At 47.9% G+C, this 140,920-nt stretch overlaps 8 protein-coding genes, 1 long non-coding RNA gene and 4 pseudogenes across 13 annotated transcripts; 6 read left to right on the top strand and 7 right to left on the bottom strand.

The window, feature by feature from the left end:
- Window positions 1-22,241: 22,241 nt before the first annotated feature.
- On the bottom strand, window positions 22,242-32,130 carry LOC136516033 (uncharacterized). The gene is made up of 3 exons (XM_066509450.1): window positions 31,953-32,130; window positions 22,793-22,993; window positions 22,242-22,714 (listed from the first exon to the last, which is right to left on the bottom strand). Exons 1-3 carry the CDS (start codon window positions 32,128-32,130, stop codon window positions 22,272-22,274), a joined length of 822 nt encoding a protein of 273 aa, XP_066365547.1. The 3' UTR covers window positions 22,242-22,271.
- Window positions 32,131-34,499: 2,369 nt separating this feature from the next.
- LOC136516950 (ras-related protein Rab7-like) lies at window positions 34,500-42,257 on the bottom strand. Of its 3 annotated transcripts, none has more exons than XR_010774155.1 (7): window positions 42,089-42,257; window positions 41,930-41,956; window positions 41,586-41,685; window positions 41,327-41,473; window positions 35,275-35,355; window positions 35,054-35,221; window positions 34,500-34,815 (listed from the first exon to the last, which is right to left on the bottom strand). XR_010774155.1 is itself a non-coding variant. In XM_066510455.1 (7 exons), the coding sequence occupies exons 1-7, from the start codon at window positions 42,142-42,144 to the stop codon at window positions 34,752-34,754; spliced, it is 621 nt and encodes a 206-aa protein (XP_066366552.1). In that variant the 5' UTR covers window positions 42,145-42,249; the 3' UTR covers window positions 34,500-34,751. The 3 variants fall into 3 exon arrangements, 2 of the variants coding, with proteins under 2 accessions (XP_066366552.1, XP_066366551.1); XM_066510455.1 differs by having other exon boundaries at window positions 35,054-35,199; window positions 42,089-42,249; XM_066510454.1 differs by having other exon boundaries at window positions 35,054-35,355; window positions 42,089-42,254.
- A 1,117-nt stretch (window positions 42,258-43,374) lies between these two features.
- On the top strand, window positions 43,375-50,038 carry LOC136516359 (delta-1-pyrroline-5-carboxylate dehydrogenase 12A1, mitochondrial). Of its 2 annotated transcripts, XM_066509741.1 has the most exons (15): window positions 43,375-43,575; window positions 43,869-43,948; window positions 44,174-44,277; window positions 44,626-44,693; window positions 45,086-45,143; window positions 45,340-45,453; window positions 45,725-45,808; window positions 46,296-46,514; window positions 47,027-47,158; window positions 47,252-47,341; window positions 47,765-47,854; window positions 48,237-48,446; window positions 49,061-49,171; window positions 49,339-49,418; window positions 49,522-50,038. In XM_066509741.1, the coding sequence occupies exons 1-15, from the start codon at window positions 43,505-43,507 to the stop codon at window positions 49,658-49,660; spliced, it is 1,650 nt and encodes a 549-aa protein (XP_066365838.1). In that variant the 5' UTR covers window positions 43,375-43,504; the 3' UTR covers window positions 49,661-50,038. The 2 variants fall into 2 exon arrangements, with proteins under 2 accessions (XP_066365838.1, XP_066365839.1); XM_066509742.1 differs by lacking the exons at window positions 43,375-43,575; window positions 43,869-43,948 and having other exon boundaries at window positions 45,073-45,143.
- A 2,256-nt stretch (window positions 50,039-52,294) lies between these two features.
- Window positions 52,295-58,870, top strand: LOC136516197 (germin-like protein 8-14; annotated as a pseudogene).
- A 6,055-nt stretch (window positions 58,871-64,925) lies between these two features.
- LOC136518882 (AP2-like ethylene-responsive transcription factor AIL5) lies at window positions 64,926-67,019 on the top strand (annotated as a pseudogene).
- Window positions 67,020-67,360: 341 nt separating this feature from the next.
- LOC136516543 (mitochondrial outer membrane protein porin 2-like) lies at window positions 67,361-70,594 on the bottom strand. Its single transcript, XM_066509959.1, has 6 exons — window positions 70,338-70,594; window positions 70,152-70,219; window positions 68,658-68,768; window positions 68,451-68,540; window positions 68,154-68,362; window positions 67,361-67,893 (listed from the first exon to the last, which is right to left on the bottom strand). The coding sequence occupies exons 1-6, from the start codon at window positions 70,387-70,389 to the stop codon at window positions 67,593-67,595; spliced, it is 831 nt and encodes a 276-aa protein (XP_066366056.1). The 5' UTR covers window positions 70,390-70,594; the 3' UTR covers window positions 67,361-67,592.
- Window positions 70,595-89,713: 19,119 nt separating this feature from the next.
- On the bottom strand, window positions 89,714-92,275 carry LOC136517137 (eukaryotic translation initiation factor 3 subunit F). The gene is made up of 6 exons (XM_066510653.1): window positions 91,915-92,275; window positions 91,747-91,826; window positions 91,076-91,305; window positions 90,467-90,588; window positions 90,269-90,382; window positions 89,714-90,174 (listed from the first exon to the last, which is right to left on the bottom strand). The coding sequence occupies exons 1-6, from the start codon at window positions 92,140-92,142 to the stop codon at window positions 90,085-90,087; spliced, it is 864 nt and encodes a 287-aa protein (XP_066366750.1). The 5' UTR covers window positions 92,143-92,275; the 3' UTR covers window positions 89,714-90,084.
- A 119-nt stretch (window positions 92,276-92,394) lies between these two features.
- On the top strand, window positions 92,395-95,572 carry LOC136517138 (NADH dehydrogenase [ubiquinone] 1 beta subcomplex subunit 2). Of its 2 annotated transcripts, none has more exons than XM_066510654.1 (4): window positions 92,395-92,604; window positions 94,399-94,444; window positions 94,517-94,582; window positions 95,338-95,572. In XM_066510654.1, the coding sequence occupies exons 1-4, from the start codon at window positions 92,498-92,500 to the stop codon at window positions 95,362-95,364; spliced, it is 246 nt and encodes an 81-aa protein (XP_066366751.1). In that variant the 5' UTR covers window positions 92,395-92,497; the 3' UTR covers window positions 95,365-95,572. The 2 variants fall into 2 exon arrangements, with proteins under 2 accessions (XP_066366751.1, XP_066366752.1); XM_066510655.1 differs by having other exon boundaries at window positions 92,401-92,604; window positions 94,517-94,579.
- Window positions 95,573-96,715: 1,143 nt separating this feature from the next.
- Window positions 96,716-101,528, bottom strand: LOC136517135 (protein IQ-DOMAIN 31-like). Its single transcript, XM_066510652.1, has 7 exons — window positions 101,374-101,528; window positions 100,887-101,022; window positions 100,472-100,759; window positions 99,947-100,150; window positions 98,792-98,848; window positions 97,629-98,685; window positions 96,716-97,097 (listed from the first exon to the last, which is right to left on the bottom strand). The coding sequence occupies exons 2-7, from the start codon at window positions 100,977-100,979 to the stop codon at window positions 97,066-97,068; spliced, it is 1,731 nt and encodes a 576-aa protein (XP_066366749.1). The 5' UTR covers window positions 100,980-101,022; window positions 101,374-101,528; the 3' UTR covers window positions 96,716-97,065.
- Window positions 101,529-112,528: 11,000 nt separating this feature from the next.
- On the bottom strand, window positions 112,529-121,237 carry LOC136516873 (protein PIGMENT DEFECTIVE 338, chloroplastic-like; annotated as a pseudogene).
- Window positions 121,238-126,697: 5,460 nt separating this feature from the next.
- Window positions 126,698-127,881, bottom strand: LOC136517850 (uncharacterized). Its single transcript, XR_010774348.1, has 2 exons — window positions 127,205-127,881; window positions 126,698-127,106 (listed from the first exon to the last, which is right to left on the bottom strand). It is a non-coding gene; the product is annotated as an uncharacterized lncRNA (long non-coding RNA).
- A 277-nt stretch (window positions 127,882-128,158) lies between these two features.
- Window positions 128,159-129,789, top strand: LOC136518257 (UDP-glycosyltransferase 92A1-like; annotated as a pseudogene).
- A 534-nt stretch (window positions 129,790-130,323) lies between these two features.
- LOC136516737 (histone deacetylase HDT2) lies at window positions 130,324-133,382 on the top strand. Its single transcript, XM_066510221.1, has 9 exons — window positions 130,324-130,441; window positions 131,495-131,565; window positions 131,730-131,945; window positions 132,075-132,135; window positions 132,218-132,408; window positions 132,491-132,553; window positions 132,645-132,738; window positions 132,845-132,974; window positions 133,069-133,382. The coding sequence occupies exons 1-9, from the start codon at window positions 130,429-130,431 to the stop codon at window positions 133,127-133,129; spliced, it is 900 nt and encodes a 299-aa protein (XP_066366318.1). The 5' UTR covers window positions 130,324-130,428; the 3' UTR covers window positions 133,130-133,382.
- The last annotated feature ends 7,538 nt before the right edge of the window (window positions 133,383-140,920 follow it).

Here is a 140,920-nt window from a genome sequence, read left to right as displayed (position 1 = left end):
CCAATAAGAAAAAGTTGCACTACACATCTACATCACTACATGCATCGTCCACTTGAAGCAACGAACACGACCTGTAATGTAAAAAAGCTTCACCTGCTCCTTCATTAAATTAATTAAGTATAAACAATAGCAAGAGAGAGGGTCATTGAGAATGACCAAAAGTGGGCGCTTGCAGCTTCTTTCATCGTGGTTTGGTGGACCTAGAAGGCCGCTTGCAGCTTTTTGTCCCTATCTACCTAACCTGTTTGTTTGGGATACTAATTAAGCAATAGCCTCCTTAGCTAGCTGTGAGAGTTTTCTTGCTTGATTAGTGTGGCTCTTTAGTTAGTCTTTGAAAGCACATTAACATAGGGTAGTGTCATAACTTTTGTGTGAATTGATATTATCTAAACTAGAATTATGGTAGGTGGCTTGCATCTTGAGTAGACTAGCGCAACACTTGCTTCGTCTTATAATTGTCTAACCATTTTATTAAATGTTGTTGTAGAAATTTTTATTAGACTATTCACCCCCTCCAGCCATTTTGACGTTTCACCTGGCCACTAAGAAAAAGTTGCACTACACATCTACATCACTACATGCATCGTCCACTTGAAGCAACGAACACGACCTGTAATGTAAAAAAGCTTCACCTGCTCCTTCATTAAATTAATTAAGTATAAACAATAGCAAGAGAGAGGGTCATTGAAAATGACCAAAAGTGGGCGCTTGCAGCTTCTTTCATGGTGGTTTGGTGGACCTAGAAGGGCTTAGTAGTGGTGTGTCCACAATATCTTAAACTCCTCAGTGATCACCAATTAAGTAGTGCTTCTTTTTGTCCCTATCTACACAACCTGTTTGTTTGGGATACTAATTAAGCAAAGCAAGCACGTGCCATTAAGAAGGGACCGCGAAACTCTTTTAACGTAGGATAACGTGATCATCACATCTTACTTTGTTTCGTACATTCTGATAACGAAGTCAGCACTTCAGCATTAGTATATATAAATATAATATGTGTCTCTCTCAGACATTTTTTTTCTTACATGCATGCATGTATACACTGTATGTAATTTATAAAGTTCACATATGAGGCCGTGAAGGCGTGAACCCAACGCTTGTTCAGCCAGTGATATTCCCCGTCGAGCTACTGTTCATGCGAGCAACAATACTTTAAGTTACATGGAGAATCTTGGTATTCATTATATGATTTTCTATAGTCCATATATATATAAATCCTTAGAGCTCTGTTTTGGATCCCATAAATCCTTAGTGCTTATCATTTTATTATTAGATTATTTTTCAATTCCTCTCGATTCTTAAGAACCAAACAGAGCCTAAGAGTAATAGTAACTAGACTTTAAATTTTCTCCAAATATTTTGAAAGAAAAAAATCTTGTTTAAATTAAAATACCATAGTGGTTACGAAATGTATGCAATGCAAGCAAGTATATATAAAAAGATTTTGTAATCTAAAAGTGAAAATGAATCAGTTGTCTCAGCTATATATGACACCCAGATAACCAAATGTCCATTTTTCCATGTGGAAAATCTAATTAACACAGTAAACTTTAAATAGCCATCTCAGGTGTGGACATATAGCATATGACCATATTACCATGCAAATACAACAGTAAGCATTTTTTTAAAAATTGGTATGTATAATTGAAGAAAGAGAAGTTTGTTTTTTTGCCATCGAACTACTGTTGGAGTTTGATTTTGTCCATGAAACTCCAAAACCATAAAATATTTGAACATTTAGCTATCAAAACTGTTCACATCTGGCCATCCAACTGATTCGAGAATGTTTTTTTTCTTACATGGATGACACATGCCAGTGGGGCCCATATGTTAGGCCTCTCTCCCCTGTCCACCCTCTCTCTCCATGCCATAGTTCTTTCTCCCTCCTATCTCTCCACTGTTGTCTCCGGTGCTCTTCCACCCCTGCTGACCACACAATGAGCTCTAGTGCAAGGTCATGATCGCCTGCGACCGGTTCTTGGAACCCAGGACTACTCCCATCCTCAACGGTGAGAGGTCGATCGGCACCGTTGTGGATAACCTACATCCACTGCTTCTCCATCGAATTTGATCCCGTGGTGAGCTTACTCGCACCTCAAAGATCTTTTCGACCCCTCTTGTGAGCCTAGACACGTCGGATTGGACCTACCCCCAACTGCATTGACGCTGGCTCCGCATGTGGCGGAGGGTGGTGTAGGGGAGTTTGATCGTGTAGTGATTGTATCGTGCTGAGGGTTGTTCGATGCTATGGTCGCTGGTGCTGGCGTGGGTCTGCACCGCCGGTATCGATGCTGGTGCGCACCATGTCCAAGCGCACTACGACGTGTTGGTGACCATGGTGGGAGGATTGACCCGCGTAACAACGTTGAGAGAGAGTGAGGAGGGAGAGGGAGAGAGACCTTATAAGTGGGATCCACTACCACATGTCGTCCGCATAAAGCGAAAACCACCTTCAAACATAGCTATGGTCGGATGTGAACAATTTTGGTAGTTGGGGTAAAAAAAAATCTGGTTTCAGAGTTCAATTGCCAAAATCAAACTCAAGCAGTAGTTTAACATTGTACCTCGAAGAATAAGTTGTAATTCGGATACCCAATTGCCTTTAGGGGTACCTCGCTCATTTTCTTTGTCTAGTTTTTTTTAAGAATGAGACTACTTAAGGACGAATGGAGTAGATTTTATACTCCCTTAGTCCCAAAAAAACGCAATTATTGCGAAAACACAATTCTAACTTTGAATGTGAACATGCTTTTTTTTTGGGGTGGATTGGGTGTACATAACTTTTCCACGACTAATCCTAATCGTTCCTGATTCCTGAACATGCCTTGCCCTTTTGAAGTCGGTCCCCGAAATTTGAAACAAAGGATTACCCTGTATTCGTTCGCTCCTGTGTGCTAGCTGCAGCCAGCGGTATCCACTATCCAACTCCAGCGCCCTGACAGTTGAACATCATAGCGACACCAGAGCGCGCGCGCACACACACATGACATGGGCAGTGTAAAACCACATGCTAATGCTAGTGAGCTAGTCACTCCTGGCTGGTCAGCAAGCTGAATCAGTAGTGGTGCGTCGCGATGGCTGACTCCGGCGAGCGGACGGCATGCGGGGACGACGACGGCGACAAGGCAGCGTCGCATCAGCGTCACACTCGCAGGGTTTGACCTCCCCGTGGCCCTTTTTCCGAACCTTCTCGCCGGCAACTCGGCAGGATCCCAGAAGGCGGTCAGCAGGGTCCAGGAAGCCGGGGTCAAGCCTTTTCTCCCTGCCGAACCCGACGACCAGGGTATGTGGAAAACTCCCTCCGTAGGTGGCAGCTGCAGGTGCACTCACTCACTTTACTCACTGCCGCGCCGGTGTTAAACACGGACCGAACTGACTGAGGCCGCCTCGGCAAAAGGCATGCGGACGGCGTCGCTGTCGCGGCGTCGTGGGCAAACTCCTGCCGCGTGGTTTCCCAAACAAGAACCAACCACCGTCAGCGTCAGTGTGGGGGTGTAAGACCTGCACACCTACGGCAGATCACATGGACTACGCCTCTAGAGGTAGCTTAGCCCACAAGACGAAGCCTTGTAGGGCACGACTCTACTTGACGCCTTCCGCAAGACACAGAAAAGATATCATGAAGATACTACGAGATCTGTTAGAATATATATGATCCCAAGATTTCTGTAATCGGTTATTATTTTCCGGTTATCTCTCAGATCTAACCGATTTGTAACCTGCCTCCCGGACTATATAAGGCGGACAGGGACCCCTCCAAAATCACGGCATATCATACGATAGCTAATACAAACCAATAGACCACTGGAGTAGGGTATTACGTCATATTGACAGCCTGAACCTGTCTAACTCGTGTGTCTCTATTGCCTTCTTGTTCTTGATCTCACAATCCTCTGCCGATCAATCTACCTTCGTGGGATACCCCTCGGAGGACTGCCGACGATATTCTGTCGACAGTTGATGCGCTAGGTAGGGGTGTGCGTGCTGTTTCCTTGTCGAACAAGATGATTTTTTCCACAGGCTCTTCGTCCCTTCCGCAGTCCGACCAGATCTTTACGGTCGGATCCATCTCGTGGGTCATCAACGCTAACGGAGTCGGAGAGCTCCTCAAGCCGGGGCAGATCGGTTCTTCGTCGACCACCCCCGCACCTGCAACTGCAGATCCGATCTCGGAGCCGATTCCGAGGTCTCCTTCAGCAACGACTCGCTGTCCGCTTCCTCGCTACCAGAGGAGGCAGATCAACAACGATGATCTGATCGAATCCATCGATCGGGTCGGACTGAAGCTCGCCGATTGTCTCTCCATTGCTGAATCGGCTCTGGACACTATGGTTCAGCGCCGACCACCGTCCGATCCAGATCTATCGGAGGCTACTCGGAAAACTGCAGGGGTTACGGCCCTACCCTTCGAGTTCACCAACGCCGCCGCCGCCGCTTACCAACACGCCATGAGGGGCAAACTCGCCGACCAGGTAGACTGCGCCCGTCTACTCGCCGACCAGGTCGTCATCCAGCTTCCGCCAGCCGTCAACACGCTACACTTATGCTGAAGCCCCGGGGTGCCCCTCCAGACCACCCCGAAAGAAACTCCGGGCTCCGAGTCTCAGGGCTCTACGGAGACCCTCGCCGAAACCTTCTTCGAGCAATTTCTTCTTCCACCCTTCCCGGGGGGTGCGATCTTCAACGTCAGCATCGATAGCCCTCCTCGAAACAGCGAAACCGAAGAGGAGCGCGTTGCTCGAGAGAACCGAGACGTCAACCGCGCGCAGCGGCGAGAAAACGAGGCAGCCATTGCGAGGGCCGAGGCTGCTCGGAATAATCGGCTCGATTCTCAAGGAAGACCGCTCCCGCTCCACCGCGACCTCAACGAAAAATTTCTCCACGTTGACGGCCATGATGTCTTCAAGACTCCAAGCGCCAATTTGGCAGTAGCCACCAACGAGGTCGCTCGTTTCCCTCAAACACCTGAGCTCGCCAAGATCGCTGCCATGCTTAAAGCGGCTCACTGTCAGGTCAATGAGATTCGCGAGGATCAGAGACCTTCGTGCTCTACGAGCATGATTCACCGATCAGCTGCGCTGAGATCCAATCGCCGCCCCAGTCAAAGCTGTTTTGCTGACCAGTCGCTACCTCTCCAGGGGGGAGCCAGGGGGCATCACGCCGAACACCATCGCCAACACGACCAGGAGGTCGAACAGGACGCTTGAGTGCATCTCAGCAACCTCCGGGATGCGCGACGGCATATCGATCAACGTCGCTTCGGTCGCCATGAAGACGAAGTACGTCGCTGCCAGGAGTACAAAAAGGAGTACGGCAACCTGGACTCAGCCCTCGAGCCTATCCCCGACCGCAACGCCACAGACGATGGTGTCGACAACCCTGAGGAGCCTCCAGCTTTCACAAGGGCACTCCGAACGCTTCGGTGGCCCCGTGGTTTCAAGATCACCGGGGTCGAGCCCTACGAAGGAAGAATGAACCTGACTCAGTGGTTGCAGGCTTACGCCACTGCTGTCCACGCCGCCAGAGGAGACACCAGCGTCATGGTGAATTATCTCCCCCATCATGCTCACGCCACCCGCCATGAGCTAGTTTACCAGCCTTGCGCCGGACTCCATCAGATCATGGGAAGAGCTGAAGAAAGTCTTCACCGACAACTATATGGCCACGTGTACTCGACCCGGCACGAAGCATGATCTCAGCCGCATCAACCAGAAGCCATCCGAGCTCCTCCGCAGCTACATCCGATATTTCTCCGAGATGAGGAACTCTATTCCCAACATCATGGAAGCTGAAGTCATCACCACCTTTATCCAAGGACTCCACCATCGCGAGCTTTGCTCCAAATTCAACCACAAGCCGCCCACCAGTATCGACGAAATGATAACTACCGCCAACCAGTACGCCGACGTCGAGGAAGCCGAGGTGCGCTTCAACGAGGATGTAGGCACTCATTGCCCGTCTCACAGCTACGACGATCGCCCTAACGACCGGCGCCACAGCGACCACCGCCCCAATGACCGCAGCTACCATCGCGACAGCAGTCGTGATCAGACAGGAGGACACAGGCCTAGCCAAAATCGTCGCCGCCAGCCAGAACACATCGTCGCCGCCGTAAGTCAACCTCGCGCCAAGCGCAACTATGACGAACAGTACCAAAAGATCATCGACAGTTCGTGCCCTCTTCACAAGAACACCAAACACAAGATGAAGGATTGTATTAGTCTAGCTAAGGAGTTCTAGGACAAGAGGCTCGATGACGACGCCAACGATGGAGCCGGAGGTCGCCGACCACCTAGGGGCAACAACAATGCCTTTCAGGACCACGATAAGGTGGTCGCCACCATCTTCGGAGGCCTCGCCTCCATTGAGAGTAGAAGAGAACGAAAGCTCGCCGCCCGACGAGTGCTCGCCGTCACTTTAGAGGAAACCTCCGCCGACCCCAGCTATCGCCCATGGTCTGAGGTCCCCATCACCTTCAACAGGGCCGACTAGTGGGAAGCCATACCCTACACAGGGCATTTCCCCCTCATCCTTGACGCAACCGTCTAGAAGGTGCTCTTCAGAAAAGTCCTCGTTGACGGTGGCAGTGCTTTGAACCTACTCTTCGCCGGGCCCTAAGGGAGTTGGGCCTCACGATAACAGATCTCACACCCTCGGACTCCTCCTTCTAGGGTGTGGTACCTGGAAGGGCATCCAGACCACTTAGAGAGATCACCCTACCAGTACAGTTTGGCACGGCAAGCAACTACCACGTCGAGCATATCAAATTCTATGTCGCTGACTTCGACACCGCCTACCATGCCATACTTGGTCGGCCAGCTCTGGCCAAGTTCATGGCCATACTGCACTATGCATATCTGGTGATGAAAATGCCTTCGCCTGTAGGAGTCCTGGCTCTGCGGGCCAACCTCTCCGTTGCCTACGCCTGCGAGACAGAGAGTCTCGCTCTCGCTGAAGCCACCGACCTCTGCATCCAGATGGCTAGCATGGTCACCGAAGCTAAGACAGTGCCCACCGATGACATGGAGATCCTAGAGCTAGGGCTTCCCCATGCCTCCACCAAGTCCAAGGAAATCAAGGAGGTCAGCCTTGGCCTCGACGACGTCTCCAAGACCACGAAGATTGGGGCTCACCTTGACCCCAAATAGGAAAGCACGCTCATCTCCTTCCTACGTGCCAACGCCTATGTGTTTGCTTGGAAACCTGCAGACATGCCGAGGGTACCACGAGAGAAGATCGAGCACTCCTTGAATGTCTCGCCGACTGCCAAATGGATCAAGCAGAAACTCTACCGATTTGCGCCAGACAAGAAGGAGGCTATTAGGATAGAAATAAAATGACTCTTAGTTGCCAGGTTCATAAAAGAAGTGTATCATCCAAATTGGTTAGCAAACCCTGTTCTCGTTCAAAAAAAGAATAAAGAATGGAGAATGTGTGTTGATTATACTGATATTAACAAACACTACCCTAAAGACCCCTTCGGCCTGCCTTAGATAGACAAGGTTGTAGACTCTACCGCCGGCTATGAACTGCTCTCCTTCCTTGACTGTTACTCTAGATATCATCAGATCTCCCTCAAGGAAGAAGACTAGATCAAGACGTCGTTCATTACGCCTTTTGGTGTATACTGCTACACAACTATGTCTTTCAGACTCAAGAACGCCGGGGCTACCTATCAAAGAGCCATCCAGATGTGCCTCGATCACCAGATCGGCCACAATGTCGAAGCCTACATAGACGACGTGGTCATCAAGACCAAGACAGCCGACAACCTTATCGCCGACCTCGAAGAAACCTTTGCCAACCTGAACAAGTACCGATGGAAGCTGAACCCTTCAAAGTGCGTCTTTGGAGTTCCATCTGGTATACTACTGGCTACATCGTTAGTGCTCGAGGTATTGAACCTAGCCCTGACAAGGTCTTAGCCATCACCAATATGAAATGGCCGACATGCGTCAAGGATATACAGAAGCTTACAGGCTGCATGGCTACTTTAAGTCATTTCATATCACGCCTCGGCGAAAAAAGGCTACCATTCTTCAAACTCCTCAAGGCCTCCGAGCGATTCTCCTGGTCGGAGGAAGTAGACTCAGCTTTGGAGTAGCTCAAGGTGTTCTTAACAAAGCCTCCAATCATGATGGCACCATGTCTAGATGAGACTCTGCTAATATACATCGCCGCCACTTCTCGCGTCGTGAGCACAGCTATTGTCGTCGAACGCGAGGAGGCCGGGCACGCTTATAAAGTACAATGTTCGGTTTACTTTATCAGCGAGGTACTTAATGAGCCCAAAACTAGTTATCCTCAGGTACAAAAGCTGTTATACGCCATTCTTATTATGTCGTGCAAACTCCGATACTACTTTGAATACTACAAGATCACCGTGGGCACTGAGTTCCCTCTAGGGGACATTCTCCGCAACAAAGAGGCCAATGGCCGCATCATTAAATGGGCTATTGAGCTCGACACCTATTCCATCGAATTCAGAAGCAGACCTACCATTAAGTCACAGGTGCTCACTGATTTCGTCGCTGAATGGACCGAGATCCAAGAGCCCATCGTCGCTACTTGCCCCAAACACTAGGTGATGTACTTCGACGGTGCCCTTAACATCAATGGTGCTGGTGCGGGCATTCTATTCATTACACCGACCAAGGATAAGATACGCTATGTTCTCCGGATACACTTTCTGGCCTCCAACAATGCCATGGAATACGAAGCGTGTCTCCATGGTCTCCGTATAGCCGTCGAGCTCAGCGTCAAACGCCTCATGGTGTACAAGGACTCCACGCTAGTTATCAACTAGCTCAACAAGGACTGGTCCTGTTCGAGTGAGAAGATGGATGCATACTATGCCGAAATCAGGAAGCTCAAAGGAAAATTCTATGGCATCGAGTATCACCATGTGGTTCATGACCAAAATCAACTCGCCGATCACTATCCAAGCTAGGCTCTTCTCGCGCCACGATCCCACCGGGGGTCTTTGTTCAAGATCTCCCGATGCCATCCATTAAAGAAGATAAGGAAGTCGAAGAGGTTCCCCCTGCCAAGCAGTTGGTACTTGCGGTACCTTTGCTGATCGCCGATTGGAGGGAGCAATTCATGAAGTACCTCACCAGCGCCGAGGTACCCGCCGACAATACTGAAACTGAATGCTTAGTTCGTCGAAGCAAGCTTTACGTGCTGGTGGATGGTAGCTTGATGAGGAAAAGTGCCAAGGAAGGAATACTGTAGAAATGCATCACCCAAGAGGAGGAAGTAAAGCTACTTCTCGAAATTCACTCTGGTTTCTATGGCAACCACGTGGCCTCGAGAACACTGGTCGGCAAGGCTTTCTGAGCTGGGTTTTATTGGCCCACAACCATCACTGATGTAGAAGACCTCGTCCGACATTGTGAAGGATGCCAATTCTTCACTAAACAAATACACGTGTCGGCACAAGAGCTGCAAACCATCTCAGCTTCCTGGCCCTTCGCATGCTGGGGACTAGACATGATCGGGCCTTTCAAACCAGCACTAGGTGGTTTCCGGTACGTATATGTCGCCATCGACAAGTTCTCCAAGTGGATTGAATATAAACCACTCGTCTCGGCTACTACAAAGAAGGTAGTTGAGCTCTTTGAAGGTATCATCCACAGATTTGGTCTATCGAACAGCATCATCACTGATCTCGGAACTAGGTTTACTAGCCATCACTTCTGAGACTTCTGCGAAGACCGTTGCATCTCTGTCAAATATGTCTCCATTGCCCATCCAAGAGCCAATGGCCAGATCAAACAGGCGAACAGCATGATCGTTGATACCCTCAAAAAATGACTATATCATAAAAAGAAAAGCACCAGAGCAGATGGCTTAAGGAGCTTCCAGCTATAGTCTGGGGACTGCGTACTCAAGCTAGTCGCAACACCAATATGACTCCATACTTCTTAGTTTATGGCTCAGAAGCCATACTACCAGCGGACATTACTTTTCGAGCACCTAGAGTGGAAAATTATGATGAAGAGCAGGTGAAAGCTCTAGTTTGGTTTTGGTGAATTGATGAAACCCTAAGTGCTAACCTAGTTTATCAAGTGATCATGATATAGGTAGCACATTCCAAGTAGTGAAGCAAATGAAGATCATAACATGATTATGATGATACCATGATGATAATCAAGTGCTTGGACTTGGAAAGAAGAAAGAGAAAAACAAAAAGCTCAAGGCAAAGGTATATACCATAGGAGTTATTTTGTTTTGGTGATCAAGACACTTAGAGTGTGTGATCACATTTAGGTTTGATAGCCGTACTATTAAGAGGGGTGAAACTCGTATCGGAATGCGGTTATCAAAGTGCCACTAGATGCTCTAACTCATTGCATATGCATTTAGGATCTAGTGGAGTGCTAACACCCTTGAAAATGTTTGCGAAAATATGCTAACACATGTGCACAAGATGATACACTTAGTGGTTGGCATATTTGAGCAAGGGTGGAGAAGTTAGAAGTGAAAATAAGTAAGTGTCGCTGGTTATATAGTGACCGGACGCATGACCTCTGAGGGACCAGCGCGTCTGGTCATGTGTAACAGTGAGATGCTGGCGTCGGTCAACTGACCGGACGCTGGGTCGCTAGCGACCGGACGCTGAGGAACAGTGTTCGGTCAAGTTGTCAGATGGCATAGTGATTAGGGTTAAGCACCGGACGCTAGGCTGTGTCCGGTCCTACATGACCGGACGCGTCCGGTCGGCAAAAACTCATTTTGGACCCTTATTGTAAACGACCGGACGTCGAGGGTCCAGCATCTGATTAGCTCTATCGGAGTGTCTGGTCAACTTGTCGACCATTGAGATCAAACATTCACCGTTGAATGCAGGAGACACGTGGCTGCCATCGGGCGATCGGACGCTGAGGAGCAGCATCCGGTCAGTAGGACCGGAGCGTCCGATCACCCCGCATTATGCCCAGTGAAGGGGTATAACGACTCTATTTCGTGGGGGCTTCTATTTAAGCCCCATGGCTGGCTGTAGCTCATAATCTTTGGCCATTTTCATTGACATAGCAACCTTGTGAGCTTAGCCAAAGCCCTCCCACTCATCTCCATCATTGACTCATCATATTTGTGAGATTCGGAGTGAATCCAAGTGCATTGCTTGAGTGTTTGCATCTAGAGGCACTTGGTGTTCGTGTTTTGCTGTAGGATTCGCTTGTTACTCTTGGTGGTTGCCGCCACCTAGACGGCTTGGAGCAGCGAGGATCGTTGAGCGGAGGGTGGTGATTGTCTCTGGCTCCAATCGTGGTGATTGTGAGGGGTTCTTGACCTTTCCCCGGCAGAGCGCCAAAAGGTACTGTAGTAAATTACTCATGGCTTGTGTGATCCTCATCTTGTGTTGGTTGTGCGGCACCCTACTGAGGGTTTGACGTGTGAAACCAATTAGCGCGTGAACCTCCAAGTGAGTGAATCGCCACAACGAGGAGTAGCTTGCCGGCAAGCAAGTGAACCTCGGTAAAAAAACATTGTGTTCATCCTTTGATTTTGAGGTGATTGGTCTTTATTGATATTGATTCTTATGATTGATTGGTTCACTCCTCGACACAGCGGTATAACTATCTTGCTTACTCTCTTTACATTACCGCAAACTAGTTGTCAAGCTCTTTAGTGTAGCTAGTTGTGAGAGCTTGTTAGCTTGGTTAGTGTGGCTCTTTAGTTAGCATTTTAGAGCACACTAACTTAGTGTAGTGACATAGCTATTGTGTGGATACATACTATATAAACTAGAATTGTGGTAGGTGGCTTGCATTTTGAGTAGGCTAGTGCAACACTTGCTTTGCCTCATAATTGTCTAACCTTTTGTTAAGTGTTGTTGTAGAAATTTTTATTAGGCTATTCACCCCCTCTAGCCATTAGGACCTTTCAGCAGGCCGAGGTTGTTCGGTCTCAGGACGTCGACAGGGCCAAGGAAGAATGCCTAATCACCTGCGTCCGTACAGCTAAATATCTAGAAGGCTTACGGAGGTACTATAATTGGAACATCAAAGGTCGTTCATTTGCTGTCGGCGATCTCATTCTTCGTAGAAAACAAAAAACTGAGGGGATGCACAAGCTTTCTTCGCCTTGGGAAGGGTCTTATGTCGTCAAAAATGTTACTCGACCAGGGTCTTATCGCCTAAGTGACTTAGAAGGAGTCGATGTTCCCAACTCATGGCACATCGAACACCTTATACGTTTCTATCCTTGAAACACTCCAGATATGTATTCTCCAATTTTATATTCAGTAAAGTTTTGGTCTCCATAACTTGTCTCCATTTTGTCTCTATTGTGGTTTAACATCCACTTGCGGTCGCCGAGCTCCATGCTACTTCAAAACGAACTCCAATACGTAATCGCCATAAGTGCGTCGACCATGTTTCTCCAAATCGCCGAACATGTTTTCTCCAAAATCGCCGAACATGTTTTCTCCAAAATCGCCGAACATGATTTCTCCAAATCGTCAAACACGATTTATCTAGATCGCCGAACATGTTTTCTCCAAAATCGCCGAACACGATTTCTCCAAACGTTATCGCCAAACACGTTTTCTCCAAATCGTCGAACACTTTTCTCGATCGGAGAGCAACATCCTTTCTTTTCTGTTCTCTTCGGAGATGACCCAGTCTCTGATCTCTCCCTACATGTGCTATGGGCTCCGCACTCTGCGTTATGGGTGGTCGGCTTCGGTTCCTTTGTCACACATGTTTGTCCTATATGTCTACGAGCTTTGCGCTTGACATTATAGACTATGGGTCAGCCAAGGCCGAGAGTTCAACATAGAATACATTGCTTGGATGCCGCTTATGCCACCTTTATCTCCAAGTTCGTACAACAACTACCGAGCAGCACACTTTCCGCGCTGTTTTTTATGGAGAAGACCCAGTCACCGATCTCTCCCTACATGTGCCACGGGCTCCGTGCTCTACGTTATGGGTGGTTGGCTGCGGTTCCTGGGTCACGCCTGTTACTCCTACACGTGCACGGGCTCCGCGCTCGACGTTATGGACTATGGGCTGGCCAAGGCCATAGGGATTAGTAGCAGACCAACTGTTCGGACGTTATTTGAACTACGCATAATCGCGTCAGGATTGAAACTGCGAAGGTTTTTTCGTCAAAATACAAGCAAACTGCATATATTGCATATACATGCACCTTATAACATTTATTCGATAAATAATTGTTTCTTGCGCTTTTGTGCTTTCTAATTACACTGTCAAGGTTTTACAGATGATAATCTATGAGCAGATTACTGAGCTCCGCCATTACCATCCATCTCACCAAACAGATCTATATCGCTGGCCAACATCTTTGCTGCATCCTCCACCTCATCCTCCAGCTACTGGGTCCCCACGTCGCTCAGTCCTTCGGCGAACCCACCCCCTATTGACTGAAGGTCGATGGTCGAGTAATGGGACCGAACAACCACGAGGACATGGGTAGCAACGGTCGTAATGGCATCATGGTTGAAGGTCTTGAAGTTCTCCCATATTGCCTTGTACCTCTGGATGACGGTGTAGGGACATTGCCGCCCGCCGTCGTGCTGAGTGGTCGGTTCTAGGTCGACGTAGTTAAGCACCGGCTTAATTGCGGCGATTACAGCGTTGAAGTTCTCCTTTTGGACCTTGGCCTCCTGCACCAGCACATCAAACTGTGCTTTGGCTTTATGATGATAGCCTGCAAGCGTTACAATGATCCATTATACAAGGAAGCTACTTCAACAGTAATTCTGACAAGGAGGAATTCACCTTTTAGCTCCGAAGCCAGTTTGTTTGCCTGCTCTATTTCCTTTGCCTTTTCCTAGCGAAGTTGATCGATAGCCTGGCGCATTTGGCCAAGCTCAGCGTCTTGCTCTACAAGCACAACAGTTGTGTTGGGTACCTTAGAATGGGGCACCCCAAGCAAAACATCAAATGGGTTGCCAAAGTCCCATCTAAAAATAATAAAAGCAAGAAGGTAAGTCGTGGGCCCCTCACCCGCCACGACCGAGCCCACTGGGTTCTCCCCCTCCTCGCCTCGAGCCTCGAGCAGGAGGTCTCGGCACCCTGACGCAAGCTCCACTTCGTACGAGGCTCCCCAGGGAAGGCCTCGGCAGGGAACGCCGTCTTCGCCTCGCCCGAGACTCCCCACGGAAGGCCTCGGCAGGAGGCGTGTTCTCCGTATCGCGCGAGGCCTTTCGCGCAAGGCCTCAGCAAGGAGCCTGATCTCCGTCTCGCGTGAGGCCTCATTCTCCGTGTCGCTTGAGGCCGGCTCGTCCGTGGTCCGTCGCCCCCCGCCTCGGCCGACCCTCCCGACAGCGTGTCATGTCTCATTAATGCTTCAACCACTCCCGCAATCTCAGCCGGACGGCGATTCAACGCCACAGAATGGCCGACGCGACCCGTGGTCGCATCAGCGCCATACCGGCCGAGACAGGGCACGGTAGGGATTACTGGTCACTGTGTCCTACCACTGTGCCCACGATCAGCGCCATACCGGCTGGGACAGGGTACGACAGGGATTACCGGCCACTGTGTCCTAACGCTGTACCCATGATCGGCCGCCCGCCCAAGGCCTCGGCACTGTACACCAGGGCCTCGACAATCTTGGGGTTCGTGCCTGTCAAGACCCCCCACCGCAGTGCAAGCCTCGGCACCAACCAAATCTCGGCCTCGCGTACAGTCCATCCACAGTGGCTTGCACGCTCGCCGCCGCGTCCACTCCGAGGCATTCCCGGGGCTCCCATGACGCACATGATCTGATGGGATGACCACGCCGCCCAGGTACTCCAAGGATGGACCACTCCGATGACCACGCCGCCATAGGAACAGGCCACAGGGCTTGGACATGCCGTCCCTGTCGGCATGACGCCGCATAGTAATACATGTATTGTCCTTGTCCTCCCTTCAACTATAAAAGGAGAAGACTTGGGCCACTTAGAGGGGGGAACACCGGGTAACGCACACACACGCACACATTCTAGCCGCTTGAGAGCAACGCCTCAGATGGCCCACACGACACCCTGCCAAGACCTGGGACTAGTTCCCTCTCTCCCTTAGCTTGTAACCCCCTACTACGAGCACTTCGATGCAAGGAATACAAGTTCGATCTCTCAGACTAGACGTAGGGCACCGATTGCCTGAACCAGTATAAATCTTGTGTCTCTTTGCATCACCATCCAGAATCGGGAGCACACAGAACAAATTCACTAGTCGGTTGAGGACCCCCCCCCGGTCTGAAACACCGACAGTTGGCGCGCCAGGCAGGGGCCTCTGCGTGTCAGTTTCGTCATCCCAGCAGGTGCCAGATGGCAGACCCCGTACGACCATTGTGTCTCGGCACCATGGTTTGGTTCGGGAGCCTAGAGTTCATGTCCCTAGGGCATGAGTACGACATGGTACTCCTCACTCCTCGAGCCCCACTGTCCGACGATGAAGTTACGCACCGGCAGCCCAGGCGCAGGCGGTGCCCGGGCGGCCGCTCTCGCCGTGCTCGCCAGGCACGACGCGAGCAAGGCCACCCCGATGCTACGCAAACCCAGGGCGGCACGCCACTCCCACCGATATCCTACGACCAGCTGTTGGTACGGGGTCCCTAGATGGGGACCTATCCGGCCTGAGCTTGGACAAAGGAAAATCGACGGTGGCCCAGGGCGATGCCCAGTCGTCTAGCTCCGCTCCACCACTCCCTAAAGAACCGACCCCGGCGGAGCAGAATCTGGCGATGGCACCATCCCGATACCCCTTTGGGTTGAGAAACGCCGCCGCTTCTTACGCCTACACATACGCTGCCGCTCATGAGGATCCCTCAGAGCGCTGCCAGCGCTTCGGTCTCGACCTAGACACCCACGCCGACTCCTCGGATGAGGACGAGGCATGGCCTAGAGTGGATTTCTCCGGGCTCCACGACCCTGGGGCTTTGCGCCAGTTCTTGACCGCAAGCGACTACTACTTCGGTTACTCCGACTCTGACGACGAAGGCACTTACGACCCCACTCGCAAGTGTTTCCACATCGGGCTTGGGATGCCGAGGGTAGGCGAAGAGGACGGGGCGGCAGGTAGCCGCTCCCCACTTCACCCAGGGGTGGGCGCCGCCACACCCCCACTTAATGTCCAGCCGGCCGCACGAAACGAGAACGTCGCTCTTGCACGACCTTAGCACCCAGACCTAGAGCAGCTCCATGAACTCTAGGCCAAGGTCGAACAAGACCAACTCCTTCTGCAGCAGCTTTGAGACTCTCTCGAACAAGAGCAGCGAGGCCGCGGCAAAGGCGGAGGAGCCCGACGGAGGGCCCGTGATGTGCATCACCGCATCCATGACGACGAAGGGAGCGAGCAACCCCCGGTCTTCAATCGCGCTAGCCAGAACGTCGCGGCTACGGCAATGCTGGTCCGCGCAATGCCCGAGCCTTCTACCACGGAGGGGTGGCGGGTCCGCGGCGAGCTCCGGGATCTCCTAGAGACCGCCGCGGTTCAGCAGGCCGAGAGTTCCGCCTCCCGACGGCACGGGGGCGCATCAAACCTGCCCACGGCACCGCCTCAGTAGAACAGGGAAGCCCCAGCTCGTCCCGAGCTCGACCGAGCGCCAATAGCCCACAGGGTCCCCGTGCTCCTGGACCGCCTCGGCAACCGACACGAGGTGCAGGGAGACCATGAGGTGGTCAGCAGGCGACGACGCCACGACAACAAGGGGCCCGCTCGGGGCTACCACCCACACCGAGGCAGTCCTTACGACAGTGGGGAAGACCGCAGTCCTTCCCCTGAACCGCCAGGCCCTCGGGTCTTCAGCAGGGCCATCCACGCTGCTCTTTTCCCCGCCCGGTTTCGGCAACCAGCCAATCTTGCAAAGTATAGCGGCGAGACCAACCCGGAGCTCTGGCTTGCCGATTACCGCCTAGCCTGCTAGCTGGGTGGCGCGAACAATGACCTGCTCATCATCTGCAATCTCCCCTTGCTCCTGTCGGACTCGGCGCGAGCCTAGCTCGAGCACCTTCCTCCCTCGCAAATCCATGACTGGCGCGACATGGTTAGGATCTTCGTCGGGAACTTCTAGGGCACATACGTGCACCCTAGGAACTCCTGGGACCTTAAGAACTATCGCTAGAAGCCGGACGAGTCTCTCCGAGACTTCATCCGGTGCTTCTCCAAACAGTGCACCGTGTTGCCCAGCGTCGGTGATTCGGAGATCGTCCAAGCTTTCCTCTCCGGCACCACTTGTCGGGACTTGGTCCGAGAGTTAGGTCGGAATGTGCCGCGCTCTGCTGCTATGCTTCTCGACATCACCACCAGCTTCGCCTTGGGTGAAGAGGCTGTCGGAGCCATCTTCCCCGACACCGACACCAAGGGTAAGCGGAGGGACAAGGCCCCCGAGGCCTCAGCCTCCCACCTCCCTAAGAGAAAGAAAAAGGGGCGCCTGGGGAAGTAGGAGGTCCTAGAGGCTGATCTGGTCGCAGCCGCTGAACAGCAAGAACCCCTCGAGGCTTCAAAGGCCCCAGGCCCTTCGACGACATGCTCAAGAAACCCTGCCCTTACCACCAGGGCCCGGATCAAGCACGCTCTCGAGGATTGCACCATGCTGCGGCGTTACTACGCCAAGCTCGGGCTCCCCGACGACGACGCCAAGCAGAAGGGCACCAGGCGGCCGGGACGAAGACAAGGACGACGGGTTCCCCGAGGTACGCAACGCCTTCATGATCTTCGGTGGGCCCTCGGCCTGCCTTACGGCACGGCAGCGCAAGAGGGAATGCCGAGAAGTCTTCTCGGTCAAGGTGGCCACCCCCCTAGTACCTCGACTGGTCTCGAGAGGCGATCACCTTCGATCGAGATGACCACCCTGACCATATTCTAATCCCGGGCAGTACCCACTGGTCAGTCGACCCGATCATTGGCAACACCCGACTCTCCAAAGTATTGATGGACGGAGGCAGCGGCCTCAACATCCTCTACGCCAACACCCTGGAGCTCTTGGAGATCGACCGGTCGAGGCTCCGAGGCGACGTCGCACCCTTCCACGGCATCGTGCCAGGGAAGCGCACGCGACCCCTCGGGCGTATCGACCTTCCTGTCTGCTTCGGCACCCCCTCCAACTACCGCAAGGAAGTCCTCACCTTCGAGGTAGTCAGGTTTGGGGGAGCCTACCACGCCATTTTGGGGCGGCCGTGCTACGCCAGGTTCATGGCAGTGCCCAACTATACCTACCTCAAGCTCAAGATGCTAGGCCCTAGCGGTGTCATCACAATTGAGTCCACGTACGAACATGCATACGACTGCGATGTCGAATGCATCGAGTACGCCGAGGCTCTTGCAGAGGCCGGGACCCTCATCGCCCACCTCGACCAACTCAGTGGTGAGGTGCCTGACTCCAAGCGACGCGCGGGGGCATTCGAGCCTGTGGAAACCATCAAACTCATCCCGGTCGACCCCGCCTGCCACGACGATCGAGCGCTTAGGATCAACGCCTCCCTCGACATCAAATAGGAAGCCGTGCTCGTCGACTTTCTCCGCGCGAACACTGACAAATTCGCATGGAGTCCCTCGGACATGCCGGGCATACCAAGGGAGGTCGCCGAGCATGCCTTGGACATCCAGGCTGGATCTAGACCCGTGAGACAACGCCTACGCCGCTTCGACGAGGAAAAGCGTAGGGCCATCGGTGAGGAGATACAGAAACTCTTGGCGGCCGGGTTCATCAAGGAAGTGTCCCACCCTGAGTGGTTGGCTAACCCCGTGTTAGTCAAGAAGAAAAATGGGAAATGGAGGATGTGTGTAGACTACACCGGTCTGAACAAAGCCTGTCCAAAGGTCCCCTTCCCATTACCTCGAATCGATCAAATTGTTGATTCCACTGCAGGGTGCGAGACGCTGTCTTTCCTTGATGCGTACTCCGGTTACCATCAGATCAAAATGAAAGAGTCCGACCAGCTCGCGACTTCTTTCATCACACCGTTCGGCATGTACTGCTACGTGACGATGCCCTTCGGTCTCAGAAACGCAGGTGCCACGTACCAGCGGTGCATGACCCTAGGTCTTCGGAGACAACATCGGGCGGACCGTCGAGGCCTACGTAGACGACATCGTGGTCAAGACCAGAAAGGCAGAAGGTCTCATCGACGACTTGAGGATAACCTTCAAATGCCTTAGAGAGAAGGGCATCAAGCTCAACCCCGAGAAGTGTGTGTTCGGGGTCCCCCGAGGCATGCTCTTGGGATTCATAGTCTCGGAACGCGGCATTGAAGCCAACCCAGAGAAGGTCTCGGCCATAACCAGCATGGGACCAATCAAAGACCTCAAGGGAGTACAGAGGGTCATGGGATGCCTTGCGGCCCTGAGCCGCTTCATCTCGCGCCTCGGTGAAAAAGGTTTGCCTCTGTACCGACTCTTAAGAAGGTCCGAGCGCTTTTCTTGGACCCCCGAGGCCGAGGAAGCCCTCGACAGACTCAAGAGGCTGCTCACCAATCCTCCCGTCCTGATACCCCCGGCCATGGACGAGGTCCTCCTACTCTACGTCGCCGCAACAACCCAAGTGGTCAGCGCCGCCGTAGTGGTAGAGAGGCAGGAAGAAGGGCATACTCTACCCACCCAACGACCTGTTTATTTCATCAGCGAGGTGCTCTCCGAGACCAAAGCACGCTACCCCCACATCCAGAAACTGGTCTACACCGTGGTCCTGGCCCGGCGCAAACTGCGCCACTACTTCGAGTCGCACCCAGTGACTGTGGTATCATCCTTCCCCCTGGGCGAGATAGTTCATAACCGGGAGGCCTCGGGCAGGATAGCCAAGTGGGCTGTCGAGCTTATGGGGGAAACCTTGACCTTTGCGCCTCGAAAAGCGATCAAGTCTCAGGTCTTGGCCGATTTCGTGGCTGAATGGACAGATACCCAACTGCCACCTGCTCAAATTCAGACGGAGTGCTGGACCCTGTACTTCGACGGATCCCTGATGAAGACCGGGGCAGGCGCGGGTCTGCTCTTCATTTCGCCCCTCGGAGTACACATGCGCTACATGGTGCGGCTCCACTTCGCCGCCTCCAACAACATGGCCGAATACGAGGCCCTCATCAATGGCTTACAAGTCGCCATCGAGCTTGGGGCACGGTGCCTCGACGTCCGAGGCGACTCGCGGCTCATCATAGATCAAGTGATGAAGGAGTCAAACTGCCTCGACCCTAAAATGGAGGCTTACTGCAAGATGGTACGACGCCTAGAAGACAAGTTCGACGGTCTCGAACTAAATCACGTCGCGCGAAAGTACAACGAGGCCACCGACGAGCTGGCAAAGATGGCCTCGGCACGAGCCCCGGTCCCCCCGAACGTCTTCGCCAGAGACCTCCACAAACCTTCCATCGGTTGCACCTCGACAACAGAGGAGGGCCCACCTGTGGAACCCATGGCAAAGCCCGACGCCCCCTCTGCTGCCGAGACCCCCTCGACCGAGCCCGAGGTCATGCAAGTCAACGCCGAGCCTCCGCAGACTGATCAGGACATGGATTGGCGAGTCCCGTTCCTCGATTGGCTTGATCGGGGGGAGCTTCCTGACGACAGAACCGAAGCGCGACGGCTCGCGCGCCGAGCCAAGACCTACGCCCTCTACAATGACGAATTGTATAGGCGAAGTCCCTCAGGTGTCCTCCAACGCTGTATCAGTGCCGAGGCGGGCCAGGCCCTGCTTTGGGACTTACACGCAGGCGCCTGCGGGCACCATGCGGCGCCTCGGACGCTCGTAGGGAACGCTTTCCGCCAAGGGTTCTATTGGCCGACGGCGGTCGCTGACGCTACCAAGCTAGTACGCTCCTGCGAAGGATGCCAGTATTATGCTCGGCAGACGCATCTCCCGGCCCTGGCCCTGCAAACCATCCCCATCACATGGCCGTTTGCCGTGTGGGGGCTCGACATGGTCGGGCCTCTGCAAAAGGCCCCCGGGGGCTACACCCATCTACTGGTATCAATCGACAAGTTCTCCAAATGGATCGAGGCTCGTCCGATCAGTCGAATCAAATCCGAGCAGGCGGTGCTGTTCTTCACTGACATTATCCACAGGTTTGGGGTCCCCAACACCATCATCACCGACAACGGGACGCAGTTCACCGGCAAAAAGTTCCTGACGTTTTGCGACGACCACCACATCCGTGTGGCATGGTCGGCCGTAGGACACCCAAGGACCAACGGCCAAGTAGAACGTGCCAACGGCATGATCCTACAAGGCCTCAAGCCAAGGATTCACAACCGGTTGAAAAAGTTTGGCAAGAAATGGCTCGCCGAACTCCCGTCGGTCATCTGGAGCCTGAGGAACACTCCAAGCCGAGCCACGGGATTCACGCCTTTCTTCCTAGTCTATGGGGCCGAGGCCATCCTCCCCACTGACCTGGAATATGGTTCCCCGAGGCTGCAAGCCTATAACGAACAAAGCAACCGCACCACCCGAGAGGACGCCCTCGATCAGCTGGAGGAAGCCCGAGACGTCGCGCTACTACACTCGGCCAAGTATCAGCAGAGCCTGCGGCGCTATCAGGCCCGACGCGTCCGAGGCCGAGACCTGAAAGTAGGCGACCTAGTGTTGAGGCTAGCACAGAGCAACAAGGGCCGCCACAAGCTGACCCCGCCATGGGAAGGACCGTACATCATCGCCCAAGTACTGAAGCCCGGGACCTACAAGCTGGCCAACGAGAAGGGTGAAATCTTCACCAACGCTTGGAACATAGAACAGCTACGTCGCTTTTATCCCTAAAATTCCAAGCATTGTATATGTCGTTTCTCGAAATACAATTAAAAAGCGTTCTTTAGTTGGTCTTATTTTTCGAGAAACCCCCCGAGCCCACCGTAGGTCTCGGCAGTACAATAACACGACAAGGGAGACCCGGCTCTGCCCCAGCAAAACTGAGCCTCCCTCGGGGGCTAGATGGGGGACTCCCCCTAGGTCCCACACACCATTCTTTAGTTGCTTTTCGCAAAAATTCCTACGCCAAGACTCTAGCAGGCTCTGACGAATCATTTGTGAAGACTCCTTGGACCAAGGTCTGTTTCCTAAGCAAGAGGCCGGTAGAGTCGCGAGATGGCCTACGCCCCTGGGCTATGGCACTCCCTCACTACCTCTCGCTCAAGGAACGGCTTAGGCCCCAAAGGGGTGCTTCGCAAACGAAATCTGATCAGAAGCAACAGAGGGCAAAGGCTCGGAAACATGAGAAAAACAACTAAGAAACACAAATACTTCAGAAATAAAGGCCTCGACGGCCACAAATGTTATGATACAAAAATAACCCCTATTCTATCTTTACATAGCCCCCGGGGCCCAGGTCAAGGCTCAGGGCCTTCAGCACTGGCAGATGGTAGGGGGGGCACCACCTCCTCTTCGAAGAGCGTCGCCAGCGCCGCGCCAGGGCCTTCCGCCGCCTCCATCAGCTTCGCGACCGCCGCGTCGGCCTCCTCGTCATCATCAGGCAGAACGTAGCCATCACTGACGGCCGGGAGGTCGACGCCAAGGTAGTGAGAGGAGATGACGGCCATCGCCCGCTTGACACCCGTGTGCAGCGCCCCTCGGAGCCGCTCGCGCATCTGGCTGCTCAGCGCAATCAAGCGGCTCCCAAGGGAGCTGCCTGACTGAACCCCCTCGACCTCCAAGGCCTCGCAGGCGGAAAGGGCGGCACGTTTCAGTGCCTCGTGCTCCTTGATCTCGGTATCGAGCACTGTCTGCACCGCGCTGGAAGCCTCGGCGGCCCGGGTGAACTCCGCCTCTGACTCTGCACCGCGGAAAATGTAATGAGGTCGAGCCAGAGAAAAAACAACCTAAGTTAGGGACGGAAGCCCACGGAACTCACCCTTGGCCTTCAGCTCCCAGCGTCGGGTCTCGGCCTGACAGGCCTCGGCCTTCTCCTTCAACCGCTGGGCCTCGACCCAAGAGGCCTCGGCCGCCCTGGAAGCTTCACTCCCCAGCTCTGCGTCATACAAGGAAGTTAGGAAGCGAACATAAGGAGAAGAAAACAAAACAAGGGGACTCAAACTCACCCTCGATCGTCCCCCTCAAAACCACAGCCTCGATTTGTGAGGCCTCAACCGCTGCAAGGGCCTCATTCAGAGCGCCTTTGGTCAGCCGGTGCGCACTCTCCTCTACCCCCAGCTGCCCGGCGAGGGCCTTGCCCGAGGCCGTCGCTTCTTCAGCCCGGGATCTGAAGGCATCCCGATCGCTGATGGCGCGGGTAAGCTCCTCCTCCAGCTCCTTGATCCGCGCCGCCAAGGGGACGAGCTGCATCTGGGCTGCGGCCGCCTCGACCTTCGCGTCGGCACAGCGAAGGCGGAGGTCCTCCACCTCCGCGCTTCGCGCCGATAGAAGCTCGTTAGCATCGGCAAGAAGGCCCCTCTACCACTGAAGCTGGTCCCAGATTCCCCTCTCTTGCTGGAGGAAGACCAACTTCCCGAAGGACCAGGTCTCGAGCTCCTAAGGGGGCAGAGCAGAGGTCGTGGACTGCGACAAAATCAAGAAAAGAACAACATCACGCGAGAAAGGAAAACATGAACCTGGGTGACTCCGGGCAGTTCGTCGGCCACCACGGACAGCGCCGTCCGTAGCGACCGCTCCGCCAGCTCACGGTACTGCTCGAAGGTACGCCAGCGCCCGCCCTCGGCCGTGTCCTCGAGGGCGAACATGGGCTCCCCCTTAGGGTCATCCCGGCTCCGCCACAGTACCCGCGGGTGATCCCACCCGCGGGGCTCGGGTCGCACCCGTACAAGGGCCGAGCTTCCCTTGTCTAAGACCGGCGCCGGCTGCTCCACGGCATCGGTCTCCTCGGCGTCGACCACCTCCCGCACCCGGGAAGCATTGTCGGAGGAGATCGGATAGACCTCCGTCTCTCGGCCGCTCTCCCGCAACAACGGTGGGCCCTGAGCCAAGGGCACGACCGAGGCCTCCGCCGCCTGCACCTCCACCTCCTGCACAGACGGTCTCGCCGCCATCACGATGGATGTGGTGACCTCGGGGGCTCCAGCCTCTGCAATCACGGCCTCGGTGGTCTCGGGGGCTCCGGCCTCCGCCATTGTGGCCTCGGCAGACATAGAAACGCCGACCGCGGACACTGCGGTCTCAGCGGTCGTGGGCGCCGGGGCCTCCATTGCCTCAGCCCCGGAGGCCCTGGGAGCCTCAGCAACAAAGGGCACGACGGCCCCATCCGACTATGCAGGGGCCACCTCGGCAACCCCTCCTTGGGCGGCCGGTTCCTTTGGGTCGACCCTCGCCGACGCCGTGCCACGTTGGATGGTGGCTTGTGCCTCCGCCACCCAGTGGGCGGAGGAGCCGGGGCTCGCCTTAAGCGCCTTAAGGGGCGCCAAGGGGAGGTCGTCCACAGGCCGCTTCCGACTAAAGAAAATTAACCTACAGGGTCAGCGTGAGACCAAAAAAGCGAACGGAAGACACTACGACCCTGGCAAAAATACACTTACTTAGAACAGGGCGGCCCTCGCTTCGCCACGGCAATCCGCGTCCGCAACGGCGGAGGCGGCGGCAGTGGCGTCGCATCCGTATCCATCGGCGCCGGTTGCTCCTCAGCGGACCCTGGCGCCCCTTCGGTCCTCTGCAGGGGCGGTGGCTGTCGCCTCCACCGCCACCTGCTCCGCCGCGGCCGCCGAGCTTACCGGGCTGACGGCGCGTTTGCCTAACGCCCGCGCCTCGGGCGTGTCGGCCTCGACCCCGGAGCGGGCAACCGCCGGCCCCGGGTCCGCTTCTCCTCCCCTTCCTGGGGGTGCCGGGCTGCATACCGATGCCCCGGGCGCCACCTCCTCGACGTCAGGAAGGTGGTCTAGGGGACCTCGCCCTCCCTCGCCCTTGTCGTTCCCGTCCGAGGCCTCCGTCGACAACGACGTCGACGGGGATTCCTCCAACGGGAGACCATCCTTCCGTTGCTGACGGCGGCGCTTATCCAATGCCTCACGTGCAAGGATGTACTTCGTGCGCTTTGCCGCCTTAGCATCCTTTCGCTTCTTCTGCGCGTCGGCGTGAGCGCGGTTGACCGCCCGCTGCCCCGCGTCCTCGGGAACAGGCGGCGGGGAGGAGCGCACGTCCCTCATCCCCTGAAGGAACGACAAACGCGCATAGGGAAACAAGGGATAAAGGGAGATTGAGGAGGCTTGGAGGCTACAGCGGCACTCAACTTACCAGCGAAAGGAACCCCCACGACGGTCGCATCATGAAGGGGGTCAGGTTGCCGCCCCTCAACTTCGCATCTACCGTCTCCCCCACCCAACGGTGAATTTCCTCGTCGGAGAGGGCAGAGGAAGACATCTGGGTGCCTTCGACGGGCTCACCCGGCCTCATCTCGAACAGCCGCCACCGCCAAGCCATCAGCGACAGCACCCTCCGGTGGTGGAAGGCGGCCATGACCACAGCGACGGTGAGGCCTTGGCTCCGCAGCCTTGCCAGCCCCTTAGGAGCAGCTCCAGCTTGGGCTGGTCGACCTTCGGGACACCCCACTTCCATTTCTCCGAGAAACTCCCCACAATCCGCCCAGTATAAGGGGGAAGTCCCCCGTCGTCGTTGCGGAGGTAAAACCAACTCGTGTACCACCGGTGGTTGGAGGACGCGAGTTAGGCCAGGATGTAGAGGTGCAGGCGGTCCTGACGCACTTGGAGAGTGCAGCCTCCGGCCCTCGATGCCTTCCTCTTAGCCAACGTGCCCATCGTCTTGGTAGTATGCCCCGCCCAGAACAGGTGGAGCCACAAATCCCAATGGGGAGCGATGCCCAAATACCCATCGCAGACGGCAACGAAGATAGCCGCCTGAGCGATGGAGTTGGGATTAAAATTGTGGAGCTCCACGCCGTAGTAGTGCAGGAGCGCCCGCATGAACTGGTCCGCCGGGACACCGAGGCCGTGCTCATGGAAGGAGACGAAGCTCACAATGTAGCCGTCGCGGGGCCTCGGCTCCAGCTCGCCGTACGGAGCAATCCACTCCGGCCTACTAGGGTCTGTCACCGGGCGGAGGAGCCCGCCGTCGACAAGCGACTAGAGCATCTCCTCGGTAACGTCCAACGGATCCCAAGGGTCTGCCTCAACAACAACGACATTGCCAGCCATGGGCGCGATGGAGGAATCAGGTGCGGCGGTGAGTTTTTCTCTCTGCCTCCCCCGCTCTCGCTTTTTTCTCGCTTTCTCCCTAGGTTCGCTCTTCTCTCCTCTTCTTCCCGGCACCCGCTGCTCTGGCGACGGCTCGGCGGAGGTGGCAGGCAAGGTAAGACGAGAAGGGGCGAGATTCCTCGGGTATTTATGCAGGGAGGAGGCGAAACGAGCGGGCGATGAAATCGGGGAGGTTTTCCCCCGTCCGGCGCGGTTAACCACGAGCCGATTTTGGCGGCCCACGCGCCCACGTCTCCCGCATTAAATGCGAGGACAGTTACGTCCCGTCCATCACGTCGCGCCCGGCCACTACGGCAGCAGGCGTCGTTTCGCCTCCCCATGAAACCGCCTCAAAAGGCGCGCCACCCGTGGCCGAGCCGATAGGGAAGATATTTCCCGCGGCCTGTTCCTTTCATAGGAAGGAACCGGGCTCTGAGCCTATTACGATCCAGGGGTTCGAAGGCTGGGCCCCAAGGGGTTTCGACAGCCGCCCCTAGGATAACAGAGTCAGGGGCGACTGCGGGCGAGCCTATACTGGGGCCGAGACCCAAGCGAGCGAAACGCTTGGGACGCCCAAAGTCGTGTCCGAGACCGGCAGGAAAGTATCCGAATGGGATCCCACCGTAGGGAGGCACCGAGCCACCGAGGCCCAACGAACGGCCTCGGCACCCACTAGAGAAATCCTCTGGTACTCTTGGAGTGTGTCTCTGGACCGCTAGCCGTCCCCTAACGAACGGGGTTCGGGCCTCCACTCGGACTACCCGATAACAGCTCACCGGAAGTGCCACCGCTCGTGCCCATCGAGGGTAGCGAGGCACATTCCACCCCTCCTTCCGAGCGAAAAGGAAGCGCGAGGGTCGCATAAAAAGTCAGGGGAACCCCTGACGGCCTTCTCGCCCTATGCAGAGGCTAGGGGGCTCCTCCTACAAATCTGCCGAGACCCCACGACCCAGGCTCGCGCCCAAAGGGGCCTCGGCAAACAAACCCTCACGTGCGAGGGGCGTATAAAAAGTCAGGAGAACTCCTGACAGCCCTCTCACGCAGAGGCTAGGGGCTCTTCTTGCAACCTTGATGAGACCAGAATGGGCTCGGCAAACTAACCCTCCGTCCGAACGAAAAGGACATGTGAAGATCAGATGAAAGGGCCAGAACACCCAAGACAAAGACAAACAGTCCAAAACCACGCTAGAAGTTTCGCTACAAACACGATAAAAGGGCACCAAGCCCGTTACGGTCCAGGGGTTCGAAGGCTGGGCCTCCAAAAGGTTTCGACAGCCACCCCAGGGCAACAGAGTCAGGGACGACATTGGGGCGAGCCTACGAATGGCCCAGGCCCGAGCGAATGGTCGCTCGGGGCATCCTAAGCCGTGTCCGAGACCGGCGGGGAAGTATCCGAATGGGATCCCACCGTAGGGAGGCACCGAGCCACCGAGGCCCGCGAACGGCCTCGGCACCCACTAGAGAAACCCCCTGGTACTCTTGGAGTGCGTCTCTGGACCACTAGCCGTCCCCCAGCGAACGGGGCTCGGGCCTCCACTCGGACTACCCGCTAACAGCTCACCGGAAGTGTCCACGCTCGCGCCCATCGAGGGTAGCCTGGCACATTCCACCCCTCCTTCCGAGCGAAAGGAAGCAGTGAGGATCATACCCAAAGTCAGGGGACCCCTGACTGAACCTCTCGCTCCGCGCGGAGGCTAGAGGGCTTCTTCCTGCAGCCTCGCCGAGACCCCCGCAACCCGAACTTAGCGCTTGGGGGCTCAGCAAATGCAATAAGAACTACTCGTTCAGACTGCGAAAATGAAGAAAGCCCCTGGAGGAGTAACTTCCACTCCTCCGGGGGCTCGGGGGCTACACCCGGCGGGTGCGCTCGTCGCGCACCCACCGGAACCTCAGAAAACAAACCCCAATTCCTACGGGGCAGGTATAAACCAAGCCTCGGCAAACCCTTAGGGGGAGTGCACGCACTTCCCCTGAGGCTCGGGGGCTACTATCGGGTACCTTAGAATGGGGTACCCCAAGCAAAACATCAAATGGGTTGCCAAAGTCCCATCTAAAAATAATAAAAGCAAGAAGGTAAGTCGTGGGCCCCTCACCCGCCACGACCGAGCCCACTGGGTTCTCCCCCTCCTCGCCTCGAGCCTCGAGCAGGTGGTCTCGGCACCCTGACGCAAGCTCCGCTTCATACGAGGCTCCCCAGGGAAGGCCTCAGTAGGGAACGTCGTCTCCGCCTCGCCCGAGACTCCCCACGGAAGGCCTCGGCAGGAGGCGCGTTCTCCATATCGTGCGAGGCCTTTCGCGCAAGGCCTCGGCAAGGAGCCTGATCTCCGTCTCGCGCGAGGCCTCATTCTCCGTGTCACTTGAGGCCGGCTCGTCCGTGGTCCGTCGCCCCCCGCCTCGGTCGACCCTCCCGATAGCGTGTCATGTCTCATTAATGCTTCAACCACTCCTGCAATCTCAGCCGGACGGCGATTCAACGCCACAGAATGACCGACGCGACCCAAGGTCGCATCAGCGCCATACCGGCCGAGACAGGACACGACAGAGATTACCGGCCACTATGTCCTACCACTGTGCCCACGATCAGCGCCATACCGGCTGGGATAGGGTACGACAGGGATTACCGGCCACTGTGTCCTAACGCTGTACCCATGATCGGCCACCCGCCCAAGGCCTCGGCACTATACACCAGGGCCTCAGCAATCTTGGGTTCATGCCTGCCAAGACCCCCCACCGCAGTGCAAGCCTTAGCACCAACCAAATCTCGGCCTCGCGTACAGTCCGTCCACAGTGGCTTGCACGCTCGCCGCCGCGTCCACTCCGAGGCATTCCCGGGGCTCCCACGACGCATAGGATCTGATGGGACAACCACGCCGCCCAGGTACTCCAAGGATGGACCACTCCAACGACCATGCCACCACAGGAACAGGCCACAGGGCTCAGACATGCCGTCCCTGTCAGCATGACGCCGCATAGTAATACATGTACTGTCCTTGTCCTCCCTTCAACTATAAAAGGAGAAGACTTGGGCCACTTAGAGGGGGGAACACCGGGTAACGCACACACACGCACACATTCCAGCCGCTTGAGAGCAACGCCTCAGACGGCCCACACGACACCCTACCGAGACCTGGGACTAGTTCTCTCTCTCCCTTAGCTTATAACCCCCTACTACGAGCACTTCGATGCAAGGAATACAAGTTCGATCTCTCAGATTGGACGTAGGGCACCGATTGCCTGAACCAGTATAAATCTTGTGTCTCTTTGCATCACCATCCGGAATCGGGAGCACACAGAACAAATTCACTAGTCGATTGAGGACCCCCCTGGTCTGAAACACCAACAAGTTGTCACCGAAATGTGGCTGTTTAGCAATACAAAAGTACATTCGTTGATATCCCGCACCTGCTTTCTATTTGGATACACTGTTGAGTTGTTTGGTTTTCCTCTCTAGCTGCTCGGAAGCACTTTTCAGTTGGCTAGAGACGGTGGCCAGCTGCTCAGACTGGCTCCGCACCTGCTCGGACACAGCAACCAGCTTTTCGGTCAGGACCCCCTTCTAGTATTCCAGGTCCCACGTGTTGGACTCCGCAAGGTCTCATTCGCGTTGGGCCCTCTGGATATTCTTCTTCGAGAGGTTCCTGACCTCTTTGAGTTTTTCATTCTCCTCAACAAGGGGCTTTATTCGCTTTATCAGCTGATGGCGCTGCTCAGCAACTCAAGATATTTCCTGCAAATGAACGATGACAGTATCGTTATCCAATTCCAATAAACAACCAGGACCTTTCCAGACACAGTATTAACCTTGATCTGTTTCATCACACTGGTAAGGGTAGTCTTTAGTCTCCTGAACTCATTGGTGGTGTCCTCCTCTTCGACAATCACTATTTCATCGCCGTGCTTTCGGAGGATCCGGACTGCTTGGGGTCGAGGCTCGTCATGCACGATCTCCTCCACCTTGTCCTCCTCTATTGTAGCTGGGGGCACCACCTAAGGGCTCGGTGGTCGGATAGCGGGTCCGACCATGCCCTCCGAAGCATCGGGGACTGCCATCTGCTCCTTCGGTGCCGCAAGCTTTTCCGCTCCAGATTCCGCCATTGCCGAAGGTGCTATCGCCGACTCGTTCACTGTTGTAGGTAGTCGTTCACTGCCACCAAGCCCACCAGGGGCAGCGATTGGCTCCCCCACGTGCTCTCGAGCACTCGAGGACTCCAGGATGGGGTCTACTAGCATCTCTCCCGCTCTAGGGCCAGTTTCTGGTTGTAGCTCAGTCTGAGCGGGCAGGGCTGGATCTGTTGTGCACCTTGCACTGTATCAAATCAGTTATTCAGTCACCACAGAAGTAAAGAAAATACAGCAAAGTAACTTCAGCACAAGGACACTTACGGTTTAGTCTGACGGTTCAATTTCTTGAACCGGAGGTGCTGGCCTGAGCCTCCGGGCGCAGCCGCGGGGTCGACTCCCATGCTTGGTGGGGGAATTCTTGGCTCTTCCTCAGTCGGTGTTGGTTCCACCTACTGCTCTGGGTCTGCTCTCGCTTGTTGCTCGGGGACTTCCGTTGCTCGCCCCGCGGGGACTTTCATCGTCTACTGCGCAAAAATTCCCTTCGCTCGCTGCTCGGGGACTTTCCTTATCGGCGCCTCATGAACTTCTTCTCCTACCCCAGGTTGTTCCTCTGTGCGTGGGCTGCGCGGAGGCCCTTTGATGCTCGGGGGAGGGTTCGTGAGAATCTCATCGTCGTCAGACCAATCAAACATCGCGGTCCTTCATGTTCGATTGGTCTGATCATCATCAAGTGAGATGTCGCCTGGTTTATGGGGAGCAGTAGCCGATATTTTCCTCTTCTTCTGGGCTGGCTCAACTGCCGCCGGCCTCTTTCCCTAGATTTTCGCTGACACCGGGGGAGGACTCTCCGTCCGACCAGTATCCATACCTCTGGATTTTGAGGAGACGCCAACAGAGCTTTCTTCAGGTTGAACTGGTCGTCGTGCATCCACTGACGGTGGCCAATCGTTTCTCGGCACGCCCGAGAAATACACCGCCCTGTCCTGCGAATGGATCTTCACATGAGTAGGATTAGTTTATTGCTCGGCAATGACAAAATAAAAAAAACTTCTCGGATACACACAGTCGGGATATTCACCTGAGGAGGCAGATTCTTGTAGTTGAAGGGCTTTGTGTACCCTGACAATCTGAATGAGGCAAGCGGAGCGAATAGCTCAGCAGTCCGCTCTTCAACGACGTTCCTAGAAAGTATTTCTGGCCTCTCTCGGGTACCATTGGTCTCCCCTTTGAACTCGAAGCCTGGGTGCACCCTCTCCTTACAGGGTTGAATGCGGCGCACTATGAAACTTGCCGCTACCAACCCGCCATTGTTCTTCACGCCTTTTATTAAGCCGAGGAGTTCATTCACTTGCTCCATATCGTCGTTGCTCGACAGCTCCGACCAACTCCTCTGGCTTTTTGGGATGTGGTCGGTGTTACACCGAACCGCTGGATGGCTTTGTTTCATGTAGAACTACCTGGTGTTCCACCCCTTCAGTGATGTGTTAAGCGGTATGGACATGTATTCGCTCACCATTCCATCCCGCAGCTGGAGGTACACCCCGCCGACCACCTTGGAACCAGCGTCGCCTCTCTTCTTCAGCCAGAATAAGTGACGGAAGAGATTGAAGTGGGGTAGGATTCCGAGGTATGCCTCACAAAAATGGATGAAGATTGAGATGTGCAAAATGGTATTGGGATGGAGATTGCACAGAGTCACCTCCCAGAGCTCCAATAGATCCCTCAAAAATATGTGAACAGGAAACCCTAACCCACGCCAGAAATAGTCCTCGAATACCACTGCTTCGTCAGTATAGGGTGTTAGGAAGGACTCACCGAGGGCTGGCCGCCATCCGGCGGTAGCACGATCAGAAAGAATGCCAGCTTCTACCAATCTGTTTAGCTCCGCTTCTCCTGTTCGCGACGGCACCCACTCCTCGTCGCGTCGGGCCACAGCGCCCGTCTTCTTGGGACTAGTCTTCTTCGATTTTGCAGCTCCCTTCTTCGACGCCATCTCCGAGATCTGGTTAGGGTTTGGTGGCAGAGGCAAATGTGGTTGCCGATTCGGTGGTGCGAGAGATGAGGAGGAAGATGAAGTGGAAAAGGTGGGAACGGGGTATGCGGAGGCACTATTATATAGGACTTTCTCCACCGTTCTGCATTCAAGGGTTTTTGGGAACCGTTCCCGCAATCTACGTCGCTCCGATTTCTCTAATGTGGTGTATGGGCCGTTACCTAGGCTTCTACGCAACCGTAGCCCATGTCGCTCATTTATCGCTGCCATCAGTTGCTGCTCGTCGAAAATATCGCCGACTTCTCCGCTATTTATTGAGGCTCAGTAACTAACACTGTACAACCGTTACTCTGGTTTTTTCTCTACGGTTTCATTTCTCTGATGTCTCTCCCTGCGGCTCGGGGACTGGCTGCCTGCTCCGCTGGTCTTTGATTGTTTTTCTGTTTTTGACCCTGGCATCACGTGACTGCGTCACCTACTGTCAGGCTCGGGGATTAAGTGGACACACTTCACCTTGCGGTGAATGTGCTTTGTCTCTTTTTGGGCCACGCTCGGGGACTGGCTGCCTGCTCGGCTGGTTTTTCTACTATTCTTCTAGTTTCTGACCCTGGCACCACATGACTATATCATCTGCTGTCAGGCTCGGGGACTAAGTGGGCACACTTCACCTCACGGTGAGTGTGCAGAATTTTTTCTCGAAGACTACATGCCTATAGAAGAAGATTGACTCCTACTGCTTTTTTCGGACTCTAAGTGAGCACACTTGTTCACTGCGAAGAAATTTTCGATTTTGAACTTGAGCTCCTTACACCCTTATGGCAAGCCGTACTTAGGTCACACTGCTCGGCGACAGGTCACGCTGCTCGGCGGCAGTTCATGCTGCTCGGCGACAGGTGACGCTGCTCGGTGGTAGTTCATGCTGCTCGGCGACGGTTCACGCTGCTCAACAATTTATCACGGTGGTTGGACCATGAGTTTGACTGCTCGGCGTTATTCGCACCTGCATGGACGAGCTCAAGACGGCATTGCACAACGGGTACAAGGCGCTCGGAGACTAGCTGTGGGGTGTACGACCCCGGATACCCACGGCAGGCCACATGGGCTGCGCCCCTAGGGGTGGCCCAGCCCACAAGACGAAGCCTTGCGGGGCACCACTCTGCTCGGCGCCTCCCCCAAGACACCGGGAAGATATTCTGAAGATACTACGAGATCTGTTAGGATATGTATGATCCAAAGATTCCTGTAATCAGTTATTACTTTTCGGTTATCTCTCAGATCTAATCGATTTGTAACCCTGTCGCCCAAACTATATAAGGCGGGCAGTGACCCCCTCCAAAATCATGGCATATCATACGATAACTAATATAAACCAACAGACCAGAGGAGTAGGGTATTACGTTATACTGACGGCCTGAACCTGTGTAACTCGTGTGTCTTTATTATCTTTTTGTTCCTGATCTCACGCTTCTCTACCGATCAATCTATCTTCGTGAGATACTCCTCGGAGGACTGCCGACGATATTCTGTCGACAGTCAGGTTTCGCTATCAAAGATTGCAGTGTACTAGTGTGCTTTCTGGCCAGTGGCCACACTGACCAGGGTGCTTGAATTGATCAACGTTTCATGCAGCAAGCCCTGCTCTGAATAGTCCGAACTCTGAACCATCACGTGTGACATCGTGTGCCACGTGCACACTCCGACAGTACAGCGAAGAGATGAATTCAACAAATTCCAGCGAATTTGTCCTTTTCGAATACTTGGCAGCTTTGGCGTTACTATTTCAACGTCTGGCCATTTGTCTTTTTCCGAAAATATTTGTACAGATAACGGGAAATATATGACATGTGTTCATAGTACTTTCGAGAACAAATCCAGCGATATCTTTCTCCCGTTACTTAACTGAATGTTTAAGCAAGCATTCTTAGTAAAAGTTTGACTAGCGAAAGCCGAAGCTGCAGCGAGGAGTCGAGGACCATATCCAAAAAACAAAATACACACTTTCAACGAAGTAATATACACTTAGAGGAACGTCTAGAAAGAGCAAAATAGAAGGATCTTTAACAATGAGCTTCAAACGACGCAAATAGGTCGCTGCTAAAGTTGGGATGATTTAGCGTTGAGAAGGACATTTACTTGGGTTTTGTAAAGGCCATGTGTTTTGGGGCGTATTTTGGCTCTTGGGCTCTCTGTGCCCCTTTGCTTTGGCAGGCCGGGGAGCCTGTCATGTGCCATTTTAAAACTCCTGTAATTAACTCTATTTGCTTTCTTCTTGATTAAAAGGTTACAATTGTGTTAAAAAATTATTACCAAACAGAAGTCTGTAGTTTACATGTATCTGCTGCAGCAGCATAGTTGCATCAGGAATCAGCAGGTAGAAAAGCCACAGATCACAACTGATAAGGAGTTCCATCACTACACGTGTCTTTACCCAGAAGTATTGAGAGCAGGCGCAAGCAGAGCTTGCAACACACCCCCATCTGTGTTCTAGGTATCAGACGATTAACACAGCCACTGATGCTATAATTGCAATTAAGAATGGCTACATAAGCTTGTTAAACTGCCAGGTATGTGAGCTTATTGTATACAGTAACAGCCACATAGTTCCAGGAAATGGCTAACTCCTAACAAGCACATCCGCTTGTCTGTTCAGTATCCGGGACTTGTTCTGCAACTGTCTTGAAGTAACTGGGGACACAAATGAACAAATAACAAACGCATATGATTAGAATTGCAAATCAATCTGGGAGTTGCCAGAATCTGGCAGCCTGAACCCTCCTACATCTTTGAAAGTTTTTTTTTTGCTCTTTTTTCAATAAAAAAATAGTAAACGCATTTTGGTAGAACTTCAGCAAGGCCAAAAGCCAGAAAAAAACATGGATTGAACGTTGTATCCGAACAAGAAACTGAAGACGCTTTTACTTACATGTCTTTGTCATGCTCGTGCTCCAAAGCGAGCTTGGCAATGCATAGAAAAGCAGTGTCAACATTGTGGTCCTCCTTTGCAGAGGTTTCGAAGTATGGAATATCGCCCTTGGAGGCACACCATTCCCTCGCTTTCTTCTCTGGAACCTGTGGGAAGGCAGCAAAGAGACTGCGGAGTATTTCGAATCTATATAAGAAAGTTTGCACATTCAGGAAACTAACCATTCTTTTGCTTCCACCATCTAAATCAATCTTGTTCCCCACCAAAATGAATGGAAAATGTTGAGGATCTGATGGGCTAGCCTAGAAGGGAAGAAAATGGCGAATCCTTCAGTTAGAGTACTCAGATCATGCAATACGCATACAACTGTACTTGGCAACGAAACCAAAACGTAGAGAGGTTCTGCCAGTTTATATACTGCATAGATTGTTGGGATAAATGTTCTTGTTAGCCCACAGGATCAACATCTCAGGTGAGTCGATCACTCATCAGTCTTGGCGAGCACCCGCTAGTGTTGTCGAACACCCACTAGCTAAGCCGACCACGAACAAGCGTTGTCCGTCTCCACACGCTATGGCTAGAGGTTGAAGAAGAAGAAGACAGAGCATACACACACAGTACAAGACACCAGCGTTGGTCGAAGCCCTATATGAAAGATGATAAATCTGAACTCTCTTTACTGAGTTGCCGTGGTAGTCTATTTATACAACTCTATCCATCTAGTCCTAGTACAACGCACATGCTGTAACAGTAACTAGATAACATACAAGACTGACTTTGCGCCGGCCTCTGCATGTGGCTACAGTGCTGCAGGTGAACCGTTCAGCGCCTGCACATGCAGCGGCTACAGTATCACAGCAGGGAGCCTTTTCAACGCCGTCTTCCCCTTGTTGTGTGTTCACACAAGGAAGCACTAGTTTATTCTAACAATTCTTCCGCTAAACCTACTGCTATCCCTTATACTCCCTCCATGTTAATCATCTCCTTCAGCTCCGTGAGTCGAAGACGTTCGAGCGGCTTGGTGAGGACGTCCGCGAGTTGCCGACCAGTTTCGATGAACTCGATGACGATCTGTCCTCCATCGACACAATCCCTAAGGAAGTGGAACTTCACGTCGATATGTTTGCTCCGATCGTGTAGAACCGGATTCTTCGCGAGGGCGATGACGGGCTGGTTGTCCACCATCAGTACTGGTGGGTGAGTTTCCACGCCGGTCAGCTCGCCCAGTAGCCGGCATAGCCATACAACTTGGCACGCCGCTGTGGCCGCTGCTACGTACTCTGCTTCGCACGTAGACAACGCCACCACCTTCTGTTTCAGTGACAACCATGAAATTAGAGCCGACCCGAGGAACACGAGCACGCCAGAGGTGCTCCGTCGTCCATCGATGTCCCCCACCATGTCTGCATCGTTGAACACAGTGAGCTGCAGCCTACTCCCACCGGTCTTGGAAAAGATAATCCCTTGATCTACCGTTCCCTTGATGTAGCGCAGTAGCCACTTCACCGTAGTCCAGTGATCCTATCTGGGATCCTCCATGAAGCAACTGACGTAGCCCACGACGAATACAATGTCTGACCTCGTGTGGACTAGGTAGCGTAGACCGCCGACGATGCTCCGGTAGAGTGTTGCATCCACCTTCGTCGTGGTGCTAACCTTCATCAGCTTTAGCCGCTCCTCCATCGGAGTCACACATGGCTTGCACTCAGTCATGCTGCTCCGCTCCAACAGCTTGGAGGCATACGCGCTCTAACCGAGCATGAGTTCCTCCTTCCCCTGTCTCACCTTGATGCCGAGGTAGTAGGAGAGTGCGCCGAGATCGCTCATTCGAAAATGAGCTGCCATCTCACGCTTGAAGCTATTGATGTCCTCCGTGCGAGCGCCGGTGACAATTAAGTCAATCACATACACGTCCATGACGAGCTCCTCCTTCCCCTGTCGCTGCGTGTAGAGCGCGTGCTCGGTTGCGCACCGCTGAAACCCAAGCTCGCCCAGCATGGCGTCAAGCTTGGCGTTCCATGCTCGTGGGGCCTGCCACAGCCCGTAGAGCGCCTTACGTAGTCGGAGCACCCTATGCTCCTCTCCCTAGACGGCGAAACCTAGAGGTTGCCTGACGAAGACTGTCTCCGCCAGCTCACCATTTAGGAAGGCCGATTCAACGTCCAAGTGATGGACGCGTCAGTCCTTTGCTGCTGCCAAGGCTAGTAGCAAACGGACCGACTCCATGCGCGCTACTAGCGCAAAGACCTCTTCAAACTCTATGCCCTCATGCTGAACAAAGCCTCGGGCAATAAGGCACGCCTTGTGTTTGACAATGACGCCGAGCTCGTCTCGCTTGACCTTGTACACTCACTTCAGGCTGATCGGACGATATCCTAGAGGTGGATCGACGAGCTGCCATGTCTCGTTTTCCTCGACCACCTTCATCTCCTCCAGCATCGCCCGTCGTCAGTTTCCGTCGCGCTCGGCCAGCGTGAACATGGGTGGTTCCTCTGCACTGATGAGCAGCAGCTCTGCGTCATTAAGCAGCCGACCAGCCAGTCCTAAGGGTCCTGTGCCACCGACGATGTTGTCCAGCCTGTGGAACCGCACCTCCTCACCTTCGTGGAAGGCATCCACGAACTCAGTGATGTCACTTGGAGGTGAGGCAAACTCGATCGACGTCGATGGAGTTCCCTGTTTCGCCGGAGTGCTCGACACAGCACCTGGAGTGCTCGGCACCCTAGTTGTAGTGCTTGGCACTACTTCTAAACAGCTCGTCGCTACTCCTGCAGTGCTTGGCCCCACTATAGGAGTGCTCAACCTCAGTCTTAGAGTGGTTGGCACCACTGTAAGACGTTTTGGCTCCACTACGGGAGTGCTCGATACCCGTCATGGAGTGGTCACCACTCCTGACGTGCTCGGCATCCCTCCAGGAGTGCTCGACACTCCTCTCTGAGTGCTCGGCATCCCTCCTGAAGTGCTCGGCACTGCCCCAGAAGTGCTCGGCACTCCTCCCGGAGTGCTCGACACCTCTTCCCTAGCATCTCCACCCCATGGATGACCAAGTGCTCGACGACGAAGGTGCTGGTGAAGCCGCCAGCTTCCCCTGTGCTCGGCCTGCTCCAGTCCCAAGTCGCCTTCTCGTCGAACACGACGTTGCATGAGACAAGCACCTTGTCTCTGCGTGGGTCATAGAGCCAGTACACCTTGGTAACCTCTGCGTAGCCTAAGAACATCATGGGTGTGCTCCTGTCCTCTAGCTTGGTGAGGTTTGGCTTCATCTTCCTGACGTGGCTGATGCAGCCGGATGTTCGGAGGAAGGACATGCTCGGCTTGCGCCCATACCAAGCTTTGAACAACATCTCGCCCTTCAGGGCTTTGGTCGGAGCGCGGTTGAGGATGAACACCGTCGTGGTCACCGCCTCCCCCAGAACCTTGCCGGCATGCCTTTGGCCTTCATCATGGATCGGGCCATACCGACCACCGTCTGGTTCCGTCGCTCCACCACGCCATTCTACTATGGCGTGTACGTAGAGAACTCCACCAAAGTGAATTCACCGCCACAATCAATTCTCGGCACGTGTAGCTTCTTGCCGCTCTCGGCCTCCGCGCGCATCTTGAACTTCTTGATCGTTGCCGCCACTTCGTCCTTGCTCGTCAGGAGTTGCAGCCACATGTAGCGACGACAATCATCCACGAGCAGGAGGAAGTACTGCCGACCACCGTTTGTAGCTAGCACGATAGGCCCACATAGGTCACCGTGGATAAGCTCGAGAGCGTCCTTCGCGCGATACTTGGCTGTCTTTGGGAATTGTAGCCTCCTCTGCTTCCTGGCCAGACAACTGTCACATAGCTCGCCTCCGTGCTTGATGTGGCTTAGCCCTTGGACCATTTTCTCCAGCCGACCAAGCGCGTCGAAGCTGAGATGTCTAAACCGGGCATGCCACATCCATGGTTCCTCGGTGTGCCTTGCCGCCAGGCACACCGCCTGCTCTACCTTTAGGTCGAGTAGATACAACTGGTTTAAGGACCTCTTCACCTTGGCGAGAAGTCGCTGCTCCTGGTCCCTGATCCTAAGGACTCCGTCCTGGATCAGTACCTCGCTACCGCGCTCATCCAGCTGACCAATGCTGATGATGCTGTAACGTAGCTACGGGATGTAATATACATCCATTAGCGCGCAGTGCTTCTTGTTCTGACACCTGAAGATGATGGTGTTGTGCCCTCATATACCCACCCTTGAGCTGTCACCAAACTTCACCGTACCGGTAACATCGTCGTCGAGCTCAGAGAAGGATGCCTTAGAGCCCGTCATGTGGTAGCTGGCACCAGAGTCCAGATACCAACGCTGCTCCTGGTCGGCGCCCACACGTCCGAGGTGGACTTGGGCGCGTGGTTCGTCAAGGTTGACAGTCTTCAAGGCCTTTCCAGGTCCTTCCACCGTCGTCGCCTCTTCCTTCTCCTCGGTCTCGACGTCGTGCAGTGCACAGAACGTCGCCATCAGGATAGTGGCCTCATCCCCATCATCAGCTTGCGCCAGATGAGCTTCAGCCTTCTTCTTCTGCTTGCGATTTGGACACTCTCGTGCCCAATGGCCATCTTCCCACAGCGTCGACAGGCGTTGGGGTCGACCTGCTTCTTCTTCTCCGAAGAAGTCTTGCTGTGGCGCTTGCCATCGCCACCGCGGCTGGAGAAGGCTGTCTTCCTGGAGTCCCTCCGAGCAGCCCACTCCTCTTCCATCAACAGCAGTTTGCCAGCGTCCTTTGTTGCTGTCGCCTGCTCCAAGCGCTTGTCCACCACTCGTAGACAGTCTGTCACATCCTCAATGGTGAGGGTGGACAAGTCCAACATCGTCTCTATGGAAAGAACGATCTGTATGTATTTTGTCGGCACGGAGTGGAGGTACTTGGAGACCGTCTCCTCTTCGTTGATGGTGACGTCATGGCTCTTCAGCTTGCTGATGAGCGTCTGCAGGCGGAGGGAGAAGTCCTCGACCATTTCACCATCCTTGAACTTGAGGTTGACGTACTCCTGCTTTAGAAGCTGGACTGTCGCCTTCTTTGCGCTGTCGGAACCGACGCGTATCGCCGCAATAGCCTCCCACGCCGCTCTAGCCGAGCTCTTCACCCTCAACGGCTCCCTGTACTCCGCTAGTATAACAGTGAGGATAGCCCCCAACGCTGATATGTCATCTTCTTCATTGTCGGTGCCCTTGTCAATAATATTCTAGAGCCGTCGGACTCTGAGCTTGACCTTCATGGTCACCGACCACTCTTCATTGTTGGTGCGAGTCAGTGTCGGCCAACTAGTACCGCTGACCTCTCGCACCGTGCGAACAACGACCTCCGGTCGTGGCTGGGCAGCCACTGCTGTCGTCCATCTCTGAACTGCCCGTCATCACCAGCGGTTAGTCTGTCGACGACGCTTGTACGGCTCCGATACCACTTGTTAGCCTATAGGATCACCGGCTCAGGTGGTTCGACCACTCACCAGTCTTGTCGAGCATCCGCTAGTGTTGTCGAGCACTTGCTAGCTAAGCCGACCACGAACAAGCGTTGTCCGTCCCCACACGCTATGGCTAGAGGTTGAAGAAGAGGGAGAACAGAGCATACACACACAATACAAGATACCAGCGTTGGCCGAAGCCTTGTATGGGAGATGACAAATCTAAACTCTCTTTACTGAGTTGCCGTGGTAGTCTATTTATACAACTCTATCCATCTAGTCTTAGTACAGCACACATGCTGTAACAGTAACTAGATAACATACAGGGCTGACTCTGTGTCGGCCTCTGCATGTGGCTACAGTGCTACAGGTGAGCCGTTCAGCACCTGCACCCGCAGCGGCTACAGTATCACAGCAGGGAGCCTTTTCGGCGTCGTCTTTTTCTTGCTGTGTGTTCACACAAGGAAGCAGTAGTTTATTCTAACAGTTCTAACATGTTTAGTTTATTTTCTTTTGATTTTGGAGGTAAAAAATGAAGTCTATGCAAACTATGATGAACTTGTTGTAGATGACTATACGTCTATACCGATCATCTTAACACTATCTGTTTGTGTTTTATACTCAACCTCATAAGTAGCTGCTATTGTAAACAGACATCCAGAAAGATACATACTTGTGGGAGATGTGATCACAGTTCACAACGCACCAAACTATTGGCTAATGCTAAATTTTTTATATTTGTTACTATATCTGAATCTGAGTATCTGAAACGAAGAAGGCAGCACGAAGATATGCAGCTCTCCGACAACAAAAAATAAAAGGGGGGGGGGGGGGGGGGGGGCTTACTTGATTGAGGAACTCATCATGCCAGGTATTTAGTGTATTAAAGCTTCTCTTAGCATTGACATCATAAACTAGCACACAGCAATCGGCACCCCTGTAGAACGCTACGCCAAGGCTCTGGAACCTCTCCTGCCCCGCCGTGTCCCATATCTGCATAGCATAACACAATGACGACGGACGACCGCCGCATGGTCCGTTTCCTCTTGGTGTCCGGCGTGCAAGAATGAATTAACCGAAATCATATTTAGACCAAGAGGATCACCTGCAAGGTGACAAGCCTGTCGCCGATGAGGACCTCCTTGGTGAGGAAATCGGCACCGATCGTCGCCTTGTACTGCTGGCTGAACTTCTTGCTCACGTATCTAGTCATTGTCAAGCAAATCTAAGCATCTCCCAGTACGGCGAATACCTTGAAGGCATACTTTCATGAGTGAAGCATAAATATCAATCATACTCCACTACGCAGTTGTCCAAACAATGGACATTTCACTGTATGATACAGATACAGCTTTGCACCAACAGATCAACTGACCGGATGAAAGCAAAGGGAAGACAAACAACAGTTTAACTAAAATTGTTATGAACGTGAGCAAAGATGAAGGATACTGGTTCATCAGCGACGTCTTGCCGACCCTGCACTCGCCAAACCAATTCACCAATCAATGAGAAGCCGACGTTAAGCAAACCGGGACCGAGCGCCAGCAGGAACAGGCAGAAAAGAAATGGAGGAAGGGCGAGAATTAAGCGAAGGTGAAACGCGCTGACCCGCTGTCGCCGAGGACGATGACCTTGAGGAGCGTCCGCCTCCGCAACGACTCCATGGGGTGGGCGGGCCGCGGGCGAGGCGATGGGTGTGGCGGCGACTGGGCGATCACCCTCGTCACACCTTGTATCACGAGGCGCACGGGAAACGAGGGGGAGAAAGGAAGGAGAGCGTTGGAAAGAAAGCTGTGAGACTGAGACCGTGGGCGACATTTGATCTGGGGCTCTTCCGGTCTCCCGTCTCCGGCACGTCGGTAACTGATGCACGGGCGTGACCGACGAGCTTTTTGGAGAAAGAAAAGGCGCGCCGAAAGAAAATGGAAGGAAAATATACTCAAAGTTCAACAAAATTGGGCCGCTGCCTCAATTTACACCCATGGGCCAAATCTGGCAGTGTACCTAGGAGTGGGCCGCCGAAACCATTTGAGTTGAGCGCAAGGCCCAAATAGGAAGACAGGCCGCGGCAGAAGCCGGCAGGAAAAAAGTCACTTGATTCTAAAAAAAAAGTCACTTTTTTTTGTCTTCCTGAGATTAATTATCAGCTTAGTTTGCGGTTTCTTTCTCAATTGCAAATCAAACATTCTGGTTCCTTTAAGTCCGCCATATATCAAAACCACCCACATATCAGCGCCACGTAACGAGAAAACCATTTTTTTTTAAGAGTAACGAGAAAACCATTTTAAGAGGTTAGGAGAGTGTGAACATCTAATTTTGCAGTTTATAGAAAGGAATGACTTATTAGATGATAGTTTAGTGAGTCAAAAATTACTTTTTTCATGACAGTAAGTAGGGATACTATAAATAAAGAAGATAAATTTGTTCAAGTCTTGTTTAGATTGCAAGTTTTTTCACTCTCTCTCCGTCACATCAAATCTTTAGACACATACATGGAGTATTAAATGTAGATAAAAAAAATAACTAATTACACAGTTTGATTATAAATTACGAGACGAATCTTTTGAGCCTAGTTAGACCATGATTGGACAATAATTGTCAAATACAAACGAAAATGTTACAGTGCCAAATACTCATTTCTAACATAATGTAAACAAGGGCCTCACTAGCGGGCCAAATTCAAATTGAACGGAATAAAATCGAAATGGGACAGGCAGACAGAGACAGTCAGGCGTGCACATGGAAGGATAAGGTGAGTTGTCCATCCATCCTGGGTCAGATCGTTCGGGATCCGCGCGCAATCCAATCACCCCACGCGCGGCACCTCGATGCCGATGGCGTCTCACGCGGGGCCCACATCGCAGCCGCCGTGGAAAGTTAAAAGCGCCCGCTGGGATACACGACAGAGCACGACTGCACGAGGAGAGGCTCCGTCGGAGTGCAGAGTGCAGAGAGCGGACGCAACAGCCCACTCCCCAGCGATCGAAGTGAGCAGCGCAGTGAAGCCAGGCGCCCTCGCCGCCGATGAGCCGCCTCCTCTCCCGGCGGCACCTTGCCGCCGTCCGTCGATCCGCACCCCTCGCGTGCGTGTCCAGGTGATCCCGCCTCTCGCCCCGCTCCTTTTTTTTTTCTTGCCCCGCGATCTGTTGCGCGTGCAAATGGAGGTGCCGTTGCGACGTTGCGCGATCTGATGCGAGTTGGGGGAATCGCACTGATGGGCAATGCGTACTGTGTAGTGGCGATAGCTGATAGGGTTCCGTGCCCTGTCAGGGTTGTTAGTTGTTGGGGGAATCAGGGGAGCCGTGCGTGTGGTTACTACTCGATGCCGCACTAGGTGTGGATGATAAGTTCACTTAGGCCTGCGGCTGATTGTTCCGGTGATTTGCAGGTGGCTGCACACGCCGTCATTTGCGACGGTGTCTCCGCAAGAGGTTTCAGGTTCCAGCCCCGCGGAAGTGCGGAATTTTGGTAAGGACTCTGCTTGTGGTTTTTTAGTCTTCGAAATCAATGCTTATGTTCTCTTCCTGAGTCAAGAAGCGATTACCATGGAAATGGAACCATATGACTGTTCACCAGGCTACATGCGTGTGTTCCCACTTCTCACTCAAGAAAATGCAAATCTCAACAACATTTAGATGCACAGCAATGCAAATCTAGCCTCGAGTTGTTTCTGTCTCAACAACAGTGGTTCAGTGCAGGGAAGCTGGACAGCATCTGCTAACTGGAACTGGATAGTTGATCCCTTGAACGGTGACCAATTCATCAAAGTTGCTGAGGTTCAGGGAACAGAAATAAAGGTATGCTTAGGGATAATTCTCTTATATTGCCCATTTGTGTTCATGAAAAAGTTGAAAACATAATCCAAGTACATTTAATCTTTTCAACTTCCCTCAACTTTAACAAAAAAACAGCTGTACCTTTGTTATATATAACTGGATTTTTCACCTGCCTCTTATTTTGGCAAGGATATGTAACTTCATCATACCACTATGAAACAGCTAAGATAGAACATTGAGAAGTTGTATTTAAAGTTGTTTGATATTTTCATATTGCTATTTGAGGATAGAGATGTTGTTTGTCGAGATCTTGTGTCAAGTATGTTCTCATACAATGTGTGATGTCTTTTCTCTTTTTTCCTTGTATAGCCATTTGTGGAGAGTTTATCTAAATGCCCAAAGCATGGACTTCACAACCCACTTAAAGCTCCAGAGAGGTGTGTTTGGCTATCTTCTGTTTTGAACTGTATTTCAGGGCTAACTTATTTTGGCTTGCCAAAAGGAGCAATCTAACGTGACAGTTTATTAAGCCCACTGATATGCCCTCTGTCCTCTGAATCTCTCATTAATATTACCATTTTCGAAGTTGATTGTTACTCTTTGCTTGATCATTGAAGTTTATGCTATGCTACAAATAATCTCTTGCCATGATGTCCCTAGATCTCTGACATGTGTTCCAACATCCTAATAGAAAAATTATACCGACACATAGTTTTGTAACATCATAAATTCACAATTTTGGTAGATTTTACTTTTCACGTCTCCAATTTTTAAATCATTATTTATCATAACATTATTGCTCTTTTCTTTAAAAAGCTCTAATGTGCAGGTACCTCATGTATGGAGATATATCTGCAAAAGCTGCGCATATGCTGGGCCAACCTGCAGTATGCCATCTTGTCCTATTGATACTAAAATTATTTATCTATCTTTTATCCTTGTAAATATTCTCCAAATGATACTAGTATGATTGGATTGATCTGCCTTGTGAAATACTTTACACTGCAAAATAAGTCATGTTGAGAAGAGACACAGTTATTAATTTAGTTTTATGGCTCATTGTCGTCAAAATGCTCAATGCAGGTCTCAGATTTCTTTGCTAAACTTATCCAGAGGGTATCTCCAAAGAGCTACCAACAAGCTCTTGCAGAAGTTCAAGTTTCTCAAAAGTTTTTGGAAAACTTTTGTGGAGATCAGGTATTTCAGCCTCTGTTTGCTTCCTTTTTTTACATATAAGATTTCTTCATTTGCATGATGACAAAATCTGTCATGCGTAATAATCTATCCATTACTGTTGATCTCATGTAATGTTTTTTTTACAACATAGTTGTAATGTGTTGAGGGCATGCAGATATCAAAATGGTCTAGTCTGAACTGTGCAGATTGGAAGAAGATACTCCAGTTCGTAGATTCAAAGAGTTTCACTTATCTTCTCATTACTCAATATTCTCTTTGTTTGGTGTAACAGGTGCGCTTTCTAGCAAGGTCATTTGCTGTACCTGGCAACCATCTTGGACAAAGAAGTAATGGCTACCGTTGGCCATATGGCCCAGTAAGTGTTCTTAACAGCCTCTTCTGGCAAAAACAAATAAGTTTTTGAAATTTCTTGGACTCCTTTTTGTCTCTAGTCTTTAGAGCACATAAAAAAACCCAGGTGAAATAACCTAATTATTATGAATAATTTTCTAGAGGATCAAGTTAATTTTCATGGATCGAATATTGTAAGTGATAAGTCCTTGTTCCTTTTGAGTTATATTTCAGTTTAAGTTTCAAGATGTACCTTTTCATCTCTTGGGGTGGGGCATGTCTTTAAACAAAATTTGTAGTACTGGTTAGCTGGAGTTGAAGAAAACTTTTACTATGCTAGTCAAATTGGCTGTTGCCATGTCTGTATTGCTGAGTGAATCAGTGTTGACACATTGGAGTGAAGTCTACATGCTAGCTGATGAGATCTATCTTATGCTGTATAACACGAACATTTGTATTTCTTTTATTCAAATTTATGATATGTTAAGCTAATAGATCTAGAATTTGTGCAGGTTGCAATTATCACACCATTCAATTTTCCGTTGGAGATTCCCTTACTACAAGTAATGGGAGCGCTATACATGGGAAATAAACCAGTACTCAAGGTTGACAGCAAGGTTAGCATTGTGATGGAACAAATGATTAGGTTGCTTCATGATTGTGGATTGCCAGCGGAGGATATGGATTTCATAAATTCTGATGGTGTCACAATGAACCAGCTTCTGTTAGAGGTATGAATGGTTATTCTATGATGGTACAAGTTATAACAAGATAGAGTAACTAGATAAGGCAATACACATTTTTCAGCGGGGTCAAGGAAGTTACTTTGGATCACAGACTTGATTGTTTCAAATTTTGTACATTTGTTCTTGGTTTGTTTATTTACTGTTATGTTCTGTGACAAACTAGTTCCATGTTTGAAACATGTGCCTGTTTCTTTGTTTTAACATTTTAGTTTAAGAATTAAAGAGTTGTTCATCTCATTGATAATCACCAATATGGTGTGCTTCAATCAATTCAGTTAACATTTTATTTCTTGGTCTGCGATACTTCTTTAGGGGAAGTATGTGGCACATAACATTGTCTTTTTTTTTTTTTTTGATAAGATGGCACATAACGTTGTGTTCTGCAATTGAGGTTTTAAAGAAATTAACACAGAAGAATGTGCTATCTGCCAGTTTATATTCATTCAGTGCTTTTATGTGGAAGTTCTCATGCTTGAATTTTTTGTGAAATCATGTAGGCTTATCCGAAAATGACCCTTTTCACTGGGAGCTCACGGGTAGCAGAGAAATTGGCTGCTGATTTGAAAGGCCGAGTCAAATTGGAGGATGCTGGTTTTGATTGGAAAATTCTTGGTCCAGATGTTCAAGAGGTCTAAGCCATATTTCTATTCAATGTCTAAAAATCATATATTCACAATCAGAATTATGACTTGACTGGATTTCTGTAATTTATGACCAAACAGGTTGATTATGTTGCATGGGTTTGCGATCAGGATGCTTATGCTTGTAGTGGTCAGAAATGCTCTGCTCAGTCTGTTCTATTCATGCACAAGGTAAAGACTGCCAAATGTGCCTCACTTTGCTAATTATCTAGGACTGTTGTTGTGGACTGTGTTCATCGTTGATGAAGCATATAATGTTCTTGGTTGGTTGATCTATGACTTGTGGTCGGTCCTTTGGTGCTTTATTGTCTGGTAACTTGGTCAATGCTAGGGTTACTACCTCTCTAATCATATTGGTCTAAAAGTTTTGGGTCGTTATGTATCTTCTCAAGAGGATTAAAAAAGAAAAGAAAAGGCATCAACAGCTGGGACTGGGAGCGGGTGACAGTTATTGTGGATGCATGTGCTATTGTAGGTTAATGAACTTCGGAAGCTATTTATGATCTTACAATGCCCTTTGGCATATTTTAAATTGCAATCAAAGTACTCTGCTTCTTGTTCTTTATTTGTTGTATAATTTGCTTCCACTTGCAGAATTGGTCTTCTAGTGGTCTGCTTGAGAACATGAAGAAACTTTCTGAAAGAAGGAAGCTTGAAGATTTAACAATTGGTCCAGTCCTTACAGTAAGTGGACAATTCTGGATTGTAATCACAAATTGTTCTTTGTAACTAAAATGGTGTGGTGTCATTTTGGGAACAAATAGTAGTTAAAAACTTAATCAAGCAATAAATGGAATCAGGTAATAATATTTTTTCCTGTTATTTTAATAGATGTGAGGATCCAGACAGGTAGTGTGTAAGAGAAGGCAAAGGAAATTGTCTTTGCACAGTACAGGTTTTCATGTAAAAGGTCAAATATGTGTGGAGAAAAAAAAAGAGCATGTAGCTATTCATCACTATTTTTGTTGTCTCAACTGTTTATATGGTTAGAACTGGATTAGCGGTATAAACAATTTTTCTGTTTCTTCTTAGAATTAATTAATATCATGGATCTTTTCTGATCCAGGTTACTACAGAAGCCATGATAGAGCACATGAACAACCTTCTCAAAATACCAGGATCGAAGGTTCTGTTTGGTGGTGAACCATTGGCGAATCACTCAATTCCCAAAATTTATGGTGCCATGAAGCCTACTGCTGTATTTGTTCCTCTAGAAGAAATTCTAAAAAGTGGGAACTTCGAGCTTGTGACAAAGGAGATATTTGGTCCATTCCAGGTAATAGACCCTGGATGTAATTATCTTACCATAATGAAAAATAGTACAATAATGCTTGATAATCCTGGCATTCCTGACACTAGTACTGCCAACCTCTTCCAAAAGCGTATATAATTATATATTAAAGAAGGATCTGTGATAACAGAATATAATTGTTCTTGGATATGGATTACAAATCTGCATTCTATTTTTAGAGTTAATTCATGGCTTTATTTTGTTCTAAGCAGTAAGATGCAATGATGCATAGAACTTTAGAAAAACGAAATTAATTGATGCCTGGCATTCGTATGACACTAATATCAATCCAGTATAGCAATTATTAACCCCTTCCTGAAGCATCTACCTGAGATGGAAAATGTCCACGACTACAGAAAAAGGCATAGTTGAACTGCAACATGTACCTGTAGTTTTTTCCTACATTCATTCAAAGCTGCATGCATATTTTTTAAACCAGCCTTTGTTGTCGTCCTTATCACCCGTACTGACAGATGCTTTGTCAGGAGTTAACTAGTACATGTTTCTATGGCGCTGATTTATTCTATTATTATAGGGCATTCTTAAGTTTAATGTTTTTATAGTTATATAAACTGACCTATTCTGATTTCATAATCCAGGTAGTTACAGAATACTCTAAGGATCAGCTTGAATTGGTCTTAGAAGCCTGTGAAAGGATGAATGCGCATCTGACGGCTGCAGTAGTCTCAAACGATCCACTATTCCTGCAGGCAAGTTGGTTCTGCAAGTTGGTTTAACTCCGCATTTCTCACATGGAACTAGTTTGATAAGTTAGGATTTCTTCAGCATACTCTCAGGATCCTCCAAAAGCATCGTTGTCAGTAACCAAACACTTGAATGATTTCAGAACGTTTTCCTTGTCTTGGTTTATTTTCAGGATGTACTTGGGAGATCTGTTAACGGGACCACGTATGCCGGAATTCGAGCGAGGACCACTGGCGCTCCACAGAACCACTGGTAAGCCAAGACCCAAAACCAACTTGACATGTACGGTTAGTAGGTTACAAGTATATACATGAATTATGGCAACGTAACATTTCCATCCCACTGTAAAATCCAGGTTTGGCCCGTCTGGTGATCCGCGAGGCGCTGGCATTGGAACTCCGGAAGCCATCAAACTTGTTTGGTCCTGCCACAGGGAGATCATATATGACATCGGTCCCGTGCCCAAGAGCTGGGCGCTTCCTTCCGCGACTTGATTGACGAGGAGAGACCATTCCATTTCATGGGGAATAAAAGGGGAAGAGAAGAGAAGCTGGCAGGGCCGGAGTCGTCAGGAACCGAGAGCGAGTGGCCTTGAATGAATAATATAACCTGCATTTCTAGGCATTCTCTGCACCCTCAACCTCAATAAAACACAATAAATGGGTCTTATAGCCTGATGTACCAATGTTCGTTCCCCATGGTTGGATTGGATTAGTTACAAACAACATGCATGCACTGGTGGACTTCCTCGAAAGTGCTCTGATTGCATCGTCAGCGGACAATCCGTCTGTTCGCAGCTGCGCTGGGTCCTCGCTTCTTAGTTCTTCAACTGAAGCACATTGTTCTATATATGCTAGTGCTGATTATATGTAGTTCTCGTCTTCTCGATATATTGGAACCAGTTAGCCGCCGGGGCTAGTACGTGGTGATTATATATAGTTCTCGATATATATTGTGACCAGTTAGCCGCCGGGGCAAAGGAAGCGTGAACCCGCCATACCTCGTACCAAACATCGACAGAGCCACACAAACCCTCCAATATATACCTCGTACCAATCATCGTCAGAGCCACGAGTCCAAACATACAACTTGAACTAGCTCTAGCTCCAACGCATAGCCACGTCAGCGGCGAATCTAGGATTTTGTTTAAGGGTATGCTGTCTAAAAATTTTCATATATAATTCGGTAAATCTATTCTAGTAATTCGATAATAATTATAAAATTGACAACATGATTCGGTATATATGGACTAAATAACATAATAAGGCTTCAATTCATGGATTAAGTTCAAATCATCCCCTAAGTATAGTATAAATAGTTCAAAAGCCATATCGATAATTGAAATAAGGCATAAAAGAGAACCGAAGACTTACAATGCTATTCTTGTGACTATTTTATTCGACGTTTTTGAAGAGACATAAATGTATTGATTATATCATCTTCATCAACTTCAAATAAAATACCCTGCTCAATCAATGACGGATCTGCCACTGGGGCTGGGGGGGGGGGGGGCTCAAGCCCCCCTACCGTGGCCGCGCCTGTGAAGCCCCCCTCAACCCCCTAAAGAATTTTTGGACAGTGGGCTGACAATGGAGGAAGGAAAGGAAGGGCTGGAGACCTGAAACACCCGAGAGGTCGACGGAGGTTGAAGACGATGCATCGGGTGTTTCTCCATCTATTTGTTCCCCCACCCAAATAGGCCCAGTAAGGTAGTAACATCAATAGGGCAAGTGGGCCGTGGGCCTTTCTTCTTTCCCCGTTTGTCGTTTTCAATTGTATTTTTTTACTTCTTATGAAATATGATGTACTTTCAATTGTTTATCAAAGTTATCGTGTTATAAAGTACTTAAAACTGCTATATGTTAGTTATGTATGGGACATAATTGAGTTATAAGTTGGTCTTTCTCTCTTCAGTCCAACCCCCTCTATATATTTTTTCTGGATCCACCACTGCGCTCAATCAAGATGACTAGACGACAATCATCAAAAAGACTATCTCTCATCTTATTTCTTAACTTAGTTTTCTCAATAACCATTACAGAAATACCCTTTCAACACTTGTTGTTGCCACAGGTAGAGGCAATACCAATTTGAGGAGCTCATAAACCATATCATACACTTTGTGCCTCTTTGTTTCAACAAGCTTAACTGAGAGATCAACAATATTGTCTAGACCTTTGAAGCTATCATCCTGTCTCATGTCATCAATATAATTATGTAGCTGCAATTCAAGTTTGAGCGATTAGAAATAACAGCAGCTGCCGCTGCCTTCTTCTTTGCTTCATGCTTCTGAAAAAGAGATGCAATGTCCCCGTTTCTCTCCATAACTGCATAAATATTACAAAGAATACAGTGCCAAATAATTAAATAAATTACGCTTGCATGATTGAACACTCACATGCAATTATGGATCACTCACATGATACGAGTACTGAACAAAAGATCAATCTTTATCGACTCTAATATTGGGACAAATCCTCGACATTGTTGCGTGATGGATGATTTTATGATTTTAGCGCTAAGCAATTAGCAATTAAAGTACATAGGAATTTTTTTAAAAAGCCAAAAACAAGGATTGAATCTCACCTGAACGGCTGAACAATTCTGATCACAAATGCTGGTGCGGTCGTAGGGCAGGGCGAAGGCCGAAGGCCGAAGTGCCGAACGGCGAACGGGATGAGATCACGAAGACGACTGGACAATGACGGGCCGTGGGCAATAGCTGACGGCGTGAGTGATCCAGGCGCGCAGCCACGCAGGACGTGTGAATCGTGATGAAGATGATTAGATGAACCGTCTAGCGTCGAAGACTCGAAGTATACGACGGCGCTGCCTCGATCCGTATTGGGCTATTGGCGTCTCCGTCACTGGCCACATGGGCCGCATGCCCGCGTGGACCTGATGCTCGCTCGCGGCCTGCCTCTCGCTCGTGCTCAACGCTGGCACGCTCGGCCTCAGCTCTCATGTACGCAGTACACAGCAGATGAGTGTTTTTCTTTTTTTATATATAAATACGTATATATACGTTCTTACTTGCCAGAATCGCAGGGTATGCCGGTGCATACCCGGCATACCCCGTAGCTCCGCCACTGAGCTACGTACGTACAGTACAGAAATCTAATCCTGCAATGGCCAAGGCCAAGCTCCTCCTCACCGTCGTGTCCACGCTCTCCGTGCTGCCCTTCTCCTCCCTCGTCGTGTACCAGGACTTCTACGTCACCGACCTAGCCTCCGGCGCCACGTGTCACGGCACAAGGGTGAAGACACAGGCAAAGGGCGTGTCCCAAACAGGAAAACATATTTGAATCATTTATGTAATAGATAGTTGATGACATGTAGGGTCATTTGAGACCAGCGGCTTGAGCCATATATACTGAACACTTGCTGTAATAAGGCATCAACAATATATTTACAAATACAGTAAAAGGGCCGAAGTGAGATTCCTCCGTCGCTCGGCCGAATCTGACGACCCCCCTTGTCGTGCTCACGTCAACGGCGTCTCATTGGCGGCCACTTGTCTGTCAAGTGGTATCAAAGGCGGGTCCTTCCTTGGCAACAACCCACCCACCCTATCCCCTGTTCGGCGCCTCATCATTCTTCACCTCCACCGTGCAGTCATCGTCACCAACCCCGGCGCCAGATCCAGCGAATAACCACCACCACCACCACCACCACCACCGAGGCGCGCAGCTCGCACCGGTATGTCCCGACACCATCTGCTTCGATCTGCAGTTTGTAATTCTAGTCGGCAGGTGACCACCGTCCACGCCCCAGAGGTGTTCGACGCACGGTCCCGAAGGTCCTTCCTTAGGTTGAACTAGGTCAGCGATGGCAAAGGCGTTTCCTTGGCTTGTGCACTTCACTCTCCACCTCTACCAAACCCCAATCCAACACTCGCTTTCCCGATCTCCTGCATCTACGGCTTGACAAACGACTGGGGGACTACACCGACAACATTTGGTTTGGTGGCGTGAACCACTGTGAGCTCAACCCTTCCGCTCACATCCTTTTCTCTTAGCACAACTTGACGACGAACAAGGGTTGCGCGGCATCTATCCACGCATAAAATTTCGACGTTTGGTCATTCAAGTCTGGTGCGGTGGCGTTGGTGAGGTAGTATCCATGGATTTGGGTTGTAGAGTGCTGATCTCTGTGTAAAATCCCTCGATCCTGCCTTACTTTCGGGAGTTGGGTACTAATGAAGCAGGAGGTTTTGACCAAGCCTGTTGCTTCATAGTGGAGTCCTTAAGCATTCAACAGTTTGCCGCAACGGCTCCACTGAAACCTTCGAAGCAAAATCAGATCCTGCTAGACCACATGTCGAAGAGCACCGATGAGATAAGTCCCGCTGGGACCAGATGATGGAGAGCGTTGATTTTCTTTTCCATAGAATGAATGATATTGGGGTCATCTAGCAGGAGCTGAAGACTCAAATGCAAGAGAACAACAAGAAAGTCGATAAGTGTGCAGCTGAGCAACAATTCATAGCACAACAGGTCAGAGCAAATGGTCAAGCTGTTGCACAGCTCACTCTTTAGCAATTTGATAAAGAACCGCAAGAATTTAGTGATGGTTCGGTGTCTATCATCTTTGAGGAAGAGGAGGACTTCCAGAATGTGTTTGCCCACACCAAAGACAACCATAAACCATCCACTTCCAAACAACCTCGACACACCCAGCACCACACAGAGAAAGAGGACCTCCCACATCACACCCTTCTCAAAATACAATTCCCAACCTTTGATGGTGAAAACCCCAAGATATGGATTGATAACTGTGAGAACTACTTCACCATATACACTATTCCAGAGAGGCTTTGGGTAACTGCAGCATCTATGCATTTGCAAGGCAATGCAACTATGTGGTGGCAGGCTTACAAGTAGGCTCATAGAAAGATCTCATGGATAGACTTCTGCTTAACTGTGCAATCAAAATTTGGCTCTGATGATTATAGATCAGCTGTCCAGGAGATGTTGAATCTGAAGTAGACTGGGACAGTGGAAGAATACACCACTCAATTCCAAAAACTCCAATTTTAGGTGTCCATGCATAGTGGCAACTTTGATGAGCTGTTCTTTGCAACAACTTATGTGACTGGCCTCAAGGAAGATATTAGATCAATTGTGGAACCTCAGGTTCCAACCATAGTTGAAAGGGCTACTATTATAGCAAAGATATAACAAAGGGTCCTAGAGAGAAACAAATTGAAATATCAGCGAGCCAACAATCTAGCTAGACAACAGCAACACAAACCTGACCAAGCCAATACTGGTAGATATGGTAACTTATGGAGGGACAAGCAACTAAGAGATTACAGAAAGGCCAACAATTTGTGCTATCACTGTGGAGAAAAATTTGAGCCTAGCCATGCTGAGGTCTGTACAAACAAGACCAAACCACAAATCAATGATCTAGTGGTTAATGATCTAGATAAAGAGATCAATGAGGATCTTCTTAATGAAATGGCAATAGATGAATTATTGACTGAAGACTTCTGTCAATTGTCATTGAATGCTATGGCTGGTACTGAATCCAAGGATTGCATCAAGCTGAAGACCACTGTCAAGAACAAGACAATGCTGACTTTAGTGGACACTGGGAGTTCCCACAACTTTGTTAGTTCCCATTTTGTGCAGCTAACCAAACTACAAACAATTCCAATGGACAAGCAAAAAGTGAAACTTGTCAATGGAGAGTGGATGACAACTGCAACCATGGTACCAAATCTCACCTGGTATATTCAAGGCCATACATTCACATCAGACATGATTGTGTTGGACCTTTTGCCATATGATGCTATTTTGGGATATGACTGGCTGGTGAGCCACAACCCAATGTAGTGTGACTGGATAGGTAAAACTTTAACATTCTAGCATAAGGGCAGCAGTGTTACTCTGAGAGGCATCAAGCCCCACCTATTGCAATTGAGTACAATCTTAGCTAAGCAGTTCTACAAATCAACATAGGGAAATGATATTTAGGCATATGTTGTGCTGGACACCATCAAGGAATAGCCAGAAGCAAACAACTCAGTACCAATGGTTCCCAATGAGGATGTCCAACTATTGTTGCATCAATATGCTGATGTCTTCAAGGATCCTCAAACCCTTACACCACCAAGAAGTTATGACCATGCCATTCCCCTTATGCTTGATGTTGTCCCCATCAATTCCAGGCCTTACCATTATTCACCTCAGCATAAAACTAAAATAGAAAACCAAGTGAAACAACTGTTGGATCATGGACTCATCACACACAGCCATAGTCCATTTGCATCCCTAGTGCTCTTGGTCAAGAAGAAAGATGGTAGTTGGAGGTTTTGCATAGACTACAGAAAGCTCAATTCAATCACTATCAAGAACAAATTTCCAATGCCCATTATTGAAGAAATATTGGATGAGTTACAAGGCTCCAAGGTGTTCACCAAGTTAGATATAAGATCTGGCTATCACCAAGTGAGGATGTTGCCTGTAGATGAACACAAGACAACATTCAAAACCCATCAGGGTCATTATCACTTTAAGGTCATGCCCTTTGGGTTGACTAATACACCAACAACTTTTCAATGCATTATGAATCAAGTGTTGCAACCCTTCCTCATGCAGTTTGTCTTGGTGTTCTTAGATGATATTCTCATATACAGCAAATCCATAGAAAAACATATCCAGCATCTACAACAAGTGTTGGAGACACTAAGGACTAACAAGCTATACCTCAAAGCATCTAAGTGCTCATTTGCTCAGTAGCGTCTAGAATACTTGGTCCACATTATTTCTGATCAGGGGGTGTCTACAGACCCAGCCAAGACTCAGGCAATGCTCCAATGGCCAATACCAACATCCTTCATAGAACTTAGGGCATTTTTGGGGTTAACTGGCTACTACAGGAAATTTGTGAAAAACTATGGAATTATAGCAAAACCCCTCACTACTACTCAGGAACAAACAATTTCAATGGACTGATCAAGCCAACACAACATTTCACAATCTAAAAATATCCATGACAATAACACCTATCCTTGCACTTCCAAATTTTCAAGCCCAGTTCACAGTTGAAACAGATGCTCGCATAGATGGAATAGGGGCAGTGTTGATGCAGAATGGGTAGCCTATTGCTTATCTCAGCAAAGCTCTAGGAGAAAAGCATAAACAACTTTCAATCTATGAGAATGAATTCTTGGCATTGATAATGGCAGTGGAAAAGTGGAGACACTATCTGCAAAGGCAAAAATTCATCATCCTGACTGATCACAGATCCTTGACATATCTTTTAGAACAAAATCTTCACTCTGATATGCAAAGCAATGATAAGACTAATGGGCCTTTAGTTCAAAATCAAATACAGAAAAGGCAAAGAGAACATGGTTGCGTATGCTTTGTCTAGGGTGGCTCATATGCTAGCTATACAGGCAGTATTAGTGGTGCAACCACAATGGGTACAGGAAGTGCTGAACTCTTATACAACAGACCCTCATGCACAACAGCTTATCACACAACTTTCGGTTAGCAGCCTAGATGCAAATGGGTACAACCTTCACCAAGGTTTGATCAAGCATAAGGACCTCATTTGGATTGGCAATAATTCTACCCTCCAAACAAAATTGATTGCTACATGTCACTCCAGTGCCATTGGTGGCCATTCTGGAGTCAATGCAACTTATCACAGGCTTAAAAGACACTTTGTGTGGAAAGGGATGAAAACTGATGTGGATTGCTACATCAAATAGTGCAAGACCTACCAGCATGCAAAACACTCACATACTCACCCAGCTGGATTGTTGCAACCCCTATCAATCCTAGCTGGTGTCTGGAAAGATTTGTCTATGGACCTCATTGAGGGCTTACCAAAATCTGAAGGGTACTCTGTCATCATGGTCATAGTGGATAGACTTATAAAGTTTGCACATTTCATTCCTGTCAGACACCCCTACACTGCCATCTCTATTGCCAAACTATTCCTAGACAATATTGTGAAACTTCATGGTATGCCTCAATCCATAGTCTCAGATAGAGATAATATCTTTGTGAGCTCTTTTTGGAGGAAGTTGTTCAAGCTTTACAAGATCAACCTCAACTTGAGTACAGCATACCACCCCCAAACAGATGGGTAGACTAAAAGGGTCAATCAATGCCTTGAAATGTACTTAAGATGCCTAGTACAAGATTCCCCAAAGACCTGGAAGTCATGACTGCCACTAGCTGAGCTTTGGTACAACTCCTCATACCATAGTTCAACTGGATGTTCCCCTTTCAAGGCACTATATGGGTATGACCCTGATCTAGGTGGGAATCCCTCTCCAACACCAAAAGTGTCACCATTAGTAACCCAACTCATTGAGGATCGTGATCTCCATCTACAGAATCTCAAGCAAAGGCTTCAACAGGCTTAGAATAGGATGAAAATTTTTGTAGACAGAAACAGAACTGATCAACAATTCTCAGTCGGGGATTCAGTCTTACTGTGCCTTCAACCTTATACTCAATCCTCGGTAGCAAACATACTATTTCTCAAATTGTCATACAAGTTTTTCGGACCATACATAGTCCTAGAGAAGATTGGAGCAGTGGCTTATCGTTTGCAATTGCCTGATGATAGTTCTATACACCTAGTGTTTCACATCTCATAGTTGAAGGCTTTTCATCCTGACTACACTCTAGTGTACAAAACACTACTTACAATTATAGACCTGGAAGCCACAGAAGCCCTACCTGAGAATATCCTCGAATGCAGACTCGTCAAGAAAGGTAACAACGTTGTTCCACAGGTACTAATCACTTGGACAGGCTTACCAAAGGACACAACAACTTGGTAGGACTATCATGTCGTCAAGAAGCATTTTCCAGCAGCACCTGCTTGGGGACAAGCAGAACCTTCGGTGGGGGGAGATGTCACGGCGCAAGGGTGAAGACACAGGCGAAGGGCGTGTCCCAAATAGGAAAACGTATTTGCATCATTTATGTAATAGATAGTTGATGACATGTGGGGTCATTTGAGACCAGCGGCTTGAGCCATATATACTGAACACTTGTTGTAATAAGGCATCGACAATATATTTACAAATACAGTAAAAGGACCGGAGTGAGATTTCTCCATCGCTCGGCCGAATCCGACGATCCCCTTGTCGTGCTCACATAGATGGTGTCTCGCCGATGGCCACGAGTCTATCACCATGTGGGGCGGCTACCCTTGCAAGCCCATGAAGGATGTGACCGCCACCGACTTCCACTATGGCGGGCTCGGTAGCCACGACACGGTGCTGAAACCCTTCAAGATCTCCCTGGGCTCCACCATCGTCACCACGTTCCCCGGCCTAAATGGGCCGGGCATCTCCGCCGCGAGGATGGTGATGGTCCCAGGCGGTGCCACGCCGCTACACTACCACCCGGGAGGCACTGAGCTCATCTTTGTCGTCGACGGCGGCGTCATCTCCGGCTTCATCAGCGCGCGCTCAATAGGGTGTACACCAAGATGTTGTACGCCGGCGACCTGATGGTGCTCCTATGGGGATAGCTCCACTTCTAGTATAGCCACGACAATGCCACGTCGGTGACGCTATCCTTGTTCAATAGCGACAACCTCGGCCTGTAGATCCTCGATTTCGCGCTCTTCGCTAACGACCTGCCCACGGAGGTCATGAACAAGGTGACCAACCTAGACGAACTACAGGTCTCAAGCTCAAGGTGCTGTTCGGCGGGAGGGGCTAGGCCCACGCACTACATAAAATATAGTCAACAGTGTTGAGACTTGAATTGAACGTGTCTGTGATGTTAATTTGCGCACGCTTTTGTGAGTGAGCAGTATTATTTCTATGCTAGTGATGTTTGACATTCTGTAAAATAAATTGTAACACAGGAGGCGTATGTGAGAGTGAAAATATTTGTTTGAAAGATTGAAAGTGAAAATATTTCATATTTGATGTTATATCTGGATTGTTAATAATACAGTATTGAAGTTCATGGACTCCTTAGAGAAAGAACCATTCCAACCTCATCAGCATAACTCCACCGGTTAGATCTTACCTTGGAGAAGAATGTCCGTCGAATCCACTTTTATCTACTCCCTGTGTCCCATAAAGACCACAATTGAGCGGGTCAAATCTTATTCCAAAATGTTTGCATTTTTACACAAGTACCAGAATACAGGTTAAGGTGTTAGTGCATAGGACTCACTTGACTACAAAGCCTATAAACCTCATGCACAGCGGACGTGGCGCCTTCCTGTCCACTCGTTTATCTTTCAGAGCATTCTCCCGTAGGGTAGAGGAAGTGTGCACTACAAACCTGATAGACAACAGGTTAGATAACTATACACAGAGGTGTTTAGATAATTTCGCTAGCTGCATTGGCACCTGTGTTTGGTCCTAACCGTTGATGCTCCTTCTTCTTATTCTCTCTTGCTTCTCTTTTCTCTTTTTTAGCTGCTCTTCTTCTTCTTCTTTCTTCATTTTGAGCTTTTTCAGCATCGGTTGCCTCTAGCTGCGGGAGCGTGGAGTTGCTCGCTGTAGAGGCGCTAAGCTCAATGTTGTCGATGTCATGCAGCCCAACATCCTCTGGATCGACGTTGATAGCCTTCACAACACCAGATCCTCTCTCGGGCTCCATACCTCATGCCGTGAAGTGCACACGAGGTAACCTAGCTCTGATACCACTTGTAAGATCACTGGTACACCTAGAGGGGTGAATAGGCCTATAAAAATTCAACTCAAACCGAGGCCAAATTCATCCACGGCACTACCGCACCTATAGGAGATATTAGTTTATAGTTCAAAATCTACCCAACAAAATTTAGATCGGGTAAATTTCTTAGCTTCCTATAGGGTAGTAGATCACAGATCGATAGCTGAAAGTGGTGAGAACACCACACATAAGATGATCGGCCTCAATCCTAGAAATCACCCCAACAACAATAAGTACACAAGTGTAGCAACACAAGCACAAGATGACATAAGGATTTATTCCGTGGTTCAGCTCACCACCAAGGCTTGCCTATGTCCATGTTATTGAGGTATGCCACTAAGGCTTAGGGATTTGCAACCCTACCTCGTTCTCAAGTCAAGAGAGTAAACTCTTGAGATGAGGGGTGATTTTACTTGATGTAAGAGGTGGTTACAAACCTCCTAGGGCTGCCACACAAGTTGGCAAGCTCCACAGGCGACGCTCTAGCCGGCTAAGAGCTAAGCTCCAAGAGTAACAAATATAACCTCCGGCTAAAACGTGAACCAAGTGCTCTTTAGAATTTAGGAATCAATGAAGTTGCTCTCTAATCAAGTTGTGGACCCTTTTCCCTCAAGGATTGATGGAGAAATCAATGGATTTGCTTGAGGGCTTTAGGTCAACAATGCAGTGAGAGAGAGAGAGAGCTCCTACTCTATTTTTGGGCATGCTGAAGTAAGCAAGAAGAGAGCAGGTTGGTTACCGTTGAAAAGGAAGGGGAAAGGTATATATATACCCTCAGCCCCAACGGTCACTTTAAATCGTAGATAGCCATTGGGGAGGAAATGGAAAGGTATATATACCTCTTAGCCCCCAACGGTCACTACACCCAAGGAATCGGGTGAGATAGAGCCCGTGGCCTTGAGGTCGGGTGAGGCACCCTTGACCAAGGGGTCGAGTGAGACGGAGCCCGCGACCAAGGGGTCGGGCGAGACGGAGCCCTCGACCTTGGGGTCGGGTGAGTCGGAGCCCATGACCAAGGGGTCGGGTGAGACGGAGCCCTCGGCCTTGGGGTCGAGCGAGTCGAAGCCCGCGACCAAGGGATCAGGCGAAACGAAGCCCGCACCCAAGGGGTCGGACGAGTCGAAGCTCGCACCCAAAGGGGTCGGGCGAGTTGGAGCTCGCACCCGCAAGACAGCAAGGGTAATAATGAAGTGTAGACTGTCTTGATTGTGAATCTGAGGATGTTTGTGGTTGTTTGAGCACTTGGTAGCACATATTAACTTAAGCATTGTGTCCCCCTTTATAGTACGACTTTTTCTATACTCAAATTCAATATATAAAAGAATTTAAACCTCCTTTGAGTTTGAAGCCATCTACATATATAATTGGGGGCACCTCTGTTTCGTGTAGCATCCTCGAATATAAATTCCCTACTTGTCATCTTGATAAATCTCATTAATTCTCTAATTGTGTGGTCATTATCACCAAAACCCACAATTAAGGCTTGATTGCACTTTCAACGCCCCAGAGTCCGGTCAACACTTTGCCTCTCTACTCGCACAAACCCTACCGACGTCAGCGTACATCACTACCGAACGAACGCAGGCGGAGAGCTAAAAGGTATTCTAGTGGATTGCTCATAGCTTGTGGATCCCCATCTTGTGTTGGTTGTGCAGGACCCGATTATGGGTTAGGCGTGTGATGCCTATTAGCGTGTGAACCTCCAAGTGGGTGAATCGCTACAACCGGGACGTAGTTTGCCATCAAGCAAGTGAACATCGATGAAAAATCTTATCTTCATTGTCTCCAAGGAATTCATTTGGTATTCATTGTGATTGATTGATCATCTCTTGGCACGACGGTATAACCCTCACTATCTTTTTTGTATTTACATTCTAGTATAGCTAAGTTCTTTAGTGTAACTAGTTTTGAGAGCTAGCTTGTGTCTTGTTAGTTTAGTTAGTAAGGCATTTTAGTTAGTCTTTGAGATCACACTAACTTAGAGAGTAGTGATCTAGCCCTTGTGTGAAATAAAGATCATAGTAACTAGAATCATGGATAGGTGGCTTACATTTTTAGTAGGCTAGCACAACACTTGCTTCGCCTCATAATTGTCTAACAATTTGGCTTAAGTGTTGTTGTAGAATTTTTTATAGGCTATTCACCCCCCTCTAGCCATTAGGACCTTTCAGCTAGGCACGTGATGTCGAACGATACCTTCCTGCATCGCTTCTTAGCCATCACGGTCGCAACCACACAAATTTACCGTCGGTTCGTCATCACCACAAAATATATAGCAGGACACCTTTGTCGACTTCTTCCATCATCATCTCACCTCACGCATACTTGGTTTGATCGATCAATTGTGCGTGATCCACTCGACTCATGTGACACATCCATTATCGAGTACTATGCATATGTTCTCTGAGCAACTAGGTTGTTGCTTTGTCGCCTCATTGGGTCGCAACAACACTACCCGTGTGTCTCCTCACCGTTGCATCTACATCGTCGTCCCCTATGCATTAGCAACTATGCTACGCAATCTCTTGTGTGCCATCTGTCTGCACCTGGTCATCGTCATGCTGATTAGGTCTACATTGTTGAAATAGAGCGCTAGAACCACCGATAGTTTTTTACCTAGCATTAGGATTGCTCTTTGTTGACTATGATTACATCATAAAATCTGACCGTTAACTCTCACAAAAATGACCAAGGCTTGATCATCAACTTAGTGAGAGGGCTTATTTTTAATAAATTCCTTTAGTTTTGGTGATTAGAGAATTGCTACCATAAAATGGAATATCTTTAGCGGACAATAATTTTCTTGAGGGGCAAAATTCAATTCGAAGTTATCATTACCTTAGGGGTTGAAAAAAACCTCCAAGGAAATACATATTCTTGAGTAGTAACTTAAACTGTCGAGGTAATTCCATATTTCTTTAGGTGTTAGTCCGAACCGCGTGGACTTAGGCCCTCTTTGGCGTAGCTCCTGGGTGCTCCGGCTCCTTCTCCGCGCGCACTGTAGCGACACTGTTTGGGCATTGTAGCAGGAGCCGTTTCAGAAACCGAGGCAGAAAATGAACTGAGAAGAGGAGGAGCCGGAGAAGCCACGATTTCGGGCTCCTCCAGCTCTGTGCTACAGTAGCGCTATAGTAGTGGAGCCGGAGCCGACGGGAGCCGTGCCAAACGAGCCCTTATTCTCAGTGAAAGATGGTGTGATGGGCTTCCACATCTCAGGGGGTCATGGTGAAGCTAATAGAAGCACATGGATTCATGAGTCTGCTAACGAAACAAAAGTACTCAAGTGCATTGTACCCATCTTGGCACACCTTAGGCCGTTGATCAGCACAGCACACCAACGAAGATTGGACGGCACCGGGAGGAGTTCGTGCCACTCCTCTACCACACATACTACTTGGAAAAAAACTCTCCAAATACTCTTTTTAGGCTTTGTTTAGTTCGTAAAATGAAAATTTTTGGATGTCACATCGGATATTTCAGGGATGTCGGAAGAGATTTTTGGATACTAATAAAAAAACTAATTACATAGCTCGCCTGAAAACTGCGAGACGAATTTATTAAGCCTAGTTAATTTATCATTAGCGCATGTTAGTACTGTAGCACTTATGGCTAATCATGGACTAATTAGTCTTAAAACATTCGTCTCGCGATTTCCAACCAAACTGTGCAATTAGTTTTTTTTTTGTCTATATTTAATACTTCATGTATGTGTCACAAGATTTGATGTGATAGTTTGGGATGAAAATTTTTAGGAACTAAATCAGGCTTTAATTACATCACGTACGCGAACGCGACGGCGTCGGCGCGGCGGACCGTGCCAGCCCTGCTGCCTGCCTATAACGTCCGGCGGAGTTGCCGAGTTGGTTGGCCCTCCCTGGTCTGGTCCGACCAAACGCAGGATGGCGGATCCTAGTAGCAAATGATAAGAGCAGTTGCTGTTGTTGAGCTCAACCAAATATTCTAAGGACGAGTGTGTCACCCCCTCACTGGTAGGCTGTGTTTAGCTAGATGAAATTTGAGAATTTGGCTACTGTAGTGCTTTTGTTTTTATTTGGCAATTAATATTTAATTATGGACTAATTAGGCTCAAAACGTTCGTCTCGTGATTTCCAACCAAACCGTGCAAATAGTTTTTTTCATCTACATTTAATGCTCCATATATGTATCGTAAGATTCGATGTAATGACTACTATAGCATTTTTTAGAAAAACTTTTTAGCACTAAACAAGACCTAGCTCACCCGCCCGGTCAACCGTACAAGACGCCTGGGCGCGTCGTGCAAGCGCGGACAAGCTTAGCCCAGCCAAAACCCCTGCACGGGTTTCTCAGATCGGTTTGCCGCTATCATTGCATGTTCGTTCGGTGGATAAGCCGTATTTTTTTTTTCCAGTGAACGAACAATATTTTTCTCTTATAATAAATTAATCAATAGTACTTTTAGTCATAAAAGTATTTTCAGCCATAGCTTATGCTTAAAAATATTATTGACTGATTTGTTGTAAGAGAAAAATATTATGCATTGACTGAAAAAGTAGCCCTCACGCGGCGTCAAAACCATACTCACCCGGGGGAAACGGAATGATACTTTGCCTCCTTGTTGCAGCATGTTGGAAACGCAAATATGCTGTCAGGGAAACCGTAAAAAACACACGCACGCGCACGCCTGCATCGATCGAGCAGCGCGCGCGCGCAGCCCGTCTCGCAGCCACCACCTGACAAAGGAGCGCTGCAGCTCAACTCGATGTTTCCAAAAGCGAGCGAGGACAAAGCGGCATAGTGGAGACAGACGGGGCTTGGCCCGTGGCGGCGTGGGAACCATCAACGCCTTGTCGCGCGCTCACCTGCGGACAAAACCGGGTGACAAAGCCTGTCACCGGCGAGGCAAGTAGCGCGGCTGCCTACATAAGGCGCGCCGCACCGGCGGGTTCTGGCGTCTCACCGCGTCGCAGCAGCAGAAGCAGCAGCACATTTTGAGCTTGCCCGTTCGTTTCGTTTCGTTCGTTCGGTGCTGCATTGCTGGAAGGTGCCGTACGTCGTTGAGCAGGGCGGACGGGACGACGAGCGGAGTGGCGGCAGGGGATTGATGGAGAACAGCGGCATGATGCTGGTGAAGAGCGAGATCGAGAGCTTCTACCCGGAGCCGTCGTCGTCGACGGCACCTGGCGTGGTCATCGGCGGCGCGCCGGAACGCGGCGAGGGGGGGCATCATCAGGTGGTGGTGAGGAGGAGGAGGAGGGAGCCGCCTCTGCTCGCGCCCATCGCCGGAGGCGGCATTGGCAAGCCGCTGCCCAGCATCACCGTCAAGAGGAGCTCCAGGTTCCGTGGGGTCAGCAGGTAGCTCCGCTAGCTCACCTCACACTCACATACAAGCAAACTAGCACGACTTCCTTCGAGTCTGCAAGTTTGGACATGGACAGCATGCATGCATGTACTTCTTGGTGATAAGAAAGCTTGTAGCTAAGCTGCAAGTGTTTGTTGCAGGCATCGATGGACAGGTCGTTTTGAGGCGCATCTGTGGGACAAGAACTCGTGGAATCCGACGCAGCGGAAGAAGGGCAAACAGGGTAGGTGTTCTCGATCTGGAACATCTATCAGGGGTTCCTTTCGGTTTCAGGAACAAATAATAATAAAATTAAGACAGCAGATGATCTGATCAAATGCTGGATATATAGGAGTACTTACGGTTGCTTGATCATCACGAACAGTCTATCTGGGAGCTTACGATGAGGAGGAGGCTGCTGCCAGAGCCTACGACCTTGCTGCTCTCAAGTACTGGGGGCCCACCACCTACACAAACTTCCCGGTATAGCCTTGGAACGTTTTCACTGTCCTGTAAAGCAAGTGACTAACTAGCTAGTGACACATCGATCCGGTTTGCAAGTGAACCACACTGAATTTTGGCATGTATTTTGCACATGACTGTGCTAGTGACTTGGCTGAGTTCGTATGTCTCTCAGGTCATGGACTATGAGAAGGAGCTGAAGATAATGGAGAACCTCACAAAGGAAGAGTACCTTGCATCACTGAGGAGGTGCTTATTGTCCCTGAAAAGAAAATCATTTTTAGAGGACTGAAACCATTACAGTTCAAATTCTGAAATAAGTTTATCTTGACCACAGGAAGAGCAGTGGCTTTTCAAGAGGAGTGTCCAAGTACAGAGGGGTTGCCAGGTATATTTCTGGCAGCAAACATAAAATGATTCAATGTCTCCAAAAATTCATAGCCCCAAAGTTTCATCAGACAATGCACAAATGTTCCATTCAGACATCATCAGAACGGGAGATGGGAAGCTAGAATCGGGTGCGTTTTCGGGAACAAGTACCTCTACCTAGGAACATACAGTGAGCATAATTTTTACCTTCTCTCTAACAAAAACAAAGCACACAACTTGTCACCCAAACACCACTATCATCAGTTCATCACTGACAGTAATTAAAAAAAAATAAACCTGCTCCGATCCAGGCACTCAAGAAGAGGCCGCCCGCGCATACGACATCGCGGCGATAGAGTACAAAGGCGTGAACGCGGTCACCAACTTCGACCTGAGGTCCTACATCACATGGCTGAAACCCAGCGGTGCTCCGGCCACCTTCAACCCGGAGGCTCGCGTGATGCAGGCGGCTCCGGCCGACCAGCTCCTCCACCCGGCAGAGACGGCCCAGATGCTCCCACGTGGCAACCCGTTCCTGCTGGACCACGGCGCCGCGCCGCCGGGCGGCGGCGGCGGCCAGGACGCCTCCATGTCCATGGTGTCTCCCGGTGCCGGTAGCGGCATGAGGAGGAGAGGCTCCTCCACCGCGCTCAGCCTCCTGCTCAAGTCGTCCATGTTCAGGCAGCTGGTCGAGAAGAACTCCGACGCCGAGGAGGGCGTCAGGGACATGGAGGCTGCTGCGCCTGCTCATCTTGCTGGACCAGGAGACGCCTATGAGTACCACAACTTCTTCCAGGGAGAGGCGCCTCCGGACATGTGCGATCTCTTCTCGTCAGGCGGCGGCGGCGACCACGCACGGAATGCTGGGTTCCATGGAGAGATCGCCGCGTGCTACGATGATGGCGAGGGGTTGGATGGCTGGAATGGGTTTGGCAACATGTCTTCTCTGCAATAGTTTTGTTTGTGCAATGTAAATTTCAAAATTTCCAACTGCCAGTTTCCCTTTCACACGCTCCACTTGATCAGCAAAGGTTAATCCATGGAAAATCCAGGTGCATTTCCTGTTTGTTCCGTATCTGCCTGCCAAATCACAGCCACCTGCATGTTGTCTGTTCGGTATCTTCTCTGCCAAATCACAGACTCAGCAAGCAACAAGAATTATCGTAAGGAGCTCGAGAACGACATCAAGATTGATCAATGAATCCATGAAGTAGAGCTTCAGCAACACGAGGCATGAGGCAGTTGCGATTTGTATGAAAAAAGAAGCAATCAATCAAATAGTTAAAATCTGAGAGATATTGGTGACTGGTGAGCCATACTGGACATTCTCCAAATTCAAGGGGTGAGCCAAACAACACCACCCAATAGTAGACAAATTGCATAATTTTCCACCAAGAGCCCGTGAATGGCAAAAATAGTCAGAAGCACGACGTAAATTGTAACAGAAACCTCTCAGGTAGTTTAGGGCACGGTAACAAGCAACGAATTGGGTTTGTGGGATCAGCACCAAAGTTGACAAGTTCAGTTTGCTGGACTCCAGCTGCTGATATATATAAAAAAAAATTAACCTAACATCCCAAAAGCAGGAGCTGGTGACCCTCAGGGCTTGAGGACCAGGGAGAACCCAACCTTGGAGCTCTTCTCAATTGCCTTGGTGTCCACCTCCGCAGAGAGGGTGACCAATGACTTGGGCCTCCACTCGTGTTGGATCAGTGCACTTGCCATGCCGTAGTTGTTGAAGCGTGCCTTCACAGTGGTCAGGGGGTCCAGGGCATGCTGCGTCCCAAAGGTGATGGTGTTCCCATTGGTCGAGAAGCTGTGGCTCAGCTCTCCTCCAACAGCTGTGGTTGGACTCACCAAGTGGTAGTAGGAAGCAGCAATGTTGTCTCCTTTGTGGTTCCTGAAATGCAGAATCAGCTTAATGTCATAACCAGAATTATTTATGCCAGCCGCACATTTGTCACAACATGTGCTACTAAAAGATACATCCCGCGGAGGACAGTACAAGAAGCAGAAACAAGGTATGCACTTTGACATGCACAATTTTTCTACTTTATAAATTCCCTAGAGATATCATTGGTGCTACGGGCAGATGTGATCCGTAGGACACAAATAACAGTTACAAACAGAAAATGTTAAGCATTGGAACAAACTACTTACAGAGTTGCTGCAGCAACAAAGTCAGAAGTAGTGTAGCTCAGTCCAGCATTGTATTTGGTCAAGTCCCCAGATGAAGTATCATAGGAAGCATCAGCGCCAACAGCAATAGTTTTAGTTCCGAATACACCAGAAAGGTTAACAACAGGGTTTGCATTTAGGCCAACACTTGCAGCAACACCAGCATGGTGGTGCAAGTACTGGAGTTCAGCCTAAAACCACAAAAGAGAAAAGAGATTGAATTGGAGTCTGAATCCAGTACAAAAGTTGCTTGACCTAGAAAAAGAAAGGAACATATACCTTTGCAGATTTCTGGTATGGGAAAGGAATGCATAAAATTCCCTTCAGGCCTGGTGTGCCCAGTTCGTGAACTGTGATTGTAGTTATCAACTGATGAAAAGGAAAACCATGTATTATTTTACAAGAAAACAGTGCAACTGTTACGGGAAGATTGAAATTAGTGAATGGTGTGGTAATAGACGAGTAATAACAGACATTTCCACTTACATTTGATTCTGAAGTTGCTTTCACATCCACAGTCACATTGTTGTGCTTCAGCTGGCTCTGGATTTCATTAAAGATAGCTTCATCTTTCCTTGTGCTTGCAGCAGTAATGGCCTACCACAGCATAAGTAACCATAATTAACACCGCTTTGCTGGAAAAATATCAGATTGTACAGAAATCACTATCCAAAAGAATTAGATTGACAAAAAACATCACAACGAAGACATAGATCTATATGAATTAGTACATAAATGCAGTTGCAGACTTGCAGCATGACAACTGACATGCGCAACTACCTGAAGCACCCACCAGTATATATAAGATAAAAATAATTAACAGTTATCTGACATCAAGCATACCCTAGTAAGGTGGCATATATAAGAAACTGGGGAGTGGACATGAAACTGAATAACTGGTCTATAGCTCATTCAAAGACATAGGAGTAGTTAGCAAAGGCAATCCACAATGTGTTCAAGTTCACTAATAAACAGCAGTAAGTGAATCAAACAAGTCAATGGCCAATGGACATGTCAGCTCAAGTTCCCTAATAAACAGCAGTAAGTAAATCAGGCAAGTCAATGGCCAAAGGGCATGTCACAGCTCAAGTGAATTTCCACCCCCACAAGGCATAGGCCCACATACATAAGCTAATTTAAGGATTGTCTAGCCAAATTCAAGCCCACATGCATCATAAGATTGCAACCACACCACAATATCTTGTTCTAAAAGTTGTACTCTATGTTACCAATCTTGTTCTAAAAAGTTGTACTCTATGTAACCACATAGATTGCACGACATGCCCACTGAGTCATGAGTCATGACTCATGAGGAAATCCAGAACAAATTCACTGAAGCAGCAGAAAAAAAAAATCTAGTAAAACAAGCACTGGAAAGCAGAAGTAGCTTTCAAACTGCCACAACAGCTGCCATATCTACTGCATCACTATTCACTAGGACACATACTGCACCACTGGTAAGCATTGCACTTGCATGGACTAAATCTACAGAAAAAAGATCCACCAAGAGTAAATGTGGCAAACACCCTCAATATTATCCATACAAAGATTAAACCGTCCACTAGTCATCGCATGAGCTAATAGCCTGTTACTACATTCTCTACATCCAAATCTCAGGTTACTCAAGCCAATCCGCTCTAAATCTAAAGCCAGAACCACCGGACAATGCAATATACATCGCCTCCCCAACCAGATCACGCCAAATACTTAAGCAAATATCCATGCAGAAACAAGGCAAAAAAAAAATTATAACTGCAGCATCAATATCAAACGCAGTACAGCTAAAGTCTGCCCCAAGTTGCCAACAACACGCACAAGCAAATCTTGCCTTGACAACTAAAATCGGGCCGCGACAAAGTCCTTAGCGACCTAAACTCCACCGACACCACGAAAAGCGTACCTACTAGCATCATGCCAAATCGAGGCCAAAAAGTAACAAGGCGATATCACAAAAACAAGCACCGGAGACTGGAAACTCACAGCTCCGTTGGCGGCGTAGGTGGTGAGCGTGAACTTCTGGTCCGTGTGGTAGTCCTTGTACAGGAGATCTGCGGACGCACGAGGAAAAAAGCACCGCGACAACAACCAAACAATATTAACAACCCACGAGCTGAAACAATTAAGCGCAAATGACAGAAGCAGAAGCCCAAATCCAAGAGGACGAACCTCTGGCCTTCTTCCCGATCTCGGAGTAGAGCCCGGGACCCGCGGCGGCCATGGCTGGCGGAGGGGGAGGCAGAGACGGCGCCGGCGGCGAGGAGGGGGGAGGGGAATTTTGGCCTGGGAGGCGACGAAGGCCCGCCGCTATTTATGAGAAGGAGGAGCTGTGTGCCTGTGTGTTGCTGACGTTTTCTTGAAGAGAAAGAAGCAGCTAGAAATATTTCTCTCTTCCCCCGGCAGGCGGCTGCTTGTGTTGGTGCCGTTCTTTCTTGTCTTGAGCAAAAAGATGGTGCTCCCGTCTTTCGTTGGGTTTTTTTTGCTAGTTATAGGTTGTCATGTTTATCGGATTCCAGCATTTTTCAAAGGAAGGACTTAAGCCCTTGTTTAGTTACACCTCAACTTCCAAAAAGTTGCTACAGTACCTGTCACATTGAATGTTTGCGGTCCGTGCATGGAGCATTAAATGTAGACGAAAAAAAAAACTAATTGCACAGTTTGGTGGGAAATTACGAGACGAACGTTTTGAGCCTAATTAGTTCATGTTTGAACACTATTTGCCAAATAAAAACGAAGTTACTACAGTAACCCCAAAATCCAAATTTCGCGAACTAAACAAGGACTTAGGTCCCGTTTGGATGCTTTGAGTAATATACAACTAATAGCTTAGCTGCAGCAAATCGAAATATCACAGCTAATATAGTCCAACTAATAGCTTAGCTCCAACAAATTCAAACATCACAGCTAATAGTCCAATTACTGTTCAGTTGATGATTTATGTGGCTGATAAATCTGCTGAAGCTGATTTATTGTGACAGAAAAATATTATTCTTTGGCTAATGGTCTCGTTCGGCTGGTCTGAAATTTTGCTTGTTCGGCTTCTTTTTTCAGCCGGAACATTGTTTTTCTCTCATAATATTTCAGCCAGAACAGTATTTTCCAGCCAGTTTCAACAATAAGTTCGAACGAACAGGACAAATAACTCAAAATAAACTATTTAGCTATTAAAAAGCTATTAGCTGGTCCTTACTAAGTTAAGTACACTAACGAACAGCTAATAGCCCTGCCAGTAAAAAGCTATTAGCTGATTTTATTCTGTTAGTAGCTAATAAATAGCGGTTTGTGCCATGAAAATTCAGCACCGCTAAAAAAGTTCAGAATTTATTTTTAGTGCATGGACAAAGGTTACTCACGACGTAGAAGCATTTACTAACTATACATGAAGAAAACATTATGGCCGTGCTTGTTGGTTACCGGATGGAAGTCGTATATCGTATATTCGGATGAAAAAAAAACTCTTCGCGGTGGCCAAATAGCTCAGGGGTATTCCGGCTTAAAAAGATATTTTCACGTAGATTGAAAAAAAGTCCGAACCCCTGCCGCATCCATACACAAGTGGGATTTTTTTTTATTTTTAACACTTTTTGTAAACTAATTTTAAATCTAACACTGTTTTATTTTTTTTTTCAAAACTAACACTTTTGGTCGCGCCTGTTTCTCTGGTGCGACGAAACAACTGTGCCGCGCCATGCATGGTGGCGCGTCGAGGGGGTGACGTGGCGACGACCGGGGCGCTGACCGGTGACGTGGCATGGTCTATCACGCCATCGATCTTAGCGCGGCACTGACGCGCCAAGACCCACGGCGCGGCAGGACCTGGACGTAGACCGAAGCCGACCAGCTTCAATTGCAATTGAACGGGAGCTGAACAACTACAAGTGCGGTGACGCATTGAAACGAATATGAAGCAAATAAATAAAGTCCGTGCGCAAATTGACAAGTTGTCACATAACATTTGTATTAGTTCGACATAAGCTCAACATAAGTTTGACATAACCAACTAAGTCTGCAAGTTTCGGATGACAATATTCGTTCGACGTAAGTTCGACATAACCAACTAAGTCCTAGGAGCGTAAGAAACCATCGGACGTCTCTGTCTCTTTGAATTTATAGGCAACACATTGGGAGTGTAGCTAATGTCGGTATGGTCACGTTGCCGGTGCGTACGGCTCGTACCCTGCAGGTATATGATATGCACGATTACTTATATTCTTTATGATCGTTAGTTCATAGAGCCTACATATTTAAAGAAACTATCTTTGTTACTACATGTGAGGCTCTTTGGGTACCAAGCGGGGTATCACCATGCTGAGACATACCGATCTCATCCTGCTACCAAGGGTCCCACTAGTGGTATTGTATGCGGAAGCCCGAGGGGTCATCGTCGTCCTCATTTGTAGGGTCCTTCCCAGCGCTATAATGTGGTGGTGTACGCACAGCAGAAGCGGCACCTGTCACCGCCTGAGAAGAACCGGCTGGTGTCCTCAAAGAGCTAGAAGACGTGCCACCCGACCGCGCCGGGTAATCGGGTTCCACCCAAGGAGTGTCTATGCAGCTCAACTTCTGAGCTAGCTTCCCGCAGCTCTACTTCACCTTCTGTATAAATAGACGTTAAAGTTAGTGTATTTTCCAAACGCATATACACTAAAAAACATTTTCAGAACGAACAAATTTATGTTTACCACCACAAAAAGCCTCGAGAACGCCTGGCCCCTGTCCTCTAGACTCGTGAAGCCGAAACACTGCATCGTTGGACAACCCTGACAATTATGTCGCCTGGATACAGAAACGTGGTTGAACAGTTTTAGTGCACATACTTAATACCAAATGGATAACAAATTATACCATTCGAGTATCTTACCACGTATCTTTAAAGCGGGGCTCTCTGTAGTTGTGTATCATCCCTAGTGGCAACGTCGTACACATCTTTGATCACATCTTCGCCATCATCCTCGTCAATCGCCTCCTCAGTGTACGGGGGCTTGATATGTGTCCTCATAGACCTGTAAAGCCACCGTAGGTACTTGTCGAAGGTGTGCTAGTCGTGTGGGGGACCCGTATCGACCGACTATCGGTCCCTCGTCTGCCACAACTGGATGTACGCGTTGTGTGTCATACGTCAATCCTTGGTCTTATACCTCTTCCTGCGGTCATACCTATAACAAAACGATTGTTAGTTGTACCATACACACCTCTAAATTGTAGCTTTGTTATTAATCGATAACGCACCCGTGCAATTCTTAGTTGGAGTAAAGCGGTGGTGGGTAGCCTATCATTCTTCCAAACTGCTTGCAAACCCTGATGGGCAAGTGAATCTCGACCACATGGAAGAAAATAAGAGGGATGTTGCAGCGATACTCGTCTGACTCATCCCTATTGATAGGGCTCAGATAGTTCTGGAGCTCCAGAGCATCCTAAGGACACCAATGCACCTGAACATTTCAAAATTGAGTTAGGTTGTGATATAGTGTACATCGAATAAGACACATGTGTGATAGTAAAGAGAGCATAACCTGGTGCTGTGTTAGGACGTCAAGACAGTCCGTGTACTCCATGTACTTGTGCCTCGCATTCTCTCTAACTAACTCTACTTGTGTCCAGATATACAGAGCTGTAGGGAGTGTATCCTGCCCGTTCCAATGATGCATCGAACACGATAATGAATTAGCCATTTGAAAGGATCAAGATGCCCAAGAGGAGGGTGAATTAGGCTAATTCTAAATTTTCTTGCAATAATCAAATCCTACGGTTAGCCCAATTAACCCCTTGTGCCTAGGAAAGTGTATCTATTAATCTAACGCACAACGGACTTGTAACCTATGTTCCAAACTTACTCTAGCAAGGCAATTTTATGAATGTAAAGACAAGTATTGAATTGCTCAAAGTAAATGCTCGAAGTAAATAGAGAGAGAGAGGAACACGGCGATGTTTTACCGAGGTATCGGAGAGTCACCACTCCCCACTAGTCCTCGTTGGAGCACCCGCGCAAGGGTGTAGCTCCCCCTTGATCCGCGCAAGGATCAAGTGCTCTCTATGGGTTGATTCTTCGATACTCCATCACGGCGAATCACCCAAAGCCGCTCACAACTTGAGTTGGGTCACCCATAAGCTCCGCCGGGTGATCACTAAGCTCCTAATCACCACCAAGCCGTCTAGGTGATGGCGATCACCAAGAGTAACATGCACGAACTCTCACTTGACCACACGAAGCCTAATGAGAAGATGGATGCACACTTGGCTACTCTTGATTCACTAATGAGGCTACTCTCTTGGATTCTCAAATCTCAATCACCTCACTAGGACCTTACTCTTCTTGGCACTCACAAACGTGTTTCTCAGCTGTTGGAATGAGCAAAAGTAACTCCACACACGAGTGGAGCTTCTATTTATAAGGCAGACTGAAAAATGAACCGTTATGAGCTTCTACGGGGTGACCGGACGCTCCGATCGTACTGACCGGACGCTCCGGTCAGTTCAACCCGCGAACCAGTGAAAATGTGTTGACCGGACGCTGGCAGGGTCTGGTCACCACTGACCGGATGCGTCCGGTCATATTAAACCCTTACTAGAACCTTACTGGACTCGACCGAACGCCGCCCAATTCACCCCCCCTCTTAGGCATCTTGATCCTTTCAATTGGTATCAGAGCCTCGTGCTCATATTTTTAAGCTTAACCGCTTAGAGCAAGATGTCTCACGGGGATGGACCTCCTCCTATCTTTGAGGAAGATGACTTTCCATATTGGAAAATCCACATAGAGGCGTACTTAGAAGCTCTAGACGTTGGTATTCTTAGAGCCGCCTCATAAGGCTTCCCAAAACCTCGGGATGCTACTAACCTACAAGGCGATGAGGTTAATTATGAAAAATGGAATGCAAAGGCTCGCAACACTATCTTTAGAGGCCTTTGCAAAGATGTGTTCAATCGTGTAAGGAACCACAAAGACGCCCATGCACTATGGTCGGACGTTTGTGCGCTCCATGAGGGAACCAAGAGTGAACGTGAGGAACACTATCATCTTGTGATTAAAAAGCTAAATTTATTTGAAATACTTCCCAAAGAAAGTGCTAATGAGATGTATTCTCATTTAAATATTCTTGTAGAGGAAGTCAATGGGCTTAGACTTACTCAAATGTCACCATCCGACGTTGTGAGAAAGATCTTGAGTGTCCTCCCCATTGACAAATATGGGCACATTGTGACCGTGCTACATCAAGGTGATCTTTCTGCCGCTACACCGACACAAATCTTGGGAAAGATCAATGCTCATGAGATGTACATGCACATCACGTCACAAGATGGCTCATCCTCTACAAAGAAGAAAGAGAAGGACTTAGCATTCAAAGCTAGCCAAGATAAGGGCAAAGTAAGACTTGAGTATGAGAGCTCAAGTGATGAAAAAGATGATGAAGAAAGTCTTGCTCTCATGGTGAAGAAGACCGCCAAGATGCTAAAGAAGCTAAACAAGAGTGGCATCAAGTTTGACGGCAAGAAGAAGAAGTTCTTCACTAGCTCAAGAAGAAAGTCAATCTCCGAGATGGATTGCTACAATTGTGGCGAACTTGGCCATCTAGCTCATCAATGCACAAAGCCCAAGAAAGACAAGTTCAAGAACAAGAACAAGGGCAAGAAAGATGACTCAAGCAATGAAGATGGAGATGAGAAGAAAAAGAACAAGCCATACAAGAAGAGATATGGCAAAAAGAGGGACTTCTACAAGAAGAAGAAGAGTGGAAAGGTCTACATTGTCGGTGATTGGCTCACGGACATTGATTCATCAAGTGGATCATCCGATGATGATAGTGACAATGAGAAGGTGGCCGCCATTGCTATTGATCTTATATCTTCACCGCCACCATCGCCATCATCCTCTACACACCTATGCCTTATGGCCAAGGGTGAACGTAAGGTAACTAAGAATGATGATAGTAGTGATGATGAGCAAGCTAGTGATGATAATAGCGATAGCGATGATGATGATTCACCTACATATGATGATCTTATCAAAATACTAAGAAAATATACTAAGATTATTAGAAAGAGTAGAGCTACAAATGAAAAGATTGATGCTAAAAATGATTCACTCTTAGCTAAGTACGATACATTGGAAAAGGCTAATGATGAGCTTAGAGAAACTAATGATGCTATATCATCCAAACTCAAAGAGCTCAAATCTTCTAAGAAAGAGCTTAAAGATAAACATGATAAACTTGAGTGGGTGCACAATGAGCTCATCACTAGTCACAACAAGCTAAAAGATGAGTATACAACTTTTAAGGTCAATCATGATACTCTTGTCATTGCTTAAGAATTTCTACCAAATGAGCCACATGATGCTACTAACCATGTTGTTAAGATTGATATAGCTACATCATGTGATGATTTAATTGATGAGAGCATTGAGCAAGGATCTAGTGGCAAAGGCAAGCAAGTGGTTGAGTGCAATGACTATGATGAATATGTCAAGCTCAAGAACACAAATGAGAAGCTCATGAAAGATCTTGAAGAAATGAAAAACCACAACACCATTGTGCTAGAAACTCTTGATCATGACAAAGAGTTGATTCTTAAGAATGAGAAGCTCAAAGAAGAAAACAAGAAGCTCAAAAAAGAGAAGAAAGATGATGCTCTAAAGAAAGAAAATAAGAAGCTCAAGTTGGAGAAAGAGCATCTCAAGATTGGATTGAGCAAGTTTGCTAGAGGCAAGCATCTCTAAAGTGAGCTACTCATAAACACCGTCATAAAGATGGATAGAAGTGGCATTGGATATGTGGCAAGTATAGAGAAGAAGAAGGCTCAAGTTCAACAACAACAATCAAAGCCAAAGCCAAAGCCAAAGAGATGTTTTGAGTGTGGACAAGAAGGTCACTTTGCTCATGAGTGTCAAACTCCACCGCCACAACCCTTGGCCAAGCATGCTAGACCCTTTGCATTCCATGCTCACTACATGCTTAGAAAGGACTCTAGTAGAAAGATGAAAGTCATGTTCTTAGGTCCCCTAACAAGAATAGGCCTAAGAAGATTTGGGTGGCTAAGTCACTTATTGAGAAGGTGAAGGGCCCTCAACAAGCTTGGATTCCTAAAGCTTAAATCTCTTATGTGTAGGTGAACTACAAGACCGATGGAAGTCATTGGGTTATTGATAGTGGTTGCACTCAACATATGACCGGTGATCCTCGTATGTTCACCTCACTAGATGAAGAGGTAGATGGACAAGAGAAAATAATATTTAGAGATAACTCAAAGGGCAAGGTTAAAGGATTGGGTAAGTGGCAATATCAAATGATCATTCCATCTCAAATGTGCTATATGTTGCTTCATTGAGCTTCAACTTGCTATCTGTTGGACAATTGTGTGATCTTGGCTTCCAATGCTTGTTCACCGAGAAGGAGGTTGTTGTATCTAAGGAAGATGACAATCAAGTGATATTCAATGGATTTAGATACAACAACTTATATCTAGTGGACTTCACCTCCGAAGATGCAAATTTGAAGACTTGCCTATTCACCAAAACAACACTTGGGTGGCTATGGCATAGAAGACTTGCTCATGTTAGGATGAGCTCACTCAAGAAGCTTATGAAAAATGATTTAGTGAGAGGGTTGAAGGATGTGAAGTTTGAGAAGGACAAGCTTTGTAATGCATGTCAAGCCAGCAAGCAAGTTGCAAATACTCATCCAACCAAAACTTTCATGTCAACCACAAGAGTGCTAGAGCTCCTATACATGGATTTATTTGGACCAACAACATATAAGAGTTTGGGAGGAAATCTCTATTGTCTTGTGATTGTTGATGACTATTCAAGGTATACATGGGTATTCTTCCTTCATGACAAATCCGAAGTTGCATCTTGCTTCAAGAAGTTTGCCAAGAGAGCTCAAAATGAATTTGAAGTGAAGCTCAAGAAGATAAGAACTGACAATGGTAAAGAATTTGACAACACAAACATTGAAGCCTATTGTGATGAAGTTGGGATCAAGCATGAAGTCTCCGCAACTTATACTCCTCAACAAAATGGTGTAGTTGAGAGAAAGAACTGGACTTTGATCACTCTTGCAAGGACAATGCTAGATGAGTATAACACCCCTGAAGCTCTATGGGCGGAAGCAATCAACACCGCATGTTATGCATCCAACCGCCTATTCCTTCAAAAGTTCCTTGGCAAGACTCCTTATAAGTTGCTCAATGGGAAAAAGCCGGACGTCTCCTTCTTTAGGGTGTTTGGTTGTAAATGCTCCATCTACAAGAAGCAGCAACACCTAGAGAAGTTCCAAAGACGTTGTGATATTGGTTTTCTTGTTGGTTACTCATCAAAGTCCAAAGCATATAGAGTATTTAATCATGCCACCGGCTTGGTTAAAGAAACATATGATGTGGAATTTGATGAATCTAACGGCTCCCAAAGAGCACATGAGAATCTTGATGATGTAGGTGATGAACCATTGAGGGAGGCTATGAAGAATATTCCGGTGGGAGACATCAAGCCAAAAGATGATGAAGATGATGTACAAGTCATTGATCAACCTTCTTCATCAAGTGTGTCACAAGATGGTGAGAAAGATGGAAGAGTAGAAAATGAAGATACTCATATCTCCCATGAGTAAATGGTGGTATAAGCACAAGATGTTGATGCTCCACAACCTCCTCCTTAAGTGGTCAATAGAAGAAATACACCTCTCCTACAAGATCATCCACAAGATCATCATCATAGGGAGTCCATCAAAGGGTGTAATGACTCGATCTCAAAAACTTACTTCATTTATTGCTTATCACTCTTTTGTCTCTTGCTATGAGCCTACCAAGATAGAAGAGGCTCTCAAAGATCCGGATTGGATCAATGCCATGCATGAAGAGTTGAACAACTTCACTCGCAATGAAGTTTGGACTCTTGAAGAGCGACCAAAAGGTGCGAGAGTCATTGGAACAAAGTAGGTATTCCGCAACAAGTAAGATGATCAAGGTGTTGTTGTGAGGAACAAGGCAAGACTAGTTGCAAAGGGGTTCTCTTAAGTTGAAGGTTTGGATTTTGGAGAGACCTTTGCAACTGTTGCAAGATTAGAAGCCATCCTTATCCTTATTGCATATGCATCACATTATGAAATGAAACTATATCAAATGGATGTGAAAAGTGCATTTTTAAATGGCTTTATTAATGAACTAGTCTATGTTGATCAACCTCCCGAGTTTGAAGATCCTACATATCCTAATCATGTTTATAGGTTGTCCAAGGCACTATATGGGCTTAAGCAAGCCCCAAGAGCTTGGTATAAGCGTCTTCGGGACTTCCTTATTGAGAAGGGCTTCACCATTGGGAAGGTCGACACCACACTATTTACTAAGAAGCTTGATGGGCATATCTTCATTTGTCAAGTGTATGTTGATGATATCATCTTTGGATCATCAAATAAAGACTCATGCAAAGAATTTGGTGAATTGATGTCGAAGGAGTTTGAGATGTCTATGATTGATGAGCTTACATTCTTTCCTAGTTTTCAAGTCAAGCAAATGAAAGAAGGCATCTTTATCTCCCAAGAGAAATACACAAAAGATCTTCTCAAGAGATTCAAGATGGATGAATGTAAGCCAATCAAAATACCAATGCCTACCAATGGACATCTCGACCTAGATGAGGGAGGTAACCCGGTTGATCAAACTCTCTACCGTTCTATGATTGGTAGCTTGTTATATTTAACCGCATCTAGGCCCGACATCATGTTTAGTGTGTGTATGTGTGCTAGATTTCAAGCTAGCCTAAGAAAACACATTTAATTGCCGTAAAAAAATCCTTAGGTATCTTAAGCACACACCAAGCATTGGTCTTTGGTATTCCAAAGGAGCTATATTTGAATTAGTTGGCTATTCCGATTTGGATTATGCTGGATGCAAAGTGGATAGAAAGAGCACATCTGGATGGTGCCATTTGCTTGGTAGATCACTTGTGTCTTGGTCCTTCAAAAAACAAAATAGTGTGGCTTTGTCCACCACCAAAACGGAATACATTGCCGTGGGTGCTTGTTGTGCACAAATTTTATACATGAAACAAACTTTGCTAGATTATGGTGTAGTTCTAGAAAAAGTACCTCTTTTGTGCGACAATGAAAGTGCGGTAAAACTTGCAAATAATCTGGTTCAACACTCTCGCACCAAGCACATAGATATCCGCCACCACTTTCTAAGAGATCATGTTGCTAAAAATGATATATCACTAGAAGGTGTAGGAACCGAAGATCAATTAGCGGATATCTTCACTAAACCGCTATATGAGGCTACATTTTATAGATTGCGGAATGAGCTCAATGTACTTGACTTTAGCAACTTCACTAAAAATTGAGCTTGTGTTGTCCCTTGCATTCATTGTAATATACAACATGTTTAATTTTTTGGCAATGCATATAGGGCTTGTCTAACATGGTTAAGATAACCGCCGAAAAGCGTATGAAGAAGCTTAACCTTGGATCAAGCTTGACAAGCAACTAGATTTACTTACAAAGTATTGCATATGCATGGATATTGTTTTGTCGTTTTGTTCCATTTGCCCTCTTATTGCCTATTTTCTTAAAAAAAAGGAATTATAGCCTAAGGCAAAATATTTTGAAAAATATGAGGGTTTGAGAGAGGTCACTCACATCAGTCCCAATTGGTGTTTATTTGGATCTTATTCAAGTTGGGACTTGATTGGGAACAGGCAGCGCGAAGGACCTGTGAAGATTTGCTGGAAAAGGACCACCGGACGCTGCTGTCCAGCGTCCGATCAGTTCACAGGAGGTGAACTACTGCTGAAGGAGTGACCGGACCCTATGTTTGTGCGTCCGGTCAGGAAGGGATCCAACGTCTGGTCGTTTGAAGAGGAAACAGGCTGTACTAACTGAACCCTGCCTGCGTCCGGTCATGGACCATCGGACGCGTCTGGTCGCCATTCCAGAGGAATTGGACCTCTCTGGAATCGATTGGACGCTGAGTGATAGCGTCCGGTCGCTACCATCGGAGCGTCCAGTCAGTGGATTTCGCACGGCATCAGGACTCTTTTCCGTTTCCTTATCTGTTGCGTTGGGGGGCCTATTTAATCCAATCCGGCCGTACCCCCTTGCCCCGCATCTCGCCGAACCCTAGCCAGCGCTGCCGCAGCTCCTCCGCGCCTCCCGTGACCGCGCGCCACCGCAAGCTCGCCGCAGTAGCTCCCTTGCCCACGCCGCCGAGCACCTCGCGCCAGCCTCGCACGCCACCGCGCCTCACCACACGCCCTAGCCACCGCGCGCCTCCTGCACCCAAGCCACAGCGTGCCTCCCGCGCCCAAGCCACCACGCCGCCGCAGCTGAGCCCGCAGCCAAGCACCTTGCCACGCCGTCATCGCCCACGTGTGCCACCGTTGGCTCCCAGGCACCGAGCGCCACTCAAGGCCGTTTCTAGTGCCCTAGCCCTACCTCCTCGTTGGTAAGGCTAGACCGTTGTTCCAATTTTGATTTGCTTGTGACCTAGATCAAATTGCAATGCACTAATTTCAAATCATTTAGGGCTTTCGATCTATCCTAACCCTAGTCGGTTCTGAGGTTTCCCCCGTGTGACACGTCTCTTCTTCTCTCAGATCGCCGGTTCGTCAGGTAGAAAGCCCGTCGTCTCAATTTCGTACCTATATTGCTTGCTTCCTAGGGCTTTCGCATCTATTAGATATATTGTATTTATTTGTATATCCATCTATTCCATCGTGCAGCGAGTCGGTGCCGTTGAGATTCTTGTGGCAGTTGTCAGTCAACTCGGAGCCAAGCTCGCGAGTAAGGATCGAGGCCAAGCCTCGGGAGTGACAGTTTGACAGTTGATCTTCGTCAGTGGCAGTTCATCTTCTTGTTAGATCAGATGGCTCGCACGAAGAACGTTGGTGGTGGTCCAGGAGATGACGATCGGAGGCCCCCGCCTCGCTAGCCTGCAGGATCAAAAGGCAAGGCAACAAAGCAGGTGACATCCAAGAAGCACAAGTACCCCAACACAGAGACAGCGAGAGCAGCAGCAGTCGCTGAGGCCATAGAGCGTGCTGAGAGAGGTGGTGCTCGTAGTGGAGTCGTCATAGCAGATCATCTGGCACTGGATGCTCAGGGCAGACTGAGGGAGATTGAGCAACTTTATGGTAGTCCACCTGGGACTATCATGATGGTAGGACGCCATTTGGCTATTGAGGAGCCTCAGCGTCAGGGGGAGTCTCAGCAGGAGCCACAGCAGCAGCCCTCACTTGTAGAGCCTCAGCCAACTCAGGAGACTCAGGAGGGCCAGCAGACCGAAGAGACCGAGCCAGCACCCTAGCTACACCGCTCTAGTCGTACTAGTGCTACAGTTCACCTAGGCTAGCTACATAGCATAGGTGTTCACACCCACCACTCAGACCACAGGGTCCGCCTCCAGTGGTACACCTTGACTTAAGGGCCACCACAGCCAGATAGGTTCGCCAGCTGAGGTTTGTTGAGTTTGACGTGTGGTTCCCTTCGAGGAGGGATGAGAGAGCAGCAGAGGGTTTCTATACACCGCTCTAGGAGGATTTCTATAATTCTTATCTTAATAGTGGGGCAGTGTTCAGATCTCAGAGAGTCTACAGTATAGAGTCTATTGTGGTAGCAGCCGGAGAGCATATCTGCCCCTACTTGTCATATTTACCGGGGCTCACAGATCTGATTGGACGGACATGAGTATATGTACCATCTTGGGTTCGGCAGTTTTATGCTTCACTCTATGTTGATCTGCATCACAACTTCATACACTTTGCATTCAACGGCAGAGACTATAGGGTGATGAGTTTTAGGGCCCGGGAGATACTGAGGCTATAGGATTAGCCTATCAGATTGCATGAGGTATGCTATGGACAGCAGGAGCCTCCCAGGTGCCCTCATGGAGGGTTGGTGCCCCCTACAGATCTTGTGCGCCATTACTTCAAGGAGCCCTTTGGTGAGGGGTCAAGGAGGAACCCCAGTGACTTTACTCCTACAGCGCGAGTGCTAGAGGCCATTATCAGGAGGACACTACTTCCCAGGTTGGGATACAGGGAGGGTCTGACTCGCTTACAGCTCTGGCTCCTTAATGCCCTGATGCAGCAGACCGTGTTCGATATTTGGGACCTCCTTCTATCAAAGATGGAGGATACTATAGCTGAGGGCTTCAAGGGTCGTAGACAGCTTCCATATGCACATTGGATTACATTCCTATTGCTTCAGTCTGTGCAGGTTAGGACCCCAGAGATGGTTGCCGAGTACAGAGGTGCCACCATAGAGTTTCTGGCTTATAATATGGCACAGAGGATCCGGCACAGCACACCACAGGCACCCGCTCGGCCCAGTCGTCGTCCAGATGTTCTAGAGTCAGCAGCTCAGTAGGACGAGATCATTAGAGGCATAGCCGCTACTGAGGAGGAGCAGCTTGAGGCACAACAGGAGATGACCGAGTCCAGTGACAGTTCGGATGATGATTATCAGCCGATTCCTCAGATGCCTCCATGCAGACATGATACAGAGGCCGGCAGTTCCAGCTTAGCTCCACCTGCACCGCAGACGGACCCCGCGTTGATTGCTATTCTTAAGCGGATGCAGCAGGATTAGGCACGTCAGGCTCAGGAGATGGCTACCAACTTCGCACAGTTTCAGGCTCGTCAGGATAAGTTCCAGCGGCAGCAGCAGCTCCTCCAGTAGTAGCAGCAGCAGATGCATCAGCAACAGTTACTCATGCAGTAGCAGCTTATGGGATTTATACAGCATGTAGTGACAGCACTTGGGGCCCCACAGCCACAGCCTTCGCCCCAGCTTGCTCAGCCTGCCACCACTTCGACGACTCTAGCTGTACAGCCCAGTGGGCTTCAGAGTCAGGGACAGCCTCCAGCTCAGTTTACTTTACCTACAGTTTAGGTGTCCCAATGGTTGTCCTCACCAGTGGTTGCCCCGTAGTTCACACCATATCACACGGGCTTCTCACCGGAGCAGTTACCCTCGCTATTCGTGTCTAACACGTCAGTCTCCAGGAGTCTTGGGGCATCCTTCAGCGAGTTGACCGGCATGCCTACACCGCCTTATATACATATTGCCGGTCCTTCTACAGCCGCCCCAGTCACTATGACTACTCAGAGGCTCCCCTCGTTTGTCGCCTCATTAGATCCTATGACAGACGTCCCAGCAGCATCACAGGCAGCACCTGCCCCAGCTCAGACCCAGATCGCTTCAGAGACATTGCCAGCCATAGAGGGTCAGTCAGTTCAGAGCTCAGGGTCAGATGATGATGGCGCCCAGTTTCAGCTTGCTCCTCGTACCTCAGCGCTCGGCTCATCCGCTGTAGCCCCATCGACCGACCCTTAGGTTTTGGTGTTTGACGCCAAAGGGGGAGAGGGTTCGAGTATGTAGACTCAGGGGGAGCGACTTTTAGGGGGAGCTAGTTATCTATTATTAGCATACTATATACATTTGGAGTTCTATCTGTGTGATACACTATTATTTTTATGCATTTGTGTGTTACTTTCATGCATATTATTATATCTATGTGATAGTGATATCTATGTGATTGTGATATATGACATGTGTGCTCTCTACTTTGCATTATTTATACGTCATATCACTTGTGTTATGCTCATTTGCCTTTGCTTCCGCGTTTATACTTCGATGCAAATGAGCTTTGCTACTTGTACTCATGCTTAATTCATATCCTTTGAGTACATTATGTTGGCTTAGGCCATATAAGCTTGACTAACACTTTTGTTCTTATTGACAAAAGCTTATATGAACCAAGCTCGTCAAAAACCTCACTCTTTCACATACTCGAGGTGGTATTGTCATCAATCACCAAAAAGGGGGAGATTAAAAGCATCTAGGCCCCTAGTTGGATTTCGATGATTAATGACAATACAAGATTACTATGACTAACGTGTGTTTTGTAGAGACAATTAAGTTAGGTCATGGTAATGGAGATCAATTGGGCAATCAAATTTGTCATGCCCCTATGATGGAAATCATTTCGGTTTTCAAAGGATGGACGACAAGGTTAAGGATGACTAGTTCTAAGTGTCGATTGGAGTTGGAGTGACACTTAGAGTAGTTTAGGACTTTGTTTTTTCCTTTGGCCATACTATTAAGGGGGGTATGGATGGGTAGCTTGACCTAGGTGAGTCTAGTAAGTTAGGTGTGGTGCACACTTGTTAAAACTAGCTCTAGGTAGCTCCTACGAATGCCTAAGATCCTTTGGAGCAAACTTCATTCATATATGATCGAGAGTTGGAAGTGAATGGAGGGTAAAATACTGACCAGACGCTGGCTCTGGGGCGATCGGACGCTGGCCGTAGGGTCCGGTCAGTTTATTTGATCAAGCAGATTGCGTTCGGTGCGACCGGACGTTGGAGAGGTTAAGTGACCGGACGCTGAGAGGTAGTGTCCGGTCGGCTCCAGTAAGGTTCCAGATAAGGGAATCTGCGACCGGACATGTCCGGTCAGTACTGACCCTCCATTCACTTCCAACTCTCGATCATATGTGAATAAAGTTTGCTCCAAAGGATCTTAGGCATTCATAGGAGCTACCTAGAGCTAGTTTTAACAAGTGTGCACCGCACCTAACTCACTAGACTTACCTAGGTCAAGCTACCCGTCCATACCCCCCTTAATAGTATGACTAAAGGAAAAAAAACAAAGTCCTAAACTACTCTAAGTGTCACTCTAACTCCAATCGACACTTAGAACTAGTCATCCTTAATCTTGTCGTCCATCCTTTGAAAACCAAAACGATTTCCATCGTAGGGGCATGACAAATTTGATTGCCCAATTGATCTCTATTACCATGACCTAACTTAATTGTCTCTGCAAAACACACATTAGTCATAGTAATCTTGTATTGTCATTAATCACCGAAACCCAACTAGGAGCCTAGATGCTTTCACCATTAATAATTTTATCATATGTAACTGCCTCGAAGAATATAGTGAATCGAAGTACTTACAGAGAAACCAGTAACAAGGGGCCTCCCAACGAGTCATCATTCCCAACACCAAACCTGGAGTACGTAGGAGCAACCCCCAAGGTTCGCAAACCCTGAGGTGCGACGACAGGCAACGCATAGCTGTCGATATGTCCATGCTAGGACTGCGCTTGCCCTAGCTGTACACCGCTATGTTATCCCACGATAGGCGTAGTATGTCAAGAAAGATCCAGCTGATGGTGTTGTCCGAGACATCTGAGAATAGGAAAGCACCAAGGAAGTGTCAGAACCACACTCTAGCGAACCTATCGATCTGAGCCTCATCAGCCTATGGGTCCAAGTAATCAAAGCGCTATGTGATCCACGACGATGAAACACCAGAACTTTTCCTAAAATTCACCAAAGAAAATAAGACCCGATGGCTGTAGGAAAGCAATGCAGGTATTAAATAGGCTTTGAATTGCTCACTTATTTTTCTTGGAAACATCAGCCAATGAACTGAGCCACCAGCTCCCTCCAATGATCGTTGTCAACTGTACCTGTCACTAGAAGCCCCCCCAACCGAAGGCCAAAGATAGCATTCACGTCCTACATGATCAAGGTCATCTCGCCGCAAGAAAGGTGGAACGTGTGGGTCTCAGGCCTCCACCTGTTATAAGAATAGAACGACTGTTAGTTACCTTAAATTTGTTATAAGAATGTTTACGTACAATGAAGGCACTTACATCTGTCTATAGCTGCAGTAGTAGTGCTGGATCAAGGGGCGAAAGACCGTAGTAGACAACAAGGACAAGCTCGAGGAAGCCGGCACGCCGTATGTACGACACGTAACGCTCGTCCTACTGGTACGCCCTGGTGTACGGACGGGCCCTCAAAGGAGCCAAGGACTCCTCTGCGTCGGTGTCAGTCAAGAAGTGTGCTCGGTGCGGGTCGTCGTACTCCACCTTAAGAATGGGGTACAACTGTTGCTGCGTGGGAGGGACCATCCCGTTATAAATTAATAAACAAAGGGTTAGATTATTCAAATTAACAATATTCAAATTAACATTATGTAGCATTATAAAATTTGAACTACTTGTTATGCAATACGAACACAATATGAAAGCACATGTATATATTTAAAGTAACATTAATAGACATATTAAACAACTTCACTAGGAAAATAAGCAACTTCTATATATAGCTGTTCAGACACAAGACAACTAGAAGATGCCATACTGTATTTGCAAAATAACTTTCCTTTCTTTTTCGTTGCACTGTTGATTTACAGTATATAATTTACACAATCTATAATTGGGGAGATGTCATAACTGCATTTGCTATATAGCTTTCATTTCTTTTCTGTCATGATAGCCCGTTTCCATCCACCAGAAGCGACGGCTTTTCCCTACTTGCTCCCCATATTTAAGCATTTACGTCCAACTTGAAAAGACAAATTAAAGCAACGGCTTCGCGCTAGCGAGTACGCTAAAAGCTTCTTTGCCAACTTTAGAATGAAAACAAATACGGATAATACAAGAAGCTATTCATGACACCACGCTAATGAGTATGCTAGAGGTTCCGTTACTAACTGCTATACGAAAACAGATGAATGTAGCTATGGGCAGGTGAACGTATCTATGGACAATTTAGAAAAACAAAACCATGGTTTCGTGCCGTTGATTATGCTAAAAGCTTCTTTGCTAACTTTAAAATAAAAATAGATATAGAAAGATAACCACAGCCCCACGATAATAATATATATACTAGAAGCTTCTTTGCCAACTCAAAAATGAAAGGTGATGAATATATTTTATAAAAGAAATTTAACGAAACATACACGCAGAATTCATTGCACACGAGACTGTTGATATCCCTAACAAATACCTATATGAATTTTACAAAAGCTAGCTGAATTTTACAAATACCTATGTGCGTGGACGGAGGGCGCGGCGGGTGGCCGGAGGGTGTGACGCGTCGACGTGCGGACGCGGCGAACGCAGCGGGCGGTCGGCGGCTGTGGCGCGCCGGCGTTCGTGGCGTGGCCGGCGCGACGGGCGGGCGGCTGGGCAGGCGGGCGTGCGGCCGCGGCCGCGGCCGGTGGCAAGCGCGGCGGCGGGCAGGCAAACGGAAGGAGGACGGCTCGCGGACGATATTTATCTGGGACTGCCGCGCCGTTAGGGATGGTGCGGCACTGCCGCGTCAAGATCGGTGGCGCGGCAGACCCTGCCACGTTACCGATCAGCGCCCCGGTCGTCGCCACGTCATCCCCCTCGCCGCTCCAGGGAAATAGGCGCAGCCAAAAATGTTAGTTTTGGAAGAAAAAAAATTGATTTAAAATTAGTTTACAAAAATTGTTAAAAATAAAAAAATAAAAAATCTACAGTGGCACCGTAGCTCCGTGAAATGAGCTCGTCACAGATCTGTGCTTTGAATGTGAGGCAGACAAAAAGTTTTTTTCCCCTTGGTCACTTGGGGCCGAAGCCACAGATAAAGAGTGAGTTCTTTGGGACTCGAACTCTAACCACCTCAAGGGAGAGGTACTGAGTCTGCACTCACCACTCTGATGAGAGAATGCATGCCGAGTAAAACTGTATTTTAGAAAAATGAGTTTTTGGTGAGTTTGCACGAGTGGTGGCAAAAAATATATATTGAGACGTTGTTTGGTTACGTACACGAGCGAATCGGATGCAATATAACACGATCATGCGATTGATATGTGGACCCCACACCACATTCATGTATCCACCGAGTCTAGTTAGCGAGTGAAGCTCAAATTAAATGTATGAGCGGATATAACACCTGGACGTGCAAAAGCTTAGGTGGATGCAGGCTGCTATAATGGGAGCAACTAATGCTCCTTCGAGAGTTGATACGAGTCCGTAGATAACTAGGTGAGAAAAAGTTCTATACAAAACGTTATGCATGTCTTCCCCAACCGGATGCTAGCCACGTGTCTTCCCTAACCAGACAAGTGGCTTCATGAGCTCTCTCTCCCTCTCCGTGAAATGGTTGATGGGCTGAATATCACCAGGTGGAATAGGAGCATGGAGACACGTGGACGAGAGAGAGGCTGCACGGGTGAACCGGTCCGTGACGGAATTTTGCCTGGACTGGGCTGGGCTGGCAATTCGGTTTTGGGCGGTAAGTTTGTTTTTGGGCTAGTGGCAACGACCACTGCCTGCAGAGCAGTGCAGCCGCACAGCATATGCACTGTCCCGAGGGAAAAAGTCAATTTAACCTCAACTATCGCGTAAACTTGATTTACCTCTCTTAATTAGAAAATTAGGTTTTTAAACTCCAACCATTGAAATCGTCCGATTTACCTTTGTGAGCTGTATTGAGAGTGATTTTGACTGACGTGATGCCACGATGCAGCGCCAAATCAGCCACGAGAGAGATAAAACCGGACTTTCACGAGATAAACCGGACTTTCACAATAATTTAGGAAGGTCAACTACTTTATACCAGGTACAGTGTTTCAAATGGCAGAGGCAAGAGGGGGAAAAAAGGCCGCAGGAGTAAACCTTGCTATACCAGGACAGCAAGACGCATTGACAGCAGGATCACATTGCATTAGCATGGTGCCAAGGTCAACTCGCTGACATCAACACACCATACAGCAAGCCCAGCGGACACTCTAGGAACACAAACATCATTCCAGCGCCACAGCACCTCCAAATGGCGTCAATGTGGAGCAAATCTCTTCTTTGTTCCACATTGGCGTTAGCTCGGCAATGTCATTAATTGTGTCGCTACACAAAACAAGCGAGCATTACAAATATTCAACCTGAAGCACAGAATACTATTCAAACAGAAACATCTCGCCCTCCACCACTCTACAGGCAACATTATGGGATCTCATCGTTGGCTAACCCTTTTCATCAGGTCTATCATTTAGTAATAATAACAAGTACAAAAATGCATTCCTGCCACCAATTGGACACGTATGCCAAACATCACAGATAGCACCCAAGTCATCCACGTCCAACCAGATGCCACACCACCAAAATTACAGCACTTGAGCAGCAGTGTTCAACTTCTCTGCGATGCTGATTTGTGTCCTTGTGATGCTTGACAGGTATACCAGCGCAAGGTTATCCTGTGGGGTCAGTAATTATTAACGCATCAGCAAGCAAAGCAAGGTGGCCGTCCTACACTACCTACACAGATATCAAGAGGCACAAGTAATTTACCTGAATCTTGTCATTGAAAAGCTTATCGAAAGCAGCTGGGGACAACTTTGGCATTGAAGCAACAGAATCAGAGATGAACCTTCCAATTCTGTTATCAGGTGCCACGCGTCCTTCCTACAATGTCATAGAGAGATAATTGACACCTGCATCCGAATAAATCAAAATAAAATGGGAAACAGTTGCATGAGAGATTCTTACCACAACATCATCGACATATTTGTAGATCTCATCAATAAGAATGTAAAGCTTCTCCATTGAGGACTCCATTCCTTCCAGATCATTAGGGAGCTTCTCTACCATGGTAGATTTCAGGATCTCGACTGTAACAGAAGGTAGTAACTGTGATGGAAGTTTCAAATGTTCTGCTACTAAAATTGAGACTGCAGCAGCGACACTATGGTTCTGACAAACAGTAGCTAATAAAATACGCCAATGGAAACACAAACATTATTGCGATCAAACTACAGCCGCGGCTATTCATGAGTAGTTCAACAAAGTAATTGAAAGACTAACTAATACAAGTGTAAAATGAATTTTTCATCAAACAGGAGGTAAAAATTTGTTGTTCACTGGTAATTAAATCAATACATATAAGAACATAAACGAATTTAACATTGCAAGTACTGGAAGGCTACAGCTAGCAGAGTTTATGGGTTCATTCATATTTCAATGTAGTAAGTTCATTCTTCTATGCCATTTACATATTGTTTGAAGTGTTTCGATAATTCAAAGTTCATTTCCAGTAAACCAAAACAATCATCCATATATAATAGACGATGAATTAGCAATCAGGAAAGTGACACATACATCCAGCCTTTTCTGCCTCGATCATCCTTAGATCCAGAGGGATTTCCTGAAATTGCGCAGCGAGGTGCCTATCTCCGAGGGACAGGTTGGATGAGATGTAGGCTTTGATGGAAGCCTCCCCCCTAGTGAAGCCAGTGTCGACTGTAAGATGGATGGGGTTTTGTACTTCCCTTGAATAGAACTCATGGATGAGCGTACTTCCCCCAGAAACACCAAATCCAGTTGAGAACCTACAAATAGACAGTAGATAGGTAACAAACAGGTTTGAACAGTTTAGTAAGGATACTTGGTAAATTAATCCCAGACTTTTCAAAGTGACTTTTCTAGTGTTTGGGAATGTGCTTTCGACGATATCAAACCAAGTAACCAACAGACACAGAATATAGCTCTGAGCCCATCAATTTTTCTGAAGCGCAAACACGGAACTAATTACTCTAGAGCTATTTTGTTCACAATGCAATAAAAAAGACAATAGTTGTAGCTGCTAGCAACAAGATGAGTGGTGCATTCGGTTAAAAAAATGACTGCATCCACTAAAACTAACTAATTCAGCTGAAAAACAAAAATACTATGCATTGGGGATTCAGCTGTTGCATATAAATGGAGTTTGCAAAAAATGCCCAATTTCACGCAACGAATGTACTGTGTGAGGCCAGGGGATGGTTGCTCACCATCCGACGATGACTTCCTTGGGGTTCACCTTCTGGTGCGAGGCGTACATGTTATGGTGGTAGTCTATGTCGATGGCGACCTGCATCACCCCCCAGAATCAGCAAGTAACCCAATGCGAACGAACGAACGAAATCAGTGAGTTGGTTGGAGATGTGATCTGAACCGACCTGGTCGGCCGACTCGCTGTGGGGGACAACGTAGGAGTTGCGGACGTGGACGGTGCCGTCGGGGAGGAGGGAACCGAGGAGTGTGCCGATGACGCGGTCTGCCTGGTCCGGGCGCCGCACGTAGCTGTCGCAGACGTTGAAGAGCACCACCGCCTCCACCCGCGCCGACGACGGCGGCGAAGACGCCGAGGAGGGAGAAGGGAAGAGGAGAGCTGGGGACGTCGCCATGGCCGAGTCGGAGGAGGGGAGGCTTGGGCGGCGGCGGCGGCGACGAAGAGAGAAGGGGCCAAGGGTGTAGCGGGCTAGGGTTTCCTTTCTTTCCTCCTCGTCTCCTCTCTTCTTCTTCTTGTCTCGTCGCCGAGGAAAAGGCTGGGCCTTAGAGAACTTAACTTAGTGACGGACCGGCCCACCTAACCTGTCAGGCCCACTAGGGCTGTGGCCAACCAGGGCATTCGGCCCGTCTGGGGAGGGATACGCGACGCGAGACGGCTGGGCGTCCAGATCCAGCGGCCTCACCATCACCACCCGCACCACACACGAGCACACGCGACGACTGACAAGGCGAGGCGAGCAGTCGGCGGCGATGGGCGGCGGCGGCGCACATGGCGGCACAACCTACAAGGGGTACACCATCCCGCACAACAAGCGCTGGCACACCGTCGCCGGGAAGGGCCTCTGCGCTGTGATGTGGTACGCATGCGCGCCCCCTTGCTCCCCTTTCCATCCCACCACTCCGATCCGTCCATTTTCTCCGAATCCGGTAGCTTCCCTCCGATTCAAGGCTGCCTGCCTGGACGCCTCGCTGCCTTCCTCAGACTGAACGCCGCGGCGCGTAGGATTCGCCCTCGCCGGTAGGCTTCCGCACGGGTAGATCAGGAAATGCTGGGAATAGTTCTTTTTAATGGATTATTCATCATAAATTGTGCGATTGGGTTGGGGTTAGAGTTAGACGCAGCCATTCTGTTTGTGCGCAACGTCGCAAACTACAGGCGCAACCTGCATAGCGAAATCCAATATGGGAATGTGGAAATGGAGCTAGCTTGCTGCCGTTCACCTTATCCCGTTTCGGTAGGACTGTCGACTGGCTGCTGCATCCGGGAGCCGCAAGAACTGCAGTGATGGTCATCGCTGCAACCGTGCTCACCTCAACCATTGCGAGATTAGGAAGGTCGAATCGGACTTTCTTCATGCTTCAGGCTCTTGGGTAAATCTGATGGGAGCTTCTAACATCCTTTGATGGCTTTATGTCCCTGTTCTAGTTACAACCTGTGTGGCAACAACCTTCAATTCTTGTTTCATCTTCACATCAAATGTGTTCATTGGGTTCATTTCATTGTTTTCGCAACCCTAGCCAGTTGAACAAAACATATTCTCAGGTTTGGGACTGTCTACATTACGAAAATTTGATCTCTGAGTGTGTCAGCAGTTAGTAACTTTGAAAAGGTCGCTATGGCTTGCGCGGCTGATATTTTATCTTGACCATTTTCTGCATCTTCATTGACCCGAGTTATGAGAAACCATAGTAAGCTCTGAAATTTTCACACGGTAACTGCCCAATCATGCTCTAGAAATCTTCTGTTGAGCCCCTCCCCATTTCTGTGAGATATGGGTCATTTAGACAGTCACTAACTCTTGTTGAGCTCCTGTTACTGTGTGAACATAGATGCATTAAACAAAAAAACTTTAAGCTGCCGTTGTTTTCAAGTTGGACCTCAGTCATTGCTGCAGCTGTGCATACCGGAACCATCTTTGCGACATTACAAAGGCAGAATCTGGCTTTTCATGCTTGACTAGCTTGAGGCTCTTTGGTAATTTGATAGGACTTTCTACTTACAACATGTTTGGGAACGACCTTCAACTCTCGTTTCATCTTCACATCAGATGAGTTTGATTCAAGTCGTTTTGTTCCTTTTGCAACCCTAGCCATTTGAACAAAACATATTCCCTGGTTTGGGACTATGTCTACCGTATGAAATTTTGATCTCTGAGCATGTGAGCTGTTAACTTTGAAAAGGAGTTTGCAGTTGACGTTTATATTGACCACTTTGCATCTCCGTTGACCCGGTTTTGAGAAACCAAATAGAAAAGGCCTATGATTTTTTTTAACATGGAAAGTTGGAAACTACCTCATCAAGCACTGTTTTCACAAAGCATGGTCTGCAGAAATGCATGTTGCATGATATTGAAGTCTCCAGTTGAGCTTCCCCCATTCCGTGGGCAGCAGGTCATTTGGACAGTTACTAACTCTTTGTTGAGCTTCTAACCTGATCATGTGAGAATAGATGCATTAACCTGATTAGAAAAAGTTAAGCTAACTTTGTTTTCAAGCTGGAGCTCAAAATTTTTAATGACATATTTCTTCTGAAATTCTAAGTGTACACGAGGACAATTAGTTATTTCAGATATGTTTAGACTTCAGAGTTTGGACCTACAGTTGTGATTGAGGCATGTTTTCACAAGCATAACCAATTGTGCTGCCTGCAGGTTCTGGGTCTTCTACAGGGCTAAGCAGGACGGTGCCACGCTCTTGGTAATATTCTGTTTACCAACCCCGACGCTACGGTTTACTTGAATACAAGTTAAATAAGTGAAATGGTTTCAGGGTTTGCGTCATCCTTGGGATGGGCATGATGACCACTCTCATGGTCATGGACATGGGCATGAGGTAGTACCATCTGATCCCTTCTATTTTACTTATCATTATAGAATGCATTCTTTTAGCTTGTTTTGTTAATGAATTTCTGCTTAACTCCTGTCAATTTGCAATCTTCTTTTCATGTTACATTTGATGGATTTTATATCTTCCCGTTAGTTTTTCAAGTTTATTTTTCATGTATTATACTTCTGAGAGTTTCCTAAGACGATACGAAGAAATTATGCCTGGTGACCAAAATATCTGTTTCCGCATGCAAATCTCAGTTTGTGGCTGGTGGTGAGAAAGACATATGTTTCACGTTATGAGCGTTGCATAATCATTTTATTGTATTATAGTATGGTGTTTTAATTGGTTATCACATCATAAATTATAGTGTGCTTTGCTTTGGGATACCAAATAGTTGATATTTCGTCTTGTCAACTACTTGATGAATTGATGAACTAGTTGATCATCTTAGCTTGTTCTTGGTTGTGTGAACGTACTTGTTTTTCCTTTTGTTTGCATTGGGGGAGTGTGACTGATAATTCCCAGATATTAACAAGTGTCTTTATTTGCCTTTTTTGCTGATATCGTGCATGTTTGAGGATTTATACTCTCTAGCAGTAAACTGGTGTATACTGGCAATTAATTCAAAACTGCGGGAAACAAAGAATCATTTGCTTACATTGAACCACTATACTATTATGGTCTTATATAAAAGAAATAAAGCAACAAACAGGGAATTAAAAGTCCATGTGAACTCATGGGTTTCTTATTATTTCATGTAGGCATCATTGTCGTCGTCTTCACATTAAGTTCCCTACTCACGTCTGACGGTGATTCAATGCTTGGCATGTTCCAACAACTAAAGATTGAGTTAATAAATTCTACCATCCTTCATGGGACTCATGTTGTTTGCAACTTGTTTAGCACAAACTGGTTTTGTTACGATTGTGCTTATGTATTTGATTTGCAGCTTCAGTTCATATGTTGTGGAAAAGAATCTGGTGTATGTTGATGTTCCTTGTGATCTGTAGCTCAGTACATTGCTCTGCTTCGAATCACCCTTAGGCCTCGTTCGCTTCACGGGGAATGAGCCCCGGGGAGAATTCCGGCCCGGAACCGTTCATTAATTTATATAAGATTTTCACATCTGGAATACTTCCTACCCTGATATCGGCTAACCGAACGGAGCCTTAAGAAAATATATACTATCATCAGAAACAACACGTATGCTGTTGCTTTCGGTTGGTGCGTGTATTCCTTTGCTTCGGGCATGGCGTCGTACGTGAAGCTACTGGTACAGTACTTCTTGCAGTCACAATGTACTGTACGGTACTGTAATCGACTAACCTGGAAATTCCGATCCGGCACCAACACTGTCGAAGTCGACCTCATCTGTGCCTAAGCTTCAGGGCAGTCGCAATAAAAAAAATGTAGCTTGTGAAATTGCAAGCCCTGGTTCATCGATCTTCCTGCATCGTCTAATCTGCTGCATCCATGGGATGATCGAGCTCCCCTACCATTATCCTCATTCATTGAGCAGGTAGGCTCAATGAGTTTAGACAGACAAGCACTGCAGATAGACATGGGGATCCAAATTGTTGTTCCCAAGGTCATCTAAAAGTCGGGCCTGTTTGGATGAGCTAGTGGACTGAAAATTAGCTCAAATCGGATAAGGTTACTAACAACTACATGAAGACTTAGACCAAAAAATTAGCTCATCTATTAGCCCTTTTATTTTAATACACTAGATCTAATTTTAGCTAGTTTTTAGGTAGATAGCAATTAGCTCTTACATCAAACACAAATGGGAGGATTACAAGTCGTCTTGGAACGGAGGGTGTAGGATGGCATCACCTGTGGCCATTGATATGTGTTTAATCTCGAGTGTTACTTGGAACAGCTGGGCCAGCCTTCACTGTGTATAGCGGCTGTCTTACTTTTCATTGCAGTCCAAACTTTCAAGGGAAGGCTCTCGATCGATTGCCATGCATTTGAATTTTGAAGCAACCCGAGGCTTCTACTTTGATAGATCACATGATACATGATTCCTTTTAGCAAGCCAGCGTTGCATTGAATGACACCCAGATGAAGAAATCTGGAAAAGAATACTACTGCTTCGCATGAATGGCACACAACCATCAGTCAAAACGCAGCCCAGACTGCCCAAACAGGACTAAGATTGTTCAACTCAATCCATACAGGTTCTCGTTCTCTCTAACATTAGCAGCCCTCAACAAGCAGGAGGGGAAAAGTCTGGGGATCTGGGAACCAAAGCAAACAGGGAAAATACTTCAGCTATACATCACAAAAGGCATGACCGAAAACCCTATAAATAAGTTGACTCCCAGCAAATTCATCACAACAAAGCCGGTTCGTTCATCGCCGCAGATGATGAGGATAACATCTTTTTTACATCACAAGCAAAACAATCTGAGCAAACTACAGACGCCATCCATCCACCAAAACAGTTGCGCTAATCAAATGGAGGATTTGGGGTTTCATTTGCCACCTCATCGTCTCCACTCAGCTTTCAGTGGTCTCTCTGCAGATATTCATATATTTAGTAGAGAAGACAGAAATTAATTAGGGTCAAGGTACACATGGGGAATTTCTACTTGATAATTTTTTTCTTAGGAGCACTGTATTTTCTATGGGACAGAATATAAAATAAGTATGCATTTCAAGATAATAACAAGCAAAGAAAAGGTGAGCTTTGAAATATATGTTGAAACTGCAATGCAAGGAACACGCAGTCTCATTCGTCCAGGTTATTTAAATAGATAATTTTACAGCCCAACTATTTGGAATTGAAAAGGATAAACGTCGGTATGGTATAGTCTCATATTCTAAAGCAAACCAATGTGACAGAATATAATGTTAGTACAAAACAATAAAATGACCTCTTCTTCCATTAGCTTCCAAACTATCATGTCTTACGACCTGATGTTACCAGTTCAAGCAGTATTTGTTTAGGTTCAATTAGCTTAAAAACGAGATCAAGTGCATATTATGACAATGCATGCGGTAGACATACAAATGTAATAACTTTTCAAAGTTTCTCTTTTCTACATACCGCTTGCATCTCTTGATGACAGCATAGCCTTGTCGCCTTTCGCTCCATCCTTGCCACCAGCTTGGGTTGGCCTTTGTGAATGTGAAATCATCTTACCATTGTTAGAGGACGGAAGGGAGTGACGGCGAGTGAACCCGTTTTTCTCTGCTGAATCAGAGCTAAGTCTTGGTGAACTACTCCCCCGCAGTTTCGCCTTTGCAGATTGTGTAGCAGCCATGTAGCTTGGCAGAGCTGGAGAATTTTTGGAGCCATTTTCTGGATATTCAGGCTTAGTTGAGAATGAAGACCTCCTCTTGCTGCCTTTCAGGCTCTCAGTAGAAGGATGTTCTTCTTTGGATCTCTCTTCCACATCATTCACCAAAGCATTTTCTTCATTGTTAATGTCTTGCAGCGGCATAATTTCAGACACTGGAGCAACAACAGACGGTGGCTCATCAACTTTTTCTTCATTTGTCATTGTGACTGGATCTGAAGCAACTTCCACGTCAGGCTGGATATCAGGTACCAGAATATCCATCTTTGCATTGTCCGATAGATTAACATTCCGAGGATCTTGATTCTCAGGATGAACTGGAACTCGCTTTGCACTTCTTAGTGGTCTCTCACATTGGACCTCTTGAGGGTCAGGAATCTCAGTTGTTGGATTAGGTGTCTTTGAGGTTTCAGCCATGGAATTAGTAACCTTCCTAAGGCTACGTTTAACCTTCTCAAGTTCTGTTAACTGGCCATCAGGAACCGACTCAGCAGGAGTGCTACTTAATTTCCTTGGATTCCGTCTTGTCTTCTCAATTTCAATGGCGGTATTTGTTTGAGAAGGTTCAAATGGTACTGCAGAGCTCTTCCGTGCATTACGCTTTAATTTCGCTGACTCTGTTTCCATTGCATAACTGGCCTTCCTTGTATGTGGCTTAGCATCAGCACCAACTCTCTTTGGTTGGGAAATGGGCTTCCAGACATGACTTATCGTCCACCTCTTTAACCAATTGAAGGCTGAATTAGGGTCCATCTCATCATACTGGAAGTGAAGAGCCTCAACCACAATTGGTGAAGATAGAAGCTACATCACAGAAAAAGATAATTGAGTTAGCATAAAACGCCTCAAAGTAGTTAGTATTTCTGATTCGTACATTCATATGCCCTCTAAAACTGTATTTTGAGATTACCTTGCGAGCAAATGCATTTGAAGACAACCTCTCCTTCCAGGAACCAGGTTTAGCACCCTGCAAGAAGGTACATATCATATAATCACCATTTTTGGGTCCCACCTTAATAAGTACGGAAGTGAGCGTCACATGGGCAAATCATGCAATTTTGATCACCAAAGTTACAACAACAAAGCCTTTTAAGTCCCAAACAAGTTGATCACCAAAGTTAAAAAGGAAAAAAAAGGAGGAAAAGAAAAGAGACCATAAAAGATGGAGGATCCTGCACAAGATCATATTTTCCAATGTAATAGTATCCTTGCTTTTGAGTTAAATAATTAAGGTAGAATACAAACCATGCAGATATACAGACATCTCTGTTTGCCATTTGCATTTCCACATTGTAGATAGGAATAGCAATAGATTAACATTGATCAGATCCAAAGTGACCGCAAAGTGTGATTAAGTCAGTACAAAATGCTGTTTTAAATTTGATACAAAGCAGTAATGAATATTTGGAAAAGCAGTGGAGCAAACAAAATTCCAAGACATGCTGCATAAGGCATGTATGGAGCACAAGAAAATTCCCAATGAAGCATGTAAAATTAGCAATTCGATAATACTAGGAAATAAACCTAGTATATACAACTTTGTTATTTACTAAAGGTGCAAAATCTGTACATAATAGCTTCTAGGCATTTTGGCATCCAGAAGCGAGCTAGTTAATTAAATGTCACTCCAAGGCTTCTTTGTCAGTTCCACACTAATATGCACAACAATATAACCCATGCAATCATCAACATTGGAAATGGTCCAATGGAAAAAGCTTCTATAAGAAAATAATGAATTTTGACATATTGTTCATTTCAGCACAAATGTTCATTTTGTATTTGCTATCCATTAACCAAATATCCATAAAAAATTCTCAAATACCACTTGAGGGAGAATAATGGCAAGTACCCATGTCACCATAATTAGTTTGACAGACCTCAACAGGAACCTATACAATCGCTCAGTGTGTACTATTCAGGTTTTAACATGGCTTCTATCAGAATAAAGCACACTGAAACAGATGGGAGTTGTCTCTATTCAATTAGATCATAAAATTTATAAAAGGGACATGATCGTGATAAATATATTAGGTATAGTGTAGAAAATGAATTGTAAGGAAATTACCCCAAACTTCTGTAGGGAAAGTTTCCTAGTTGCTTGAATGAAAGCTTGAGAAAGTCTAACGTTCCTTCCACGGACCAGGGCTTGAAACTTCACAATCAACCATGTTGCACGGAGAGTTGAAACAGCTTGCCTCCTTACAAGATGTCCCCGAATCAGCGCCTGTAGTCTTATGATCCCTTTGAGGGCACGGAATGCTCGGCGTGCCTGGACCAATACCATGACACAATTAGCACCATGGTAAGCCAGGTATCTATGACAATAGTATTTACGAATTGCTTTATCACAACAATGAGGCGGGGGTATGGTTCTGCGGATATTCAGCATTAAAAATGAACAAAAACAGACAAAAGGCTCAAAGGTATGAATAATACAGTAGTGCGATCAGATTTGCCTTATCGTTTTTATATGAATGACTCTAAGAGACTTGGAGCAGTGCTAGATAACATTGGAACATGGCACGGCCAGATAGCATAAGTAGTTAAGGTAGATGAAACAGATAATTTGAAGAAAAAAAACAAATGTTACCAGATAGCCACGGAAGGCAGCTTGTGCCTTCACGGCCGCTTGCTCTTCCCTCAACCTCTCAGCATCATTGGACGTATCAGATCCCACAGTGCCCTGCTTCTCCAAGTCTTGACTGACATCAGTCACTGGCACTTCTTCTTGCACGCTGGAATTCTCACCCTTGGCCACCTCCCGCGCGGTCTCATTGTTGTGGGCGCTAACAAGCACAGGCTCCGAGATCAAAGGAGAGCTCTCGGAGAAAGCGGGCTCCTTCCCGGCAGCAGCATACCCTTTGTTACTCGCACCCTTCTGCACATGGAAAAAAATGCATCAGTTGCTAGAACAGATCCCTACTCCTTAGCTGGACTCGAGGCACACTCAGAAAATCGAAATCGCAACAGCATTCTGAAACTATGGAGGAAGAAGAAGAACGCACCGATAAATCCTTGGCCATGGTGGAGCCGGACCTCGACGACGACTTCTTCCCGAAGAGCACGGACTTGATCCACTTCGCCGGAGACTTCCCCATTGGAACCTAATCCGCCGAGCACCGGACCGGAGGGGTTCAGAGCCTGCAGCAGAACCGCACATCAGTGCACAGATCTACTCCACGACCACAATTCATCCACAGAAAACGCCGGAAGCAGGCAAAGCCCGGATTCTTACTACACCCACCCCCAAACGAAAGCAACCCTTGCGGAGGGCTAAAATAGAATCACACAATATAAAAAGCGACACTTTGAAGGAGCGCGCGGCGAGTGCCGACAAATGCAGCACGAAGAAACACGAATCCACGCTGCAACGCACCCAAACCGTCGCGTGGGTGAGCGAAACAGCGCCCCCTACGGCCCCAAACGGCACAGATCTAGACGGCGGCGGCGACGCGAAGGGTGCGCGCCCGGATCTACGGGAGTGTCGCTCACCTGAGGGTAACAGAAGGCGGCGGCGCAAAACCCTAGCTCCCCTCTCTCTCTCCTCCCTCCCTCCCTCCCTCCTGCGCCCGCCTACACAACCATTCTCGAGAGAGAGAGAGAGAGCGCGCGGAAGTGTGAGAACTGGGAAGAGGCTCCTGGTGCTGCTAGCTCGTACTGCGCAGGCAGCGCCGAGAAGGCGAGAGCGAAAGAGAAGGAAAGAAATCAGCTGCGCCTGCGCGGAAAAGAAAAATAAAACTAATAATAATAACAAAAAAAAGGAGCCACTGGAGTGTGTGACTGTGACGAGCTAGTGTGCGGGCCCCACCGTGCAACGGGGACGGGACGGGTTCGGTGACACCGACTTTTGAGCCCCACTTCCGCACGCCGCCGGGCTTATTACGGAGGATGGCTCGTGGGCCCCGCAGCTGGAGGTGGATGGTTGATTTACTGCTACGTTTCCGACGGGGAGAAAAAGCCGAAAAGGTGACTGGGGAGGTCAAGCTCGGGAATCATGGTAAAAACCTGGGCCCGCATGTCAGCGACAGGAGATATTTCGCCGGTTCACGCCCAGCTGTGCCGCTGTGGCCGTGAAACTTTTTTCGCAGGGCCAGGGGAAGGGGGGAAAAGAGCTGGCAATGCCTCCTCGTCTTTTCTTACCGGCTAGCTGTCAACCCGCCCCCACTCGTAGGCCGCAGCGGGGCTTTGGACCGATCCTCGGGGCGAGGCGGGACACATTGTCAGTGTCAGTTTCCATCTCCTGTGGGCTGTGGACACGTACCGTTGCCTGCGAGCGGGGCCACCCGAACTGGTGCGCCGTGCGCGAGAGATCGGCGGGGGTCGTGGAGGAGCCGGGCCCACAGCATGTGTGGTAATTAACGTCATGTAAACCGCTGTGGTGTTGAAATTAACGTCTTGTAATTAACGTATGTTCGTTTTTGTTTGTTCCCTGAAAAATATTACAGAGGTAGTGCCGGAGAACAAGGCAGCCTTGACAGTAGAAAACGGAATCGCGGCCATCTCCCATCATCACCATTTTGCCCCTGGATGGCTGGATGCCTGCATGCCATGAGGGCATGTACAACCCACAGACGGGCTCTGTCTCTAAGCGCTTCGATTCTGTTGTACAGACATGTATAAAGATAGGTCATACAACCTAACAGACAGGGCTATGTCTCTAAGCTGTTTAATATTTTGCATGTAGTTAGGATCAACTATAAATAATTTTTTGCATACCATTGTGTGGCTATTTGATAGAAAATATATAATAAGGATAAATAAGAGCAACATGATTACAATATATTTTTTAGAAACTATCAATATAATAATTATGCTATACATAGTCGCTACGCCTTCTGTCTAATTTCCTTTGTTTCCATAGCGTTGCCATATGTGCTCGATTAGATTCTTCTTGAGTTTTTTTGATACTGAATAAGTATTATTAAATTAATTATTGAGTATATTTTCATATTACATCTATTTAGATTCTTAAATATTTTTTTGTAAATTAATAATGTTTGACTTAATCAGACTCTAGATTTTAGAATGTATTTGTTGGGAACAGTATCTCTATACATCTATGACCAGGGCGACCATCCTTATCCTCATCCACAAGATTAAAAAACATAAGCAGCCAGACGTCCTTATCCTCATCCACTCGGTCGTGGAGACTCGTTCTCATCCCTTCCCTTTGGTCCCAATCGGCCGATACAAGCACATCTCTTCTCCTTCCTGCTCGTCGGAGCAGCAACAAAAGTGTACCTCCACTGTCCTGGTTGCCAGACCAACCAGAAAGAAGCCAGCAAACCAACGGCCTCGCATACGTCTTGGTCCTCATCCGCGACCCCAGCACCAAGCGTGGCTTTCGCAGCAGCCCGTGCGAGGCGAGCGGCCGCTGGTTGGCGTGCGGGGCGAGCGGCGGATGGACGGCGCCACAGGTATCTCTTCCTGCCGTCGCTCTTCTCAGCCATCAGCACCACCGCTTCGTCGCCGTCTTTTCCCAGCCACAACCGCGATAGTTCCTTCCCGCGCGCGGCCAAACCACAACCGCGCGCGCGAGCGCCCGGGATCCGCGCAGCGACGAGTCAAGGAGGCGGGCCGTACATTGTTGCTGAAGCCGTCTTCTCCGCCTCGGAGCACGGGACGTTCCCGTCGCCTCGCGAGGCGACGCCGACTCCGTCTCCAGGCTCCTGCGGGGTGTTTTCTGTAAAAATTGCGTCGAAGGGACGGGGTTAAACGGACCGTTGTACGTGCCCTAATGCCCCGTCGTTCCTCTACGACACACACACCCCGTTCGAAAAATGTGCCCCTGGATTCTACCTTTGGTTCTCTAGCTTCATGTGTGTTTGTGTACTATGTATGTAAACTGTAATATATTCAGGGTGTATGGTTCTTTAGTCGCTTCTAAAATTCATGTCACATCGAATGTTTAGATACTAATAAGGAACATTAAATATAAAGTAATTACAAAATCAATTACATAGATGGAGACTAATTTGTGAGATGATTTTTTAAGCCTAATTAATCTGTCATTAGCACATGTTTATTGTAGCACCACGTTGTCAAATTATAGACTAATTAGGCTTAAAAGATTCGTCTCGCAAATTAGTCGCAAGTTATGCAATTAGTTTCATAATTAGTCTATATTTAATACTCCATGCATGTGTCAAACATTCGATGTGACAGGAATTTTAAGAGACACTGCAGGAACCAAACAAGGCCGTTGTCTCGATAGATTGAGTGAATTGGAAGCTACTATGACTTGGGTGGTGTGGAATACTCCAAAATACTAAGACAATATATCACAGTATTTTGGAAGCATTAGACTTGGTTCGTTTCCCTGAAATTTAGTTGATGTTACGCTGATGTTGATTTCTTATGAGAGAAAAATATTGTTCCTTCGCTGAAAAGTACTGCTAAATTAGTGTTGAAGAACATAGCCTTAGAGCGGGCGTGATTTTGGGAATGAAGCCGGTGTAACAATAGCTTAATTACCGTTAACATTTACACAAGAAAAAAACTTGCAGAAACCGCTAAGGAGGAGGATCTCACTCGCACCTCCCTATCGTAGTTGTTAAAAATGATACTACTGGTTACTAGAGTCTTCATTTCTACGGGAGTGTTCGGCTGCTATTATAAGCCGACTTATAAGCTATAGTACAATATTTTTCTCTTCCGACAAATCAACCATACAAATCAGCACAAACGGTTTTACGAGCAGCCGAACAGAGCCTACAATTCCTATATTTACGCTCTTATGATTATGGTGTTACCTAAACCCCCAATTCGATCTAATTAGAATCTACGATTTTGACAGCCTCTCCCAAAGCGAGCGAAGTAATTAGCAAGATCCTAACCAGAATCAAACCAAGCAGCAAGCCAGCAGCTTTCATCTCCCAGCACTTTAATTGATTAGCACAACGGTTAGACATGAAGCAGGCAAGCAAACGCAGAGGCGCCGAGCCTCAGACGACCGACGCAGCGTCGATCGGTTCAGTCGTCTGACTGGCTGATGATGATTTAGCTCTAATAATCGTAACAGACAGAGAGAGATTAGACACTTGGCTCGCTAATTAATACACGTGACGACTGACGAGTGAGGTTAGCCCCGCCTGCCTCTGATCTGATGCACACGCAGCTGGCAGGTGATGTGTATATATCGTATGATCCAGGAGAGGTAGCGTAATGGCGAGGCTAGCTTGCTAATAGTAACTAGCTAGCTCGTGGTCGTGGATTGAGTTGGACGAATGATCGATGGTGGCCGCTTGCTGTTTCTCAAGATTCAGGAATTGATGGCGTGGGCAAGCCGGCAAGGCAATCGCGACGTTAGATTCTAGTAGTAAAAGCTCTAACGCCGGTATCATCGTTTAGGTAGGGAGCTGCCATCGTCGCATGGACAGGGAAGATATAGGCCCCTTTCGTTGGTATGAAATTTGGCTGAAACTGGCTAAAAAACACTGCTCTGGCTGAATTATTGTAAGAGAAAAATATTGTTCCGGCTAAAAAAACAAGCCAAGCAAACTGAATATGGAGTAAGCCGAACAGGGCCATAGGCCTAACGTCGGTATCATCGTTTAGGTAGGGAGCTGCCATCGTCGCGTCGACAGAGAAGATATAGGTCCGTTCGTTTGGCTGATAAGTTATGATTGAAAGTATCGTTGACTGATTTATTATGAGAGAAAAATACTGATTGCTCGTTGAAAAAGTACGGTTTATAAGACGAGCGAACAGTGCCATAGCTTTCTTTGAGTAGTTGTTTTCTATGTGTAAAAGATGCCAACCTGGTCACTTTTTCCAGTACATTCATCATGTTCGTTTGGTTGTATCGGTCATACTTATCAACCATGATATAATGTTTTTCTCTCGTAACGAAACAACGTCAGCCGACGACGAGCGAACACAGTGATTGACCTCCGCAAGTTACTACCTTCTACGGCATTGAATGTAACACCCTAGGTGTTTGGCTTCCACTAAATTGCATGTCATTTCATAAACATATGCATCATCTATGTTATCATGCCATTGTCATTGAAACATACATATGCAACATTCGCATATTCTGTTTGTTTCGTACTTTATTGCTTATGAATGGTTGTAGTGCAACATGTGAATGCAACATGGATTTCTCATACCTTGAAACATGGCAACAGGGTAGTAATATGATAAATATAAAATAACAACAAGGTCATGAAACATGTGAAATATGGAATTGAAACATATGAGTGAATTGCTTGTTTTAGTTGCTTTATCACATGTGATCATTAGAAGTTGGTATAACAATTTTGTAAAGTGGTTGATTATGGTCTATTACACCTTAACTACACTTAGGGTAATTGTTAGGACATTGTTCATGTAGATCAAAATGACCAAAATACCCTCAAGTGGAGGTTTGACTTGAATTGACCCTTTGAGTGCTCCTGTTTGACTGTTTCAAAAGACCAGCTTAGAGACCTTGCATGGCTGTGCACTCTTTACCAAAGTTGTAGCTAATTTATTAAGGAACAAAAGTTATTTTATGATCATTTCATGAAAATGGCTAGAACATGCTCAAACATGGCCCATAAGTCAGAATTTCATGCTGATTTCAACACTGAAAGATATGCTAAGTCTTAACTGCAATTTCAGTTGGATCAAGCCCACTTTGGCTTGATGTAACTATTGATCCATGGCGAATTAGATCATGGTCCTTGAAACTAAATTGTAGATGGATGGTAGGCCTACAATCTTCATGTACATAGTTTTTGCAAAGGGTCATTGGATTAGCCGTGTTGACACGTCGAAATGTCGCTGACAGTCATTATCATCGAGTACTGAATCGAAACGTTTCGGAAAACGTTCAGTGTCGCCATGGCCGACCGACACAGAAGCTGTTCGCCGCGTGGCGTTCATGCGCTGCCGAGGCCTCCACGTCGCGCGTCCGCGCTCCAGAAGAGGGCCAGCGCCTGCCCGAACGCACTCACAGCCCCATTGCTTCTCTCTCGCCTCCACAGCGCGTAGCGTCGAGCCGCAGCGGCTTCTCCATTTCTGACCGGGCTTCGCCATCACCGTGCGCACTCGCCACCACGAAAACGCGTTGCCCAGCTTGCCTATGACTTCGCAGTGATCTCCTCTACCTCCTCCACCCCACTGTCGATCCAATTGCGCCGTGGTAAGGGTAGAATCACAGCTTCCTTCCACCACCGCTATGGCTGACCTCGCCGACATTGTTGCTCCACGCAGCCAGCTATCCTCGCGCCCTTGCCATCCTCTTCTCTCCCTCGCGCTAGGTCCAAGGAGTGCTGCCGAAGCTCATAGGGTCACCCATTTGAGCCATAGTGCCGTCGTCTCACCGGAGCCGGCCATGCCGTGGCCGCGCGCCGCCGTGCTCGTCGCCAACCCCGGTAGCCGCGCCAATAGCATCAATCAAGGACACTGCTAGATGCGCACTGATGTAGTGAACACCGTAGCACCGTCGGGTTCGCCGAAGGAGTCACCGACGATGAGCTTCGCTGCCGCCCTGTTCTCCTCCCCTGCCTGTCTCTCTGTCACGTGGGTCCCGCGTGTCAGCCGCTGAGGCTTAGGCGGGAGCCTGGCTGGGCTGCGCCATTCTAGGCCGTGCCTACGCCTGCTCGTGGGCCACCGTTTCCTCGGCCCGGCCCACCAGTAGCGAAGTTGGTTTTCTTAATTTGTTTTGTTTTATCATTTTCACAGATTTGTATAGATATTCAAAAATATATATCTCCTAATAGATAGATCCAAATGATGTGGTTCCAATTTTGTTGAGTTCATGATAATGTCTAGTTTCTACTAAAAATGTAATCCATGCCATATTTTGTTATGAAAATAGGAGTTTCTATTTATCTCTTTAAATCATGTAAGAAATAGGGGTAATTATATCTTTTTCTAGGTAGCTCCAAATGGCATGAAATTTTTATGGTGTACTTCTCATATCATGAATGGCTTGTAGTTAAATTTTCATAAATTTTTGACACTGTTTGTAGGAGATAGAAAATTATCTTGTTTGCATGGATGGATCTTGAGTGAATTTTCATAATTTTTCTATAGATCCAGTAAAGGTAAAAATGGGTGAGTGCTGTTCTTATGCTAGAATAAGGCTAGGAAAAATAAGAAATCTGTTGCTTCCGATATTTTTCAATAGGGTTTTCTAATTATGCTAAAAATGGACATGCCACTTATTATTTTGGGTACAGCAAGTTCTGCTTGCTCAATGGCTTTGAAATTTTTATGGTAGTCTATGTGAAGCATGAGATAGCTACTGTAATTTTTGTAGATTTTTATGAATAGTTTTACTATATATTGCTTTAATCACCTAATTAACTAAATAAATTAGAAAATGATATTAAATAATTTATTTAGAAGTTAGTACTATACTTTCTAGTGTTCTTCTGGTATGTGCAACAAGTTGGTAAACTTGGTTTGGTCAGATTAGGCTTTTGCATCATCATTAAATAATTAAGTTAGTAACCCTGCCATTTCTGAACAGATTCTAGGTTTACTGGAATTCAATTTGGTTAACGTAAGAATCATGCTTTGCTGTTTACAATTGATTTATAGAGAATTTCATAAGTTTTCCAGAATGTCCTCATACAAGCCAATTGGAATTGTAGAACTTTGGTTGTGCTTAAATTAAGGGACTACTTGTGTACATATAAAACTTTAAATGTTAATTTATGTATGCCTTTACTATTTCTAAGTTTGTGGTAATGTTCCTAGGTGTTAGGCCTTTAACTGAAGATGAGCATCTTTATCTTAGATTATGCAAGTTAGGTAAGTTGATCTTGTTCTTTAAGTTAAGTTAGATACATGCTTAAAGTGATTTGAATAGAGCTATTTTACTCGGTAAACGAGTGTCCAGTGATGCTTTCGTAAACACGTACTGTGATTCATTCATCATGAGCATCATGTCATTCCTTATGCATTCATGATATTTATCTCGTGCATCGGCATGCAATAGGTGTACCGGAGGGAGTAACAATGTTGGAATTCGAGGAACCGAGCGAGCAGCAGCAGCCGACACCGGAGGTTCAGGAGGTGTAACCTTCAGGAGAAGTGCCAGACGAGGTCGCCGTTGAGTGCCCGGATCACCGTCCTTGCAACTCTGTGAAAGGCAAGCCCCGGAGCATATTAAGCCTCTGAAATGCAGTTACAGTATTATTGTTATATATATATATATATATATATATATATATATATATATATATATATATATATATATATATATATATATATATATATATATATTGTTGCATTAAGTTTTGGCGTTGGATGCAAACACTCAAACACTTGCTGCATTGGTTGTCCGATCCTTGTCCAGATATTGTTATCCTGAATCCTATGTAACTCAGGTTCGTGTAGTGCTTAGCCTGCTTAAACGCGGTAGAAGTCAGGTGATTTTCTGTCACCTGCGAGATATAGAAAGATACATATGGCACGGTTGGCTATATTTGCTATCGTGGAAAAGAATCAGTCTTAATTTGAAATGGAGACCGGGCGGAGGCTTGCCGGTTTACAGTAACTCCGTCTGTGTCGATTAAGGACTGAATCTTAGAGCTTTTCCTGTTCATGTTGAACGCATGCCTCTCTCTTAGTTGGCCGGGTCTGGAGACCAACCACGAAGCCGAGTAGCTCACCTCAGGCCGGGAGTCGATAAGTATAAAGTACGCCTCGGAAGGAAGCCGTAGACATGAGTCCAAGAGCAGGTGATTTAAAAGTCCTGACCGTCCTGGCAGAAGGGTAATCCCTGAGAATGCTGGCGCTGATCGAATCCGCGAATTTAGTTCCTGAGATGTCCCAAAGGTGACCCACGGCTACCCTTGCAAAGTATGCCAGGGTGAGAGTTAGGAATATCCCCTCAGCTGAGTTGTAATTCGATTCGAGTCGCCGTCTCTCTCGGTTAGTGAGAACTTGACGGGCTTATTTCCAATGTAGATACACTAAATAACATAATGGTTCAGAATTGATGATATGATGATGACAACCTTATTATACCTGCTATGGTTAATATTGTTTGCTCCTAATAAATGAGTGCTCTAGTACAGGTGCTAATCTAGTGGACAGATAAATGATGATAAGCTTGATGCTAAGTTTAAATTGGTTACTATAATCATAAGCTCTTTTACGCAACTGTGTCAAGCTAGCCCACCTGAAAAGCCTTGCATGATCCTTGGTGTATTTTATTTTTGGTTTTGACGGGTAAGTCTAGCTGAGTACCTTCTCGTACTCAGGGTTTATCTCCCACCTGTTGCAGATGACCAGTTCTACTTTGGTTGTTGCAAGTATTGCCTTCTCCCAGCTGGGGATGAAGACTAGACCGTTGGACGCGGTCTCTACTAGTTCTCGTACCTGATAATGCTTTTGTGGGACATGACTTAGACTTGGCAATGTATTTGAACAACTATGATGTTTTGTACTAAACTATGTTGCTTCCGCACACTCAAACTTGGTTTGTAATATGTTATTGGAACTCTGATGGATGTAATTCGAATGCTACTTGTGAAATGTTGTAACAAATAATGTGTTGTGTTGAATCACTACGATCTTGGTTTGTATGTCGAAAGTTGGTTGAAATCCTTCGTGATTTCCGGACTACCGGGATTATGAGAGCTTAAGTATAAGAATTTAATCGCTTCGGTGATTGTTTTTTACTTACGTTCTTATGATTTGATCGGTTCTATTACATTGAACTCTGTAGTCCATGTGTAGTGGGCACGTTAACGCTGAACCAGTATACTCGAGCACATTACTTTTTTGAAAAAAAAATACTCGAGCTGTCGAGCACGTACGTACTAGCATTTTGGGCGGGACGATCGCGATCGCGTACGTGACGCAGACGGGCCGACGGAAACTGCTATCCGGCGGCCGGGCGTCACCTACGTCACGGAGAGTGGGAGAGCGGGAGAGGACACATGCCCAGCGCAGGCCACAGGCCGCCAAGCGCACAAGCGTGAGCCGACGCCGCACGCGGCCTCACCGCGCTGTCGGCAACCGGTCGGCCCCGCAGGCGCGCGCGCGGCACCCCAGTCCCCAGTCTCCATGGTTGGTCACCCGCAGCCGCGCGCTCCCTTTTTTGTGTGTCGCTCTCCCACGCATACAATGCAAGCAGGTGAGTGAGAGAGAGTACTCCTATTCCAACCGGACCTGCTAGCTTGGGATCGCGTTCGCTCGCCTGGAGTTTTCTGGATCGACGAGGACGGAGGACGTTCACCATTCGTTGTACACGCTTAAAACAGCCATTGTCTGTACCCGGCCGGAGAATCATGTATGCAGGAGTACAAAACAAGTTCAATAACAGAAGGTAAGTAAAACACGTACCCAGCTGGCCCAGCTAGCATCAAAGGAAAGCCGGACGCCCGGACCTAAAGCAGGAACAAAAAAAAAAGGGACCATTCACCTAAACGAACCATTCGTCAGTGAACTGAAAGCTTCAATCTCTTGTGTGCGATGCGTCGATTCGTTGCAGAATAACCTCGTGGCATTGCTAGTTACTGTAAGTGGTACTACGGCTCCGCACAAAGCCAGGCATCGACCTACAACAACCCACGAGTTAGGGCCTCGCTTTCGGCTTTTCAAAGGCAAAACCACAAACAGTCGAGTGGTTGCATGATCCATGATTGCTTGTTCGACTCCATCTCGGCGTGTATGAAGTGGTTGGAACTTTAGAGTTTCCTGATGAAGAAGGCACACTTATCCAATCAACCAACATATCTTCTTCTCTTAAGCAATGGTGTACTTTGTGTCCCGCGAAGTGATGCCAGCCATCTATTGAGAATTTGAGATAGATACAAATGCTGCCTCGCTTTCAGCTTTTCACAGGCAGTTTTCTGATACTTGGCTTCTTGGGCACAATGCTTTTCTTCCTCCTTGGAGTTGAGCCGTCATTTTCGCCCCACGGCCAGCGTCGAATAGAGGGGTGCAATGAGATGCGATGCGATGCAGACGCGGAACAGTATTTTTCTCTCGCACAAACCAGCCAGCGGTACTTCTTCATGAACCAGCAACGATACAAACCAGCCAACCGAACAGGCTGACGATCGATGGCCTGGTTGGTTGTGCACTGTAAGTTGGCATTTAGCAATATGGCACGTTCGTTCCTAAACCCGAAACGTACGTATGACGAGACCGGCAAACACCTCTGCAATCTGCAGAGCTCCGCAGTTCTTAACCGTTCAGAAGTCATCTGAATGCTGCTGTGCCGTGCTGGTGCCTGGTGGTGGGTGACAATCTATGACTCAAAAAGGCTACTGCGCTAGTATAGTGAGCAGTGCGCGTCGGACGCTTGGACACGGTGCATTCGAAGGTCGCGTTCGTCCTGATCTCCTGGACACAGTGCACTCCAAGTCTCCAAGGTCCGGGGCAGTTGGTCACCGATCAGTGGTGACATCACACGATTGTGGTCAAAGGATCCTGCGAAAACAGCGTGGCCCAAGCGCGGGTTACTGTAGAGCATTGCTGCAAACCACAGGTGGGTGGGCCTAATTAGCTCGGAACAGCCGCGCGTCTGGACCGAAATGAGAAATGGGGCCCAAGTCCCTAGCGTCCACGAAGGAGAGAGACCGCTCTAAAATCTTCCACGACCATGCGCACGAGGGCTTGATCGAAGCAGCCTGAGGCCCTGAGCGTCTCCCCTCGCAGACCGCCCGGGCGCAGGCGGCCACGGTGAACATTTGCAAGCACGGAAACGAATATTGAATTCACCAAAATTTCTACAGAGTTCCTGTACGACGATCACGATTCGGCGCCAGATTTGGGGTTTGGTACGTCGCCAGACTTGCTGAATTTCAGCCACTTCCAGTTAGCATAGACCGGGCTTCGTCGTCGAAGGGGACAGCATCGTCGCAGGAGTCTTCCGCGGTGATGGATCCAGGTGGCTCTGCAATTTGCTCCCGGTATCTTTGCGCCATCTCTTCAGCCTCAGAAAACACCTTCTGTTGACAGAAACAATGAAAAACGCGAGAGATCCTAAGCACTGAAATGAGCATATATACGACTGAAAATGCTGTGTATGTTTTTTTTTTCAGCGCAAGATATGGATATAACGGTTAGTTTTTGGAGACCCGAAGTTTTCTCACCTCTTTGTTAGTGATAAGCAATCCTGGTTCGCTCTCGAGTTCCTTTGTGCTGCACAAAGCCAAATAGATGTTAAGTGCACCACAAAATCATCGAAGAGCAGATGATCTTTTACAGAACAAATCTTATGGGCTATAGCAGTAGTGACTACGAGCTATACTTATTGCAAGTTTGCTATGTTATACCTGAGGGCAATTCTGTCTGGAGTTGATTTTATGACAAGAGCTTTCACCGACTCGCCGACTTTCAGCACATCAGCCACAGATCTCAGCTCACCATTTGTCATGTTCGAGATATGCAGTAAACCACTGCAAAGCATTACATGCTTGTAAAATTCAGATACAAAACGCTTCATTTGTAGAACACAACAAAAAGCAGCAAAATAGCTCATGATCCAGGTACTGGAAGAAGTTTATCAAAAGAATTGGCAGTTTTAAGGTGTCAAACAGATAGACATGTTCAGGATATCACAACAAAAAATAACTCAAATTAGTAAGTTTCACTTATTAACAGCACTGATGCATGGAAAGATGCACCTGTATCAACTCTTGGCAAAGCAGAGCACAATTGCCCTCTGAACCTAAGCCAGGTGATTCACAAAGCAGAGATCCTTGTTAACTTGGTGTATCTTGACATTTTGAATGAAAGGCATTAATTTCAAGATTGATTGGTAAATCTCATGTCAACTTTCATGCCTTCGTTCAAATAAGCCAGTCCAAAATGCTACTTGCACTATCTAAACAACTCATATATAATATACTGTCCAAATCAAATATTTTGTGTTGGCTTATAAATAGTTTTGTATATCTTAAGGAGTAAACCATACGAAAACATGCACAAGTAAGAATAATTTGGACATGAGGTGCATGCATAGATTGACCTAGACCATCCTGGCTAGCAGAATATGATCAGAAAGGAAATTTCAGCATCACTGGTGATAAAATATTGGAATTGTAAGGAAATGGGGTGCATCGGTGCAACAGTTCTGAAAGTACATTCAGGTTGAGCCGAACAAGAAGAAAAAATGGCATCTGTAAAACACAGGCTAGGGTCTTGAGATGTTACCCTCTGTTAGTCTCGCCAATCCTAATTTGTGCACCATATGGAAATAACTTGCGTACTGTACCTTGCAAGAGAGTCCCTTCTCTAAGGTATGTCACCGCCTAAACAAGATTTTTTTCAAGGAAAACCTATCACTCATACAAGTTAAAAACATATTGCAAAAGCTATACAGATGCCTTGGAATTAGAGAGTACTTCATAAACAGCTGTTTAAGCTGAAGAGTTTCTTGCGCTCACAAGCAACCAGATAAGTTGTTTAAACAAATATGTACTTCAAACAGATATGGTGCAAGAAAAGCATAAAGTTATGCGGTGTAGGCTTCAAATAACAGGTAGCAGAGACCAATGTAGCTAACTCACCCATGCTTCTTTTTCACTAATTATCAATTCGTTATTCCCTTGATCAATCCTTGTAATACAGACGTGCATTTCTTGACCAACCTGTGTGAAAAAAAAAAGTTTCAGTTCACGAATCACATTACTATACTTGCAAGTTCAAAAGGTGACTTTGAAACAATCAATCTTGATATACCAAAGTATGGAAATGGAACAGCATAAAGCCATACAAGCTTTACTTTATAGAATGCACATTATGCATAACTTACTTTATTCTTTAGGTCAGTGAAATTTCTTGGTCTAGTCATCATCTCAGGCTTGGGAAGGAATGCCCGAAGGCCCTGAGAAGGGAAATGCGCTTTAGCCATACAATTACAAAACTGAACCAAGTATTGTAGTACATATACTCGTACCTCAATTCTAGACAGCAAGCCACTAGCATTCCACTCATAAATTTTGACCTTGATGGGTACATTTAGCCGTTTTATCTGAACATTAGTGTGTATAGAAACAGTCAAATATATATGTGAAAATAATTAACATACAAAAGGCAGTCATTGATTTAAAAAAATGAGACCAAACTTTCTCATAGAGCAGTGAAATGCAGAGTTAATAACAATTATGCCTATTATTGTCATCAAAGCAAGCCATAATGAAAGCCAAATTGTTTGCATACAAAATGTTTAGCAGTCAGTTATTACTTTTTCTACACACTTCAACACCCCATACATTTGATCAATACCATCCTCGGAACCTAATATACAAATTTGTCTAAGATATATCAACAACCCACTATACTTTAACAGCTTCAGCTTTAAGCCTTTGAGAACAGGAAATTAGTATATATTAAAGTTATAATCCTATCTGATAAAAACAAGATGGTCAACTGGTCATGAACTAGTAGTAGTTTCTGTAGAATGGAGATGATCAACCGGACAAATTGCATTGATCGTATACGGTATACATTTATAGATTACAATGGCCTTTGGCCATGACTACACACACACAACACACGCGTGAGTGGGCGAGCGCCCAGAACGGAGAGTGGGCGCCGTGAAGACCGGGCGCGCGTGTGTGCGCGGCAGAGCGCTCTCTCTGGAGGCAGTTGGCGCGGCGAGTGTGTGAGGAGCGCTCGGGAGCACAGGACATGGGCAACGCAGGAGACCCGGATGAGCTCTAGCCGTTGGAGACGTTGATCCGCTGACACCCCCGCGCAGTCTCGACGTCGCTCATGGTGACGGAGAGGCTGTCCCTGAAGTCGTTGAACAACGCCGAATGAAGGCCTTTGGTGAACACATCAGCGAGTTGTCGCGTACTGGGAACATGCGTGACACGGAGCTCGCCAATGGCGACCTTCTCCCGGACGAAATGAATATCAAGCTCTATGTGCTTGGTTCGCCTGTGATGCACTGGATTCCGGGCCATATACACGGAGGAGATGTTGTCGCAGAAGGCGATCTTCGCGGAGGGGACCTTGCAGAGCAGCTCAGCGAGGAGGTGACGAAGCCAGGAGCACTCGGCGACGGCGTTCACGATGGCTCGATACTCCGCCTCGGCGCTCGACCTCGAGACCGTAGTCTGGCGCTTAGAAGACCACGAAATGAGGGAGTTACCGAGGAAGACGCAGAAGCCCGATGTAGATCGACATGTGTCGGGGCATCCAGCCCAGTCCGCGTCTGAGTAGGCGGTGATCGTCGGCGTCGTGGCGGTGCGCAGCTGAACCCCGAGTCCAATTGTCCCTTTGATATACCTGAGGATGCGCTTCAGCATTGTCTGGTGCACGTCTCGCGGCGCGTGCATGTGCAGACATACTTGTTGCACGGCGTATGCAATATCCGGACGAGTTATCGTCAGATACTGCAGGGCGCCGGCGATGCTCCGGTAGGAGGTAGAATCGTCGATGAGCTTGCCGTCTGTCGCCGAAGCCTTTTGCCTTGTGTCTGCTGGTGTTGCGACAGGCTTGCAGTTCTTCATTCCGGCGCGCTCCAGAATTTATTCAGCGTACTGGCCTTGGGACAGGAAGAAGCCCTCACGATTCCGGTGAACACTGATGCCGAGAAAGTGATGGACTTGTCCCATGTCCTTTACGGCGAATGCGTCGTGAAGCCGCGCGATGACATGCTGAAGTCGGCGTGTCGACGAGGCTGAGGATCATGTCGTCGACGTAGAGGAGAAGATATGCCGCCTCACCGTTGCGGTGGTATACGAAGAGCGATGAATCAGCCTTCGATTGGGCGAAGCCCAGCGATGTCACATGGGCGACGAAGCGCTCGAACCACGCCCGTGGTGCTTGTCAGAGCCTGTAGAGCGACCTGGAGAGGAGGCAGACGTCGTCGGGGCGTTGTGGGTCGACGAACCCGGTGGGCTGCTGACTGTACACCTGTTCCTGTAAATTGCCGTGAAGGAAGGCATTTGAAACATCAAGTTGGTGAGCCAGCCAGTTGTTCGTGGCCACCAGCGTCAGTACTGTACGGATGGTGGCCAGCTTGACCACCGGGGAGAACGTCTCCCCAAAGTCGACGCCAGGTCGTTGATTGAACCCACGAACGACCCATCGAGCTTTGTAGCGCTCGAGGGTGCCGTCGGGATTCATCTTATGCTTGAAGACCCATTTGTCGGTGATGATCCGAGCGCCTGGAGGTCGCGGCACAAGAGTCCATGTCCGGTTGGTCTGCAACGCATCAAACTCCTGTTTCATCGCAGCGTACCAGTTTGGATCCTTCACGGCGGTGCGGACGCTTCGAGGGATCGGTGAGATGGTGGCCGCCGCCGCTAGTGCGTACTTCGGATTGGGCTTGTGGATCCCGGCGCGCGCCCGAGTCACCATCGGATGGCCAGTATGGCCGACGTCGTTTGAGGGCGTGCCGGGCGATGCCACGGCAGGCGAGGATGCAGACGATGCAGACGCCGCAGTGGAGGGGTCCTCGATGTTGTGCGCAGCAGCTGTTGATGATGTCGCGGCAGTGCCGGGAGCCCTGCAGACGCACGGTGCGTGCATGTGTCGGGTGAGGTGTGAGCTCGGCGACGAGGCGGGGCGATGACTGCACCGGCAAGACATGCACGTCGCCGTGAGTTGGCGAGGGGGCGGGCGGTTCACACGGCACGAAGCGCGGTACGTCGGCGTTGGCCGCGGCGCTGTCGCCGAATGGGAACACTGCTTCATCGAAGACGACGTGCCATGACGTGATGACACGCCCGGTGGCGAGGTTGTAGCAGCGGTACCCGCGATGATCCGCTGGGTACCCAATGAAGACGCACGGCGTGGAGCATTCGGCGAGCTTGTGGCTCGAGATGGCGATCAGGTTGGGGAAGCACCGGCACCCGAACACGCGTAGCTCGGCATAGGAGGGCGCCACACCGAAGAGCAGGGCGTACGGCGTCGTGGAACCGGTGGCTCGGCAGGGACGGCGGTTGATCAGGTACGTCGCTGTAGCAAGCGCCTCAGCCCAGAACGTCAGGGGAGCTGCATTGTGAATTAGCATGGTGCGCAAACAATCGTTAACAGTGCGGAGAATTCTTTCGGCTTTCCCGTTTTGCTGCGACGTATACAGGCAGGAGAGACGCAGCTGGGTGCCAAGAGAAGAAAGCAGGAGACACATGGCGGTGGAGTCATATTCCCGACCATTGTCAGTCTGGAAAGCTAGGATGGGTAGGCGAAATTGAGTATGAACGTAAGAAATAAACACTCGAATGGTAGGGAAAACATCAGATTTATTGCGAAGTGGAATTGTCCATAGGTAATGCGTGTAATCATCAAGACAACATAATATTTATAACCAGAATGACTAAGAACGGGTGATGTCCAAACATCTGAATGAACAAGTTGAAAGGGGAAAAATGTATGTGAAGTAGATTCAGTAAATGGTAAACGAACATTCTTGCCCAACCGGCAAGAAGAGCATGAGTGAGCATCAACTTTATTACACTGAAAAGAAAAGGTTTGCAAAACTTGAGAGGTGACTGGATCTCCATGGTGTCCCAGTCGCTGATGCCACAAGGATGTCGCCGAGGAGGCCGTGAGAGCTTGATGATGAGGAAGACGGAGAGGGTAGAGATCACCGCTGCTCTCACATTGGAGCATCTCTGCCCTGGTAAGAAGATCCTTGATAGAGAAACCAGACAGCTCAAATTCAATGGAAACGCCATTATCACGAGTAAGACGGCGAACAGAGATCAAATTCTTGACGAGTGAAGGGGAAATAAGAACATCATTGAGATGAAGAGGGGAAGTGGCAGTAGGAATGAGTGTGTGTGCCTGGTGAGTGACGGGCATCCGAGCACCATTCCCTACTGTGATGATGGAGTTAGAAGGCCGAAGGGTGGAAGAGGGAAAGTTACCAGGAGAGGATGACATGTGCGACGTCGCGCCTGTGTCGAAGTACCAATCCGAGGCACTCGGTGGATGGTGCTGGATGCTGGTGGATTGGAGCGCTGCGTAGAGGGCACTATTGTCGAAGACGTTGGATGGACCGGCCGGTGAAGGCGGTGGAAGATGGGTGGCTGCCATCGCTTGTTGTGGCTGGAAAGGAGGCCGGGGTCCCAGAACACCGGCACCAGGGGCACAGAATGGCATGGGCCAGGCCTGCACCATGCCTTGCCATGGATTGTAGCCCGCGGCCCAAGGCGCGAATGGGTTGTTGGAGGAGCGCGAGGACCCGCCGCCATTGCCGCGGCCGCGTCGCCGATCGGAGCGGTTGTTGGATCGGTTGGCGCCGCCGTTGTTGGAGCGGTTGTTGGAGCGCGGCACGTTGGACGTTGGAGAGCCGTCGTTGGTGCCGGCTGCGGCAGAGCTGGAGGAGCCGTTGGATCGCTCGCCATGGGTCGCGGCGAGAGCTTGTCCAGCTTCGGCGTTAGTGTCGTGCTGGAAACTGAGTTCCTCGAGGAGGAGGAAGGAGCGGGCGCTCATGAAGTTGTGTGGCGGGGACTTGGAGGTGATCACCGGCTTGACGTAGCGGTACTGGGGATTGAGGCCGCGGAGAAGATTAAACACCTGACTGGGCTCAGAGACGGGGTGGCCGATGTCGCGCAGTTGATCGGCAAGTCGCTTCAACTTGGTGCAGTAGTCGTTGATCGACATGTCCCCTTGCTGCAGAGATCACAGCTCGGCTTCTAGGTACACTGCGCGCTGCAGCTCGTTGTCCTGGAAGAGGCCCTCGATGGCGTGCCAGAGGGAGAAGGCGGTGTTCCGGTCGCGACGAACGATGTCAAAGACGCCCTTGGAGACGGTGGTGAGGATCCAGTTGGTGACGCATGAATCCACCATGCGCCATTCACTATTGCGCTCATCAGACGGGGTGGGCGAGCGAACGTGGCTCTCAAGGCCGAACTTGCCAAGAGTCGAGTTGAAGAAGAGACGCCACTGGCCGTAGTTCCCCTCGTCCATGTCGCGGGTGACCGGAATGTGGTGACGGATGGAGATCGTCTGGATGATAGTGGCAGGAACGGGGGCAACGAAGGAGCCGTCATCAGAGGAGTTGTCAGAGTGAATGGAGGAAGGCGCCATTGGTGCGGAAGGAGAGTTCGGCAAAGGAGTTCTGGAGGATCGAAGAGGAGTCTGAAACCATGTAGAATGGAGATGATCAACTGGACAAATTGCATTGATCGTATACGGTATACATTTATAGATTACAATGGCCTTTGGCCATGACTACACACACAACACACGCGTGAGTGGGCGAGCGCCCAGAACGGAGAGTGGGCGCCGTGAAGACCGGGCGCACGTGTGTGCACGGCAGAGCGCGCTCTCCGGAGGCGGTTGGCGCGGCGAGTGCACGAGGAGCGCAGGACGTGGGCAACATAGGAGACCCGGATGAGCTCTAGCCGTTGGAGACGTTGATCCGCTGACAGTTTCTAATAATCCAGCTCTACTCATTCCTCGAATGTGGCAGTTGGTTTGAACTAGTAGTTTCTAATAGTCCAGCTCTACTTGGGCAGTGCGTCAAATCATTGATAAGAGATCGTTCCAAGGATTTCCAACAACAAAAGAAAGGAGTGGCATAGAGGACCTGCCTCGCTCTGTGCCACGCGACGCGCCGGAACAGCCTGCGCGCGGACAGCAGCAGCCGCCCGCCAAGTGTTCGACCGAGGACCTCAGCGAACACGATCGTACCGGCGCGCAGCACCCGCGCACCTTTCTCCTTCCCATTCCTCCCAACCGTCGCCTCCTCGTCCCCCTCTCCCCCTCCGCTGACCTGCCTGACCACGACGCCGACCCGTCCTTCCGCCGCGAACACCGCCGCACGCTCGGAAGCGACGTCGCACACCAGGTGCCCGAACTCCTCACCGGGCACCGGCGCCGACTCCTTGGCTAGCATCAGCGCCGGTTCGCCACCGGAGCCGATGTCAACGTCGAGCGTCCTCCCGTCGCTCCGGACCACGACGCCGGCGACGAAGTCCCCGGGCTTGGGGTCGTAGTAACTAACCCCACGCCCGCCAGCGGCGGACAGCGCATCTCTCTTCGATGCCTCCTCCGTCACCTCGCCATCCGCGCGTGCCCCTGCCGCGGTGTCCGCGCCCGCGTCGGGGTCGGTGCTCTTCACCTGGAAGAACTTGAGAAAAGGCGCGAGCGCTTCTTCTGTTGACAACACCGGAGCAGGCTCGGGCTCCTCTTCGGCCTCGTCATCCTCAGCGACGGTGGGCAAAGGCTTCTCGAGGAGGTGGAGCTCGTCGCTCCCACTCCCGCCGCCGGCGGCGGGGGAGGGCGAGGCGTGGAGCGGCGGCTGGGATACAACTCTTCGGGAGAAGAGGGAACGACTCGCGGTGGGGGCCTTGTGGTGCTTTGCTTGGCGTCTTCGTGGCGAGATGGACGTGGCGGGGAGGAGGGAGACGAGGGAGGGCGGCGGCATGGCGAGCGGGGTAGCGAACTTGTGAGCGGACGGCCGTCGCGCGGTTATCTCATCCCCTCGCGTCGGAGAGCCCACGACGCAGATGATATTTCCGTTTTTTAGGCGTCCCGCGACCGTTGGTAACGTACAAACGTACTTACGTGGATTTAACGAAGACATCAAGACAGTGTCTGCACTCTGCAGTACAAAACACACTGTCAAAATATATACTCCGTATTTTATTATAGATTTAATAAAACTATCTTGATGTACATGTTGAATTGTTTATGTATTTTTTATGAAGGCATCGACACTAAGAAAATTTAACTTAGGGCAATACCTAAGCTGAGAGTATGAATATATATATATATATTATCTGCCATGTGAAGATCCATCTCATTAGATTTCGACTCTTAGCCACTTTCGATGCCTTTTGCTTTCCATAAAACGATTGAAACAAAATCCATATTTTAATTTGCCAATGTACATGAATTTTGTGTTCAAGAAATCGAGACACTTCAATTGGAGAATGACAATAATATATTTCAATTTTCCAGGATAAATAAAATACTTCTACAATTGTTTCAAATAGGCAGAAGTCTAATTTTTGTCCATCTCAAGTCTGATATTGGCCATCAAACTCTAAAACCATATATCTTTGTCAATCAAACTATTAAAATCGGACAATTTTGGCTCTCAACTGGTTTCATGTATTTTTTCCCTGTGTGTAAGTTTTTATAAACATAATAGAAATATGATTAAATCTCTAAAAATTATAACTAATTCATTCTAAATGAAAAATGAAACCAATAACAAAAATTTCCATAAATACAATCTATCTGTTGTTGCTCTATTTAGAGTTCTTTGTATCTTATTCGTTCCTTTTGCTAGTGTTTTATTGTTCGTAATCACATCCATTATTTCATTTTTTGTGTTGTGCTTTACTATATGTTGATTGTGTGGATTGCATGATGTTTAGTCGAGTGGCCAAAGTAAAGTAAAAGCACTAGCCATGCAAACAACCTAAACAAGATCTATATGTGGGAGCATGGCATTTGCGATGGTGGTGTCACCTATGAGATCTTGCATTATCTGGAAATCCATTGGATCATTTTGGTTGACCTCCTAGTCTAATACAACACAAAACGGTAATCAAAATAAACATATGCTGCGAGCACTAACACACTAGAAACAGGAATAAACATGATCAAAATAACTTTAAAGCGCCAACGGATAAATATAGTTTTATAAAAAAATTAGTACTACTTCAATATTTTATTTATTTATATTAAACTTGTAGATATTTAATAATATTTATATTATTTGAAATAAAGACATATATAAGCAAAACCATAATTGCAACTAACATTATAGTAAATTTATTCGGTTTTGATAGGTCGATGGCAAAAACTATTTAAGCCCCCTTTGGAATTTGATGTCCTAAATTGAACTCAGACAAATAGACTTCTTTCTTTCTATCATAAATGGTCTGTCTAAATTTTTGGCCGAACACAATTGGTTTTTGCCTCTAAGACAAGCTGATCTCAACTGTTGAATGAACACAATACACCTTTTTTTTGCGAAACAAATGAACACAATACACTGACATAAGGACCCAGCGGCAGGGCCCTTCCCTGGGGTCTAGGTCGAGACGACCCCACCCCACGCAGCAGGCACACAAGCACACGAAGCCTTCACATTCGCCCCCCCAGTGGCGGCGGAAGGAAGGGAGCCGAGCGAGCAAGCCACTAGGTAGGGCGGAAGGTTGCTAGGGCCGGAGCCGTATGGGGTTCATGCTGCGGGTCAGGCTGGCCTCCTTCTTCGCCGGCGCGGCGGCCGCCGCCGCGGGCAGGGGCTACTTCCTCTACAAGGACTACAAGCTCGCCAACGACTCCATGGCCCTCAAGGTACGCTCGCCAACGACTCCATGGTCCTCAAGATGATGCGACCAAAAGAAATGCTCTGTAGAGAGCCTTCTATGTTCATCAACAATTGGATCCATGAGGGGCTCTGTGTAGTAAGTAATTTTAATTCTAACACGGTAAATCTACCACAGAAAGACCTAATGATGGACTGATGGAAGTAGCACCTTGGCTTGTCAGTAATGTTGTCAATTAATGGCATTTAGAGATACCCTTTGCTGGGCTATTATCAGTAGAAAGATGAGCACAAATTTAGCATAAGCAGTTGATGGACCTATATACTGGAATGAGAAAGATAGCATTAACGTGGTGAGGAAGCACTAACTCACCTATTGAACAGCACTACCATACACTCATGTTTGACCCTTGCTGAGAAAAGGAAGAGGAAAATAGTGGGAACTGAAAGATAAATCCCCTATTCATATTATGGTACTACTGGCACAAATTTAGCATAAGCACTTAAACAACCTATATGCTGGAATAAGAAAAATGATATTAATATGGTGCGGAAGCACTAATTAAGTTATCCAACAACAGTTCATCAAGGTGTGGGATGTGTGCGACCGTCGGATCTCCGAGGAGGCACAACTTACACTGAATAAATTAACCAAACCTTGACAATTGATGACACTAATATCATGCACACCACTTTTTGACAAAAAATGACATCGGATGGAATTGGCAGGTGTATGTGTGTTTCTCTTGGAGGAGAATGACAAGCAAGTCTTACTAGACACCCAAACATTCAAAACCTGAGGTCGCAACTCACCGACATGGCCGCCCAATCGCCGCCGCCCCGACCCGCGCGCTCGCTTGCCTGGCTCGGGACCTCGGAGTCTAGTGTGGCGGCGGCTAAGGTCCCCTGCTCATCGTTGGAGAGGTCAACAGTGGTGAAAGGTCCTAATGGCTAGAGGGGGGTGAATAGCCTAATAAAAATTTCTACAACAACACTTAGCAAACCGATTAGACAATTATGAGGCGAAGCAAGTGTTGCGCTAGCCTACTAAAATTGCAAGCCACCTACTACAATTCTAGTTTATATAGTATGTATCCACACAATGGCTATGTCACTACACTAAGTTAGTGTGCTCTCAAATGCTAACTAAAGAGCCACACTAACCAAACTAACAAGTTCTCACAACTAGCTACACTAAAGAGCTTGACAACTAGTTTGCGGTAATGTAAAGAGAGTAAGCAAGATAGTTATACCGCCGTGTCGAGGAGTGAACCAATCAATCACAAGAATCAATATCAATGAAGACCAATCACATCGGAATCAAAGGATGAACACAATGATTTTTTATCGAGGTTCACTTGCTTGCCGGCAAGCTAGTCGTCGTTGTGGCGATTCACTCACTTGGAGGTTCACGCGCTAATTGGCTTCACACGCCAAACCCTCAATAGGGTGCCGTACAACCAACACAAGATGAGGATCACACAAGCCACGAGCAATCCACTAGAGTACCTTTTGGCGCTCCGCCGGGGAAAGATCAAGAACCCCTCACAATCACCACGATCGGAGCCGGAGACAATCACCAACCTCCGCTCAACGATCCTCGCTGCTCCAAGCCGTCTAGGTGGCGGCAACCACCAAGAGTAACAAGCGAATCCAGCAGCGAAACACGAACACCAAGTGCCTCTAGATGCAAACACTCAAGCAATGCACTTGGATTCTCTCCCAATCTCACAAAGATGATGAATCAATGATGGAGTTGAGTAGGAGGATTTTGGCTAAGCTCACAAGGTTGCTATATCAAAGAAAATGGCCAAAGGTTATGAGCTATAGCGGGCCATGGGGCTTAAATAGAAGCCCCCACGAAATAGAACCGTTATACCCCTTCACTGGACATAACGTGGGGTGACCGGACGCTCTGGTCCAACTGACCGGATGCAGCATCGGACGCACCGGTCATGAATACCGAACGCGTCTGGTCGGCATACCGGACGTGTCTGGTAGCCCCTAGACTGCCACGTGTCCAGTTCAAACCAACATGGCCATTGCTACTTAATCTGCCGACGACCGGACGCACAAACACAAATGACCGGACACTGAGCCGCAGTTTCTGGTGGAGTACAGTAAGCATCCTTGCCCAACCGGACGTGTCCGGTGATACCGGACCGGACGCTGCCAGCGTCCGATCGACTGCTCTGCCGAACACGGAGTTTTCTGATTCACACCGGACGCGTCCGGTCGCGGAGTTTGTCGCCACATATCGGACGTGTCCGGTCACCATACCGGACGCGTCCGGTCACTCTGTAACCAGCGCGACTAACTCCTCTTCGACTCTATCTTCTTCACCCTTGCTCAAATGTGCCAACCACCAAGTGTATCACATTATGCACATGTGTTGGCATATTTTCACAAACATTTTCAAGGGTGTTAGCACTCCACTAGATCCTAAATACATATGCAATGAGTTAGAGCATCTAGTGGCGCTTTGATAACCGCATTCCGATACGAGTTTCACCTCTCTTAATAGTACGGCTATCAAACCTAAATGTGATCACACTCTCTAAGTGTCTTGAACATCAAAACAAAATAGCTCCCATGGTTTATACCTTTGCCTTGAGCTTTTTATTTTTCTCTTTCTTCTTTCCAAGTCCAAGCACTTGATCATCATCATGGCATCATCATCATGTTATGACCTTCATTTGCTTCACCACTTGGAATATGCTACCTATCTCATGATCACTTGATAAACTAGATTAGCACTTAGAGTTTCATCAATTCACCAAAACCAAACTAGAGCTTTCAAGTAGCGAGACTCGGCGAGCTCCAACAGCTCCTCGATGGCCTCCGCCCTCCATGGTCATCACGAGGGAACTGCGGCGGGTAGGAGCACCTGAGGTCAGGGACACACAGCTTGAGCTCCTTCTTGTCACCGCCCGAGAAGAACAGGGCCATGTTCCTCTGGATGATGAGTCCGTTGTAGCTATCCTGGACCCTCCAGTGACTGTGAATGATGCTCTGGGGTACCCCTTGGCAGATCATCTTGAGCCCGGTGCCCCCAGGCTGTAACTGAAATGCCTTGAAGTGTAAGCAGAAGTACTGGCCAAAGCAGCTGAAAACCTGCACGAGTTAATTATAGCAGATCATGATGTGATTTTATAATAGCAGTGCTTCTTTATTGCACTTAAAACAGTGAGAAAAAGGTAGCAAATCAAGAATCAATATGAAACATAAATGTACTCAGTGCCTTGAAACAACATGACCTTTTATTGAAAACCGATGAAGAGGGATCTGTACATGTAGTGTGTTTCTATAAGAAAAAAAATCAGTTGAACAAGCGAGAATCTCCCTGAAATGAATTGGCTAGTGATGGTGTACAATCACCCAGCAAAGTTTCCGAGACATGAACTTCTGTATTTGCAGAAACAAACCACCGTAAAAAAACAATAGAAATTTTTAATCAACATATTGATGTTAGTGTGAAGTACTGTAAGCATCCAAGTGGCATTCTCATCTTCATGAGGGTTTCACCCCAAAAATGTTTCAATCAACTGAGGAGTCGAGGAAATTCAAACACGGCCTTTAAGACAAATCAACAAAGAACTATAGTATCTTAATAATGTATAATGTATACATATGATGTAAAGTGAAAGAAACATGGAAAATGCCAACAGTGCATAGCCAAAAGATAATAATTATGCATTCCATAGAAGTAGCACTTGGTGATGTACGTTCCACTGAAAATTAGAGAGATCAAATCCTTGAAATGCTGATTAAGCAATTGACACGCGAATGAAACACTGGCCGAAAAACTCAAATGCAGTAATCGGAGCCCCACAATTTCTATATACAAAATTTGAGATCAGTAAAAGCTACTGCAGTAAAGTAGTTTTCAATGACAAAGTGCACCAAAAGTGTGTCAAACTCCAACCTGAACCTGAAGAATAACCATCGAGCTCAAAACAAATCCGACATCGACCAACGGTTTCATCACCGGGCTCAAATAATTTTCAATCTGCACCCACTCTACAAACGTTGACTACTTCCCACACGCGAATCATCTAGATCCTGCTCCAATCGCACATCTCTGCAAAGCATCGGGAGCTCTATGGTGAAAAAAATTAAACAATTAATCTGTATTATGTACAAACAAAATCATCAAATAAAGGGGGGGACGGGATGCACCTCAGCTGTGGGATGCCACTTGCGTGAGGGCTGGCTGTGCTGCTCGCCAGGCCCCCCTGTCCACATGAGGCGATGTGCCCAAGAGGTCGGGGATTGGGGCAGGATGCATCGCCGCCGGGGGTTCCATCCGCACGGTGTAGGACGCGCCGCCATCGAAGGGCGGGATGGGATGGCCCAAGGCGGCGATGAGGCGCCACTGCCTTGCGCTGTCGCCTGCAAAGAAAAAGGGGCGTCGCCATCGGTCCTCATGCACCGATCCGCATGGAGGTGGGGGTGGCCGGTAGTGGCGGGATGCAGATGGCGCGGGGGGGGGGGGGGGACGGGGAGATGGGAGGGGAGGCGGCAGGGAGAGGACGTGGCACCGGATCCGGCACACCGGCTGCTGGTGTGCTGAGGCGTAGCGAGACGACGGCGAAGCGCGACACGGCAGCGAGATGACGATGCGGACGTAGCCGAGGGAATCCGCCACCGCCGTGTTCGCCCTGCGCGGATCCAGAGCCCGAGGGCGGCTACCCGTCACCGACACCCATGCACGCAAGGCCGTCGGGATGGGGAAGGGCGCCGCCACCATGGTCGCGGGGAGTAGGGCCAGCGACACGACGGCTTTGGTGTCGCACCTGTGGCGGGCGCGGGCGGCAGCGGCGTGGCCTGCTGCTGGCGGGCACGGGCGCGGGGTAGGCGTGATGGGGGCGCGGAGAATCACGGGAGCAGGACGCTTCTATCCTTGGAAGGGAGACGAGCGTAGGGGGCGTGGAGAAAGATCGCACGGGCGGCATGCAGGATGATGGACGAATGTCGTATCAAAAAGTGTCCACGCTTTATTCTTTTTAGTTGTAGGAGATGCTGAGATTTGATCTATTTTTAGAAAAAGATTTGAGATGAGTCTATCTTAAGAGATTGTTTTTTGAAAGGGCTAAAATGCAAAATTTTCACCTCATTCACCAATGTTCGACTCCTACAGCTCACCACGCTAGTAAGCCAACAAGCTAGCTGCTCGCCAATGATGGCCGCCGCCAAGCACGTCGTGTTGTTCCCGTTCCCCGGTCAGGGCCACCTCTCCGCGTTCATGTCCCTGGCCGACCTCCTACACGGCACTCTCCCCGATGCCGCCATCACGCTCGTCTCCACCCCGCACAACGTTGCCGCGCTCCGGACTACCGCGTGGTCCAACTCGTCGTTCCTCGGCTTCCACGCGCTGCCCTTCACCCCGGCGGACCACGGCCTGCCTCCGGACTGCGAGTCCTCCGACACCGTACAGCCCCGCGCCATCGCGGGCCTCCTCTCGTGGCGTTCGAGTCGCTCGAGGCCGCGTTCGACGACTACCTCCCCGCCGCCGCCGGCGGTGGCCACAATGTCTGCGTAGTGTCCGACCCGTTCACGGCGTGGACGGTGACCGCGGCGCCTTCTTCGCCTCCTGCGGCGCGTACGGCAGCGCCGTCGTGCACTCGCTCTGGAGCCACCTGCCCGTCCACCCCGACCCGGACACCGGCCGCGTCCACCTGCCCGAGTACCCCGAGGTCGTGATCCACCGCTGGCAGCTCTCCAAAAACGCGTCCGCCCCGCCCGCCGTCGCCAAACGCGCCGCGCTCTACGGCCGGCAGATCCCTCTGGGCTACGAGACGGGTGCGGTGATCGTCAACACCGTGGAGGAGTTCGAGCCCACCGGTCTCGACATGCTGCGGCGCACCCTCAAGATCCCGGTCTGGCCCATCGGCCCTCTCGTGCGCGCCACCAACCTTCCAGTCTCGCTGGAGGCCGAGGCCGCCGTCGTGAGCTTCCTGGACTGCCACTCGCCTTCGTCGGTGCTGTACATCTCATTCGGCTCTCAGAACTCCATACGAGCAGATCACATGGCGGATCTGGCACTGGCGTTAGAGTCAACCGGCCGGCCGTTCGTCTGGGCTGTGAGGCCGCCGAATGGACACGACATCAAGGGCGACTTCCGGGCCGACCAGTGGCTGCCGGACGGGTTCGAGGAGAGAGCGCGCACGAGCAACAGAGGTCTCCTGGTACGCGGGTGGGCACCGCATGTGAGGATCCTAGCGCACGCGTCGACAGGCGCCTTGCTGAGGCACTGCGGGTGGAACTCGGTGCTGGAGAGCGTGACGCACGGCGTGCCGATCATCGGCTGGCCGCTCGCCGGCGAGCAGTTCTACAATGCCAAGCTGCTTAAAGAGGAGTGGGGCGTGGGCGTCAAAGTGGCGAGGGGGAACATGGAGGACACTGTGGTGAACAGGGCCGCGGTCGCCGACGTGGTGGAGACGGTGATGGGCCAGACGGCGAAGGCCGCGGAGATGCGGCGGCGGGTGAGGGAGATCAAGGAGGTGGTGGAGGGGTCCTGGAACAAGGGAGGCGGGTCGTCGAGGAAGGCGATGGAGGATTTCTTGCGGGCGATGAATCTCCTGTGAAGTGAACAACTTCGTGTGCTGCTCGATCTTTACCTGAATCTTGTGCGCCATTGCAAATGGTGCTATGTTAATCATTCCTTGTAGATGCCATTGCAAATGATGTATGATGTATGAAGGATTTAAATTCTGCTAAAATTAATCTTTCCTCGTAGATATTTTTTTGTTTGCTGCTCCAATTCCCGGTTCCCCGCTCGTCTCTCTCTCTCTCTCTCTTTTGCGAGGTACAATCTAGACGCACATAACTCACACATTTTATACTCACACCATACGTATATACACGTATGCGCGTTCATACATACGTAAAGAAAAGATTGGAGGCTTTTTAGCTTTCAGCGGAAAATACGTAGTATCACCGCACGCGCACGCATACATACACCCTATAAATTCTGAAAAAAAATCTAGAAAATAGGTGACTGCCCTACCACCGGCCCATTCGCAATTCCCCGCTCGTCTCGATTGATCGTGACTCGCGTGAGGCCGTGAGTCCTGGATTTCTTCTGTCCCGCACGGTCATTACACGCGTCTTCAACGGCATCTCGTGGACGCGAATACCAAATTGCTACAAGCCCAATGATGTGTTGGTGGGCTTCTGGCCCATTTAGACTACCATCCCCATTCTCTGTCTCATAGATTTTTTTTAAAGAGCGGCCAGGATGTGTGGAGTCTAGATCGGACGGCAAAGGTGCGGTCTCCGCCTTTTAAAAGACTGGCCGACTCCACTGCCATCCGCTCCGTTTCTTTCCGGTACTGTCCTTTCCTCACCCGGCGGCTTAAACCCTAGTTCCCATTCCCGTCGCCGCTTCAGCGCCGCCGCCGATGGAGTTCTGGGGTGACCTCCTCTCTCTCTCTCTCGCAAACTCAATTCAGGCTTTGTTTCTTACAAACTCAATTCGCTGCGATACCTGTGCTTTGTTTGTTTTGTTTTGCGATACCTTTATTTGATTTTTGGATGTTCGCATGGGTCACTGACTCGCGAGGAATCCGAGACCTCCGACGTCGCGGCGGGGTGCAGGCATGCGAGCGCCTTGCGACGGTGGTAGTGCAGTTGTCGGTAGGGTGGAAGCCGATGGGCGGCCCTGCGCCTGCTGCTGCACGCGCCACGCGCCGGCCCTCCATCGCCGCCGACCGATTCTTTCTGTGTGACCCGTATCAACCCGTCCCAACCCGTCTTGTTTATAAACCCAACCCGCCTCAACACAGTTTAGTTAAACCAATTTTCACCCATCCCCACACATTCCATCACAGAACCTCCCCCCCAAAACTCCATCAGGCCCCGCCCCATTAGCAGGCCTAGTTTTAGGGCTCTGTTTTAGGTCCCTGGGAATCATGGGTAGTGCTTGATGCGTTACTACTTACTACTGCATCATGGGGTGGTGCTGCTTTCTTTCCTTTTCCAGTTTATATTTAGTTATATTTATTTGACGTGTGATTATTATGTGATGTGATTCTTTTGGTCTACTATTGGTAGCAATGTGGCATTGCCTATTTCCAGTATGTTAGGAAAAAGTAGATTGTTTGTTTAGGGTCTTATTATAGCAAGTGATGCCATTGAATTTGGATGTTTGTTCTTTTACTACCTTTGTTAAACAGCATCAGATCATTCGTAATGTAACTTACCTCAGATTGTTCCGTGATTCTTTTGTTCTACCACCAGTAGCAATGTAGCATTGCCTTTATGCCCAGCATGACAGGAAAAAGTAGATTAAATGGTGGAAATCATACGTGTTGGTCTTGTTGTAGGACGTGATGCCCCTGAATTTGTTGTTTTGTTTTGTTTTGTTTTGCGCATTGCGGGATGTTTGTTCTTTTGCTACCATTGTAAAAACAACATCAGATTTGTATTCTTAATGTAACCTATCTCAGACTGCTCCCTGTTTTGCAGGTCTCGAGGTCAAGCCTGGATCCACTGTTAAGTGTGAGCCTGGACATGGCTTTATCCTGCACCTTTCCCAGGTAGATTCGTTGCTTTGTCTATGTGTACACTTACTTTCCACTGTTGGATTTGCACTATGTGTAGACTTACTTTCATCTGTTGGATTTGCGCTGTGTAAATTTCCTACTTTCCTATTTCCTCTGTTGGGTTTGCTCTGTATACTTAATTGGATTTAATCTGGCAGGCTGCTCTTGGGGAATCAAAGAAAAGTGACAATGCCTTGATGTATGTCAAAGTCGACGATCAGAAGCTTGCCATTGGAACCCTCTCTATTGACAAGTATCCACAAATACAGTTCGATTTGGTTTTCGATAAAGAGTTTGAGCTGTCGCACACATCAAAAACTACCAGTGTGTTCTTCTCTGGTTACAAGGTTGAGCAGCCAATGGAGGAAGATGAATATCCTTTTTGGTGTCGAATTATTTTTTAGCGTTGAATTAGTTCTATTTTTATTTTCAGTAGGAGTGATCAAAACATTTTTTTTTGTGGAGTATTGGTTTCCTTGACCTCCTTTTTGCCTTCCTCCACAATGGATCTTGATTCTGAAGATGAAGATGAGGAGCTGGACATTCCAGTAATCAAGGAAAATGGTATATATATCTTCCCTGTTTCTTTTTTCTGGTGGTGGTGTTGGGGGTTGTTTGGATTATGAACACGTCTACTTGTCTCTAGGCAAAGCTGATGGGAAGGAGCAGAAAAATCAAGAGAAGGCAGTTGCGGCAGCTTCAAAATCTAGTCTTGTTTCTAAGAAAAGCAAGGATGATGATGATTCTGATGAGGATGATACTGATGATTCTGATGAAGATGACACAGATGATTCTGATGAGGGTGAGGGATTATCTCCTGAAGAAGGCGATGATGATGTGAGTGGAAGGATGGAGAAATGGTTTGTCTGCACGTTAGGGTTGTTCCATATTGATTAACTTTTGATTTTTCCTGTTTTAGGATTCAAGTGATGAGGATGATACAAGTGACGATGAGGAGGAAGAGACTCCAACTCCTAAGAAGGTATGTGCTTCATGGATTTACTCCTGCTCCTGTTTTAAATTCACTAATCTGTTGTTATTAGATGATATCAATGTGTTGATTTTTTTTTCAGCCAGAGGCAGGCAAGAAGAGACCTGCTGAAAATTCCCTGACTCCTCTTTCTGATAAGAAAGCAAAGGTTGCCACACCGACAGCCCAGAAGACAGGTGTGTAGTCAGAGTTAGGCCTTTCTGCCATGGATCTGTTGCTATGCTAGAGTTAGGTCTTTCTGCCATAGAACTGTTGCTATGAAAACATGTATTCCTTGTGCAGGTGGCAAGAAGGGCACCGTTCATGTGGCAACTCCACACCCAGCAAAAGGCAAGACCCCTGCTAACAATGACAAATCAAAGGATAAGTCTCCAAAATCTGGTGGCTCGGTCCCTTGCAAATCGTGCACCAAGTAAGTCGGCACCGTTTTATTTGGTGAGCCAATTTGGTTATTTGGTGAAATATCACTGTATTGATCCTTGGCCTCTGTTCGTTGTTCTGTCCAGGACATTCAACAGTGAGATGGCCCTTCAGGCTCACTCGAAGGCGAAGCATGGTGCCAAGTGAGTCGCAGGTTCAATTGAGCCACGAAGGCGAAGCATGGGAGGTTCAACTGAGTCTGGAAAGAATGTCGGTGGAAGTAGGCCTGGCCTTATTTTGCTTAGAGACTAGTGGCTATGTGATGGATGCAGCAAAACAAGGCTGTGGTGTGTGAACTTTAATATTCTGGGTTGTCCAGCTGGTAGTATTTGGATTTGTGTTGTGCTGCGAATTGATCGTTTTTTCCTATGGTGAGATAGTAGCATGGTCCTTTGTTGCACTGGTATCTGTCGCATTCTATTTCTTGGGAAGTGTCGTGCTTTTCTGTTACTGTTTGAACCCGTGATCGGTGGTTTGGTTAGTGGCTGTCCTTCTAAGGCCCTGATCGCGTGTCCTTAAACCTGGCTTAATCCGTTTATTTTTTTTATCCGGAACCGTGTTTTTTTCTCACAAATTAATCCAGCATTTCTCTAAACTATCCAGATTCCTCTAGAATTCAGACAAGCCAACAGGCCCTAAACTGGTGATGCTTAACCCTCCCAGTCCATCCATCCATTTGAGTCAAAGCCTGATGATGCATAACCAGGCTAGCACTTGGAGCACAAGTCCAGTCCAGCAAAACAAATCAAACACCTTGGTTATGCAGGCTACCCAAAACCCATAAATGTTCCTCTGGCGTGCAAACCATACATTCAAACTTAAAGCAACTGGACAAGTACCAAACTTTCAAACTTAAAGCAACCGGACAAGTTCACTTCGATTGTGCTTCCATTCGTCGTCCTTGGCATCATCAGCACCATCCGAGGAGTTGAGTGCATTCTGCTAACAGTTAGCACAAATAACAACGATAGAAGAAACAACACACATAAGAACAAATAACAACGATAGAAGAAACAACACACATCAGACTAGTCTCACAGGTGCCCAGTTTGCTTCTTACATCACCCTGCAGTAATGTAAATTCTGAAATGCAGATGCTAAATAATGATACAGCTGATATATTCCACCATGCCAATTATGTGCCTGAAGTGAGGGATGAGTACCTTAATAGCAGGCAAATTCTTAATAAAGGATACCATCCACGGTGACAGCACTTTGAGCATGTCTTCAACCTCTTTCGTGTACCCACTGCCAGTTGCTGCAAACTCTGGGCCTGTCCAAGAATCAACAATGATTTTCCACTCTGTTTGCCATTGCCAGCCAAGGGGGAAAGTAAACAGCAATGTCCCATGACCAATTACACCACAAACTGAACTCCCCTTCCCCTTCATGTAGACTGCAAATAAAACGGCTAATACATCTGGAACACAAAAATGAACGGACTCATGCTTATCGGTCACAAGAAATGAGCTCAACGATATGAAAACTTTGGGGTACTATAAAATTCTTCCATACAAATACCTTTCATCTGTCTTGGATCATAAAAAATCATTTGAGAAGTCTCAGTTCTCAGGACGAACAACTTTGGCAGATTGTGGCAACAACCTCGCACTCGCACTAAATCCTGCAGCACCTTTGGTCTGAGCCAGTGGCAGTAAACACACTCATCAATTTTCCCATATATCATGTTTATTAAGGCATCCACCATAAGTAAGCGGTTTACTTAGCATGCTACTGCTGTTTAGCATATAGCTGATTTGTCAACCTTCTTAACAATGTTTTTCGCAAGCCACTGCTGCGATAGTAAAATTAAGAAAGCGTAAGCAAGGCTTCCCCATGGAACATTCTTTGTGGATTGAACTCAGGGTGTGCTCCCAGCATTCTCCAAGGGCTGTGAAGTGTGAAGTTTGCTTGTTGAGCCATGTTAACAATTGCAAAGTGTTCCCAAGAAGTGACGTGGCTTGAGACCTCTTGCGCAAACGGACAGGCGAGGGTGTAGCGCGTGCTAATATTCAACACCATATTTCAAGCTCAAGGCAATGATTAGGTCCAAATGCTGAGCTCACCCACCAATCTCACTTCGTTTTCAGTCTTTCAGCAACGCAACTAATGCCAGTATTGTATATTGTGTTAATTTTGGCCTGCAGTATAACATGATAGGTTCAAATCCTGAGCTCACTGGCAAATCTCAACGATGAATAACACTCTGAACCTTGGATGCCTATGGTTGTTACCTGTAACAATGCTATATGATACTCAATAAGAATCTCAACAATTAATGTCACAAATCAGCTGCATAGATGTGGATAAAATAAAGGCAACGTTTATCACAATGCGACTGCTGACAGATATTGAAACGTTCTTAGCTGGCTGGATAGATAGGCGATTGTCGTATAATCTGTTCCTCTCTCATGCTTTCACGTGCTACGACATGACTACATGAGTGATTAGAACATTAGATACTAAGTAATATAGATCTACTTGTCCAAGCTAAGACTAAGACGACTGCGCACAGAATGTTAGAAACGATAGGCAATATAAACGACGAAGAATAGTAGATCAAACACAGGGGACACGAGATTTAACGTGGAAAACCCTTCCAAGGAAGAAGGGAAAAAACCACGGACACCAGCCAACAAATCTTCACTATATCGGGTGAGGTTACAAACGTCGGGGATTTACAACTTTTCTTATCCCAAGACGACGGCTTACAGGAAGTATATATAGAGATGGAAAAACCCTAATAGGAGAAGCCTCCCGGCGACGGGCCTCGCTTCGCTCCGGCAGAAGTTAGCCTTTATCTTGTACATAACTGAATTTGAATCACAACTCAACAAACTCCACCTTGAGACAAATTCCTTCTTATAACATAAAACGAACCTTCATCCTGAAACAACAAAGAAATACTTCCGGTGCCAAATAGCCTCTTGGGCTAAACAGTTATACCAACTAAGCTTGAGCAAAGCTCAAACTTAACAACAGGAACTGGCTTTGTCAATATATCAGCAGGATTATCATGTGTGCTTATCTCTTATCTTGCATACCTTCAGCTTACCTTGTGCGACAACATCGCGAACATAATGGTATTTGACATCAATGTGCTTCGTTCTCTCATGGAACATCTGATCTTTAGTGAGACATATAACACTTTGACTGTCACAAAATAAATTAATGCAAGAATCATCTCCATAAAACTCAGCAAACAAACCTTTCAACCAAACTGATTCTTTACATGCTTCAACAACAGCCATGTATTCTGCTTCAGTGGTAGACAGGGCAACAACGGGCTACAATGTTGCCCTCCAACTCACAGCACAACCACCAATAGTGAACATATAACTTGTGAGAGATCTCCTCTTATCCAAATCGGCAGCAAAATCTGAATCCCCGTAGCTAGTGAGTCCCTTATCAGTCTTGCCACACTTCAAACAAGCATTTGTTGTGCCACGAAGGTACCTAAAAATCCACTGAACAACTTTCTAATGTTCTTTACTAGGATTAGCCATGTATCTACTAACCAAACTCATAGCATATGATAAATCAGGACGAGAGCAAACCATGGCATACATCAAAGAACCAACAACACTAGAATATGGAACTCTTGACATGTACTCAAAATCCTCATCCGTACTAGCACATTGTAAAGCTGATAATTTAAAATGAGGAACAATAGGAGCACTAACAGACTTTGCATCATGCATGTTGAAACGATGAAGAATTTTCTTAATGTAACTTTGCTGACTAAGAAATAACAAACTAGAATTTCTGTCTCTTGTAATCTCCATACTTAGAATTTTCTTAGCAGTACCAAGATCCTTCATCTTAAACTCACTACTCAATAGTTTTTTCAATGTAGTGATCTCTTTCTTGCTCTTGGCAGTAATCAACATATCATCAACATATAACAACAAGTATATAGGTGATCGATCAACAAATTTAATGTACACACAACTATCAAATTCAGACATCTTAAAACCATGTGATGTCATAAAAGATTCAAACCTTTTTATACCATTGACAAGGAGACTGTTTCAAACCATATAAGGACCTCTTTAATTTGCAAACATGATCCTCCTTACCAGGTACTATAAACCCTTCTGGATGGTCCATGTATATCTCCTCCTTGAGCTCTCCATGTAGAAACACAGTCTTTACATCTAACTGCTCAAGCTCAAGATCTCGCATAGCAACAATACCGAAAAATATACGAATTGAACTATGCTTTACAACTGAAGAGAACACATCATTATAATCAACACCAGGAATCTGACTGAAGCCTTTTTCTACTAACCTTGCCTTAAATCTTGGAGGCTCACTAGGAGATAAACCCTCATTTCTCTTGAAGATCCATTTGCAACGAATGACCTTCTTTTGTTTAGGCAAGCGCACAACATCCCATGTGCCATTTTTTCGAGTGACTGCATCTCCTCTTGCATGGCGGAAATCCACTTCTCGCGGTCACCAGAAACAACAGCTTCAGTGTACATATGAAAGGTCCTAATGGCTAGAGGGGGGGTGAATAGCCTAATAAAAATTTCTACAACAACACTTAACAAAATGGTTAGACAATTATGAGGTGAAGCAAGTGTTGCGCTAGCCTACTAAAAAATGCAAGCCACCTACCACAATTCTAGTTTAGATAGTGTCTATTCACACAATAGCTATGACACTACCCTATGTTAGTGTGCTCTCAAAGGCTAACTAAAGATCCACACCAATCAAACAAGCAAGCTCTCACAACTAGCTACACTAAAGAGCTTGTCAACTAGTTTGCGGTAAAGTAAAGAGAGTGATCAAGAAGGTTATACCACCTTGTAGATGAAAGAACCAATCAATCACAAGGATGAATACTAATGAAGACCAATCACCTCGGAATCAATGATGAACACAATGATTTTTTATCGAGGTTCACTTGCTTGCCGGCAAGCTAGTCCTCGTTGTGGCGATTCACTCACTTGAAGGTTCGCGCGCTAATTGGCATCACATGCCAAACCCTCAATAGGGTGCCGCACAATCAACACAAGATGAGGATCACACAAGCCATGAGCAATCCACTAGAGTACCTTTTGGCGCTCCGCTGGGGAAAGGTCAAGAACCCCTCATAATCACCACGATCGGAGCCAGAGACAATCACCACCCTCCGCTCAACAATCCTTGCTGCTTCAAGCCGTCTAGGTGGCGGCAACCACCAAGAGTAACAAGCGAAATCCACAGCGAAACACGAACACCAAGTGCCTCTAGATGCAAACACTCAAGCAATGCACTTGGATCACTCCCAATCTCACTATGATGATGAATCAATGATGGAGATGAGTGGGAGGGCTTTGGCTAAGCTCATAAGGTTGCTATGTCAATGAAAATGGCCAAAGGTGTGAGCTATAGCCGGCCATGGGGCTTAAATAGAAGCCCCCACGAAATAGAGCCGTTATACCCCTTCACTGGGCATAACGCGGGCTGACCGGACGCTCCGGTCAGTTGACCAGACGCTGAGCCCCCAGCGTCCGGTCGCTCGTAGTCAGCCTCGTGTCATGACTTCAATGGTCATCTGCCTTGATCGGACACTGCGCTTGAGTTGACCGGACGCTGAACACCCAGCGTCCGGTCATTTACAGTAAGGTTCCAAAACTAGTTTTTGCCGACCGGACGCATCCGGTCATGCTTGATCGGACACAACCCAGCATCCGGTGCTTAACCCTAATCACTGTGCCGACCGACAACACGACCGGACGCAGCCCTTCAGCGTCCGGTCGTAGAGCGACCCAATGTCCGGTCATTTGACCGACGCCAGCATCTTCGCTGCTACACCTGACCAGACGCGCCGGTCCAACCGAGGCCAGCGTCCAGTCACTTCCAGTGACCTCCGTCTTTTCTGTCTAGGGCGCCGGTGGCACCGTTGGACTGTCCGCACTCTACGGGCGGACACTCTGCCGGTGGAGTTTCTTACCCTTGCTCCCAAACTTTACCACCCTTGATCAAATGTGCCAACCACCAAGTGTATCACCTTGTGCACATGTGTTAGCATATTTTCACAAACATTTTCAAGGGTGTTAGCACTCCACTAGATCCTAAATGCATATGCAATGAGTTAGAGCATCTAGTGGCACATTGATAACCGCATTCCGATATGAGTTTCACCCCTCTTAATAGTACGGCTATCAATCCTAAATGTGATCATACTCTCTAAGTGTCTTGATCACCAAAACAAAATGACTTCTATGGTTTATACCTTTGCCTTGAGCTTTTTGTTTTTCTCTTTCTTCTTTCCAAGTCCAAGCACTTGATCATCATCATGGTATCATCATCATCATGCTATGATCTTTGTTTGCTTCGCAACTTGGAGTGTGCTACCTATATCATGATCACTTGATAAACTAGGTTAGCACTTAGGGTTTCATCAATTTATCAAAACCAAACTAGAGCTTTCAATCTTCCCCTTTTTGATAATTGATGACAACCCTCATACAAAGATATGAATTAAAATTCAATTGAATCAATGTTGCTTGCCCAAGCATATTTACCATATGTAAAAGGATATGGACAAGTTTCATGAACTCCAAATGGTAGCAATTGCTTCCCCTACATATGTGCTAAGAGTTTGGATTGTAGCTTGCACATATGCTTAGATAGGAAATATAGGAGACAATGTCTACCAAATGATGCTAAGGTATAAAAGATGGACCTTTGAAGCGTGATACCAATCGGAGTGCACCAATATACCATAGCACCATGGTTAGCTCAATACCACTTGGAAATATTTGGAAATGAAAGTTATCTAGTGATTTCATTTCATCATTCAATCTAACAACTAGCATACATCACACAAGCATGGATATTTTAAATTTAGAACTTATGCCATGCAAGCAAACATATGGAATGCACATTCAAATGCACCATACAAGTTTATGAGCTTGCTCCCCCTACTTGTGTGCTCAAAATTTTAGTTGATCCCTTTCCTTTGTCATATGTCTCCCCTATGTCATATATCAAGATATATTTATGTTTCTCTCCCTTTATGATACTTCTCCCCCTTTGTCATCAATGACCACAAATGTTCAAAATATAGATAGTATTACTTGTAGGGTCAAGATTATCAATGTCAATCAATGGGGTGAGAATCATTTTCCCAAATTTGGTCCAATCTAGATCATTTGCCAAAGATATTTAACTCGGTTTGATCCAAGGACAAGCTTCTTCACACCTTCAATAAGGGTTATCTTGTACCATGCTGAGTTAAACACTTAGAGCTCATTTTCTAGATAAAACACTAGGTTTACAAGCCCATAAACATGTCATATGCTATCACTAGATCAAATCAAGCATAGAAGCAATAGTGATATCATATAAACATCAAAATCATTTGATTTTCATGAATGAGCCTAATAAAATAGAACCACTTGAAAGGTCCTAATAAAATTGAAAATGTGACTAGATGCACTAATCATGTCCTTAGCAAAGATGTATGTCATGCCAATCAACTTTTACCTTGGATTGCTCAAAGGAGAGGAATGCCATATAAGTGGGGGGAGGGGGTGCATCAACACATATTTGAGAAATCCAATATGTTCAACTCATTCCTTAGCTTGCAAAACCTTTTCTCATCCAATGGCTTGGTGAATATATCGACAAGTTGATCTTAGGTGCCTACACTCTCAATGCAAATGTCCCCTTTTTGTTGGTGATCTCTTATAAAATGATGGCAGACATCAATGTGCTTTGTTCTTGCATGTTGAACCGGATTGTTGGTTAACTTGATTGCACTCTCATTGTCACATAGCAATGGCACTTTCTTGAACTTGATTCCAAAGTCACTCAAAGTGGCCTTTATCCAAAGTACTTGTGCATAACAACTACCGGCAGATATGTATTTGGCTTCGGCGGTTGATAATGCAATACTATTTTGCTTCTTTGATGACCATGAAATAAGTGATCTTCACAACA

Source organism: Miscanthus floridulus, chromosome 17 (genome assembly GCF_019320115.1).
Source record: "Miscanthus floridulus cultivar M001 chromosome 17, ASM1932011v1, whole genome shotgun sequence".
NCBI lineage: Eukaryota > Viridiplantae > Streptophyta > Magnoliopsida > Poales > Poaceae > Miscanthus > Miscanthus floridulus.
This window is presented reverse-complemented; position numbering and strand designations above follow the sequence as displayed.

What these genes read in the sequence shown, in the direction of transcription:
- LOC136516737 (XM_066510221.1), top strand. An exon ending in AGCCAATGGAGGAAGATGAA is followed by an intron (nt 131,946 to 132,074) that starts TATCCTTTTTGG and finishes CCTTCCTCCACA; the next exon opens with ATGGATCTTGATTCTGAAGA. An exon ending in CTGAAGAAGGCGATGATGAT is followed by an intron (nt 132,409 to 132,490) that starts GTGAGTGGAAGG and finishes TTCCTGTTTTAG; the next exon opens with GATTCAAGTGATGAGGATGA.
- LOC136516359 (XM_066509741.1), top strand. Translation starts at nt 43,505, where the DNA reads ATGAGCCGCCTCCTCTCCCGGCGGCACCTTGCCGCCGTCCGTCGATCC. An exon ending in CGCGGAAGTGCGGAATTTTG is followed by an intron (nt 43,949 to 44,173) that starts GTAAGGACTCTG and finishes ACAGTGGTTCAG; the next exon opens with TGCAGGGAAGCTGGACAGCA. An exon ending in TTGGTCCAGATGTTCAAGAG is followed by an intron (nt 47,159 to 47,251) that starts GTCTAAGCCATA and finishes ATGACCAAACAG; the next exon opens with GTTGATTATGTTGCATGGGT.
- LOC136516033 (XM_066509450.1), bottom strand. Translation starts at nt 32,130, where the DNA reads ATGGCGTCGAAGAAGGGAGCTGCAAAATCGAAGAAGACTAGTCCCAAG. An exon ending in CGGATGGCGGCCAGCCCTCG is followed by an intron (nt 22,994 to 31,952) that starts GTGAGTCCTTCC and finishes TGTGGTTTTGAG; the next exon opens with GGGGACGATCGAGGGTGAGT. An exon ending in CTGGGAGCTGAAGGCCAAGG is followed by an intron (nt 22,715 to 22,792) that starts GTGAGTTCCGTG and finishes TCCGCGGTGCAG; the next exon opens with AGTCAGAGGCGGAGTTCACC.
- LOC136516950 (XM_066510454.1), bottom strand. Translation starts at nt 42,144, where the DNA reads ATGGAGTCGTTGCGGAGGCGGACGCTCCTCAAGGTCATCGTCCTCGGC. An exon ending in ATCGTCCTCGGCGACAGCGG is followed by an intron (nt 41,957 to 42,088) that starts GTCAGCGCGTTT and finishes TGGCGAGTGCAG; the next exon opens with GGTCGGCAAGACGTCGCTGA. An exon ending in CACGAGCATGACAAAGACAT is followed by an intron (nt 34,816 to 35,053) that starts GTAAGTAAAAGC and finishes TTGTGTCCCCAG; the next exon opens with TTACTTCAAGACAGTTGCAG.
- LOC136517137 (XM_066510653.1), bottom strand. Translation starts at nt 92,142, where the DNA reads ATGGCGACGTCCCCAGCTCTCCTCTTCCCTTCTCCCTCCTCGGCGTCT. An exon ending in ACAGCGAGTCGGCCGACCAG is followed by an intron (nt 91,827 to 91,914) that starts GTCGGTTCAGAT and finishes GGGGTGATGCAG; the next exon opens with GTCGCCATCGACATAGACTA. An exon ending in AATATGTCGATGATGTTGTG is followed by an intron (nt 90,383 to 90,466) that starts GTAAGAATCTCT and finishes ATGACATTGTAG; the next exon opens with GAAGGACGCGTGGCACCTGA.
- LOC136516543 (XM_066509959.1), bottom strand. Translation starts at nt 70,389, where the DNA reads ATGGCCGCCGCGGGTCCCGGGCTCTACTCCGAGATCGGGAAGAAGGCC. An exon ending in GATCGGGAAGAAGGCCAGAG is followed by an intron (nt 70,220 to 70,337) that starts GTTCGTCCTCTT and finishes GTGCGTCCGCAG; the next exon opens with ATCTCCTGTACAAGGACTAC. An exon ending in CATACCAGAAATCTGCAAAG is followed by an intron (nt 68,363 to 68,450) that starts GTATATGTTCCT and finishes TTGTGGTTTTAG; the next exon opens with GCTGAACTCCAGTACTTGCA.
- LOC136517135 (XM_066510652.1), bottom strand. Translation starts at nt 100,979, where the DNA reads ATGGGGAAGTCTCCGGCGAAGTGGATCAAGTCCGTGCTCTTCGGGAAG. An exon ending in CCATGGCCAAGGATTTATCG is followed by an intron (nt 100,760 to 100,886) that starts GTGCGTTCTTCT and finishes TTCCATGTGCAG; the next exon opens with AAGGGTGCGAGTAACAAAGG. An exon ending in CAAATGCATTTGCTCGCAAG is followed by an intron (nt 98,686 to 98,791) that starts GTAATCTCAAAA and finishes TCTGTGATGTAG; the next exon opens with CTTCTATCTTCACCAATTGT.
- LOC136517138 (XM_066510654.1), top strand. Translation starts at nt 92,498, where the DNA reads ATGGGCGGCGGCGGCGCACATGGCGGCACAACCTACAAGGGGTACACC. An exon ending in GGCCTCTGCGCTGTGATGTG is followed by an intron (nt 92,605 to 94,398) that starts GTACGCATGCGC and finishes TGCTGCCTGCAG; the next exon opens with GTTCTGGGTCTTCTACAGGG. An exon ending in AGGACGGTGCCACGCTCTTG is followed by an intron (nt 94,445 to 94,516) that starts GTAATATTCTGT and finishes AAATGGTTTCAG; the next exon opens with GGTTTGCGTCATCCTTGGGA.